The sequence below is a fragment of the Hemicordylus capensis genome, chromosome 1, assembly GCF_027244095.1.
Source record: "Hemicordylus capensis ecotype Gifberg chromosome 1, rHemCap1.1.pri, whole genome shotgun sequence".
Classification (NCBI taxonomy): Eukaryota; Metazoa; Chordata; class Lepidosauria; order Squamata; family Cordylidae; genus Hemicordylus; species Hemicordylus capensis.
In genome coordinates, this window is record NC_069657.1 from 138,724,223 (window position 1) to 138,850,291 (window position 126,069).

The window sequence follows — 126,069 nt, forward strand, 5'->3', positions numbered from 1 at the left end:
TCCCTTCTTCCAGGCTCATTGTGATTGTAAGAACCCACCTTGTCTGACAAAGTGCTATGATACAGAATAAAATTTATTATTATTATTATTGATTCAGTTTCTATACAACCCTTCAAAAAAATGGCTCAGGGCAGTTTACACAGAGAAATAATAAATAAATAAGAGTCAATGAGTCTGATTAAATTGATCTTCCATTAATAATAATAATAATAATAATAATAATAATAATAATAATAATAATAAATATTTGTACACTGCTTTTCAACAAATAGTTCACAAATAGTTCACAATTTACATAATTAATCCAAATTAATGGATTTGGCATGCTCATTTTTTCTAAAGGTACTGTGCAATAGTTTTCCAATCATTTATTCAAGAGGTTTAACCCTATTCAAAAATAATACAGAGAACAATACTGATAAAAGAGCTTTAGGCAACTGTAATTGACTCTGGTTCTTTATCTGTCTGGGTATAATGTTCTTTTTTGTGTTTACCATGAATTAGTAATTGACATACACAGGCAGTACACAGTACACAGAAGTAGAGATATGCTAGGTCCTCTGCTAGATGGGTGGGATGTGTAATATTCTCCAAACTCCAATGCTTTTCCACATTCCAAAATTTCTGGAGAAATTCTCTATACACAGAAGCCACCTAACTCCAGTAAAGAAACACCATTAAGGAACATAAACTTATTATTATTTAAATCTCATACTAATCAGGCATACCTTTAAGGTTGTTCTACTTGATGAGGAATTCCAGGTACCTTGAATATTCTGCGCAAATAAAGACTAGCCCAATAAAAGATATAGAGGCTGTGCACACAAGCAGCCCAACTCAGGCTAGGGAAGCCCAACCTGGGTTGGGCTGCGTGTGGAATCCTGGATTGAGGCCGATCCCAGCGCTGTCCCTGCTGCAAGCCCGGCTTTTCACCCTAACCCTTAATTGGGGTTAGAGGGCATGAGCATGCCCTCACCCTCAGGGCTGGGGTCATGTCTGTGCTTGGGCTGCACCCAGACACAGAGTTGAGTGCCTGGAGTGCCTGACTCATGGGGGATTCCCCCAGTGCACCACACTCGTTGTATGATGCATTGTGGGATATCTGGAGGCCAGGACATATTTTCCTGGCCTCCAGACCACCAGGATTATCTAGACCCATTTCAGACTGGCTTTTGAGCTGATAGATGATCTCCAACTGGCTATCAACAGAGGGAATGTGACTCTGCTGATTCTTTTTCATCTTTTGGTGGCTTTCGATACCATCACCATGTTATCCTTCTGGGCTGCCTGAGGGAGGTGGGATTGGATGGCACTATTTTACAGTGGTTCCATTCCTACCTCTCTGCTAGATTCCAGATTGTGTAGCTTGGAGACTGCTGCTCCGCAAAGCAAGAATTCAAGTATGGAGTTCTCTAAGGCTCCATACCGTTTCCAATGCTCCTTAACATGAAACTGCTGGGAGAGATCATTAAGACGTCCGGTGCAGGTTGATATCAATATTCTTATGACACTTAGATCTATTTCTCCATAACATCAGGACATGGCATAACTTCCCTAAATGCCTGTCTAGAGGTGATAATAGGCAGGATAAGGCATAACAAACTGAAGCTGAATTCAAATAAGCTGGAGGTGCTGACTATGGCAGGGGTCAGGACTTGAGAGATGGTTTAGATCTGCCTGTTCTGGGTGGGATTACATCCCCCTGAAAGATCAGGTATGTAGCTTGGGAGTGCTCCTAGATCCAAAACTCTCTGGTTTATCAGGTTAAGGCAATGGCCAGGAGTGCTTTTTATCAGCTTTGGCCGATGCTCCAGCTACAAACATTTCTGGAGGTAAATGACCTTAAAACAAGAGGTGCACATTCTGGTATTGACCAAGCTTGACTACTGTGCACGGGGCTGCCTTAGTATATAGTTTGAAAGCTATAATTGGTACAGAATGCAGCAGCTCGACTGATCTCCGTGACAACCTGAAGGGACCATATAATAACTCTAACTGGTGCTATCCACCCCCAGCACAGTACCTCCAGTGACGCTGTTGTCTGTCTTATGTTTCTTTTTAGATTGTGAGCCCTTTGGGGACAGGGGTCCATCTTATTTATTTATTATTTCTCTGTGTAAACTGCCCTGAGCCATTTTTGGAAGGGCGGTATAGAAATCGAATGATTTCTACCAGGGGCGTAGCTAGAAGCGAGGGGTCCTGTGTTCACCCCTATCCCCAGTGGCCCCTTGGAGATACTGAAGACAAATGGAGGGGTGGAACTGGAGGCCCCTCAGGAGCTTCAGGGGGCGGGGCTGCGTTCTTTGAACCCATCCGTTCAATTATAGCTACACACCTACCTGTTTTCTCAGGCTTTTAACTGAAATTAATTTTAAACTGTTTAATTGTTTTTATCCTATGAAATTGTTTTAACTTTTTATTCTGTGAAATTGTTTAATTTTTTTTACTCTGTTTTATATTTGGTGTGTTTTAAATTGCATACACCACACAGAGATGCACATACATATGATAGATAGATAGATACTGTAGATGCTTCAATAGAACTGGGCCTGTTTCCTGGACCCACATGGTCAATCAGAGGATGCCCAATGAGATGAGATTTTTCATTCTACTGGCATGCTGGGATGCCAGAGTTGATCCTCAGAGGACCCAGCTCTCAGAATGGTCATGATGATGAGTTTTGAAAAGTAGCCCAGAAATGGCCATTAGGTTGCACCAAACGTGTGCAATGGCCTTCAGTGCACAACTCAAGTTGACAGTGAGGCTTAGCAACATCTGGGAATATACCTGCCATGGCAGGCTTTGCTGATTGTATAAAGCTGAAGGCCTAGAATTCACATACCAGGATAGGATGGCTGATTACAGACAACTCTGCAACCCAACACAACTCTTCTGTATGAGTAGGTCTTTCAGTTGTAGCAGTCTGAGTTCTGCCATGGTGGCATCATTTGGCAAGAATTGCTTGTTTCACAGTTAATTTCATTAGAAAATGTTGGAAAATGGGCATTTTTCTAACAGTATTTTACAGAAGAATTTTCAGTGCTTTTATGCAATCCAGCCTCTAGCATGTTTTGGAAGTATTTGTACCTTTTCCCTTGTCAAGGTCTTGGACTTGGCGCTTGTCCCGAGTTTCCCTTCACTCAGTCATAGAATCCACTGTATTTTCTTTGAGGATGATTTCAGTAGCCAACTAGGCAAAAGGCTACACCCATTGTTGCAGTAGCTTGGGAAATGAGTATGGAGTAGATTTAATTATACAAAAGACTCTGTGTATGAGAGAGTAGGAGAAGGATACAAAGTTGGACGGGCTACGTGTGAGAGAAATAAGCTGAGAATTACAAATAGAGAGAGAGAGAAAAAAAGACAATGAATGATGCAGGGAGGATAGAAAATGATAAAGAAATGAAGATACCAACAGCTGAGAGGGTTATTGTCTATAAAACAGAGAGAAATTCCACATAATTTGGGCTGTAATCCTATTCACACTCTCATAGGAGTAAATCCCATTGAACACAGTTGGATTTACTTTACACACAGGGATTTACTTTAGGATTTACTTTACACACAGGGTTATGCTGCACATCTCTGTATGTAGGAATGCAGAGTTTCCTACATAATTCAATTTGCTGTCCAGAACATACTTTATAACAGAAAAGGAATGATTCTGACTTTGTTAAAACCTGTAGACTGGTTTTTTTCTTCTTCAAAATGCACTTAAAGCTTTCTAAAAACACATTCATTCAATTCCCACAAAAAGAAAGAGGTAGCAAACAGAAGAAACAAGATGTGAAGATAAGAAGATGTGATTCACACTTGTTCTAGATCTAGGTCACACCAGATGTCAGTTTCTCTGAAAAGGATTAGGAACACTTAATATAGATTTGTGTTATGCCTGGTTTACCATTTAACCATTGTGGCAAAGAGTAACACACAACACCTTACTTGCCATTATTCACCAATTCTCCAGCATTTTTACAATGCTGCTTTAAAATAATCTGATCCATACTAACAACAATCCTCTGTGTTAGGTCAGTATTAATCTGATTTGGAAAGGAGGCTAAATGTTGCCCAGTGCTTAAAAAAAGAAAAGAAAAAAAGCTTTGATTCTGTGTTAGAGCTGAAAGAAATTTATTCCAAAAATTTCTCCTAAAAATTATCTTTGAATGTTGGTGTCAAATATGTTCTAGTTGTTCACTGAATGCTCAAATATTTGAAGTCTGTATTTGATGTCCAGATTATATTTGATTTCAGTATTTGATTTCTGACAGTTCATATTTGACAGTGCTTGTTAGTTACTATTATATTAAGGATTTGACAGCACTGATAACTACCACAAATATTGTATTGATAACTACTATTAATATGATAACTGAGCTGTAATGGTACAAGGTTTTCAAACTATGTATCTTCAGGGAACGTTCCCACATTGATGTGTTTGCCAGGATATCTCTGTGTTTCTGCCATAGAATCCCTTCCACATTGCAGTGGATTTTGGGATGTATTCTAGGGGATAAACTCAGTTCACATGGAGCACTCTTGGCAGAGGCGTAATGATAGGGGGGCAGGCAGGGCACGTGCCCTGGGCGCCACTCTCATGGGTCACGTTGGGGGTGCCAAAAAGTGGCATGAACTGGCATGAAAGTGGCATGAAAGTGGCATAGAATGAACTGCGCAGGCGTGCCTCACAGTTGGGAAGCGACGCTGGGCCAGACGGCAGGCCTTGGCATCGCTCTGCTGCACTCGGCGATCCGCCGCCGCCCGCCACCGCCGCACTCGGCGATCTGCTGCTGCCCGCCACCGCCGCGCGATCTGCCGCTGCCCGCCTTATCCTCATTTTTTTAATTGTATGTCTGCCGTGGCTGCTTGCAGCCATGGTGGGCACATGGGGGGGGGCAGGGGGGCTCCCAGTATGCACTTGTGTGAATTATTGGGGCTCCAGGGGGTGGGGCACTGCGCAACAGTGCCCAACCACTGGAGCACCCGAGTGAGGCATGACAGCACCACAGGGAAGCTGCTGCTTGTCTGGGTGTGTGATCCACCCGCCCAGAGACCAATGGAGGATCATCTGCAAGGAAGGAAAGGTTAACCCTCCTTCCTCACAGTTATCCCCAAAGCTCTTCTCACTGATCATGAGAAGAGCTTCAAAGTCTCCTTCATTTTGTTCCCTGAACCACAAGTATTGTGCACAATGGAGCAACAATTGTGTAATGCTAAATTCTGAGGATTCTTGATTTGGTTTTGTCAGTGTTCTGAGAATTATCTGGCAGAGAGTGCTAGCCTCCAGACAGAAGTACAATGCTCCAGTTCTCTGGAGCGAAACAGTAATAATTAAACTGGTTTAAAATTAGAGTGGGGTGGAATGCAGAAGCATGACTTTTCATATGCTGCAACTTAATCAGCTTGAGTGTAAAATCTACGCTGGCTTTTACATTTGATTTAAAATAACTCTGTTCTGCTTTCTGTTTCACATTAATGACATCCACATATATCCACAAAGAGCACAAGAGAGGCTCAGTGAAGTGTCATTCTTAGTGTCATATGTGAAAATACATCTAATATGTTGATGTGGTACCATTTTGTGAAACAAATTAGCTCTTGAGTAGATACATAAAGAAGCTGATAGCTTGGCAACTATCTCACCAAACAAGGGACAGTAGACTTGAATGGACTTGTTTACAAGTATGGAAAATAGAGAAACAGAAACCCTCATTGTGCTTCCTTTGTTGATGGCAGGCAACTGTGAAGTGGGTGCTCAACACTAGGAAAGAATTTCTGCAAGATCCAGAGCCTTTGGAGTCCTGGGAGTGTTGAGTCCTGGGAGGCATGACAGGATTGGACCCCTGGGAGCAGTTGCAGGGGCAAGGACCAAGCAGAAGTAGGTGGGTAAAATGAGTAATTCTGTAGCACTGCCTCATTGAGATGACCAGAAGCCAAATTTAGAAGCAGGGCATGAAAGACATTCACAGTCTAATTGTTATTCAAGCCTCAGAGCATCAACCGAAGAAACAAGATATACTGTATAAGGCAGAATGGGATCTAGTAACCAGGACCAAGCTGGAGTGGGGCGGGAGTGAGAGGGAGGGAAGACTGGTCTAAGCAAGCAGCGTGATGGGGATAGGCCAGACTGGATTGAGCAAGGAGTGCCAGTGGTGTAGAATACTCAAGGTTTCATAGAACATGCTTTTTCATTTGTGGCCATAATTTGATCTTCAGGAAAAATCACTACCTGTGGGAAGTATCTTTCCTAGCTGTGCTGCTATACCAGCAATCATTTTGTTGGGAACATAGGATGGAGTTGTATGGACATCCTACTCTTTAGGCTACTTTACAGTACAGGCACCGTGCTGTTTCTCATGTTGGCAGGCTACCCAGTCATTTAAATACTTCCTTTTCCGGGATCATGGCCACTGCTGCCTTGTCATTGCTTTTTTACCCCATTTAACCTTACCCATGCAGTTCTAAATGTTTAGGTCCCATACTGAGCCCATGTGCACCTGTGTCAGCTCCACTCACAAAGGCACCTCTGCCTGATTTTGGCAGATCCTCCCCTGCATCCAAAGGGTCTCCCAACCTCCAGGAGGATCTTTTCCAGCAGTTCAGGGGGCTGCTACAGAGAAGAGGGGGCAAGGAAGTTCCACTGAGAAAGCTTTGGAAGCAACTCAGTAACACTGGTTAACTCTCCCCCTCACTGAAGACCCCTTCATACAGGATTACCAGCGCTGTCCTGGTATTCCCCTCCTCTCCCAAAAGCTCTCCCTCAAGATGGCCACCAGAAAAACCTGGGAGCAGGTGACAGTTGCAGGTGGGACAAGGGTTCTCCTCCACTGGGCCCAACAGTAACCACCAGCTGCTATCTCTTCTTCACACAGTGGCTCCAAATGGCAGAAAGGGCCATAGGGATGAGATGACCACATTACTATCTAGTGATAATCAAACAAAGGGTGGGAGACAAATGTCCCTGGGCCCTGAAGGAGAGCGGCCTGCCTGGAGGAGGGTTTGGCAAGAGCTTGCTCTTCGAGTTCCCCCTCCTGCCTGTCCCAAGAAGTGGGTGCAGGGGCCTGTCTTTGTTTTCTTACCCAGGGCCCACTCCAGCCTTGCAATAGCGCTAGCAACGCTCTTCATCCCAGCTCAACGGATCTGACTGGTGCCACTCATGTAGGGTTGCCAACCCTCCAAGAGTCACCAGGAGTCAGGATCAGTCTCCAGGCAGTGACTGAAACCAGTCTTAGACTGGTTAATGGCTTGATATGGGGAAACATATTGAAAAACATATTAGTGAATAATCTCTCCAGGAACAGCTTCTTCCAGAACTGGCAACCTTACACCCATGTGATAGCAGGTCATTAAACATTACAGAAGGGCTGTAAAATGATACTATGGAGAAGAGGTTCTCACACTGCTGCTGTAAGGTATAAAAGACACACTCACTTGACCGGCTTTCGTTGTTCCTGCATCTGACCCTAGTTCTCACTGATCACATGCTTTACTGATTCCTATCTTATGGATATCGCCTATCTGGAGTTCTTGCTGTAAGGACTTCTGAAGGGATGTGTCTAACACATGCGCATAGGTATTTGAGCAGTTTAGCAGGGAGCAACCCCAGGGCAGGCTGAAATTCAAAGATTTCACCATCCAGCCAGGTTGTGGGCTGCCTGCAGGCAATTCTGCACTTGCCCAGCTGAGGGTGCTTATTATTTATCAGGATGCTTCTTGTGCATCCATACATGGCAATTTGAATCAAACTGGTAGTTGTTTCAGTTGGCTTTGCCTCTTTCACCAGTCATTTCTAATAAGCATACCATTATAATTATATTAAATTATAAGCATGCATAGTTTAAGCAATTTTAGATCATTCCGAATATGCATAGTGTTGGGCTTGAGGAAGTACAGTATATTTCCAGTGCTTAGAATACTCTGATCTGGGATTGTTTTTCTTTAATTATGAGATTATGGAATCTGGTTTCTTTTAGCAATTTATGCTGCCCTTTCTGGCAACTGCTTAAATTAAAGGCCTGCACTTAGGTAAATACAGTACAGTGTTTAATGAATGAGATTCCTCCCTACAGCTTGCATATAGCTTTCAGCTTGCATTACAGCTTTCAACAGCTGTAAGAGATTCTGTCTTTTTCTTGTTAAAGTTAGTTTTGGGAGGTGAAAAGCTCTGTGGGGAAAATTGTTTCTGGCTGTTTGAATGGATAAGCTGCTAATACTGAACTTGACCTTAATCTGTGATCTCAAAATCCAGCAAAAGAAAGGATGTTTTGTGAGTGTTGTGATCAATATTAGCTTTTCAAAACTATCTCTAAACCTACAATCTGGTTATCTCTTGCTGCCCAAGTTGTTGTTTAATTTCCTTCTAGTTCCAGGGTTCTCAACATGGGAGGTGTAAACTGTTACTAGGAAAGAGAAAAGTGACACTTTGCCTCCTCCCAGTTATTGCACGTATGTCTTGACTTAGCAAGGAAGCACCATATATGTCATAACAGTGTGTGTCAGGAGTCCTGCAGGCCTTCCCACTTGTGATGATTGATAAGCAAGGAATCAATGGAACAAGCTTCCCTGGTGCCCCACTTTAGAGGCTGTATCCATGCCAGTAGTTTTCTTTCATTTAATTCTATCATTTTACATCATCATCATCATCATCATCATCATCATCAATAAATAAAAAATGAATAAATAAATAATATAATATTAACCCAGCCAAGTGAGCAAAGAGGCACCTTTTAAAAGTGATGATTCACTTTATATAGAAGGGAAGTGCAACTGGCCCTATTCATCCCCAGCACAGCACCCCTCCAGTGCCTGTTGCTGGTGTCTATCTTCTTTAGAATGTGAGCCCTTTGGGGACAGGGAGCCTCTCTCTCTCTCTCTCTCTCTTTCTTTCTTTCTTTCTTTCTTTCTTTCTTTCTTTCTTTCTAAACTGCTTTGAGAACATTTGTTGAAAATTTGTTGAACATTTGTTGGTATATAAACATTTGTCATATTCATATTTGTAATTTATTTTAAGTATTCAGTGTGTATCATTTCCATATGTAACTGCATATATGCAAGAGAACAACAACAACAAAAAATGGGTGAAGAGCAGAAAAGAAAACTTGGACATGAATGGCATCAGTCCTATATTCATATTTTCAAAAATCCACTTTTCAGCAGACATTTGGATGGTGGTTCCCTGCACATATACAATGGCAGTAATTTTACTTGAGAATGTCATATATATCTCTTTGCAGCCACTTCTCTATTGCCTGGGAGCTCTGTCAGATCAGATAAGGCTACCAGCTGGGTAATCTTTTTAAAGTGCCTGGGGCTGATCATTTGTAATGGTCTTCCTTAGATAGGACATTTAATAAGGTGATAACCTGACTGCCAGCCAGTTTGTCCTTTATGTGTGTTTTTTTTAAAGTAAACTATGTTGTACAGATAAAATGGTTCACACAGAAAAAAATATCCAGTGCACTCAAAGGTCACAGACTCAGTAGTGCTCTATTTGCACAGTACATGGCAGCATTCAGATGTAACACAAACCCAGAGTTAAACAGGGCAGAGGTTGGAACTCCATTATGTCCAAAAGCGTGCAACCGTAGTTTCGAGCCAAAAGCAACCTGTGGTTTGCCTTGCCAAACTCCAATTTGAATCTTTGGTTTGCAGTCAGGTTCGCCGCTGAAACCTGGGGTTTGTCCACCTTGGCGTTATGTCAGAACACAGAGGGCACCATAACCATGGTTCTGTGCAGTTTCTGGAACTGCAATAATGGAGATGGCAGCACAAAACCACCTGGGATTCTGCCTGCTCCATGCCTGCAGTGCTTCTTGCTGGCTGCCTCTCTGAGCACTCGTCCCGCCCCTCCTGTCTCCAATCCAAGAAAGCAGTTGCTTGGCGACAGGGATGCCATTGCATCCCAGCCCAAGCTTGCCAGTCTGTAAAACAGCAAAATCACACAGGGGCATTTCCTCTTCCCACCTTGTCCCTTACTCCCCCATCCTGGCAAACAGGATGGAAAGGGGATGGGATGACAGGTCGGGCACTAAGTGCTTTGCTCCCTGAAAATGAAGTGTCAAAGATGTATGTTCACAAGCACAAAAACTCCAGGTGGCAACATAATCAAGGTACCCCATTAAAGCACTGGCACAGAAATATATGGCTGGACAGGGATACCCAGTGTCAGGTTTAACATGTTGGGAATTCTCTCTGGTAGAGAAACCCTTATTCAATTATAGCAGAGTGCACAGAGGCACAACACAGTGGAATTTACTTAGGCATGCGTGTATGCTGAGAGTAAAGTAACTTGGAGCCAATTCATAGTTTGAAATCAATATATAAGGCATTTATTAAAGAACTCCATTCTAGATAAGAAAGTGAGGAGCTAGGATCTCTAATCTATCTAGCTGGATGCAGATGGATTCTGCATCTTCTCTGCACACATGGTGCAGGGAGAGGAGCTTGCCATGTTCCAAGGTAGAAGGACAGGTAGGGAAGAGAGAGAGGAAGTGAGTTGCTAGAAGGAAGGAAGTCCCTGAGATTAGCAATCTACATTCCAAAGGGATAGTGTCAGAGCAGTAGAGAAGGGATGACCAATGTCTTGACCCTCTAGCCCTCTGACTCACTAGTCTGTCCCTCACTGTCTGAGACAAGAGACAGCGCAAAGTCCTTAACTTCCAACAGAATGGGCAGCCCCAACCACGGATTCTTGAATGGCTATGGTCAATTTCCCTCCCAATGATGTTGGGGGAGTGGGGACCAGCCCCTTCCCATTAGGTGTAACTGTGTGGCCCCTAGGCTTACTAGGGCAGCGGGATCAGCATTTCCCCAATGAAAGGAGTGATTTGACAAATGTGATAATGATGGATGCTGATCCTGAGCAGTATTCTTTCTCTCTCTCTTTCCCCCGTTTTTTCTTTTCTCTAACTGTCTTCTTGGACACTAGGCAATGTGACTGTGAAACTGTGAAACCAGCTGGAAGATTTGGTTAAAAGTGTTAAACTTCTATATTAATGGAATTTTAGGGGAGGAGGAAGAAGGGAAGAGTATGCTGGGGTGATAAGCTGGGCTGGGGGATATTGACAAATACTTTAAAATTAGGTAGATGCAGTGGACTGGGACTGAGAGAGGATGAACTGATGTTCCTCTCCCACCAACCGTTAGAGGCTTTCATCTGCAACAGTGTTTGCTTTCAGTTTGAATGGGCCAGGGAGGGTAGGGAAGGGGTCGGGGGGTTCAGGGAGGGGGGAAGTAGGGAGGGATAATAAAAAAAGAAACACTTAAAAATACTTCACTTCATTTAGATAGACACTTTAAGACAGAAACTATAGTATATTTAGATAGATATATTGTGATAGCTGTGATAGCAGTAGGCGACCTGAGAAGATCATCATCTGGATAATTTGGTTTATGGAAAATAAACTACTAGCAAGGACTAAGAATTACAAATGAGTGATCAATAAAACTGTTGTTTCCTTAAATGTCAGAGGTTTGGGGGATCCAATTAAAAGAGCCAGGATATCTAAACATATTAAATCCTATAACCTAGTGGTGGTGTTTTTGCAAGAGACTTATAAGACAGATGCTATTGTTGATAGATATTTTGGAAAACAAATTTTTGTGCAAGGGACAAATAAAGCCAGGGGGGTTGGTATTTTATTTAAAGCTAACACCGATCTTGTTACTGAAATTTTTTTTAAAGATAAGGAGCAAAGATTTATTTTTGTTAAGGGGAAGTTACACAATAAATATATCATGTGGGCTTCTATCTGTGCTCTAAATCAGCGACAGATTGACTTCTTCCAGAAAACAATGAGGAAAATGAAAAGGTTTGCTGGCACCAATATAGTTTTTTTGGGTGTGTGTGTGTGTTTAATATTGATGTTACTAAGTCATTTAATGAGAATAAGTCAAGATCTGCACAGCTTAAGAAACAAGCTTCACTGTCTTTGAACCTTCAAAGATTGATGAATAAATATGGGTTTTTAGATACTTGGAGTTTGCTTAACCCCTCTGCAAAACGTTTTACTTTTTTTCTCAGGAAGACATCAGTTTTACTCTAGTTTGGATTATATATGGGCAACTAATACTTTGTTTACTCAATTTCATAAGAGAGAAATTGGACCCATTTTGGTTTCAGATCATGCTCCAGTGATTTTTAAATTCAGATTAGAGGAGAAAACTTTATTTATTTAGGTGTGGCGTTTTAAACCTAGACTACTTGTGGACTGGGTGGCAAAGCAACAATTGGCCCAAACACTAAGAAATGTTTTTAATGAAAATGATAAGGAACATACAACACTAGCAATGAGGTTGGATGCGATGAAAGCTGTTATTAGAGGGGAGTGTATTAACTAGATGAGTAGGATTAAAAAACAATTAATACAAGTGAGTGAAAAACTTGAGTTGGAGATTAAACACCTAACATTAATTCCCCAAATAGGTTGAAATTTACAGGAAGCTAGTTCCTATAGACCAATCTCTCTACTCTTATACACCAAATTATTGGTTAATCGACTTAAGTTAATTATCCATAAAATTGTTAATATAGATCAATCAGGATTTATTCCTAGAAGAAATATATTTAATTCCATAAGAAACTTATTAAATATTATTCATGCCTCCAAAATCAAGTCAACCTCCTTAGCGATATGCTCATTGGACATACTTAAAGCTTTTGACTGTCTAGAACCAATCTATTTAAAACACGTCTTAAAGAAATTCAAAATTGGCCTGGTTTTCTACAAGATGATTGATCAGGTTTATGGTTTAACTAAAGCTCAAATTAGAATCAAAAACTTTGATTCTGAATGGTTCTCAATAGACATTGGGGTAATAAACAAAAATGCCCCTTGTCATCTCTATTATTTAACTTAGCATTAGAAACCTTAATAATTGTGTTGTGAATGAATAACCAAATTAAAGGAGCTAAACTAGGAAATTATATCTGTTGAATTTATTCGCTGATGATATGGTATTAACCCTTGCAGAACCTAGTCACTCTATTTAATATCTAAAAAAAGAATTATATGAATTTGTGGAGGAATGAACATAGGTTGAAGTGTTTCAATTAAAAATATATATAATAAAAAAGCCTGGGTGAACAAATGTGTCTTTAAATATTTTTTTAAAATTGTCAGAGATGGGGAGGCTCTTATTTCAGCAGGGAGCACGTTCCAAAGCATTGGGGCAGCAACAGAAAAGGCCCGTCCTCCAGTAGCCACCAGACGAGCCGGTGGCAACTGCAGACGGACCTCTCCTGATGATCTCAATAGGCAGTGGGGTTCATGATGAAGAAGATGTCCTCTTAAATACCCTGGGCCCAAGCCGTTTCTTTATAGGTTATAACCAGCACCTTGTATTTTTCTCGGAAACTTATCGGCAGCCAGTGTAGCTCTTTCAGTACAGGAGTAATATGGTCTCTCCGAGATGACCCAGAGACCAACCTGGCTGCTGCATTCTGAACCAGCTGTATTTTCTGGACTACATACAAAGGCAGCCCCACATAGAGTGCATTACAGTAATATAGTCTGGAGGTAACCAGCATATGTACCACAGTCCTGAGGTCATTTATCTCAAGAAATGGATGCAGCTGGTGTAAAAGGCACCTCTGGCCACTGCCTCAACCTGGGACACCAGGGAGAGGCTTGGATCTAGAAGCACCCCCAGACTGTGCACCTGTTCCTTCTGGGGAAGTGTGACCCATCCAGAACTGGCAGATCAATCCCAGAGCCAACCCTAAAGATAGTTTGAAATGGGTCTAGATAATCCATTTGCTCTAAGACCACTTGAAGCTGGTTAGCTACCACCCACTCGATCTTACCCAACCACAGGAGGTTGGAGACTGGCCTATAAATTATCCATCAGCTGATCTAGGGCAGGCTTCTTAAGGCCTCACTATTGTCTTCTTCAAACAAGATGGCATCCTGCCCTCCCTCAGTGAGGCTTGATTGATGTCAACTAGGCCAGCTCTAATAACCTCTGTGCAAGATGAGATCAGCCATGTTTGGCAGGGATCCAAAGAAGAGGTGGTAGGCTGTCCTGCTCCAAGCACTATGTCCACATCCCCAGGAATCACAGATTGAAACAGATCCAGTCTAACCCTACAAGAGGGATTGCTGGACACCCTCATAAGCAACCCTGCAGGAATACTGGAGTTTAGGTCAGCTCAGATATGAGAGATTTTATCCACAAAAAAACAACAACTGAAAGCATCACAGTGAGACATTGTTACCTGGAACAGATTTGAAACAGAGGGGTCTTGAGTTAGATCCATGACAACCCGAAACAGCTCTACTGGATGTGAACTTGCAGACGCAATATGTTCAGAATAAAATTGCTTCTTTGTGCATGCATTGCCACAGCATAGGCCTTCAAATGGGCTCTGAGTTACAAAACGTTTTTGATAGGATGTTGCAGTCTGAAAGGTTACACTTTTTCAGGAGGATTGGCAAGATGCCCAAGCAGCCCATGCGAGCTTATGCTTCATTATTAAGGCTATTTCTTCATTTTTAAGGTGCCACAAGACTGTCATTTGTGACAACCAAGAGACTGGAAATGGCTGGAATGTACTGTACTGCATTTTCCTGAATCCAAAGTTAGTTTTCCCCCACCCCTAAGATCTTTGATGTAATCTTCAATTCAGAGTCATATTGCTTTTGGATAAATTTAACCTCTATTTTTTTTTAATGAGATTGTCTTAAATTCAGAGTTGTCCTCTATTTGAGTAAATACAATACTTCAAATACATAGTTTTCTTGTCAGTTATCCTGGGTCTCTTACCACAGAAGGCAATGTTTAAAGAAAGATGCTATTATCTATTTAGACTTCTATTTTCAATGCTGCACTTATCAGAAGACAGTACTTTATTTCACTCTCAATAAATCCTTCCTGCTGGGGCCTATCAGTTTCCTTTATGCTGTTCTTGCTATGTTTGCCAGATAGTTCCTGCTTAGCAAGTTGTAATGCATGATCTCTGCCTCAGAATTCAAGCGTCTTGCGCGCGCGCGCACACACACACACCCTGTTGCTATGGTCATTTTTTAATGTCTTGAGGATGTGGACTGTCATAACAGAATGCATTCTTATCAGTGAGGTTTCTACATACAGATATTATCAGTCCATACTTTTTTGATTAGGATATCTGGAAAATGATTCCAGTTATTCTGGTTTGCCGCTACATATTGCAAAGATATTCATATACCACCACCAGCCAATGAGACCTTATAGAAATTGATTTTTAAAATGATGTATAAAATAAAGCTTACAGGGTGCTATTTTAAAAGGTCAGCAATTTCAAAGGCTGTTTTTACATGCAAGGAGAAGGAATTGTTTATCATTTTCTCAGATTTCTGCTTTGACTGAGAGCCTGAGAAAACAGTGGCTGCGGAATAATTTTGAATATTATTTTTCAAAACACTGTGAAATTCTCCTTCCTTTATCCATAATTTTGTGAAGAGAGCACAACTGGATCATGAGTAATCTTAGCAGTTTTCAGCCAAAGTGGAAACCTTTTAATTTAAATGGGAAATATCTAAGTATGTACACAATCTTCCCTCCAATCAGTTCCTCCCATTGACACAATCAATGGGACTTAAAGTACTTAATTTTGGTGAGAAAGTGCATAGTGATGGACTGACAGACAGACTGACTATGGGGCGATTCTGACAATTGCCATGGGCAGGCAGGGAGGGCGTGGGGAGAAGGCTGCTTTCTATTTACCTTCCCCCCAGGTGACCAAGCAGGTTGGCTTTGGTGTGCCTCATGCATGGCCACACAGACAGCCCTGCTCTGTGCAGCTCCGTGAAGCATGGAGCTGGGTGGAGGGATCTGGGGTCGGCTTCCAGGCATACCTCAACGCGCATTGCATTGGGGATTCCCCCCCACCCAGGGGTGCTCTATGCACCTGTCTCTGTGATTCTTCGGGCTGCCTGCAGCCCAAGGAATCAAACAATTTCCAGGAGCCGGGTTAAGGGTGCAAGAGCCTTGGCTAAAAGCTAGGTTTATTAAGGGAGGTTAGGCGGGACGGGAGCAGAGAGGGATCCCCAAGGATCCCACCGCTTCTCACGACCAGCCTTACCCTGCTTGGGGCAGCCCAGGCAGGGTTAGGCTGCTCAGGAGAAAAGCTTCAATAGCTACTAGTCTGGTGGCTTAGGACCCCTCCTCCAGCCTCAGAGGCAAGATGCCTCTCAATCCCAATTGCAGGGGAGCAACAGAAGGAGAGAGGGCATGCCCTCAGCTCTTGCCTGCAGGCTTCTCAGAGGCCTCTGGTGGGCCACTGTGTGAAACAGGATGCTGGACCAGATAGGCCTTGGGCCTGATCCAGCATCCTGTTCCTATGACAGAATAAATACAGCTGCATTTTCAAGGTGAGAGTCATACTTCCTAAAACAGACATAGGTAGTTGCTAATAGAGACATGAATATAGGGTTCCTTGTTTTAATCTGAGACTTTGCCCATAAATAGTAGTGACTGACATCCAGATTAATTCTGTGCTGGGTTTATGGGGGAAGGACAATTTTCATTTACCTCCCCTTCCCTCCGAACCCCACTGTGTCTCCTTTGTCATGTCACACCCGCCCAAACATATTTTAAGGAGCCACAGTGGACTTCAAAGGGAAGGGGATACTGGCAAAAATGCCCCCCTCAGCAACAGCACCACATTAGTCTCCAGTGAGCTCTTGCCTCCTCAATAAATCATCACCAGGTAGCCTGGAACTTCTCACCTATTGGGAATGAAGAGAGCATGTAGAAACAGCAACACTGTTATGCCCAATGGCCAAAACATACAAATATACATATCTACCACAATCAATGTGGGAGTTCAAAGTGGCCCTTCTGAAGGTTCTTCACACACCTTGCCACATATCTAGTTGGTGGTGCTTGTTTTAATTAGACTATGTCATGGTGTAAAATGTACATGCTCTGCACATCCATTCACCCCAATCCAGCTCTGAAAATCTTCTTTGGCACTATGTGTGCTGTCGCAAGCATCAGTTTATACATTTTGTCACATCAATGAATTTACTGACATGGAAACTGAGAGAATAGGAGCAAGAGGATGGAACAGGCCAATCAGGCCAACAGGGTTGCAGAAAGAAATTTTGCTGGAATAGCAGAGTGCATTGAGTGGCCTGTTCTGGTATGCTGCTATTAACTACCTTTCACCGGAGATGAACTCATTGTAAATGCAGATGGCCGCAGCTGGATGTGGGATGCTAGTGAGTATATAATAGCAGCTGTTTTCTCTTATGTAGCTTTCATAACAATGTCCTTATTCTTGCCTGTGTGAGGCCCTTTGAGACTGAAGAAAGTGTGAGAAAACACATATAAAGTCTAAAGCTGGCTGATAAAGCCATTTTGCTGGATGAACTACACAGCCTGCTGTAAGCGTTCAACATTTCAAAAGTGAATTTGGTTTCCAAATTGTAATCCTTCATAGAATTCCAGAGCAACTGGTTTGAGGCCTCTATTTTTCCTTCATCCAATCCTTTTGGACCCTTATTAGTTACTAAGCTGCCCCAGGTTGCCTAGTGATGATAAAGCCAGACCTGCAGTTTCCCATTCCAGCCACCAGCTCAAGAATACAGTCCCCAATCTTTCCTTTCCTTTATTGACTGCTGCTTGACTGCTGGTACAAGCTATCTGAGCGGTTGCTGTTCCTTGTCCATGTCCCCCTGTCCCCCTGTTGGAAAGGGAAAGTTCTCAATCTGGTTCCTTTTTCTGTATCTGATTCATGTTGACTAAGGTAAAGTGTGCTGTCAAGTCAATTTTGACTCCTGCAAAATGTTTTTCTCTGGAGTTTTTTTGTAACTTAGTAACGAAAGATGTCTCCTCAGTGGGCGAGAAGATGGTTGTTTAAATTAGCTGGCTAAAAGATGGCTAGAATTAGATGGCTAAAAGATGGTTGTCTAAATTAGCATTGATGCCTTGTGATGACTAGGGGCTGTTAGACCCACCTGTTTGATTGCTGGAGAGAAAAGATGGGCTGTTGGAATATTATCAGCAAAAGACAAAGTAGTATGTGGGGGTTTTTTTGGAAGCTGACAGGCAAGATTCAGTCTTTGAGACTCTTAAGTATACATTGCGGGTTTTGAAGAACTGTGTTCCTTTAAAAACTAATGTATTCTGGTAAAGTAAAGTTGTGCTGTTGAGATGGTGTCGACTCTGGCAAAATGCACTGTAATAGTCTGGGAAACATACTATTACAAATTATAATTATAATTTGTGTATTTACTGGTGTATTTATAATAACTATACACTAATGGCGCAACAGGGAAGTAACTTGCCTAGGGAGCAAGAAGTTTGAATCCCTGTTGGTATGTTTCCCGGACTATTACAGTGCATTTTTTTTACAGACTATGGGAAACACCTATATCAGGCAGCAGCGATATTGGAAGATGCTGAAAGGCATCATCTCACACTGCGCGGGAGAAGGCAATAGTACCCCTCCTGGATTCTACCAAAGAAACCCACATGGCTCTGTGGTTGCCAGAGTCGACACCATCTCAACAGCACAACTTTACTTTACCAGAATACATTAGTTTTAAAAGGAACACAGTTCTTCAAAACCCACAATGTAAAGTCTTCCTCCCCATAAGAAAGGTGACTCTGTAACAGGCTGCCCCTAGACATTTCTACCTTGTGAGAGAAATGGGGACCCATAACACAGTACTGTCTATGATGGAATGGTTCATTCTAAAGGAACGTTCTTGACTGGAGCCTGGTCAATTATGAGGAGACCAACAGATAAGTTAGAGCTATAGGAGGGGAAACACATTACATGCTCTGTAATGAACATCAGAACAACATTCTTCCACAAAGATGGATCCCTTTGTTCTATGAGCACCTGGATGTCCATCAGCTCTGTGTGCCCGGGTTATAGCAGCTAGAACAGAAGGTAAGGTCATTTATGATACATCGTTACTACACCGAAAGCACCTCTATGTAGGAATTAATATGAAACCCATAGCAGCGCACAAGGCTTCTACATGTGGGAATTTTCATGTAAACATGCTAATGGCAGTGGCTTCTTGTACGTGTTCAGGATCTATCAAAGTTCACAGGGTTTTACACTGATTTCATCTTGGAAATGCTGCCTTTATTGCAAGGAATGTATAATGTGTATACCTTGAAAAAGCAGGTGCCTTTTTTGCTGGCCACACAATTTACAGAATGTAGTCCATACTGGCCCTGTCATTCCTTTTGCCTGTGGAGTGGTCAGCCAGGGAATGGGAAGGGGAAACCCACTCTGGGATAAAGTTTTGCCCAGGGTAGAGTTTGGATGCAAACTGGGTGCAGTGGTGGCACTAGAAATTTTTTTGAGGGGATCACAGAAGAGGCTAACTGCATTTATAAGTGGGCGAGCAAGCTGTGCCTCATATATTAGGTTTCTGAGCAAGAAATAGGGGGCAGGTAGGTGGGGGCAAACTACTTGTCTAAAGGGGTGCTTGCCCCCCCCCCCACGTCCCCCCTCTGGTACTACCCTTGAGAGTGCATGCTGGACTGGTCTTTGATCAAATCTGCTGTGCAGATGTGTTTATATTTCACACATTTGTTTGCTCTGTATGTCTATACAGAAAAAAGAATCTTATCACATTTAAACCCCTGCAAAAATTTAGACAATGTATATATCCAGAAAAACAGATCATTCATGTTTGCCTCTTTAGTGCTTGTCGACAACATTGGGCAACAATTTATTGATTCTGATGATAAACATACAGTAAGTATAACAAAACAAAGAAGAGGAAAGACTGGGGACTTGTCCACGAGGGCATGCTAAATGGCAGTATTCTCGCAGTAGTATAGATTCACACACACACTGGTTCAACAACACGCGCACACGCAGACGTTTTTATGGAGAATGGCTTGTACTTGCAAGGGATAGTCATAGAACAGCAATCGGTACAACACATGGCTGGCTGCAAGAAACGCAGTAGCCAAGGCAATAACGCTCTGTGAAACCGGCTGAGGTGATGGAAGAACACCGTATCCAATGCGCGGAGATTTCATTTAATCGAAAACCTGGCGATCCTTTTCCATTCGAAGGGTCAGGAAACGGATCGTCCAATCGGGTCTCCGGGGGGCTGTGCTCGCCACACGAATTCGCCAATGAGACGCCGAGGAGGGGGCGTGGTCCAGGCCGATTGTTCTCTCGGTGGGGCGTTCAGTCCGGGTAGATGGTGGTGCTGATGCGCTGCAGAACCACCTCCTTGGCTGGTCTGAGGTCACACTGTGGCTCGGGGATAGCCGATGGCGGAGATGGCGCTGTCAGCGGCGGGCCCCTCGGTCTCTCGGCGCCTCTTCACCTGGGATGAGATCAAACTCTGCTCGGGCAAGTCGCCGGAGCGGTGGCTGGTGATTGACCGGAAGGTGTACGACATCAGCCAGTTCCACAAGAGGCACCCGGGGGGCTCCCGCGTGATCAGCCACTATGCAGGGCAGGACGCCACGGTGAGAGTGGGGGAGCGGGGGGAGAGATCCCTCTGCGGCGCTAGCGGGAGCAGGCGGCGACCACGGGGGGCGGGGGTTGCACGTTGCTTCCAAGTTTAGGAGTTCCGTCTTTTGTGAGCATTCTGGGCGGGGATGGTGAGAGATTCTCTTGAAGGGACTTGCTTGGAAGGATCGCTGGAATAAAAGAATGAGATTTCGGGATGGGGCAGAGGTATCCCTTGTGTTGGGTGTGTGGGCGGGGGGGATGGATCAGAGTTTCCAGGGTTGGATGGCTCATTTGTACTTGCACCCGATCCTGAACACGTTCACACGGTAGTAAGTTCAATCAGCGTTACGAAACTTCCCAGTGGGCTGCTGAGGCTTGCCAGCTTAGTAAACTACGTTATAGGGTTCCACCCAGCCATATTCTCTGATGTGCCTTCCTTATCAAGCCTTCTTTATGGAGGCCCTCTTGCATTATGCTCACTGTACAGGTGTTAGGTCAGCCTTTGCAGATTGTTTTACTGTTGCCTTATGAAAAGATAGAAGAGTAGTCAGTAGCGAACTTCTAAAGACAAGAAGTGCTGGTGAATAAGTCTAACTAAAGTTCTCACCAGGAAGCTTAGACCCTTGGACTTTAGATATGCAGGTGCCATCTGTCCTTGCTGAGTGATGAAAGAAAAAACACTCTGCATGTATCCAGAAACACTGTAACATTATTTTACTTGTTGTTGGGCAGAATTGTGATAAGTGCTGCTTCAGATTAGGGTCATGTAGGTGTCACTTTTCCCAGAAGCAAAAATGTTTAAATTACCCAGAGTATTCTCTTTAATGTAGGATATGTAAGGCTCTTGGGACAAGATGATATGAAGAAGGCTGTGTATATCCAGATCTATTTCCATAGGAGTAGATCTGACACTGTCAGAAAGGAGAAAACATTTTCTAAATTTAAGGTAGGTGTGTAGAGCCCCATGTATTGTCATTGGCCAAACATCACCCTAAATTGTAACAGAATGGACCTGGGATTTGCCAGAAGTTATTGTGGCTCTGAAGGCTTCTTCAGTGCCACAGACCTCCGCACATCCACAGTGAGGCATCTTGCATTGCAGATGCCTTCAGAGTTGCTGGAATGTGTCACATTCCAGTTGTGGATTGGGGCTTCCGGAATATGACAGATTCTGAAAAGGCTGTGTGAGAAAGTTCTGGGTGACCTGTATGACCAAATCTAGGTCTATTGAACTTTTTCGAGTAGCTGGTTGTTCTGCCAGATCCTGACACCAGATGGGTCTGCTCACCTCTTTCCTAAATAAGCCTTTTTCATGAGGAAAACCAGTGATCCAATAGGAAGTTTATGGTGCAATGAATGATATGGGGAAGCAAAAGGAAAATAAAAGGACTAGGTTGCAGGGAAAGAGAACAGTAATAAGGAGTTTGTTATATTAGTTAGCCTTACATGTTTTGCTATGGCATGAAGGTGCTGTTAATTCCAGGGTTGGATCATTCAATCCATTGTCCTAATTTTGGAAAGTGGCAATGAGTCTGATGGATGCAGCCTATCACTAGCTCTTTATAGCCCTGTTATGATGATTCCTCCACAGCTTTGCAGGGAGCAACTGGTGTCCTGACCCGTAGTGACAATGATGAAGTTCTACATCCTGGAAGCAGCTGGCAGGCTGCGGTTAGAAATGGGAATTCTGCATGAGATGGGCCCTTTGTTTAATCCATTAGGGGGCTCTTCTTATGTACATGATGAGCTATGCTCCATCTTTGAGCCTTAGATGAGAAGCTGAGTGAAGTTCTGTGTGCTCTTAGTGTCTATAGCTTTTCTCAAACTTCTTCACCCATAGGCTTTACCCCATTAACTTTTTTATCCTCCCTTTTCTGGCCCTCTTTTCTGCCCAGCATCAAAAGAGCATGTGGAGATCTTTGTACTGAATCATGTGCATGAAGCCTTCTGCTGTATGTGGAGATCTGTGGATTGGGATACTAAGCCAACACTGGCATAAGAAAAGGGGAAATAGAACATGACACATTTCTGACCCCTCCTGAACTGATACACAGAAACACTATTGATACAAAGTATTAAAGTGTGCTGTCAAGTTGATTTTGACTCCTGATCCCCACAGAGCCCTGTGGTTTTCTTTGGTAGAATACAGGAGGGGTTTACCATTGCCTCCTCCCATGCGGTATGAGATGATGCCTTTCAGCATCTTCCTATATCGCTGCTGCCCAATATAGTACTGGCGGGGATTTGAACCAGCAATCTCCTGCTTGTCACGTATTTCCCCGCTGCACCACTTAAGGATTAGCTCTTCCCAAATAATTTTGGGATAGTAGGGGAGTAGTTATCCCCACAATCACATGTTAATCACTGAGGATCCTCAACAAGAAGACGTTTAACCCATCCACATGTCTTGGCTAGTGAGGGGAGGAAGATCCCACCTACTTCAGGATCCCTTCCTGGTATTCTGCACCCCCGCCCAGGTGTACCATGTCCACCCACCCCAAGGGAGGCCTGCCCCATACTTTTGTGAACCACTGTTCTATAGCAAGGAAGAGAGGGCAGATGAAGTGTGAGGGAACCTCTGCCCCACAAAGTTATATGGATCTTATACCATTTAACACTGTCCTAGTTACCCCCACACAGCTTGGTAATTTAAAGAGTCTGCTAGTGTAGAAGTTTCCTCATTCTTAATGATGAACACCACAGAACTAGAACTAGAATCTGGGATCTACTATCGCTCTAAGTTTTTAATTATGTGGACAGTAAATCAAGACAATAGGAGACATCGCACTGAGAGCAAGGCAAATCTATTTCTTATAAATCCTGTATCCAGTGAAATTGATTCAGATCTTGAGGACCTGATATGTACAGGCACATACAAAATCCTGATGGTCATTTTTAAAAGAGAACTGCTCCAGGGGAGGTTTATTTGGAGTAGAGAAATGGTGGGCAGGGAGTAGGGGGAAGGATGTTTAACCCTCTCTCTGCATGATGCTTCTCTGCCATTGGGATTTTGTTACATGTGTTCCTGTGTAATGTTTAGCTAGACCCTCATTCTCAAGCCAGGTAACAGCATTTTCTGCATGTATATATTCACATCTATCTTGTGAAGCTGATTGCTGTTTGTCCCACATTACCTTTGGAGAACTAGAATTGTATGATAGAGATTTTCTCCAAACTAGATGATTTGATCTGGGTTTAAAACCCAATGATGCCAGCAACTTATCATTGTACACAGGAAGCTGGCTTAAACAGAGTCAGACCAATGGCTACACAGACTGGCAGCAGCTTCCCCAAGGTTGCAGGCAGAAGTCTCTCTCAGCCCTATCTTGGAAATACCATGGAGGGAACCTGGACCTTTCTGCATGCAAGCAGGCAGATGCTTTTCCCAAAGCGGCCCCATCCCCTAAGGGGAATATCTTGCAGTGCTCACACATGTCTCCCATTCAAATGCAAACCAGGGTGGACCCTGCTTAACAATTGTACCCATAGCTGAGTTCATATTTGAACTCATGTCATGAGTTTCCTTCATTCATGGGACTGGATTTTGGGTCTTAAACCCAAACTTCCCTCTATCGGGTGCCATAAAATGGTTACATGCCCAGTTGTTGTAATATGTGGTTACTTTCTGTTTATATGAAAGGCCTTTTTATGGAGTCCAAATATTTCTGTGCTTATGTTGTACTATCTTGGCAACATGTTACAATACCTTGACATGCAACCACTCTGGACTTTTTAGAAGGGTTAGTGATGCCATGCTTTATGGAAGTTTGTACTTGTGGTGATTGGATCAGTTGACTGGTTCCAGGGGTGTAGCTATAATTGAGCAGATGGGTTCAAAGTACCCGGCCCCTCAGCTCCTGAGGGGCCCCCAGCTTGACCGCTCCCTATTTTCTTCATTATTTCCCTCACTCCGAGGAGCCGCCGGGGAGAGGGACGAACACAGGCCCCCTCTCCTTTAGCTTTGCCCCTGACTGGTTCATCATGAACAAAGCACTATCCAGACACACACAAACGTGTCTGGCAGCCCATGCAGTGCTTGTGTGAACTGACTCTTAATAAATTGCTTGCAGAGTTTATTCCACTGCTTCTGCTGCTGAAATTCTGCTCTGCTAAGAAAAGAATGGGAGTAATCCCCCTCCCTTTAAAAAAAAAAGAGTATTTTCCTCAACAATTCTAGAAAGCAATCTGTTAAATACAAGAAAAACAGCAGCTCTCCCCCTCAAGTCCTTCTGCCTTTCTGAATATTGTGATTCTGAGAAGGTGCTTTGCAATCCCCAACTCATTCGCCTCCCTCCTTCCTGTTTCAGACACTACTGCCAGATTTTATGGCTGTCATTGTAACGATTGGTTGAAACTTGTGGTACCACCATCTACAGCTCTGCCTATGAACCACCCCCTTTCCCCCTTCCAATAAGAAAACGGACAGGAAAATGCCACCCCACCCCCAACAGCAGCTTCTCTATTCAGATAAGTTTGAGTATAGAGGATGCAGTCCCTCTCTCTCTCTCTCTCTCTCTCTCTCTCTCTCTCTCTCTGAGGTAAATTTGTGTCGAACTGGAAACAGCAATATCAGATGCATTTCTAAACAATTTTCTGGCTGGTGACTAGCACTGTCCAAAAGTACATAATGTAGCTCAGGCTGAAGACCAGTGTAGAAATGATGTTAGGCTAACTGGGCAAAGAGGTAACTTTTAACATGTTGGCTCTTTTATATTGGGCAGGGGGCTAGGAACTATCCTATTTAGTCCAGCATAGCATCCCTATAGTGGTTGTTGCTGGTGTCTCCCATAAGTTTTATTTCAGATTATGAGCCCCTTGGGATAGGAAATCATTTTCTCATTATATTTGTTATGTAAGCTGCTCTGTGAACTTTTGTTGTTGAAAAGCAATAAATCTTCTTCTTCTTCTTCTTCTTCTTCTTCTTCTTCTTCTTCTTCTTCTTCTTCTTCTTCTTGGAAAAATTTATTTTCAGGGTTCTTCAGACCATGGGAGCAGGAATGAAAGAGGGGAGAGATTGAGATCAGTGAGGACTAGAGAGAGACATTATGAAGAGACTAGAGTTAGCCTGGAAACTTAAGGGAAGAGAGGAGTCCTGAAAAAGTCTGGATATATAAATAGTATTTCACAAGTGCCACTTACAGTGCTTTGAACGTTTCTTCTGTTGTTGATGTGCATGTGAGAAAGGCAGAAATGTAGTTCTTTTTAAACAGAGTTTTTTTAGTTTTAATAATACAAGTGAGAAGAAAAACATATATTGCCATAAAATATCACTACAAAGCAAAAGAAAATAAGAAAAGGAAATCTCACTGATTGTTACTTGCAGAAATCTTACAGATAGACATATTTGTGGATATGTATAGACGTATCTATAGATAGAGAACAAGTGTGGCATAGTGGTTAGAGTGTTGTGCTAGGACTGGGGAGACCCAAATTCAAATCCCCATTCAGCCATGAAACTCGCCATCACTGGGCCAGTCACATATCTCTCAACCTAACCTGCTTTACAGGGTGGTTGTGATAATAAAATAACCATGTACAGTACACTGCTCTGGGCTCCTTGGAGGAAGAGCAGGATATAAGTGTAAAAATAAACAACAAAACATATATGAACAGCATTATATATACAAATTGGAGTGAAGGAAGAACTACTAGCAGATTTTTTTTAAAAAAGTGTGCAGATGTCCAGCTTGGAAATCAAAGCTACAGCATTAAAGCATAATCTGAGGAACATATATGTTTGTATTCAATTAGAATATTTTTTGGATCTTCAGGAGTTTGTGTATAATAAAATAAAGCCATGGGACACTACATCTTTTTATTTTATTATTATTATTTTTAAGTTGGGATTTTTTGCCTGCTGCATGTGGATTTCCCACATATTTTCAGGCTACTGCTCTTTGTAAGGCTGATTAAGAGACTTCTAGTCACATGCTATACCAGATTATTTTTATGTAAGTAACCATGATCATTTTATTCAAAAAAGATGAAGCGGCATAGGCTTGAGGGTCACTCATGGTCTTACATGAAGAGCTTATTTGCAGTAGTCAGCAGCCATGTTCTGTGCCTAGTGGGGTACTCTCAACAAAGATGGTAAAAATAACCCATCTTCCCACTCTCTTTCCAATAGGACTGACTATATTAGGTTAAAAATAAAAGATTGAGGGTGGACTTACAATTGCATCTCAACCTCCCTGTGTTTCTGTGTTAGGTATGAACAGATGCATCAAGTCTGAAATACATTTTAAGCTCTTCATCCAGCATTTCCCCTTGTTTCTTAGGACTATTCCCCCCCGCCCCCAAATTTTAATGTCTTCTACCTGTATGCTAGGATATTATTGTTTGCTGTAGTTATTGTGTGGACGATTACCCAGTTTCTCCTCGTCTTGCATGTTCATGGGCATCTTCCAGATACAGTTTCTTTTTGTCATCCCACTCTGGTCTTCAGAAAAAGCCTTGTCGACTTGCCTGTACCTTTCTTTAGAAGAGCATTTATGCACACAAATACCTTTCTTTTCTTTTTTTAAAAAAGTAATTCTAATTAGAACTACTACTACGAATATTTATATACCACTTTTCAACAAAAGTTCCCAAAGCAGTTTACATAGATATAAATAAATAAAATGGCTCCCTGCCCCCGAAGAGCTCACAGTCTAAAAAAGAAACATAAGATAGCTACCAGCAACAGGCACTGGAGCGATGCTGTGCTGGGGATGGATAAAGCCAGTTGCTCTCCCCCTGCTAAAGAGAATCACCACTTTAAAAAGGTGCCTCTTTGCTCAGTTAGCAGGGGGCTAACTAGTGGAACCTACTAGCTGTAGCATCAGTTAAGATTAAAAAATAATGACCAGTAACCGGAGTCTTTCACTGAGTAATAAGGACAAAAAGGCCCAGGCAAAAAGCATTACAGGCTTCTAAATTGGAGTACAGCAATATAAATATTAATGTAACAGAGGAATTCTCAACAGGAAGAAGGGCCCGCTGAAGCAAGCAAAATGAGAACTAGCTTGAAATATATATGCATATGTTGTGTGGTTTGAAGTGTGTGTGTGTGCGTGTGCGTGGCATGTTTAACTTTGGAAATCTTATAAGATAGCAATAAGCAATGGTATGATGACTCTTACTTAACTCCCTCTCCCCCTGTGAACTTGGTTTGCCTCATACCATCAGCAAATGGGTTACAAAGGGGTATTGCTTATACTTAGAGTGGTTGCCATCTTGAACCAACATGGTGGATCAGCAAAAGGTATCCCTAGCGAGGTCCCCTAAGGCCACCTTGCTCCAGAGGAACACACACACACACACACACACACACACACACACACACTGATCTTGTTAGCTTTTTTCCCTTCAGAAAGTGGGCTAAAATGAGGAGGCGTCAATGAAACTGGCAAAGCTTTCTCTGAAATTTCTTTGTTTCATTGGTGACCAGAGAGGAGGGACACTGAAGGAAAAGACAATGAAGGAAAAGACTTAAATGATGGTGACTATCATGCTTACAGAATTCTTTTCCTAGGGTACATGTAGTCAGGCAGTCTCAACTAGAATTTGGGTGTCTATCTGTGGGCAAGCCTCCTTCTGAAGGTTGGGGGGGGGGTTTGTTGGTTTTTTTTGGCAGCCCAATCTTATTCATGTTTATTTGAAAGCAAGTGCCATTGATCCTAGACAATTTGGCATAGGATGCGGGTTTTGTCTTAGTTACTGGTTCAGAATGACCCCATAATGAAATTGTACCATAGTCTCTTCTAGGGGTGTGTATGGTCCGGATACCCCGTGGTTTGGCATGGGGGGGAGTTTCTCTTTAAGGGGTGGTGGTAGTATTTACACCCCCCCGCCGCTCTTCCCCCTCCGGCGCTGGCGATTTCCAAAACGTTCTTGGGGCGGCTTGTTTTTGCCGCTGGCGCGCGCGCCACATCACATATGTGGTGCGCGCGCCAGTGGCGGGGACGAGCGTGCGTGCCACAAAGGGCGCATGCGCGCCACCAGCTCTGTCTACTTTTACACTAGCAAGGACAATGACGGGGGCAGGGGCGGCAGGGAGGAACTCTGCCGCCCCAAGAACGTTTTGGAAACTGCCAGCGCCGGAGGGGGAAGAGTGGCGGGGGGGGGGGAGAAGTACTACCCCCCCTTAAAGATAACCCCCCCGCCCTTCCGAACCGAACCGCGGGGTATCCGGACCGGTCTGGAGGCCTTGTCAATGGCCTCCGGACCTAACCATGCACACTTCTAGTCTCTTCTCCTCTTACCTATGCTCCACCTCTGTCAGAATATGCTTGAAACAGCTGATGCAATATAATCTTGTGTGATTTCTAGATTTTGTCTCTGGGCAAGTGAGTGCCCAGTCAAAGAGGTACAAGGCTTCCCCCCCCCTTTTTTTTTTTACAATTGAGTGTTTGATGAACCTTTTCCCCCACTTGAAGCTCACTACTTGAAACCTGTTTATAAATCTAGGGTGGGCACTGCAGTCTGCTCTTTGAAGTGACATGCTGGAATGTGGACTTACACGTAGATATGCTTGTGAATAGATGCCCCAGCCTGCTCTTCCAAGCAACACAATGTTCCTCATTGTGTCTTTTGTTCCCATGCTAGTCTTTTCACATATGTATTGCAAATGCACAAAGAGGGACCCTGAGAGGCAGCAAGGGACACACTGAAACAAAACAGGGTGTTCAGTTTAATAGAGGAGTTTCTTGTCTTTGGTCCAGACAATACTGTCATATCATGTTTGGGGTTGGCAAAGTCATTCATTCATTGGGAGTCATCCATCACTTATGGGGCATTGCTGAATTATTAGGATACTCTCACATGTCCTAGAAAGCTGAAATTTGTACTCATACAGCTCGATAAACTCTGATTGCTAAGAACTGGGCCCATTTCTACATCTTCAAAAGAGAGGGGAACATATACTTCAAAATAGTTCTGGTGCTCCAGCATGTTAATTGAAATTTGGTACACAAGTAAGTGGCCATAGACAGTGTTCCCTCTAACAGGGATTCCCAGATGTGGTTGACTACAATGCCTAGAATCCCCAGCTGCAATGGCTTTTGCTTGGGGATTATGGGAGTTGTAGTCCACAACATCTGGGAATCCCTGTTAGAGGGAGCACTGGCCCTAGACACACCTTTTGCTAGAAAAGTCTGAAAACAGGACTTTTAAATGACTGGTGTTTAAAATACAAGACATGAAATGTCTTGTATTTTAATAGAGACCAGCACTTTTAGAGACCAGCACTTCAGGATAGACAAGCTCAACTAGATGAGGTATGCCATATGTGAAAGTTTCCTCTTCACGTACTTCAAGCAAGCTTGGGTTGAGGGAGGGATGCTTTCCAACAATAGCAAAGAACATGTAGATATGTTTGCAGTGTGTGAGGTTCATTTACCTGTATTTCTATAGAGCCCTGTATTCTTCGCGGTATTGCTGTTTTCTCAGTCCATGATCAACTATCATGGACCGAATGGCCTGCAAATCTTAGTACAGTACCTAGACCCACAGTGGCTCCTAGTGGTCAGAAGGAATTATTTAAGTTCAGGTTTTAATTGTTTGGCCCTCCCGGAGCCCTGCAGAAAGTTTTGGAAGCAGAAGGGTTTCAGATCAAAAAGTAAAGGTAGAGTGTGCAGTCAAGTCGATTTCGACTCCTGGAGTCCACAGAGCCCTGTAGTTTTCTTTGGTAGAATACAGGAGGGTTATTCTCCTCCCACGCAGTATGAGATGATGCGTTTCAGCATCGTCCTATATCGCTGCTACCCAATGATCAAAGCAACAGGGAAAAGCCAAGGATGCCAAAGTCCTAGTTGTGGACCAGTAAAACCAACATAATATCTTATGTATATTATATAAACACTGAAGGCTTATACAGATTTTCAATCACTGAAGGTTTGGAACAGGAGACAAAATAAAAGTTAAGTTGGGTAGTGAAGAAATGATTGATAATTTTCCATCTGTAGCAAATAATGACGGATTCCTACACTGAAATACCGTAAAGTCCAAGGGAAATGTTTCTGGAGCAATATGTTCCAATCCCTTCTTTTTTTGGAAGACCTTCTAGTTTGGTTTTGATATTGCTTGCTTTTTTTCTGTTTTGCTTTGCTGAATTAGTTTTGCTACTGATTGTTCATATGGCTCTTTTATTTTTGGTTCTTGTGTTTATTGTTTGAAATTGTATATTGGTATGAACATTTTCAAATAGTTCTATATAGCTGTTAAAAGTCCTTTTTGAATGGGAAAAGATGTATATTTTGGTGAGCTGCATTATTTGCATTTTATTTATTTGGCCTAGGGATGGTCACAGGGCATCATGCCTGCCTGCCACCTGATTCAGCTGACTCACCTTATTCCTCTGTGGGTTTTTTTAGGATCCCTTCACAGCATTCCATCTGGACAAGACTCGAGTAAGAAAGTACATGAAGTCGTTGCTAATTGGAGAGCTTGCAGATGACCAGCCCAGCTTTGAGCCTAGCAAAAATGTGAGTTTGAAGCTGGACTTGAGAGAGAATCTATTCTGTGCTAATGGTATGGCAAGTCATGGATGTCAAGTCAGATCAGAACCATGCAAAGGTATCTGAGTAGCCCATTCAAAACAGGGGGGCTTGACAGGCATAAAATACTGAGTTGGGTTGGGGGGATTATGAGTGGAGGAATGATTATGGTTTTCAACATGAGAGTGACTGGTAATATTGTATTCTTCCCTCAAAAAATGCTAGACCCCAAATTCCAGCTGATGAAATGGTTCAGCATAAATACCCCACCATGTTTCCATTAAAAAAAAAAAAATGTACGAGCATTAAGACTGTACATCAAATTGGAACAAAAATGGTTTTGTAAGCAATACATATAATGATTTTTACGTATAATAATTTGCATTGTATTGTATCTGATGAAAATTTCTTATTAGTGAGTCCAATCTGGTACAATACTGGCCAATATTTTGCACTGGAGGAGAGGGTGTCTCCCCCCCCCACTTGTTTTGTTCCAAAGCTTGTATCTTTTTGAATCTGTTGTTGTTCCATATATGGCAAATGCTGAGGGGGCAAGGAGAGGAGCCGCTGGTGTCTGGTTGATATCTGTAGCTGGGCAGTGCTTGAATGTCTTCTGAGGCTTGCAGCTGCTGACAGTGTGCTGCAGGTGGTTCATCTGTGGCTCTGTTCTTTTTTTAATCATGGCTGATACCCAGAGCAGCCTATGCAGAGAGACTGCTCTGAACTCAGTCAGAGTGTTGCCAAGCAGCAGAGTGCATGATTGTCCCCCTTCCACCCTATGCAACTTTTGCTGGTCATTCCTACCTACATAAGTGTTCTTTGCCTTCCAAAAATATGTCCCTGAGGGCCATGTGGCCCTCAGGGACATATTTTTGGAAGTCAAAGAACACTTACCAGGCATTTCCAGCAAAAGTCACCCCCTCCCCCTGTACATGCATTCTGTTGCTTGGCAGAGAGGTTTAACTTCAAAGCAGCGTCTCTGCATGAAGGAACAGCTTGGCTGCAATCCCAGCTGACTGCTCTGAATGCCAGCCTATATATTAGACTCTGTCTCAGGCTAAGATTTGCTCTTCTGATAATGACTCTTGAGGAGCAAAGTCCTCTTGGAAGCAAAGTATCCGAAGCAGTAATGTGAAAATTGGGGGAGGGGGTGTACCTCCTTCTTGGAAACCCTTCTACACATCAGCCTATGCTTTAGGAGATAAAACCCTCTTAGAAGAGACTATCAGTACCTCCAGGTAAACCATCTAAACAAAACTGAAATGTGAAAGGGAGAGTTGCACTTGCTTCTCAGAAACCTGTTGTAATCTATCTAGTCATATTTTATGTTTTGTTGCTTTGTCCAAGTGGGGATCTTGTAGAGAGTGTGGGGGTTGGGAGTCAGAAAGGAAAAGGGAGAGAAAGGAGGAGAAAATGGAGTTGTTTCTGAATAAGCTCTTAATTAAATCTACATAAGATTACTTTGTGTTTATGATGGAAGCAGTTATAAAACAAATCCATTGCACCTCTACATGAAATTGAAGTGGTATGAAGCTCCAGCAAGTGTGCGCTATCATCTGTAACAAGGGTCTACCATCCCTGAATGTTTCGTCCCAATCTGCCTTAAAATAATATATAAATATAGATAGGCATTTGAGTTATTTTATATTATTTCCTATGGGATGATGCATAGGACTTATTTGATCTGGGCTGCCCTTGGCATTGGAGGAGTAACACCATAATCTGTTGAATCAGATTGGGATCGGATGTATTTTCATCTGTGCACAGCCCTAATGAATATACATGCACACACTGAAAATGTATATGGCAATGATATTTAAAAACATTTTTGTGCAAATTAAAGGATAGTGAATTGCGGAATGTTAGGAAAGCTGTAATGTGGTATCTCCCTCCCAGAAACTGCTCGTGGAGGATTTCCGTAAGCTCCGTGTTACTGTTGAGGAAATGGGCCTTCTGAATCCCAACCATCTCTTCTTCTTCCTGTACCTCATTCACATCTTGGTGCTGGATGTTGCAGCTTGGCTGAATATGTGGTACTTCGGGTCATCCTTGGTACCCTTCCTCTTCTCTGGATTACTGCTTGGCACTGTCCAGGTAATCGCCTGACATCATGGGATGAACCATGATGTCATTACTTCTAGCTGGGATGCTCTCAGGTACATACAGTAAGCTGCTCAAGAAGACATGAGTATCTCTAGACTTTTGTGAAAAGAGCAGCCTCCCATCATTCTATTGCCTTGTGCCCACTTTCTTTCTGCTTCCCCCCCAGATAGATCCTTGCCTGTAACTGTTGCTACCCTAGTATTAATACCTGCAGCTGGCCACAGGTCTCCTCCTGTCTTAAGCACATCTGCCCATTCTTCATCACCCTCCTTATGCTGGAAACACCTTCCCATTGTGATGATGCCTTTCTCTCCTCGTTCAATCCCTTCCTCAGACCCCACTACACTGTGAAACCTTTGGCTTTACTGTGCAGTTTCTCTCTCCAAATACTGTGTATTTCTCTCTCCAAATACAGGAAAGTTTCTATATATGTAGCTGCACTTGCTAACATTCATCCCTTATTACCCTGGACTCTGCTCTCCCTCCGCTCCTTCCTTTTGTTGTTTCCCCTCATTTTCAATCTTTAGACAATGTAAACTTCTTCAGACTGTAAATGTACATCAGTATGATGTAGTGTTAGTGTTGGAATAGGACCAGGGAGACCTAAGTTCAAATCTTCCTTCACCCATGAAATTCACTGGGTGACTCTTGGCCAACTGCTTATTTTTCAGCCTAACTCACCTCACAAGGTTGGTGTGAGGATAAACAGAATCATGTACTGGGTTTAGTTGAAGGAAGAGTGGATATACGTGTGAAAACAAGAATTTATTGGGGCACGGACCTCCACCCCCCCAAACCCCCTGCTTTGCTTATGTTGTAAAGTTGTACTCTGATGCCATTGCATTCATTCTCTATAATGTTTTCCAGGCCCAGGCTGGCTGGCTGCAGCATGATTTGGGACACCTTTCTGTTTTTAGCAAATCCAGATGGAACCATTGGGTTCACAAATTTGTGATAGGACATCTGAAGGTGAGTAGCAATGCTGTAATTGCTTCTTGGCTTTTCATCAGGTCTAATAACAAGCAGAGCCTTTTGGGCTGAAACATCACTGGATGGGTTCAGATGTCACACAGAACTTCTCTTAAAGCTGATCTCGGCGTGATGTCCCTCAGCCTTGGAAGTGCACACTGCCTCTTCTCATCCCCACATGATTGTCTGCTTCCTGCCTGGGTTACGATAAGCTGAGATTGGCTGTGGCATCCGAACTGAGCAACTGGCTTCTATTAATCTATTTGCTGCAGAGGACCTGAGATCTGAAACTTACTTTAACACTCTGGCTCAGATTTCAGATTTTCTGATGCAAGTAGGTTAGCAGAAGCTTGGACATTGTGACTGATCTTGGGTTCTCGTAGTCTAGAAAGGAAGTTGACGCTTGTGTAAGGATGGGAAGAGGGATTGTGCGCTCCTGAGACTGAGGGGTGTTGTGTGGAGCTCGGCTTTAGCAGGGCTTCCATGCAATGTCTGCATGCACCCACTCTCTCCTTGATATATAATATATGGATGCAAGATTAGACACTCTGGTCTGCTCCTTCTTGCAGGGGGCACCAGCCAGCTGGTGGAATCATTGGCATTTTCAGCACCATGCCAAACCAAACTGCTTCCGCAAGGACCCGGATCTCAATATGCATCCTTTGCTTTTTGCACTGGGAAAGAAGCTCTCTGTGGAGGTGAGTTGTGTAGAACTTTGGAAGCAATAATGGAAAGAATGTGATGCTCAAAGGCTTTAAGCAATGTTGGAGTTTCTGTGCCTTTTGACGCTGTGCAAAAAAGATTGGGGGATGCTGCTCTCTTGCTTTAATTGAATGAACTGAGGGGAAAGGAGGGAGGGAGAAGTTCATAGGTGTTTTACAGCTGAGCTAAGTTTTCTTTATACAAGATTATATGCTTGCCTTGGCATTATATTGTTTAGGCAGGCTGGTAGTTGTGGCCTGATCCTAAGTACATTTACTCAGAAGGGGGTATTTGGGGGCTTTTTGTACTGGGGGAAAAACCTCGCAATTTGAGGCAGAAGAGATTTCTGCAAAGCCATGGGTACATGTCTTGATTCTAATTAGGGTTCATTGTGGTTTGAAAGGTTGGCTGACATTTGCTGGATTACATTTGGTCATGATCCATTTGGTTATGATCCAGACATTTCCACACAATTAAAAAACTTTGCTGGTTGGATTTACTTGAATGGTGGGTGGCTTTTTTGTCTATGTTTGAAATAAAACCATAAGGATGGTATGCTTATAATGATTTGTATTCCCTTAAATGATGAACTTCAAGATACTGTCTGCTGTTTACAACTGAACCCAAGCCAAATGCAATTTTCACTTGTTTCCCTACCTGTTCTATAGGAAACCTACGATGAGATAAAATAGTTGCTTGCTTTGGTTATTAAGGCTTAAATTATTATTATTATTTTGCTAATGTCTACCTTTTATGGAAGCCAAGACAATTAACAACCAGTTCATATGTCCAGTAGTTTGTATGTACCATGTGGTACAGTCCTCCACAAGACTGTACCACCTCTAGAACGCATGTAGGGGATCACTTGATTGAAAGAGCTCCTTTAGATGAAAAATTAACACATCTGGAAATGCTGGGCTGGCAGCAGTCTTCCCTGATAAGTTAGTTTTCTACATGCAGGGAGGCTTCTGCATATGGTGTTTTCAGTTGAGATCCCTGACATGCATTCTGTAGGTGAGAGTTGCATAAAGGATTGTAATGTGTGCCTGTCTATAGACTCACATAAATTCTCGAGTGCTAGCTTAAACTAGGCAGAATCCTACCTTGAGTACATAAAGTTCTCAGGGACTAACAAGGAAGCCTTTGGCAAGTTGCTTCTCTCTCCGATTTTGTTCCCTGCCTGTAAAATGGGAATAACTTTTTTTTGTGTGTGGCAAAACATTCTGGTGTAAGAATAAATAAGATAAAGATTTGTTTTTTAAAAAATGTAACCTTAAAGGTGCTGCATAAATAAATAATAGGAACATAGGAAACTGTTTTATACCAAACCAGACCATTGGTCCATTTAGCTAAGTATTAGGGCTATGCACATGATCCCTGCTGGAGTAGGGAGGGTGGCGGGGGGAAAGCAGAGTTCCACCTACCTTCACCCCAGACGATCCTTTGTGTTCTTGTCGGCGCACCATCTTGCACCCACACAATCCGTGCTGCTCCATAGGGATGTGCGGACCGGCTCGAGGTTGAGCCAGTTTGCTATTGAACCTTGCCGGCTCAAGGGCTGAACCAGGCCGGCTCGTGCAGAGGCCCATTGGGCATGTGCAGCAGTCTCCAAATGGCCGCCACTAGAGGAAGGGCTGGAACAGCCCCAAAACAGGCCGGACTGACCCTTTTTAGAATGAGAGAAGGCCGGTGGGGGAAGGGGAAGATGGCAGAGACCCCCTCTCCCTGCGGTTGCAACCACCAACCCAGACCAGGTGAGTGTTAACAGTGTTTTTTTTTTTTTTTTTTTAAAGTAGAACCTCCGAACTAGCTCAAATTTGAGCCGAGCTGGGGTATGTTCAGGGGGCACAAAACCAATCATGCCTGGTTCAGTTTGGGTCTGGTCTGGACTCAAACCGAACCTGGAAACCAGTTTTGTGCACACCCCTACTGCTCCACACCCACACAAGTATGGTGCATTGGGGGATTCCCACAGGAGTCAGGAGCTCTAGGCGCCCGACTCTGTGTATGCTCAGGCTGCACGCAGCCTGGACATACACACAAACCCATACCTGAGGAAAAGGGTGCGCTCGCGCCCTTTAACCCAGGGAAAAACCCAGGGAAAAAATCCAGGCTTGCATGGGAGGCAGTGCCGGGATAATGCTCGATCTTGGCATTGCAGATGAGCAGCCCTACTCGGGTATGGCTTCCCTATCATGGGTAGGGCTGCTTGTGTGCATAGCCTTATAGCAATAGCAATAGCAATAGCACTTACATTTATATACCGCTCTATAGCTGAAGCTCTCTAAGCGGTTTACAATGATTTAGCATATTGCCCCCAACATTCTGGGTACTCATTTTACCGACCTCGGAAGGATGGAAGGCTGAGTCAACCTTGAGCCCCTGGTCAGGATCGAACTTGTAACCTTCTGGTTACAGGGCAGCAGTTTTTTACCACTACGCTCACTGACAGCCGCTCTCCAAAGTTTCAGGCAGAAGTCTTTCCCAGCCCTACCAGGAGGTGCCAGATAGGGAACGTGGGACCTTCTGCATGCAAAGCAGATGCTCTATCACTGAGCTACAGCCCCATCCCCAAAGGTGGCATACATGGGTCTGCCATCCAGGCACCAACCATACCTAGACCTGCTTATCTTTGGCAAGGTGGCTGTATCATGTGCCCTTAAACCATGCACTGTGACCAGAGGTGCATCTAGGTAATTTTGGAGCTTGGACCTAAAGGCCTTTGGAGCTCTCTCCCCCACCGCTGCAAGTTAAGCATTATCGCCCTACCTACACACACACACGCACACACACACACACACACACACACACACACACACACACACACACCGTGAAATATGCAGTATAATGCATGGGTTCTTGAGGGCACAAACAGCAACTGAACTCACAAGAATGTAAGAGTATAAAACAGATATATTTATCCAAATATGCATTAGCAGAAACATTTAAACACACAACTTAACATATTCCCATCCCACATATTTCTTTCCCCACTCCCCTCTCTGTCTCTAAAGCACCTGGCACAGGTCACAATCACACTCGGCTGCCTGGCACAGTGCAGGCCAGCAGCAACCACGCCATCCAGGACAGACTAAAGAGGATTTGGGGGCCCTCAGGGTGTGTGGAGGCCCTGGACTTCGGCCCCGAAGTCCAGGGGTAAGAGCGCCACTGTCTGCGACTATGGGTTATTAAATTATATTAATAAATAATTGTGATTATGAAGACAGGACTATAGGAGCCTGGTGCATTATCTGATTAACAATCCAGGTATCTGTCTTGTATTGTATTTGGGCACCAGTGGGGCAAATAGTTTTAAGGAGCCAATTTTGAAAAGAGAACACCCTTCCCACCCACCATTGCTGTTCTAATTAAAATCAAATTTGCTTTAAAGTGAATTAAAATAATGTTGGACCATCTGATTGTAGATCTCCTGCATCAGGTCTGTTTGGGGCCAGGGGCCAGTTACTCCCAGTTAATATGAATAAGATTGCAGCCTTAGTCTTTACTGCCTTGTCTAAAATGGCCTATTCATCCTTTCCTTTTACTTGCACCTGGCAACACCCGCCCCCCCCCCCGAATATCTTCTAAAAAATGTCCAGTTCTCTTAGTGGCTAGGTTATACACGAAAGAACTTGCATCAGTCTCTGTGCAGTATCTCATTTCATCCCATATTGCTTTGATTACTTAGATCCATGGAAAGCTTTCAAAAGGCTTCCTTTGTCCGAGGCATTCCTTGCATCCTTTAAACCAGCTTGCTTGCCAAATTTATTTGAGAAATGCTGTTGGCTGCTGGTGATCATTTGATTTCTTAGTGGGTGACTTACTCTAGTGCAGGGCTGCTCAACTTTGGCCCTCTGGCAGATGTTGGCCTACAACTCCCACAATCCCTGGCTATTGGCCACTCTGGCTAGGGATTATGGGAACTGTAGTCCAAAAACAGTCTAGGGGGCCAAAGTTGAGCAGGCCTGCTCTAGTGAGTAACAAAATAATGACTGCTGTTGTTACATGATGCCTCTTCCCTGAGTGCTGAAAAGTTCCAGTGCAGCATGACGGGTGTGAATTGTGAACATAAGAACAGCCCTGCTGGATCAGGCCCAAGGCCCATCTAGTCCAGCATCCTGTTTCGCACAGTGGCCCACCAGATGCCACTGGAAGCCACAGACAGGAGTTGAGGGCATGCCCTCTCTCCTGCTATTACTCCCCTGCAACTGATACTCATAGGCACCCTGCCCTTGATGCTGGAGGTGGCCCACAGCCCTCCGACTAGTAGCCATTGATAGACCTCTCCTCCATGAAGTCATCCAAACCCCTCTTAAAGCCATCCAGGTTATTGGCTGTCACCACGTCCTGTGGCAGAGAGTTCCACAAGTGGATCACGTGTTGTGTGAAAAAGTACTTCCGTTTGTTGGTCCTAGACCTCCTGGCAATCAATTTCATGGAGTGACCCCTGGTTCTAGTGTTGTGTGAGAGGGAAAAGAATCTCTCTCTCTCCACTTTCTCCACACCATGCATGATTTTATAGACCTCTATCATGTCTCCCCACAGTCGTCTTTTTTCTAAACTAAAAAGCCCCAGGTGTTGTAGTCTTGCCTCATAAGAAAGGTGCTCTAGGCCCCTGATCATCTTGGTTGCCCTCTTCTGTACCTTCTCCAGTACAACAATGTCCTTTTTAAGATGTGGTGACCAGAACTGTACACAGTACTCCAAGTGTGGTCGCACCATAGTTTTGTATAAGGGCATTGTAATGTTAGCCGTTTTATTTTCAATCCCCTTTCTAATTATCCCTAGCATGGAATTTGCCTTTTTCACAGCTGCCGCACATTGAGTCGACACTTTCAACGAGCTGTCCACCACAACCCCAAGATCCCTCTCCTGGTCCGTCACCGACAGCTCGGATCCCATCAGCGTATACTTGAAGTTGGGGTTTTTCGTCCCAATGTGCATCACTTTACACTTGCTAACATTGAACCGCATTTGCCATTTTGTTACCCACTCCCCCAGCTTGGAGAGATCCTTTTGGAGCTGCTCACAATCCGTTTGGGATTTCACTACCCGGAAGAGTTTGGTATCATCTGCAAATTTGGCCACATCGCTGCTTACCCCTGCTTCTAGATCATTTATGAACAAATTAAAAAGCACCGGTCCCAGTACAGATCCCTGGGGGACCCCACTTCTTACTTCCCTCCATTGTGAAAACTCTCCATTTATACCTACCCTCTGTTTCCTGTCTTTCAACCAGTTAGCAATCCACACATGTACTTGTCCCTTTATCCCATGACAGCTAAGTTTCCTCAGGAGTCTTTGATGAGGAACTTTGTCAAAAGGTTTTTGGAAGTCCAGGTAGACTATGTCAGCTGGATCACCTTGATGCACACACTCGTTGACACTCTCAAAGAAGTCCAAAAGGTTGGTGAGGCAAGATTTACCTTTGCAGAAGCCATGCTGGCTCACTCCCAGCAGGGCCTGTTCTTCTAGGTGCTTTACAATTTTATCCTTGAGGATGCTTTCCATCAATTTGCCTGGAACGGACGTTAGGCTAACTGGCCTGTAATTTCCCGGATCGCCCCTGGATCCCTTTTTGAAAATCGGTGTTACATTTGCTACTCTCCAGTCCTCTGGTACAGAGCCCGATTTCAGGGATAAGTTAAATATTTTGGCAAGGAGGTCGGCAATTTCACATTTGAGTTCTTTGAGGACTCTTGGATGGATGCCATCTGGCCCTGGTGATTTGTTAGGTTTCAGTTTTTCCAGACAGTTTAGAACAGGCCTGCTCAACTTCGGCCCCCCAGCTGTTTTTGGACTACAACTCCCATAATTCTCAGCCACAGCAGCCAATAGCCAGGGATTATGGGAATTGTAGGCCAACATCTGCAGGAGGGCCAAAGTTGAGCAGGCCTGGTTTAGAACATCATCCCTTTTCACTTCTATCTGACTCAGCTCTCTAGCCTCCATGCCTAAAAAGCCTGGTTCAGGAACAGGTATATGCTCAGTATCCTCTGCCGTGAAGACAGATGCAAAGAACTCATTCAGCTTCTCTGCAACCTCCATATCCTCCTTAATAATCCCTTTCACTCCCTCATTGTCTAATGGTCCAACTGCCTCCCTGGCAGGTTTCCTGCTTCTGATGTACTTAAAGAAGTTTTTGTTTATTCCCCTTGATACTTTTGGCTAAATGTTCCTCAAACTCTCTTTTTGCCTCCCTTATTGTCACCTTGCATTTCTTTTGCCAGAGTTTGTGTTCCTTTCTGTTCTCTTCATTTGGACAGGCCTTCCAATTTCGGAAGGAAGTCTTCTTCCCTTTTATGGCTTCCTTGACGGTACCCGTTAGCCATGCTGGCATCCTCCTGGACTTAGTGGTACCTTTCCTCCTTTTGCGTATACAATCTAACTGGGCTTCTAGTATTGTGGTTTTGAGTAAACTCCATGCACTCCGGAGCGAAGTGACTCTCCTGATTTCCCCCCTCAGCTTTCTTTTCACCATACGCCTCATTTTGGAGAAGTTTCCTCTTCTGAAATTCAAAATATCTATGTTAGACATCCTTGGTGATTCTCTCCCCGCATGTATGCTGAAATTGATGGCACTGTGGTCACTGTTCCCTAAAGGGTCAATGACACTGACATCATGCACCAGGTCCTGGGTGTCACTCAGAATTAGATCCAAGGTCGCCTTCTCTCTGGTCGGTTCCATGACCAACTGTTCTAGGGCACAGTCATTTAGCGTATCTAGAAATTTGACCTCTTTGCCCTGACTTGAATGTGAATTTACCCAGTCTATGTGTGGGTAGTTGAAATCACCCATAATTACAGCCCTGCCTCTCCTTGACGCCTCCCTGATTTCCTCCTGCAACTCCCAGTCACTGTCGGCATTTTGATCCGGAGGGCGATAGCACGTCCCCAGTAGCACGTTTCCTTTCCGGCCTTGTATAGTCACCCACAGGGTTTCTGTGGAGGACTCCAGTCCACTTAGGTTTTCTAGCTTGTTAGATTCTATCCCTTCTTTAACATACAGTGCTACCCCTCCTCCAAGGCGCCCCTCCCTGTCCTTCCTATAGAGTTTATACCCAGGGATAACAGTGTCCCACCGGTTCTCACTGTTCCACCATGTTTCTGTTTTGCCCACTATGTCTATTTCTGTGATCCTATTCACAGTTATTGGATGTGAAATCAATGGGACTTTCTTCCAAGTAAACCAAGTCTGGAAGCAGGCTTCACCTTTCCTGTGGATGAGAGGACACGGACAGCTTGTGTTCTCTTTGTAATCTTTTCTATTTTTTAATTCATGTATAAATATACAAGCCAAGCATGAAGCAGAAGATATCCCAAAGAGCAACTTGGCCAGCCCCCCAACTTGACTGCACCCCAGCTTCAGGTAACATTGGTTTGAAAGTCTCAGATCCCTCTTGCATTCTTCTCACAGGACTTGTTCTCATGAGTCACAGAGTCCTAGTTAAAGGATTAACTAAGATCACCATGTTGGGTTGGTGCACTCCCACAGAGTGTGGTGTGAGAACCTGCACTGCACCAGCAATCACAGTCCTGCTGCTGCAGTTAACTAGTATTAAACTACGATTGACAGCTGCCAGTTGTTTAATTTTAGTTAACTGCAGCAGGACTACACATCTCTAGTACAGTGCAGGTTCTCACATCACACTCTGTGAGAGCGCACTTATCTCAAAGATCATCGTTGAAGGGTTAACTATGATCATGCGGGTCATAAGAACAGGCCTGTACATTTGGAGGAGCTGAAAGTGCCTTCTAAGCCAAATAGTCCTGCTCAATTGCAGGAAATCCAGAGCTTGTGCATCTTCTACAAATGGCTGTCCAGCCTCTGCTTGAAGACTTCTAGTAAGGGGAAGCTCACATCTCCTAGGTAACTGGTTCCATTGTCACGTTGCTCTATTTACCATTAAGAGTTTTCTTCTAATATTGAAGCAGAGCCTACCCTTCTGTAGCTTCAGCCCATTAGATTTAATTCTGCCCACTGGGTCAGCAGAGAACAAACTTTTGCTCTTTTCTGTGGGCAGCCTTTCAGATGCAATCATGCCAGCTAGAATGCGACTCCCCACTGCCGTCTTCCGGCTTCTCTCTCCATACCCCGCCACCACTGCTTCCACACTTACAACGGAGGTATCTCATTTGAAAACACATGAAACATAGGCTGACCATTCTAGGTAATAATTTAGCAATTCACATGTCAAAGGAATTTATTTTGATTTATTTTTTATTTTATTTAGTATATTTTTATACTGCCACAAACTCTAGTCTCTGGGTGGTTTACGACAAGGTAAAGGAAAGTGTGCCATCGAGTCAGTGTTGACTCCTAGTGACCACAGAGCCCTGTGGTTGTCTTTGGTAGAATACAGGAGGGATTTGCCATTGCCATCTCCCGCTCAGTATGAGATGATCTTCCTATATTGCTGCTGCCCGATATAGGTGTTTCCCATAGCCTGGGAAACATAGCAGTGGGGATTCGAACCAGCAACCTCTGGCTTGCTAGTCAAGTCATTTCCCCATTAGGTGGCTATGGTTTACAACAAACATAAGACAAATGAAAACCTTAAACACCACAATTCTAGTTAAAAATCTTGGGTCCTGAGAGTATTTTTAAAACCTGTCTGAGATGGGCAGGCTCTTATTTCAGCAGGGAGCACATTCCAAAGTCCTGGGACGGCAATAGACAAGGCCTATCCCTGTGTAGCCACCAGACTAGGGGTGTGCGGAACTGGTTCTGTTTGAACCTGGTTCTAATAGAACTGGCCCGCTTCAGACTTGAATCAGACCCCCCCAAAAGGTGTGCTGGTCCGAGTTTGAACTGAACTGACCCTAGTTCTAACAAACTTGTTTGGGGGCAATGCTTGTAAAGGGGAATCCAGTGAGGATTTCATTTTACCAGCAAGGTGGGGATTTCTACCTACCTAAAAACACACACACCAAAAAATGAATGGGGCAGGTAAGAGGGCACCTGTAATTGCAGCTCCTCCCCCCCACCCCCCGATCGGCAAGGGGGCACCTGTAATCTGAGGGTGGCATGGCTCCTTCTTACTGGACTTGGACTGGCACTCCAGCGCAGCCTGGTCCATGAAGGGAGAGCTGCTGCTGCACCCTCAGATCACAGGTTCCCTCTTGCCCGCCCATTAAGATTGGTTTTAGGTTGGAGGGGTTCCCCCCTTGCTTGTAAAAGGGGATCCTCACCAGATTCCCCTTTACAGGCATGCCCCCTTGAACCTTGGAACTCAACTCAAACCGGCTCATGGTCTGGTGGTCCAGTTTGAGTTTGGCTCAAACTTGAACCACTGGGATCAGTTTGTGCACACCCCTTCACCAGATAAACCAGTGGCAACTGCAGGCAGACCTCTCTGGATTACCTCAGTGAGTGGCAGGGTGTAAGGAATGACTTGACCTTTTTCTTCTCCTTCTTCTTCTTTTTTAAATGCAGCCCTGGCCTTTGTAATGCATAAGGCCTCTCTCCTGTAGTATAAAATGTTGCTCTGTTGACCCTTCTTTTGTACTTATTACATTTTTATCCCATCCTTCCTCCAAGGTGCTCAGGGTGGTAGTGAAGCCTATCTACTTCCCATGTTATTCTTATAACAACTCTATGGGATAGGTTAGGCAGAGAGACAGAGATTGGCCCAAGTTTACCTAGGGAGCTTCATGGCTCAAGGGCTATTTGAGCCAGAGTCTCACAAGTCCATGCCTTTAATCTTTCTCCAAATTCTCAAGCTTTATAGTCACAACCCAGGGCTCGATTTAATCAAGCCGTGCTGACCTGAATTAACTGCTTTTGACCTACTTTTAATTCACTTCACTTTGCCCTCATCAATTTTTATTGTATTTTTAGTGTGCAATGCAGTGATGTAATCTTTACTTCATTGTTCCTTACAATACCCTCTGAGGCTGGTCATTCATATTCCCACTAATGATGAGAAGGTGCCATAAGGGAACAGACACTCGCATGGATTGAAGGAGGGAAAAGGGAGAAGGAGTGGGTGTGCTGTGGAGGGCAACAGGAACGGCTGGTGCGGGGGATCTGTGGGCCAAAGCAGGGGGAACAGACTGGCTGTTGAAAGAATAACCTGTCTGAATGCTTTTAAACTTCTGAAAGAAAGTGGACACAATTGCAGTCTGGGTTACTGGGGAAGGTGGCACTGTCTGAACACCAGGTGGCACTGTTGAGAGCTTGTATGACATGCACAGGGATGTTGATAAGACTTCTAGACCAGGGTTTCTTAACCTTGGGCCCCCAGATGTTGTTGGACTACAACTCCCAGGATCCCCAGACATGGCCTTTGTGGCTGGGGATTCTGGGAGTTGTAGTCCAACAACATCTGGGGGCCCAAGGTTAAGAAACCCTGTTCTAGAAGATGCAAAGTAGCTACGCTGGCAGGATGGAATGAGTTAGGATGGAAATGCCAGGGCCAGTGAGTAGGGGTGTGCAATTCGGGTTTTCAGGTGATTCGGCTCGGACCCGAACCGAATCACCCCTGTTCTGTTTTGTGCCCGAATCTGGGTCACCCGAATCACCCTTGATTCGGGGGGGGAAAGGGGCCCAGGGGCAAACTTTTGGGGTGGGATGGTAGTGCCCAATGGGTAGAGTCTACCACCCCAATTTCAGGGGGATTGGGAAAAATCCTGATTTTTGGTGAATTTTTAAAGTTTTAGTGGCTTTGGGGCAGTTTGGGGGCATAGCATGGGATCTGGGCAAAAGGAGTGGGGTGGGGTGGTAGTGCCTAATGGGTGCAGGCTACCACCCCAATTTCAGGGGGATTGGGCAAAGGGCTGATTTTTGGTAAATTTCTGAAATTTTCATGTCTTTGGGGCAGATTGGGGCATATTGGGGCAGAAAGTGGGGCCTGGGGCAGAATAGTGGGGTGGGGTAGTAGTGCCTAATGGGTGGAGGCTACCACCCCAATTTCAGGGGGTTTGGAGAAAGGGGTGATTTTTTGAGAATTTTTGAAGTTTTAGTGACTTTGGGGCAGTTTGGGGGCAGAAAGTGGATCTGCCCCAAAAGAGTGGGGTGGGGTGGTAGTGCCTAATGGGTGGAGGCTACCACCCCAATTTCAGGGGGATTGGGCAGAGGGCTGATTTTTTCAGAATTTTTGAAGTTTGGGTGTCTTTGGGGCAGATTGGGGGCAGAAAGTGGATCTTCTGAGGTGTGAATTCTCATTCTATCATAGCAAATGAGATTTTTTTCAATTAAACAACTCTCATGACCCCACTTTCACTTTTTCACACTTTCCTTTGCTATGAATAATATGAGGAAGTAATCAATTTTGCACACTTCACCTTATGAAGACAAACCTCATAAAAATATATTCACCAAAATTCACCCCTCTGCCCAATCACTCTTAAATTGGGGATGGGTGGTAGCCTCCACCCATTAGACACTATCTACCAGCCCACCCCACTCCTTTGGGGCAGATCCACTTTCTGCCCCCAATCTGCCCCAAAGACACCCAAACTTCAAAAATTCTGAAAAAATCAGCCCTCTGCCCAATCCCCCTGAAATTGGGGTGGTAGCCTCCACCCATTAGGCACTACCACCCCACTCTTTTGGGGCAGATCCACTTTCTGCCCCCAAACTGCCCCAAAGTCACTAAAACTTCAAAAATTCTCAAAAAATCACCCCTTTCTCCAAACCCCCTGAAATTGGGGTGGTAGCCTCCACCCATTAGGCACTACTACCCCACCCCACTATTCTGCCCCAGGCCCCACTTTCTGCCCCAATATGCCCCAATCTGCCCCAAAGACATGAAAATTTCAGAAATTTACCAAAAATCAGCCCTTTGCCCAATCCCCCTGAAATTGGGGTGGTAGCCTGCACCCATTAGGCACTACCACCCCACCCCACTCCTTTTGCCCAGATCCCATGCTATGCCCCCGAACTGCCCCAAAGTCACTAAAACTTTAAAAATTCACCAAAAATCAACCATGAACCGAATCACCCGAATTTTTCAGGTCCGAAATTCGGGTGATTCGGCTCATGCCCGAAAAAATTCGGGGGACATCGGGGGTGATTCGGTTCGGCCCCAAATCACCCGAAATTGTTCGTTTCGGGCACAGATCGTTCTGTGCCCGAAATTTTTTGCACATCCCTACCAGTGAGGAGCAGGCAGGCAGTCCACGGCTTAGTCAGTCTGACCCTAAGTTGCAGACTACAGGGCTGAGAGGAGCAACACAACCACATACCCCATACTTGAAATCTGCAAGTGGGAGACTGAATGCTTCCCATGTAAAAAGGAAACTTGACTCTCATGTAAAATGGACCTCCTGGAGAGCAGGGGGTTCTCATATGTATCCCATGTCTCTGCTGATTGTGTGGTTCAGCTCAGAAGTGTGATACTTCTCTCAACCTCACTGTCTGTGCTCAGATGCAGACCTGCTTGGCCAGTTGCCCTATCAGAGGAAGGAGATGACAGCTGAGTAGTTTATCTGCCTCTCAGTTCTGGCAGACTGTTAAGATGGCTGCCTAATTGGAAATTACTCTCTCTCCTTTTGAACATCTGAAACTGCCTTATCCTGAGTCAGACCGCTGGTCCAGCTAGGTTAGAATTGTCCACACTGACTGGCAGCAGCTCTTGAGGGTTTTATGCAGAGGTCTTTCCCAACCACACCCTGATATATCAGGGATTGAACCTGAAACTTTCTGAATGCAAAGCATGTGGAGAACCAGTTCTACAACAGGAAGCATGAATTGCCCCCTTTGCTAAGCAGGGTTTGCCTTGGTTTCTGTTTAGATGGATAACTACATGTGAGCACTCTTTGCTGAAAGAGAATAGCTCAGTGGCGGAGCGTCTGCTTTGTATATAGAAGGTCCCAGGTCCAATCTTTGGCATCTCCTGGGAAAGACTCCTGCCTGGAACCTTGGACAATCACTGCAAGCTGGATAGACCAATGGTCTGACTTGGCATAAGGCAGCTTCCTATGTTCTTGTGATGTGCTTTACCACTGAGTTACAGTCCTTCCTCTAAAATGCACGGTTTTGTCTTGAGCCCATGGCCTTTGACTCCTTTCCTCTTATTGGTATGCTCTCCGCTGCACCTCAGATCCATGAGATTTTTCTGGCCACAAGTGCTTTCTGCAAAGTCACCCTAAAGCTCACCTCATACTGGATCTCATTTTGCAATTAGGGGTTTCTTTTCTAAGCATAGGGGCAAATCACTCTTCTTGTTCAGTAGCCAGGGAAGTCATTTTCTTTCCCCAGGGCACTTGTGAAACCTCTTTGCGTTGCTTATATCACTTTATAGCCACAATAGACTGGTTGGTGGTCAAAATCAATGCATAGGGCAGCAAAGATGGATGAGATATCTGGGTACAATACAAGATACTCAGTCTTGTATTCACCGAATGTACCTATTAATATTCTCATTGCATTTGGAGAACTGCTTAGGTTTCTTTCCTGATGCAGGCATATTATTAATTCATAAGTGCCAAAGTATTGCGTGTTGGCATTCTTGGCATTCTTCTGCTTCTTAATCTGCTGTATGGTTCTCCCCAAGAAACTTGTACTTTGCTTCCCTCTGCTGGAATAGCACCTTTAATGCATTCTGAAATCCACGTTCTAATAGTCAGGTAGCCATTCATCAAAAGCAGAATGAATGTCTTCCTGTGGGATAGATGTAGTAGCAACAAAAATGAACAAGCAGCAAGAGGAAGTGCTGTGGTCACATCTGGGGTATGTCCAAATGGAGGGTGCTTTTGTACTACCTTCCGTGCGTAAACACAATGAACTGTATGTGAAGTAAAAGCTGCATTTCTACACCTAGCAGTTCTGGTGCTAGCTTATCCCGCTATTTCCTGTATGCACCAGGGGTGGAACATTGGGAAACATTGTGGATTGGGGGTCACTCCCCTATCTCTCCCACTATCAATCCCCCCTCCTTAACATGCACATGTGCAGAAAGCAAGAAGGTTCAATGCGAAGTTGGTGTTCTTATTTAAATTTTTGTTGTGCTGTTGCACACTTCTGGTTTACCGCCACTGCGAAGCTATTCTCACGACCAGCAAAAACAGGGCTTGAGGTCTGAAGGCGGGGTTAACACTACCATGTGGAACCTCGGCATGCTCCCAAACAGGGCTCTGTCAAAAGAGGGTCACCCAGTTCCCAGCCTCTCCTCTAAAACCAGGTTCAGCAAGCAGGGGAGGTTGCCTACCCCCTCTCAGTGCCTGTGTGGAGCCATGGGACGCTGTGGGACTCTGCTTGAGGCTCCCTCCCCGGGGATACCATAGAGAATGGATAACAGAGTGGGCTGCAAAGCAAGCAGAAGTTTGCTTGGGGAAAGCCTGTCCAGCACTGAGCTTCCTTAAAGTGGCAGGCACCTTGCAAATGAGCCCAAGGGAAAATATGAACATAGGAAGCTGCCTTCCACTGAGTCAGACCATTGGTCCATCCAGCTTAGTACTGTCTTAGTACTGTCGACACAGACTGGCAGTGGCTTCCCGAGGCTCTCAGGCGGGAATGCTGCTCAGCCCGACCTGGAGATGCCAGGCAGGGAGCTCAAATCCTTCTTCCTATAGCAGCCCTATGCCCTAAGGGGAATAGTTGCACAGACACATGTCATACTATTCATTCATTTTACATTTTACTAGCTGGCCCTGCACAGAGCATCTGTGTGGTCTTGCACTGAGCCTGTGGCATTGCACCCCCACAACGCTCTCGCTCGCTCTCGTCACCCCCGCTCTCCCCTCACAAGTCTCTCGCCACTCCCGCAATGCTCTCGCTCGCTCTTGCCACCTCTCCTTGCCCCTCGCAAGTCTCCCCCCACCACAAGTCTCGTGCTCGTGCTCTCTGTCCTCCGTCTTTCTATCTCTGTCTCGCAGTCCTTGTTTCCCCCTGCCACTGCCAGGGACTGTCGCCTGCTCGCCTGACAGCCTCCGAGCTCCCTGCTCCCTGCCGCCCGCAGCCCTCAGAGCCAACTGTCCAGCTCCTGAAGCTGCCCCCAGCCTCCGAGCTCCCTGCTGTTTCACAGCGCCCCCGATCCAACTGTCAAACTGCTTTCCAGCCGCCCCGCAGCAGGGCGCATGGCCCGTCTAGAAGAATTAATAATATAGAATACCACACTCTTCCATCAAGGAGCCCAGAGCGCTGTACTACATACTCAAGTTCCTCCTCACAACAACCCTCTGAAGTAGGTCAGGCTGAGAGAGAAGTGACTGGCCCAGAGTCACCCAGCAAGTATCATGGCTGAATGGGGATTTTTGTGCTCCTTCCTGTCCCCTGCAAGTCACTGGGCAAGAGCAGGAGTGTCCCTGCCCTTGCCTGCAGCTGCCCTTGCCTGTAGCGTGGTGTAGTGGTTAGAGTGCTGGACTAGGACTGGGGAGACCCGAGTTCAGATCTCCAGCACCCTTGCTCTATCCAGGCGGAAACTGCACAAGTGATGGGGCTGCTGCTCTCCCCTTCCTGGTGCCTGTGGGGGAGGGGGGAGGGAGTGTTGCTGCTGTAGCTGCTGGGAGCCAGTTCAAAGGGAATCGGGCTAGGGATGTGCTCAGCAGAGGTGCTGAGGGAGCAGCCCAAGAATCAAGTCCCTGCCCCACTCAGAATCCAGGGAAAGGCAGGGTAGGGAGCAGCAGCAGTCTTGCCAACGCTCTCCTCCTTCCCAAGCAGATGGCGGCTGCTGCTCTGGGTGGGTCCGACAAGGTCTCAAACAGGCAGAGAGCAGGTGGGATGGCCGACCGACCTTCCTGCAGGCAGGGGAGCCCCTTCTCAAAGCACAACGGGCCCCGTCGCACATCCCACCTCCAGAGACTCCCAGAGGTTTGGCCTGCTATCGCGCTTGCTTCCAGGCTGGGCCATGGTGGTGGCAACAGAACTGGCCACTGCTAACCAGGGCCGTTCTGCGGCACCCTGCTGGAGGATGGGGCTCTCCTTCCTGGGCGTGCTCTTGCCCTCACACCTCACAGCTGCGCAAGAGCGAGCCCTTCGCACCCTGCGAGGGGATGCAGAAATGCGCTCCATGTGGGGAGTGTGTGGGGCCCTCAAACATGCGGGGCCATAGCATATGGCCAGTGGATAGGGTGGGTGGACGGATGTTCAGCATCAGCATCACCCACCCACCGCTGAGCCAAACTGCTGATCTTTGCAAGTATTCTAGCCACTGTGCGTTGGGGGGGGGGGGGGGCTGGAGCCGGCTCCCGTGGTGGTGGTGGTGGGGTGGTGGAACAGGAGTGACTGCTGGACTGACAGACTGTCCACGCAAGGGTCACGGAGGCAGAAGGTCAGCCCAGCAGGCGCTCTTGGTCTGCCCGCCACTGCCCTGGTGGTGGTGGGGGGGCGGTGCGCACATAGTGGCTGCGATACTTGCAAAATGTTTCGGCTTCATGGTGGCAATGGCAGCGGCGGTGGGGGGCTTGCGGTGGCCGCAGGGGGCTCAGCGGCGGGCAGAGCAGCTCCTACACCCACTCGCCTGGTAACGTGAGTGGTCTCTGTGCACGCGCAGAGGACCAAAATGGGTTGCAGATTGACTTCCCTGTTATTTGGGAGGCTGCCAGGGAGTGGCAGTGGCAGATTGATGGGGGAGCAGAGTCGCCACTTGGCTACGGCAGTAGTGGGGGGGGGCAAGTGTATAGTGTACTGTCTACACACACTATACAGTGGGATGGGGGGGTGGCATGGAGGCCACAGCTGTGGGGAGGGTGAGGGGGCAGGGCAGGTTCCCCCTTCTGCCTTCCCAAGCCATGCTGTTGTACGGTGGGATGGGGCGATGGGGGCTGCCACAGCAAGAGTGAAGGGGGTGGTGGCATATGTGGCAAGGAGGGCAGGTGCACACTCCCCATTGCCTGCTTGTCTACCTGTCCACTGTGATCAGGGGGGCAACTGGACAGGGGTGGTAGGAGACACATCTCATCACCCTTGCCACCAGCTTCGTGCCTGGGCTAGTTGTGGGGCATCTGGCAGCTGCTCTCACCGGCATCTGGCAACTGCTGCAGGGGGCATCTGCTGTGTCCCTCCTGGATCTGGGGTGTGTGTTGGGGTTTGTGTGTGTTCATGTTGGCTTTTGCTCTGCTGGCTGCGGCAGCGGCAGCTGCAGTGGCTCTCTTCTCTCTCCTGCCTTGTTGTGAGCAGGTTGTTTTGGGCATGGGGACAGAGTTGAATGCCTTTGACAGTGCTGCAGTTGCCAGGAAAGGGTTAACTGAGGCTACCAATCAGGGAGCAGCAGAGCGGGACTGCAGCTTGGAGCCCTCTGAGTGGTCTCCTTGGGTCATGTGCTTGCCCCGTCCACTCAGGGAACTGCTCGTCATGGGCGTGGCTGGAGGACCAACAATGCTACCTGGGGCTGGAGGGAACCTCAAAATGTTAATTGTCTGTCACTCACGATCCCTGCCAGGTTTGCAGCATGTGCCCGTCTGTTTGCTATGAGGTAAAAATAGAGTTCTATCTGCTTTCAGGAGGTAACCCTGTTTTCTGCTCGTCTGAATAGCTTCTGCTTCTGCCAAGACTCTCATGAAGCTTGGAATGGAAGAAACTGTGTTTGATGTAGTTTTCAGTGTCTCCTGGTTCTCTGGTCATTTTTGATCATTTTTTAATCATTTAATAAACCGCTTCCTGAAATCCCACTGGTTTGTTCACCTTCCTTCCTTCCTGCTTGATAGTCCCCCATTATGACTTGACTGCAATCCAATGCATGTTTTGCTGGGAGTAAGTCATTGTACTCATTATACTTAGTAGGACTTTCTTCTGAGTAAACATGCCTATGTTGTGGTGGTGAGACCACAGTTTGTAAGTGGGGGAAACTCCACAATAGTGCAGTGGAGGAGGAGGATCATTACGTGTTGCAGCCTGAGGAGAAGAGTCTGAAGGCTGCTTTTTTTTTTTTTTTGGCTATGCTTGGCTATCCAAGTGTGCCTCTGAGTACCAGTTGCAGGGGAGTAACCGCAGGAGAGAGAGCATGCCCACAACTCCTGCCTGTAGGCTTCCAGTGGCATCTGGTGGGCCACTGTGCAAAACAGGATGCTGGACTAGATGGGCCTTGGGCCTGATCCAGCAGGGCTGTTCTTATGTTCTTATCCCCTCCTCTTTCCCCAATGCTTTGGCTGTAGACTATAATGGGAAATCCCTAAAATACTTGTAACCTTTTTGTTGAGGCCATATACCTTCCAGATGTGATGGAAATAGCTTACATGGCAGGGGGTTGTGAGGCCATATACCTTCTGAATGTGCTACATGGGAGATTCTGTGCATGCACCCTTTGAAATTTGAGACTTAGCTTTTTGTCACTTTAAATTCCCACGATCAGAGCACTCATGTTTGGAACAGTGGCTAATAACACACTGGCAGAAGGACATTGTGCTTATGCAAAGCTGTTGTGATTAGTCTGGACCTTGCGTCCCAGACTCGTGTTGTACTGTTGCAAGTCATGCTTGTGCAGTACTGTGAAAGTGCTGTATGCCTTGCTTGAGTTAAATGGTACTTTTGCATAATTGTACAACTCCCCTTTATTGCAACTATGTAATGTTTTTGTGCCAGCACAACTTTGCACATTATGTAAGCGCTTTTTTGGTCAGGATGTCAGACAGTGTTTCTAGGGCTACTCTTCATGTGGATTAGAGTGGCTCCTGGTTCTCCACAACATTAACTAAAGAGCAGCAACAATCATTTGGAGTGACAGAGAGAGAGAGAGAAGGCTGAGGAATGGGGAGATGGAGGGGGAGAGGGAGAGGGAGAAGGCTTCTTTCCTTAAAAACAAAGGGGGAAAAACTAGCACAACAGGAAGAGGGAAATTGCACAAACCTGTCAGTAAACATGAAAAAGGAGGGCAAAGGATTGTACTGCCAATCAAACTGGCCTCTTTTTAAAGGCCAGAAGGAGAGAACCGGAACAAACAACCCAGCAGCAAAGGTGTGGCAGTGATGTGGGATTATAGTTTGGGAAGCTACTCTTCCAGATGTTATCTCCTGTGCAGATAATCACTCCTTTCCTAGTTGCACTGTGGCCTGTCTATACCTTTTCTACTTGCACAGAGTTTTCTCGTTCTGCAATCAACAGCAAATAAATGTGGTATGAAAAGACATGGGTGTTTTGTGTATTGTCATGCAGACTGTGTAACACTGTTACAATATGTGGAGAGCGTCATCCTAACTCCCCCAACTGTAAGAATAACCTTGGCTCATCTTGGAATGAGCTACCATTTTGCAAGTACTCTTGTTCTCATTTGTGATGGACCTATAAACAAAGTTATAGCAGTTATGTAAACCAGTGCAGAATATCAAAATAATGACATAGAAAAGATATCAGCATGAAGAGGCTGGGATAACAGTTCTCATGAGGCAGATAGCAGGAGGTCTGTGAGTTAAAGTGGAAAGGGTGTGTGTGTGTGTATAGACAGAGGTGATTGGTTGATGACAGCCCTGTTTATTTGTTGTGGTCTCTTTCAGCTTGGTGTAAAGAAAAAGAAGTTCATGCCTTACAATCACCAACACAAATACTTCTTCATCCGTGAGTATCATTTCTGTTCTGCAATACCACAGGGTAAGCCCACAAAAATTACTAACTGAAACACATTTTGGCCTGGTTCAGCTGTCATGGCCCAACTGACCTCCCAGTTGTATGAGGAAGAGTGTGCGTGCACATTTTCCACCCCTGCATGGCTATTTGTGGGACTGGAATGTCCAAGCTGCCCCTAACTGTGCAGTTAAAATAGTTGTATTTTAACTGTGCCGTTAAGGAATGTTTGGACATTTCTGCCCTCTACTTGACTATGCTGGGACAGAATGGTACGTCTGTAGAGGGATTATGTATGCACTTCCACTCCTCCTCATCTGTTTGGACAGTGTCATCCGAACCAGCCCTTTTACTATTTTGCTTGCCCATATGGATCCGTTTCTGTGCTTGCCCAGTGTCTGGAGGCTATCTGGGTCTGGATGGGCCAAAACAAGCTCAGACTTAATTCCTCCAAGACTGAGTTGCTCTTGCTTACTCCTCGATCTGGCCGATTGCTGAGTCTCCCTGGATGGGGTTGCGCTGCCCCTGAAGGAGGTGGTCCATGACTTGGGGGTCCTGCTGAAGCAGCAGGTGGAGGTCGTGGCCAGAGCTATAGCAGAGCTTTGCCCAGCTTTGGCTGGTCTGCCAGTTGCGGCCCTATGTCGACCAGCAGGCCCTGGCAATGGTAACTCATGCCCTCGTCATCTCTCATTTGGATTACTATAGTGCGTTCTACCTGGGGTTGCCTTTGAAGAAAATCCAGAAGCTTCAGTTGGTCCAGAATGCGGCGGCCCGCCTGCTTATGGGCGCTAGGAGATAGGATAGTATAAGACCTCTCTTGTGATCACTGCACTGGTTTACCTATTTGCTTCTGGGTCCAATTCAAAGTGCTGGTTCTCACCTTTAAAACTCTTCAGGGCTTAGCACCTGCTTACCTGCAGGACCGCCTCTCCCGGCCAGTCCCATCCTGTGAGATCTTCTCAGGTTGCCCTTCTTTTGGACCCTGGTTTCAGAGAGGTCCATAGTACTAGGGCCTGTGGAAGGGCTTTCTCTGTTGTTGCCCTTTCACTTTGCAATTATCTTCCCCCTGCCCCCAGATTTGGTCTGCCTCCTCCCTTTCATCCTTCAAAACCTTATTGAAGACATTTCTTTTCTGCCAGGTGTTTGCCCTTTAATTTTAATTTTTTTGTTTATTTATCCCCTCCCCCCATGTAAATCTTGGATGCTATTCTTGTTTGTACAGTCTGTGAGTCTGTGGATTGGGCAGTATATTAAATCTCGAAATAAATAAATAAAATAAAATCTAGTCAGTCATTTATGGAATGTGACCTGAAATTTATCAGAACCAATCCTTTTGCAGTATTACGAGAACTGGCTTGAAAGTTTGCTTACAGAAAGGTTTACTATGAAACTGGGGGTTTGTGGGATGCAAAATGTTCCCCGAACCTCAGGTATATGTCTTCCTTTGAGATAGGAACATAGGGAGCTGCCATATATTAGACTTGTTCACATGACATGAGAGGATTCACATGAAAGGGTCTGAGGAGCTGCTAGTCAGGGTAGGAGAGCTGAGAGCTGTGTACGCTCCTGATCTGCGGTCATGTGAACTCAAAAGAGAGGAGCTTGATTGTGTGGGAGCTGGATAGGGTGGCCTTTCATCCACCCTCAGTAAAATATTTGGGATAGAATGTGGGCAGAAGGCACCCATCCTACCCAGCTCCCAGATGATCACTCTCCCCTCCTCCTACCTTGTTTGTTGAGTTTACATGATTGAGGATTAGAAGTGTGTAGAGCTCTCCTATCCTGGCTGGTGGTTCCTCCAACGCTGTTTCGGTTCATGAGTATGAGCCTACTAAGCCAAGTCTATTGGTCCATCTCGCTCAGTATTGACTACACTTATGGGCAGTGACTCTCCAAGGTTTCAGGCCTGTCTGAAAGACTGAAAACAGTCTTTCCCAGGCCTATCTGGAGATGCCAGGGATTGAACCTCGGGCCTTCTGCATCCTAAGCAGATGCTCTACCACCGAGTTACAGCCATGTCAGATATTAGCCATGACAGATCTTTTGGTGACTGTTCAGAGCCTCCATTGTTGGGACACCTGTCTAGTTACCAGCAAGAGTGAGCTTTGCTCAGTTGAGCAGCTTCAAGTGGAGCCTCCACGATGGAAGGCAGTGTATTTCTGACTGGTGATACGAATATGTCTCTGTCTTCTGTTTTCAATTTGCCCTAGTTGGACCACCAGCTCTGGTGCCTTTCTATCTGCAGTGGTACATCTTCTACTTTGTCATCCAGCGCAAACAGTGGGTGGTGAGTAGGTCCAAATTCTGCTTCTCCAAATCAGTGACTTTGCATCAAGAGAATGAATCTGGTCCACATTAGCGCCAGGAACTCATTTCATCAAGCGCACACTCTCAATTTCTGCCCCACCAGAAGATAATTATATGTGGGCCGGTTCAGATGAACACAGCCCTGGGGCCGTGGTGAGAGCGCACCCATCCCAACCTCTCTAAAGGACTTTCTTTGTGGTTTTGGCATGTTCTTCAATTGCGTCTGAGGGGCGTTCATCAGAATTGCTGTCTACATGCTATGCAAAACCTGTCTTAAAAAACAGGGCTTTGCAGTGCCTGTAGAGGGGCAATTCTGAGCAACACCTCTCTCGTGATTAAAGGACACGCTGAGGATATATTGGTATGTTCTTTAGTAACATCAGGACAGGTGTGTTCTCACAGTGATTATTCCATGCAAGGCCATGTTCATTAGGGGCGTGCACAAAACTGGATTTGCTGGTTTGGCTCGAATCCAGACTGGATTCGAGCCAGCCCAGACTGGCTGAGTTTTGACCTAGTTGAGCTGGACCCGGTTTGAGTTTGAACTGAGCTGGCTTGACTGGCTCGAAGCTATACTGGTAAAGGAGAATCCGGTGAGGATTCCTGGTAATTCTATACTGGTAAAGGAGAATCCGGTGCAGGGAGCTTTCCTACATGTAGGCAGGGGCGGAAGAGGAGTAAAAATGTACTTACAAGTATGAGCAATGGCTGTGGCCACAGCTGCCATGAGAGGGGGGATTGGCAGCTCCCCCCACCGCCGCCGGCCTCCCCCTGAGCAGCCAAGTGTGGAGGTCACTAAATACATGGCTTCCATGCATGCGCATGGCTTGCACACATACACAAAGGCGTTTTTAGTGACCTCCATGCCTGCACAGAGGCCCGAACCAGGCCTAAACCTGCCTGGGCTACTCGGGGGGGGGGCAGGGGGGGGGAAGCTGCCGCTGCAAGCCGTAACTCATACTTGTAAGTAGGAGTGTGCACGGAACCGGCTGGTCCGTTTCAGTTCGAGTCCAAAGTGGACCCGAACCAGGCTGGGCCAGTTTGGTCTGGCACCCCCTCAAACCCTGCCCCCCAGGTTTGGTCTGTTCTGTTTTTTTTGTTTTTTTTAGCAATTAAAAAAAATTAAAAGAAAATTTACCCCCCTCTGGGGGAGTTATCCAAGGTGGCGGGGTGTGTGTGTGTCCCACGGAGGTTCCACCTCCCCTCGCCGACCTCCCTTATTCCAGCTCTGGCCATTTTTCAGCCTTCCCCCTTTGGCACAGCAGCCATTTTGGAGGCCACCGTGCCTTTGCAGTGGGCCTTTGCATGGCCAGGCTTACTACAGCCACTGGGCGTTCTTTTCAAGCTCAGCTGCCTGCAGCAGAGGTGGCTGGCGGGCAGGCAGGCAGCTGTGCCTTGTTCAGCTGTGTTTGTTTTTGGCAGTGGGGAACACACAGAGAGGGGCTTAGATGAAAAACATTTTAATTTTTAAATTGAATGTAAAGCTTAAACTGAACTTGGGAGTGGAAGCTAAGCCTACACTTTCATTTTTAAACTAAGCCAAGTCTGCAAAGTTGCCATTTCCAGTTTAGAACAGTATATTAGCTTATTCCCTTTCCAGCATAGCTTACAGTCTAGGTTTGTAGTGAAGGTTTAATTGCAGCCAGTTACGGCTTCACTTCTGCAGCAAAGCTGAAACACTGTAAATTGCCAAAGAATTACCTCTTCAGGATTTAGCTTTGGATACATGATGCTATATGCTTGTTACAGCTTTAGTTAATAGATGGATATTACTTAACTCCCCACCACCCATCCACCCCAGAGAGGTGCTTCACATCCCTGGCTGCTTTTCAGTTTCCCTGGCACTTTTTCACAAGATCCGTTCATTCTCAAGGAAATCCCACTGAATTAAAAGGACCAGTTAGGACAAGGAAACATGCCTAACTCTTCCTTTTAATCTTAACAGAACTTCCTTAAGTAAATTTAGTCAGTATGTCAGCCCTTGAATTTCAAGCTTGAATGGGAGGCTAGGCCTACACTTCAGTTTCAGAGTTCTCAAGATAGATTTATGCATGTGGATAGTATAACAAAGACCTTGGGAGGTATCCTGGGGTCTGCATTGCCACTAATGCACAGTGAGGGAGGCTGCAGAATGAGACCAACATTGGTAGATTCTGTGACTGGTGCGCTGCAAGAGCAAATGGTTGGGGGGGTTGCTCTGGCCCTATAATCCTCCCTTTTGCCGCCTCCTCCTTTGTGACAGGATTTGGCTTGGATGGTGACTTTCTACGTCCGGTTCTTTTTGACATATTCATTTCTACTGGAACTGAAGAGTCTCCTTGGCCTCTTTCTCCTGGTCAGGTAAGTTTATTTGGATGTATACCCCCTTTTTTGTTGTTGCTTTGAATGCCATCTAATGTTATGAGGATCCGGGGTTCTGTGTTGCCACCCTGCCACATCCTGTTGTAGTTTGACCAAGAAACAGGACCTTTCCATGATGGTGGGCATCCTGGCCTTCACTGAAGGGCATCCCGTCCCCTGGGATATGTGTCATGCACCTTTGTAAGTGTACACATGCAATGCACCTTCCCCAGGGTCCCAGCAATATAAAGTTCCTCTCTTCACAGCTCCCCATCTGCCATAACTCATTTTGCTTGCTCTTCTTCATCATCATCACTGTTGTTGTTGTTGCTGCTGCTGCTTATACCCAAATATATGTACAGTAAGGATAAAATTAACAAATTGATTGGCTGGTAACTAGATTCTAAGACAAATCTTCTGTTATATTGAAATCTAAATTCCTCCTAAGAGCATTCCATCTTAGTGATAATTTATAAAATTGGTAAAGGACATCCAAGATAAAATCAAACTTAACCAATAGCAGAAGGCTCCACCTCTACCTTAAAGAAATTTATATGGGCTAGTTTCATTAGGAAAATGACTACTTGTTTCAGTAACTTCTGACATACTGTTAAATTAGTGCATTTTTTTAGTAAATTGGCAAGATGTTTTTCTTTTATATCTTGTGTCAGTGGACACTTAAGCAGGTAATGAGGAAGGTCCTCCATCTCATCCAAGCCACAACGACTGAGATGTTGATTATAAGGTTGAATATATGTTGATTATAAGGTTATAATCTGAAATAGCTGCTACTCCCGAAGTTATTGCAATCAATAATCTTAAAAAGAGATTTCACCATCTCATTCACAAGCTTGCAAGGTCCTCCTTTTTTTAGCACACAAATGTAAATATGCCACTGATGTAAAAGATGTTTAGGATGATGTCATCCACCCCAATTCAAGATGGCTGACATGTGAATGCTTGAGGTGCAAGTGGGCTAACTTGTGAATTGTCTAACCAATCTGAACCAAAATTGGTGCAATTGTAGTGAGTGCCACACAGGGACACCTCAATGGCATGGTTTGTGATGTTATCTACCCCAATTCAAGATGGTGGACATGTGATCATTTGAGGCACAATTGGGATAACTTGTGAACTGTTTATTTGAACCAAATTTGCTACAAGTGTAGAGACACATAGGTATGGCTCAAAGGCATAGTTTGTAATGTTGTCATCCACCCTGAGTCAAGTTGGTGGACACATGAAGATTTGAGGTCCAAGTGGAACTGATAAGAGAACGCCTTCTTCTTCATCAACCCCGCCGCCTATTAAGATCATCTGAGGAGGTCCAGTTGCAGTTTTCATTGGCTTGGTTGGTGGTGACTTGAAACTGGGCCTTTTCTAGAGTTGCCCCGAGTCTCTGGAATGTGCTTCCTAATGAAATTAGAGATTCCCCTTCTCTGAATATTTTTAAGAAGGACCTGAAAACATACCTGTTTAGTCAGGCTTTTAGTTTAGAGTTTTAAAGCTTTGGGTTTCAGTGTTTTTATTTGTATTTTTAAATTGTTTAATTGTGTCAATTTTTTAATGGTTTTTTAGATTGTGTACCGCCCAGGGACTTTTTTGTATGGGGCAATATAGAAATGTAAGAAATAATATTTGAACCAAATTTGGTACAGTTGTACGGACACATAAGGACATCTCAAACACATTGTTTGTGATGATGTCATACACCCTGATTCAAGATGGTGGAATCATGAACATTTGAGGTGCACATGGGCTAACTTGTGAACTTGATAACTGATTTGAATCAAATTTAGTCCAGTTGTAGGGATAGTGAAAGGAAAGTAGGCAGATTAGTTCTTAGTAGAAATACACACACACACACACACACACACACACACACACACACTTATATACATTTTCTCTCTCTCTCTATATATATATATAATGTGATTTTGAAATTCTTCTGATTATGACTTTTTGCTGGACTTCCATAAGCTGGGTTACTTGAAAACTGATTTGATTTGTGCTCTTCAGTGGGTTACCATTGGCTTGGATGGGTGGCAGTGCAATCTCTGACTTCTTTGTTTGACACAGAATCATAGAGTCTCACTGGTTCGTCTGGGTAACGCAAATGAACCACATCCCAATGAACATTGATTATGACAAGAATGTGGATTGGTTCTCAGCTCAGGTGAGATGATCAAAGTTATGTATGTTCCTTTCAGGTACATTTTTTATACCTGCTTATTTAATGGACAAAAAAATTGTACGTGCAGTTGACTTTTTTTTAAAAGGAAAGAAAACTAAGAACTAGTAATAGGATCAAAGTAAAAATTTTAGAGCACCTGTATTCAGTTATGGAACACTGTGGTAAAGCTAACCATATCATGTATTTCAGGAAGGATGCAATAAAGTAAGGTCTTTTGAAGAAAGTTAGAACTCTTTCATTTATTATTGGAACATCAGATATAATCAGCAAATACCAATGTAATATTCCCTTGGGAAGGTTGTGTAGCATACATCTATGTGGATGGTGTCAAACAGCACCAACAATACTTACTACTTGTCATCTGCTCTGTGAAGCACAGAGAGCAACATTGGCAATAAAGGTCATTCACACAACCTTTTGCTAGGCCAGGGAAGGTGGGTGGGGGAAAGGCAGGATAGCACTTGCCTTCCCCCCAGATGATCCAACATCGATCCCAGCCTCACCAGCACTTGGTTATGTTTGTTTTGTACTATTAGTATTTGCATAACCAGTATTTGCATAAGCAGTATTGCACCTTTTGTTTAATTAGCTGATAGCCCATGGCCACTTACTTGCTATTGAGCTCTGTATAAACATTCATAGGGTTGGGCAGTTAGATCATGCCTCAGTTTGGCTCCTCCCACCTCGGTTCAGTTCTGATCCCAAGGCAAAAGTTCTGCTGTTGGCCGCTAGGTCCTGGAATAGACTGCATTTTCCCTCTCCTTTATCAATCGGCCTTGACTACATCAGTTGACTCATTTGCCTGATCATCTTGGGCAGGGGGTGGTGCTCAGTCCCTCCAGGGCTCTAGTGCCCTCTGACATCCCCCTTACAAGGTCCATGTGACATCTTGAAGTAGAGGCTGAAAGGTAATACAGAGTGGCTGGAAGGGGCAGATGTTGCAATGTATAAAGTAAGGAAAGGATTTAAATAATTTCAATCAGATGGATCAGGAGGAAGACAGCAGGATATGGGGAGTGAAAGAAGAGTATTAGAGGAGGCAGCAACACAGAGATGCTTGACAGAAATGACCTGATCTCCTGGTTTTATATTGAGTATGTCAAGTGCATGAACTCTCATCATGATGCAAATGCCCAGCAAGGTTTGCAGCTGCCTGAGGCCCAGGGGTGTTTGAAGGACCCATAAGTCTCAGATTGAGAAGTATCCCAAATGCACCCTTCCTGCTGCTCTGATACACAGAAGAGTGGATTAAGGATAATGGAAATGATACTCATTTTGAAGGCATGCCCATCTGGAGGTTTATAAGAAATGTGGCTGCTCAGATTCAGTGCATCCAGTTGCCATAAGTCACACAGTTAAGTGGCCATGTTCTTACAATCGGTAAAGTTAATCCCGGGAGCTGACAGCTATGATCCAGAAGCATGCACGCTTTCAAAAACCATGCATCTGGTGGTGAAAATCCCAGTCAGTAGACTGGGAAGTGATCATGTGTGAGATGTTATCGCAGTTGGGTGCTGCATCGAGCCACCACACTTCAGATCTGAGATTGTCAGTGTTGGCCTGGCATGGCACCCAACTATGATCATACCTCACACATGATCACTTCCCAGTCCGCTGCCCGGTATTTCCACCACCATGTGGCTTTTGGGAGCATGCATGGCTCTGAATCTTAGCTGGCCATTCCTGGGACTGATTGCAAGAATATGAGTCTGTTCACATGAGCAGCCGTACCCAAGCTTTGGCAGCCCCACCTGCTTAGGCCTGCTTGTGTTAAGCTCCAGGACCGAGGCTGATCCCGACTGTGCCTCCCTGGGTAGATTGGGAATTTAACTTGACCTTTTACTCAGGTTGTGTGAATTCTTCATCAGCATACAATTCTTCAGGTTGTGTGAATTCTTCATCAGCATGCAGTCTGATCAGACACAGAGCATGGCGCCTAGAGTGCCCAACTGACAGGGGAATCCTTCAGTGCACCACACTCATCGCACAGTGCATTGTGGGACATCTGGAGGCTGGGATGCATTTTCTTGTGGCGGCGCTGGTCATGGGGGCACAATCCCACACACATCTGTTGGATTGTCTGGGGCGGGGGGAGGTAGGTGCTTTCCTGCCTTTCCCCCCGTCCACCCTCCCTGACTTAGCAAAAGGTGGTGTGAATGATCTTTCTTGCTACTGTGTTGCTCTCTGTGGTTCACAGAATAGATGAAGAGGAGAAAGTCTTGTTGTTGCTGTTTGACACCATCCACATGGTGGATGTACATTGCACAACCTTCCCAAGGGAATTGTTTTCCCAGAGGGATCAGGCTGGTTTCCTCTTTGGACATCTTCAAAACAGCAAAAAACTGAATACTGTTCTGGGGTGGTTTTTTAATAATTTGATTTTTATCAATTTTCTGCTTATTGTTTTGTTTTTAATTGGATTTTGATTCTGGAAGCAGCATTGTTATTGGCTTAAAGTGAGGTAAACATAATTAAAATAAACCTCACCACTACCACCCCATGCCAAAAACTGTGTACTTTGTTGCAGACTTTGTGTACTCCTGGCTAAAGCACTAAAATGGCATTAAGGAAAACTCCTGCATAGATGTGCTCCTATTCTTTTTTTTTTTAAAAAAAGTGCCCCTTCTTCTAAGTGTAATAAGTGAGGACATGCCCTTGGAATCCAGTAAAGGCCTAGCCTAATGTTGTGATCAAGTTTGCCACTCATGTTTTGTGAGTGAATCCGTGGTGAGCTCCTACTCTTGGTCCAAATCCTCATTGTGGTCCTTGCTGTTCTGAGGAGCCTAGGCCATAAATTCCTGCATAAGTCGGATGGAGGGTAAAAGTGTGCGGCCATTCCATGGCATCCTCAAACAAAACATCTTCTTGTGGTGATTTGTCTCTGTTTTTCCTTCTCTAGCTTCAGGCAACGTGCAACGTAGACCAGTCCCTGTTCAACGACTGGTTCAGTGGGCACCTCAACTTCCAGATTGAGCACCAGTGAGTACATTCTATCTCTCTTTGAGGGTCAGGAAGCTCTCTTGGGGCAAAGCAGAGATTACAGATATTCCCAGACCATGCTGGTGCCAATTAGAATGGGTTCAACTTCCTCAGGACAAGATGAATAGGATACCAATTTGTCGCAATTTGTGGCATGGTCAATGTGTATTTGGAGGCCTCTTCACCAGGCAATTCAAGTGGCTGGGGTTCTTCATGACATGGATATGGCACAGTCATGTTGGTAGTTTGCCTTCTTTACATGACACTATTGATTGACTTGCAGGAGCATCATGCAGGTAAGGTGTGGTTGAGTCAGAGCTTAAGCTTCTAGTGAGGCCAGGAGACAGATGCCATTCTGAGATCCTTTGCCACATAGCTGTTGAGGAAGAGCGAGATTCTGGGGGCAAGCTTCACAATGGATTATTGCATGCATGCATGCATGTATGCAAGGCTCAAAGAAGGAGAGAGAATTCAGAGGCTCTAAGGAAGATGTAAGACCCCACATTTTGGTTTCTTTGTACAGCCTTTTCCCCACCATGCCTCGACACAACTACTGGAAGGTGACCTCCTTGGTGAAGTCCATGTGTGCACAACATGGCATCGAGTACCAATCTAAACCTCTGCTCAAAGCCTTTGCAGACATTGTATAGTAAGTATCAATCCATGAGAGAGAGAGAGAGCCGTTGGAAAATAAGGGTATGCTGTGTGGGAAGACATGTCAGAGTGGCATTATGTGAAAGGACCACTGGTGGAATAGGAAAGACGGGATAATACAGGACCCCTTATTTCTAGCCACTGCATCTAATAATGCCAACCAATAGATGGGAAGAGTGCTCTTTGTTAACGTTCACGTCTGTGAGCAGTCTTTTTGTGTCCAAAGAGGGTTTTTTAAAAAGTGTCATGACTTAATAGAAACTATGATCAGGGCCACGTATAAGGCCGATCACATGATGATTAACTGGGTCACCTACCCAGTTTTGGGAGCTGTGTGTGTTCCCGATTGCCTGTGAGGAAAAACAGGGTAGGAGGTGTTGACAATGATTGTCAGCTGGCCTCCTGCTGGGTATGAGGGCTTTCCCCTCCTACTTCTTTCAGCTGCTGGATACAGCTCCTGGATAGGATGGAGCCCTCCTGTCCAGTGGGAGATTCACAACTGTTGGTGCCTCCTACCTTGTTTTTCTTCTTCTCAGACAATCAGAAATTTGGAGCAAATATTAATGAGCCTAGGAGCCTTTTCTCATGATTGGGAAGGGGAGGAACCCTCGAAATGCTTACCTCCTCCACAGACTGTCTTCCTGCCATTGCTGGGTGGCAGATTGCCTGCCCAGATGACTGCGGCTTCTCCCAGAAGCATGGAGGTTTGGGGGTTGGGAGGCCCCCAGAACTGCCATAATACACTGCATGCATGCACAGTGCATTATGGGGAGCGTCACAGGCCAGGAGGCTACACATGAGTTGGTGCTGTGCAGAGCTGTGTGGCACTGACACACGATCAGGTAGCCAGGGGTAAGAATGTGCTCGCACTCTTAATCTTGGCTAACAGCTGGGGCTCCCTACGGGATGTGCCACGGTGCCACCGCTGGGAGCCACACAGCTCCCATCGATTTACACATTCAGCAAAGATCGGGCTTAGGCAGCCAAGCCCTGTCTTTGCTGTGTGTGTGAACAGCCTCTATATTGTGCTTGTCTTTCTCCCTTAAAAAGTGAAAAATTAAAATCTGGATTAAGAAACAAGAACCCTGTGATCAGTTGATCCTATGTAAAGTAGATACATGGAATTAATTTAATTGCATGTGTTAGAATTATCTGGAGTACAATACGAGAGAATTTCTCCCCACAGAAAGTAAAATAATGTGGTAAGAGATGGAGTGCAAAAAGGAGGAGCTTAGGCAGAGCAGGTGGTACGGTAAAGAAGGACTAGCTACAGGAAAGGACTAGCTACAGGATGAAGAACAGAAGGGTTGCAGACAAGAACCTCAACCTCTGACCTTTGAGCTATGAGCAGGCATGTTTTTCACTCCCTCACCTTTAAATATTTTCCTTAAACTATAAGAGCTAAAAAGATTGTTTTACAAGTGAAGGAAATTTTAAGACATAAAGATAAACATAAAACATAAGAACAGACCTGGATCACGCTCAATCTCTTACCTAGTGTGTGCTATCTTTCTTATGGCCTTTGATGGTCATCTCTTATGGCAGTGGTTCCCAAACTGGGAGCCTCCAGATGTTGCTGAACATCTGAATAAATTGTAGCTGGGGCTGATACGAGTTGTAGTTCAGCAACATCTGGAGGCTCCCAGTTTGGGAACAACTGTCTTATTGCCACTATGGTAATCTCTTTGACCAACTAGAACATTCTTCTGTCTGATCTTTACCTGGTTATACTCTGTCACCTTTTGGTTTATTTGTTAATTTTTAATTTTCCCAGACTGTTTAGAATGTCAACTCTCATCACCACTATCTGACTCAGTTCTGTAGAACTGTCCCTGAGAAGCTTGGTTCAGGCACAGGTGTACATTCAGTATCCTTTGCCGTGAAAACAGATGCAAAGAACTCATTTATCCTCTTTAAAAATCCATTTCATGTCCTCATCATCTCAGGGTCCAACTGTCTCCCTGGCAGGTTTCCTGCTTCTGATATATTTAGTAAAGTTTTTGTTATTCCTCTTGATGCTTTTAGCTAAATGCTTCTCAAACTCTCTTTTCACCTCTCTTCTTGTCTCCTTGCATTTCTTTTGCCAGAGTGTGTGTTCCTTTCTGTTCTGTTCGTTTAGACAGACCTTCCAATTTCAGAATTTCTGAAGGAATTCTTCTCCCCTTTTATAGCTTATTTGAATTTACTTGTTAGCTATGCTGGCATCCTTCTGGACTTGGTGGTACCTTTCCTCCTTTTTGGTATACATTCTAACTGGGCTTCTGGTTTTAAATGCATTCCATGCATTCTGGAGCAAAGTTACTCTCTTGATTTTCCTTTTCAGTTTTCTTTTCAACAAATACCTCATTTTAGATAAGTTTCTTCTTCTGAAATGCAAAGTGTGTGTGTTAAACTTCCATGGCTATTCTCTCCTTGCATGTATGCTGAATTTGATCACAATATGGTCACTCGTCCTTAAGGGTTCCACGACGCTGTCATCTCGCAGCAGATCCTGTGTACCACTTAGTTTTAAGTCTAGGTTGCCTTCTCTCTGGTTGGTTCTGTGTTCTAGGGCACAGTCGTTAAGAAATATCTAGAAATTTGACCTCTTTGTTGTTACTTGAATGAGAATTTATCCATTCTATGTGTGGGTAATTGAAGTCACCCATTATTACAACTCTTGTCTCTCTTTGATGCCTCCTTGATTTCCTTCTGCAACTCCCAGTGAATGTCAGCATTTTGATCAGGAGGGTGATAGCACTTTCCTAGTGGCACGTTCCCTTTCAGCCTTTGTATTGTCACCCACAGAGTTTTTGTGGTGACAGAGTTCTGTGGACTTCTGTGAACTCTGGTGAAAGAGTTCTGTGGACTGTGGAAATTAGAAAACTTCCTATGTTTTCTAGCTTGTTAGATTCTATCCCTTCTTTAACATACAGTGTTACTCCACTCCCAGTCTGCCCCTCCCTGTCCTTTCTATAGTGTTTTTATTAGCCTACTTTCCAGTAGGCTTATGAGATCACCTGACATTCTGTGTGTGTCCGCTATCAACTTCACAGTGTCTGGACCAATATGAACCAAATCATGTACAGTTGTAGGGTTACATAAGGACACTTCAATGGCATAGTTTGTGATGATGTCATCCACCCCAATCCAAGATGGCGGACATGTAAACTTTTGAAGTGCAAGTGGACTACCTTGTGAACCGCTTAACCAATTTGAACCAAATTTGCTACAGCTGCAGGGACACATAGGGATGCCCATCTTGATTCGAGTGGCTCCTGCCTCTTTTGTACAGGCTCATCTTATCCTAAAATGTATCCCAGTCTCTAACAAATCTAAACCCCTCCTCCCAGCATCACCGTCTAACTCATGCATTGAGCTCTGCCTGTCTTGCTGAACCTGTGTGTGGAACAGGTAGTATTTCTGAGAATGCTACCTTGGTGGTCCTGGACTTCAATATGCTACCTAGCAGCCTAAATTCTGCTTCCAGGACCTCCTGACTACATTTCCCAACATTATTGGTGCCAACTTGCACCACGACAGTGGACTCCTCAAGCATCCTCAAGACAGACAGACAGACAGACAGACAGACAGACAGACAGACAGACACACACACACACACACACACACACACACCCACCCCATGGTTTCACGCAGCTTCCCATTGGTGTAGGCAGGCATGAACAGGAAGGCAGGCAGAGACTTCTGCAGCAGTGCACTGAGTGCTCTGCCTCAGTCAGCTTCTCCAACCTGCCGAACAGTTGAAGGATCCACACACCTTTTGATCATTCATCACAAATCCACAGGTCTGGGCTAGAGTGCATTTGTAAAAAAAGACAACACAACCCCCAATGGATTCTTGCCCATTCACAAACCAACTGGGACGCAGTTGGATGTGTGAACCTTTGGGGTGCAAGTGTACTCACTTGAGGACTATCTAACCGATTTGAAGCAAATTTGATGCATGTCTCTTGCTCCTCAGTTCAAACATACACCTGGCTCACAAACCAGATTGGACATATATTACATTTGTAAGGGGGCAAGTTAAAACTACAACACATGCCCTTGCTTCACAGTTCTCATTCCGACCTTCCAGATTGCAAACCAACTTGGGCATAGTGCATTTATTTAAAATAGATATATTGCAGCTCTTCTCACGATTGGTGAGAAAAGCTCTGGGGCAGTCTGTGGGGAGAGTGGGTTACACTCACCCTCCCTGCAGATGAGCAGCTGTCACTCCTTGGGTGGGCGGATTGACTGCCCAGACAAGCACCGGCTCTTGCCAGTAGCTCCAGGGGTTGGGGTGCAGAGAAGTGCCACCACATGTCACCCCACCCTGGAGCTCCAATAATGCACCACGCTAGTGTGTGGTGCATTATTGGGATTCCCCCCCCCCGCCCCCCGCAAGTGTGCCATATGAACACAAAAATGGTGTTAAGGGAGTGCTCACTCCTTTAACCTCATTTAGAAGGGAGACTACTTAGGCAGGTTTGCTGCTGTGTAGCTGTTGGGTTTGGGCTCCCTTAGCCTGGTTTTGCTTGCATGTGTGAATAACCTCATAGTTTGTTTATTCAGATTTTTACAATTAGCTCCACTTCACTAGGTGTGAAGTATGAATAGAGAAACTCTTTTCTGGCAACTTTCCCTTTCCCTACTACACTAGGAAAATGTCATTGAAAATCAATTGATTGATCGATCTGCTTCAAATTATATTCACAGAGCTCTCCTAACATATGTATTCAATTTCAAAGCACTATGCCAAGCCATTCCAGGAGAACTAAAGGGTGGGGTAAAAAGGTGGTTGCTTTATGAAGGCAAAGAGCAGATTCCTCCACATGGGGCGGAATGATGGGCTTGGGGGCTTGGGGGCAGGGTTCAGTTCCAGCAATATTTATAACTTTCTGCCATGAAACAAGCCACTTATAGGACATTTTTGCTAGCTTTAAAACAACAAAAATTTATTAAAAATCAATTTATTGACCAATCTGCTTCAAATCAAATATACAGGGTCCCCCACCCTACATCTGTGCTCAATATCAAACCCTATGCCAAGTCATTCCAGGTAATCTAAAGGGTGGGGCAAAAAGGGGGGTGCTTTACCTTTTTTATGAAGGCAATGGGCAGATTCCACCACATGGTGGTTAGAATGTTTTTAGAAAAAAACTAAATAGATTGACTAATCCACTTCAAATTAAATATACAGAGTTCTCCCACCCTGCCCTAAATCCCTGCCCAGTATCAAAGCCCTAAAGCAGGCTATTCCATAAATATTCCAGAAGGGTGGAAAACCACAAAAGGGAAATCCCAAGCCTTCCATTGCTGGCTCTGAGGAGGAGGCAGGCACAGGATCAGCATACCAGTTGGTGGTGGCTGCAGGGCAGGGCAGAGAGTGTGCACAGTGCTGTGGTGGGCAGCAGGTGCTGGCGACTCTGCCTCCTTTCTTCACTGCTGCCTGCAGGCAGCCTGCCAGCCCACACTGGAGAGCTTCAGGGAGGCCAGCAGAGAGGCCTCTGGACATCCCACCCACCCACTGAACAGCTGATAGTTGGGTGGGGGGAGCTGTAGCTGGCAGCCTGTCCCAGCATGTAAGGAGTCTTCCAATGGCAGGCAAGCCTCTTGATCATAGCCAGCCCTATGCTGCTGGTGTGCGGAGTGCACAGGAGGCATCACAGAGCTTGTGCTGGCTGCATGCAGGGAGGCAGGTGTGCTGGGGCCCTCTAGGAAAGAGAGGCTGCCAGGCCATGAACCCCAAGGTCCAGGCCTAATGGAGCCTCTGCTTGCAGATGAGTGTGTGAACTGACTTCACTGAAAAGGATTGCTGTGAGATGACCTGAAGGTTATGTGGGCTCTTATCTTGCATGGCTTATTCATTCATGCAATTTATCAATGCTGTAATCAATTTGTTGGTTGATTACAATTTGTTATGGGGCAGATAAATAAAGTTTATGATGTGGTGGTGGTGATGATGATGTCTTAATTAAGCAGGGCTATCCTCATGAGATGGTGCTGGCCTGTTCCTTGTGCTTTTAATGCTCCCTTCCCCCATTTGTTAGGCATTTCACTTCCTATCTCTACTTGCTAACTGAATTACTGCAGTGCCTGGTAAATCTCAGGAGAGACAAAATATTTCATCATGCTTCCTTTTCTTTCCAGCTCTCTGAAGAATTCAGGGGAGCTCTGGCTTGATGCATACATGCATGCATAAGAAGTCAGCAACATTTCCTTGGGGAAGAACTGCCTACCCTTGTGGCCTCTAACAACTGGCACCTTGAAGAGAGCAAGAGCCTGGCTCAATTTGGGGTGGGCAGCTGAGTGAGCTGAAGTCTGGTGCTGGGTGTGATCTCTCAAGACATCTTATTTCTTACTCCTTCATATCCCATTCTCCTCTCTGCTCAGTATCTTGAAGATACCGAGAGAAGATTTGTTTTTGTTTTTAATGCACATTCATGTGAGGCAGAAGTCTATAGGACCAGGAAACAATTCGCATCTCTTTGCTGCCATTTAACTTCATATATAGAAGAGTAATCTAATGTAGGAATCTGTAAGACTTCTGTTGCCTTGGTATCTGGCTTGCCTTGGTCCCTCCTAGAGTAAAATAACTGAGGATGTGGAATCGGTGTGATGAAAGAGGCAGAGAGGAAGAAAGGAGAAGGCAGTGCTTGGATCACTGAGGAAGGGGAGCCCTTGCTGAAATCCACATGTTGTCCCACCCTCTGACTCCCCCAGCTCTTAGCCAAATCATGCCACCTCTGGGAGCCTTCTAAAAACAGTTGTGATAAGGGTGCTGTCACTAAAGGTAAGCACTGGGAAAGGAGAAGAAATGCTGAATCTGAGAATAGGAGCTGCTGATAGGAAGATCAAATTGGAGTAGGACAGGTTGAGGTTGGGAAACAAGGGGTAGGTGGGACCAGACAAGAAAGCAACCAGATTCTGGCACAGGCAGGAGTTCAAGAGCAATGCTGGTGAGAGGCCGGACTCTTAGCTGTGGAAAGAAATTTGGGGCAGGTTTGCTGTGACATGACATCTCTGGCTGTGCTTTCTTTCCTCAAAGACAAAGAAAAGTCTTAATTAGATAATTATTTGCACACACCCTCCACAGGGCCATATTTGGATAGGGGGAAAGTGGATGTTGATGGACTGATATTGTTCCTATACTGAGAGAGAAAGCAATGCTAGAAGATGCTTTTCCTTTATCACACACTGAATTAAACTAATTATATTCTACAACTAGAATTAAACTTCTGGGGTGTCTGCTGCTAAAGCACAGGATGCCTCCATGTGAACTCAAGCCTCATTTTGCAACACACTTGGGAGTCTCAAACTTGGCCATAGTCACTCTCTCAGATACTGCAATCCTATCCACATTTACCTGGGAGTGAGGTAAACTTGTCCCATTGAACACAGTGGGACTTGCTTCTGAGTAAACAATCCATAGGATTGTACTGTCAGTCAAGAACAACCATTTTAGTGTTCTCATGTTTATTTTCCTCAGTCATTTTTAATAGTCATCCCCCTGCCCCCCACTCCTGAGGAAAAGCTGCTGTAAGGTATCCTTTCCCCCTTCTAATTCTTTCATTGCTGCTTATCTTCACAAATGCCTTGGTGAAACTGAGATGGAGTTTTGAGGCCTCTCAGTAACTGGAGACCTCATGTCCATCAAGCAACATGATTGCATAAACTCTTCCTAAAACAGAGCTGAGGGACAGATTCGTGGAATCCTCCTCTTTTCTTAAAAGCAGATGAAGCATAATGGCTCAGGGACTGGACAATGAAATTTAGAGTATTCATTGTCCACTATGAACTTAATAAGTGACCTTAGGCAAGCTTCTCCCCCGACCCCATGCAATAGGGGCGATATTTACTTTCCTTACAAGATAATACATGTGAAGTACTTTGAATACTTCAAAGCACTATATGAATACTCATTATTATTCCTGAACCATAGAGAGACGGGATTCAGAGCCAAGAGTGTGTTACATTCCTCAGATTACTTGGAAGCAAAAACCTTATTTAAAACATCAGGTTACCTTTCTACATATGCGTGGTTCCAACAGTCATTCAAATATAAGTTTAATGTGGGTTAAACCCACATTAGCATGGCCATGTGAACCCAGACCAATGTGATTTGTGGCCCGAGATGAATCTGAGATTGTCACCTTGGTGTGGGTTGAAACAGTCATGCTGATGTCGTTAATGCTGGAGATTGAATCTGGGCTCTTCTTTGTACCCAGCAGATGCTTTGCCTCTCAGCTATGGCCTTATCCCTGAGCTTCTAGCCCTCAGCTGTGCCATTCAGTTCCACAAATGTATCCATTAGGTTTGTCACTTGTCACTGGTTGGGAAGGAGCCAAGCTGAAGGGCAGAGTGGAAACCCAAACATAACAAAAATTCTGTTGCAATGCGGATCACCATACCCTTAGCAGCTGCTCTGTAAGAAGGCCTGCTTAGTGCTTTGAGACCCATTGGCGAAAGGGCTGAGGGCACCCTCTGGCACCCTCTGGCAAGCTCTACAGATCACTATAATTTACTCAGAAGTAAAGCCCATAGAATTCAGTGGAACTTACTCCAGTAGCTCTTCCAGATGGTGATATATTCCAATTTCAGTGCAAAAGATGGCAATAAATAAAACAAGAAATTAACATGATGTACAGAGATGTTGCATAATATTCTTGGCACAATCTGCTGGCGAGCTGCAACAATCCATGAATAAATGGTGCCTTTTCACACTCCTTTAATTCTAACTTGAAAAAAACAGTTTATCCATGGATTGCTGAAGCTGCTGGATAGTAGTATGTGGCATCCTTGTATGTTTTGCAGGTTTTTCATTTATTGTCATAGTTTGCAGTGAAGTTGAAATAGATCACCACCCAGAAGAGCCACAGGTAAGTGTGCATAAGACTGTAGCCTTCAGGCACTAACATTCCAGTCCACAGAGAACAGTGGTGCAGTACAAGTATGATGACTATTTTATTGTTGTGAGCTGCCCCGAGCAGTAATGTACTGGAGGGTGGGGTATAAACATTTTAAATAAATAGATGATGGATATTTATATACCGCTTTTCAACAAAAGTTCCCAAAGTGATTTACATAGATTTAAATAAATAAAATGGCTCCCAGTCCCTAAAGGGCTCACAATCTAAAAAAAGAAACATAAGATAGACACCAGCAACAGCCACTGGAGGGATGCTGTGCTGGGGTTGGACAGGGCCAGTTGCTCTCCCGCTGCTAGATAAAGAGAGTCGCCAGTTTTAAAAGGTGCCTCTTTGCTCAGTTAGCAGGGTTCAGCCACCCAAACAAGCCACTATGTTTCACCTCTGGATTCTCTCTTGTGCAATGTGCCTCAAAGACATGCTTAGAGGACAGAAAAGCATGCTGCTCAGTGAATTACCATTAGAGCCTTATGCCATTTGATACTGCGGTATAAGACCATATTATAGCCCAAACTGCCAAATATAGCACACACACGGGATGGATGCAGGGCAGCAACAAGGTATGATGTATTTTTAAAAATGAAGCCCTATCCATCCAAAGCACCCCCTGCCCCATTATTTCTGTGTTAGAAGTCCAACCTCTCTTCCTTAAATACCTGTCTACCCTACAAAAATAAGTGGGTGTGAGCTGGCTCTTTTCATTCAGAGAAACATTTCCTCATTGCACCAGCTGCAGTCACCCAATAAGTCTACTAGTGCAGCAGGGATTCCCAAGTTTGGGTCCCTGATGTTGTTGGACTACAACTCCCATAATCTCCAGTCACAATGGCCTGCTAGAGTTTCTAAACAAGAGCAGAGGTGATTTGGCCTTTGCAGGGATCTCTCCTAGGCTAAAAACTAGAAGCCCTTGTGTTCATCATAAAGAAGGGCTGAGACGTTTGGAGAGAGAGAGATGAGTGGTTGTTTCCCCAATGGATAATAAATTATGGACGTACTGTCTTGTCGTGTGCACATTGTTTGATGAGGATAACAAACTGTGATTAAATAATAACCTGAATTCAAGTAAATTTTTTGTGGCTTCTTTCCTTTTCACTTTTCTGTTTTCTTTCCCCCATTTCTTCAACATGAGGGATAATCCCTTGTTCCTTTACCAGTCTAGTCTTGTAGTGGCAGGAAGGATTTGAGGGAGGACTGGATCTCAGAGCAACTGCTGGGAGGGTGGGGCTTTCCTAATAAGGGAAAGCCCCAATGAAAATCAAAACAAGGACCAAGCCAGAGGACTGGATGGAACTGCATTCACTACCACCACCAGCAGAAGAGAAAGCTTTTTTCTGTGTTTTTGTTCTGTCTCAAGAGTGCCCTGAGGAAGCAGCTGAGAAGCTGCTGGGGAAATGGGAAGGCCACAGCCTGGAGGCTGGAGACAGCAGGAAGATTTCTGCCTGGCAGTAATAAGATAGGGACCAGTTCAGTTAGACACATGAGGGAAATTATTTCCCTTTATTTTATTGCTTGAATCTGAGTTGCTTGGTTAATGAAAACTCTCTCTTACAATTTGCTTTATGAAGAGACAACTGTTCTTATTGCATACGCTTGTTTTTATTTTAATCTAATAATAAACCCTTGTTAGTGAAGTGTGCTACTCTTCATTTTGGGTCTGCTTTAGTCACACACCTCTGGAGGCCTAGGAATGCTCAGCCCCTTTTAGGGAGGGTTTTACCACTTTATCTCCTAGGAATCTTATATGGAGAGAGTAGTTTGTCTCACATTAAAATAAAGTGGATGGTGGCGGCCTACTGTGAATCCCAGTCAAGGATCCTTACAGTCAAGGATTCACCCCATTGAACTCCTCTCCTCTGGCTCTAGTAGGAGCTATGACAAGTCTGCTTTAAGGTCTCTTGGGGAGCATCCTTCTGAAAACAGCAGCATTGGGATTTATTGCTGGCTTGTTCAAGTACCATCCACCCTTTTCCTGAGTGAGTTATCTGAAAAGTTTTGAAGAAGAGATTTACTGATGTTCAAATGTGATGATGCTACAATACCACTCTTGTGAATTGCATGTGCTGGTCTAGTATTCATTGGGAAAGTTGGGGTTAAAGGTTACACTGCCACTACCATAGCTATGACTGGGGAAAGGACTGGAAATGGGATAGTCTCAGATATCTGCCCCTTCCCCTGGACTGACCAGTCCAACCTCTCCCCCCCCACCGCCCCTGCAATTACCATATCTCTGCTACAGTGCATTATTCTTTCAGTTTATTTTATTTTTATTTATTTAATAACTCATATCTCAACTCACATTGAGATGCACCCCCACTCTCAGATCAACACTAAATGCTTCCTTAGTTGTTTTCCAGTCTTCTGGCTAGCAAAACGCCCACTTAAATTTGTCCATACAAAATGCTCAAATTTCTACAAATAAAATAAAATCATTCTATTTTACGAGAGGGGCCTCATTTATCCCAGTGGTGATTAAGTTAGTTGTTGCTAAAGTTTATCCCTTATTTTTTTTTGTATGGTGCCTAATTGGGGCCTCCTAGTAATTTTGGCCTGCTGGAAGCTGTACAGTCTAAATTTATTAGAGCTATTCTTCAAGTCCCCCCCCCCCCCCGTGTTCCCAATTCTCTTACCAGACGAGAAGTAGGTCTCGCTAGGGTTGAATCGAGTTACTGGACCTGAATTATAAAGTTTTGGTTAAAACTGTTTTTTTGCCAATGTAGGCCTGGCTTCCTAGGTAATGATTGATGACTTTAACCATAAGTAGAAGACCTTAGTTAAAAAGAAACTTCTTCAATTTGGGTTCTCCCAAGAAGAAATTCTTAGATGAGGACATGATCAGTCCTGGCAGGTTATTAAGCAGCGTATTGCCAATACAGAGTTACAAGTGGATACAGCCTGTCTAAGGAGTGGTATCTATCTGGGGAAACAACTTTTTAATTCCAAACCAGCAGCATATTTAGATAACATTTTTATCCCTAAATTTAGGCGCCCATTTACTCTTGCCTGCCTAAACACCCTTCCGACGGCTGTGAGGGATGCTAGATATAAAGGGATTCCGTTTAATTTAAGGATTTGCCCCTGTGGAATGGATGCCATAGAAACTACCCCTCATGTTATTTTATATTGTAAATTTTCTAGCAATGCTCATTTAAAACTAATTTCTCCTTGGGGAAGTTTCCAGGTCACTCTGATGAATTTTATTTAGAGTTTTTGTTATCTAACTTTTGTAAAGAGATCACTTTCAATGTGGCTATGCTATGCTACATTGTTTGTATTATACACTGTAGTCTTATGTAATGTTTTGTTGTTGTACTGTCTGATTTATGATCATAATAAAGTTTATCTATCTATCTAAATGCTTCCTTAAGACACATTGAGTTGGATTAAGACACATTGAGTTCCTTGAGTTGGAAGCCTACTCTGTGAAGAGCAGACACAGCTTGAGGAGGTGAGCAAGCTTTTCTAAACAGAATATAATCTAGTCTTTCCCCCCTTCAAACTAACTAACAGGAGGGGAGATTTTGAGTGGCTGGTTTATCTTTAAGGGATAAGTCCTAGTCTCTCTCTGTCTGTATGTTATCTGCCAGGGCGAACATTTTCCAGGGCTAGCAAACTCCAGTGTTTTTGTTTGCCCCTGCCTAGAGGAGGTGGAGTCAGCTAAGGCTGTGGAAGGCCACACATTGCTTTGATGTTCTTTTGACCCACATCCTGTGCCTCAGTTGGAAGCCTACTCTCTACATAAGAGGTGAAGGCCCAAGAGCATAGCCAACAGAGCATAGCCAGCAGGGATAGCAAACAGGGTGCTGAAGTTTTGCAGGAGTTTAGCAGAAAATATGCAAGGGAGCCTGGGACAAGCCCTGGTGATTACAAGGAGCCTGGTGGAGAAGAGAACGTAAGTACTAATCCCTGCCTCATTTTCTTGAGAAAGGCTGTTTGGACAGTTAAATAGCTGACCATTACAGCTGAGACCAATCCTTCTAATAAACTATCTCTAATTACTGTAAACAGCCAACATAACCAGTATGAAGACAAAGTCAGCAGGGGAGGGGACACTTCCCAGTGTATTGCACAGAGTGCCACATGTATGACTGCCCCATGGGCAGAAGTCATGGATGTGTGCTTGGTGCAAGGAGCTCCTAGCTCTCAGGGAACAAATTTGTTCCCTTGAGACCAAGGTGGCAGATCTGGTGGCTAATAGGTAGCGTATTGAAGTCCAGGACCCCCAAGGTAGCATTCTCAGAAATGCTACCTGTTCCATGGGCAGGTACAGTGAGATAGGCAGAGCTGAGGGGTTTCAATGCATGGATGAGGCATTGGTGCTGGGAGGAGGGGTTTAGATTTGTTAGGCACTGGGATACATTTTGGAATAAGATGAGCCTGTACAAAAAGGGATGGGCTGTACTTGAACCACGATGGAATCAGACTGCTGGCGCTTAAAAGCAAAAAGGTTGCAGAGCAGCTTTCCCCCCTGCTAACTTGGCAAAGAGGCACCTTTTAATGTGGTGATTCTCTTTATTTAGCAGGGGGAGAGTAACTGGCCCTATCCACCCCCAGCACATTACCTCCAGTGACTGTTGCTGGTATCTGCTGGTATGTTTCTTTTTAGATTGTGAGCCCTTGCTGGTATGTTTCTTTTTAGACCGTGAGCCCCTTGGGGACAGGGAGCCATCTTATTTATTTATTATTTCTCTGTGTAAACTGCCCTGAGCCATTTTTGGAAGGGTGGTATAGAAATCGAGTAAATAAATAAATAAATAAAGCCTAGGGAATAGCCGACGGGAGATGAGCAGTATCCAGTTCGGCAAATGCCATCCTTTAAAGTGCAAGGGTGCAAAGGATTCAGATAAAACAAGGGGACAGAGCAGAACCACATAAAGAGCAGACAGAAGGCTGTGTCTGGTCACAGCTGGTCAAAGAGCCAAAAGGAAGATAGCATACACCAGGTGAGAGATTCAGTGTGTAGGTGCTTATATGCCAATGCCAATGCCAGTGATGCATATTGGGAAGAAGAACCCCAACTGCAAGTATATGCTGATGGTATCTGAGCTGTTGTTGACTGACCAGGAGAGGGATCTTGGGGTCATTGTGGACAGCTCGTTGAAAATGTCAACTCAATGTGCAGCAGCTGTAAAAAAAAAAAAAAAAGGCCAATACCATGCTAGGGATCATTAGGAAGGGCATTGAAAATAGAACTGCTAATATTCTTCTAGATGCATTTCAGTCAGGCTTCAAGCCCGGCTTTGGAATGGAAACTGCTTTGGTTGCCCTGTGAGATGACCTAAAGAGAGAGAGAGAGAGAGAGAGAGAGAGAGAGAACAACCCTGTTAATTCTCTTAATGACAAAATTCAATGTTTGTTATTAAATCCACTCTCATTTCCTATTAGACAATCTAGTCTCAGAAGAACACCTCAGAAACAACAAAACCTAGTGCCCCATGGGCTTGTCGTTTTGGGGGTGGTTGGCACCCTATGTACACTACACAACACCCCACTCTGGGCCACCCTGGTGCCCCCCAAGTGGATTTATGGGGCTGCTGAAATCCCTATTATTCCCGGGGGGGGGGAAGCTTGAAGAAGAAGAAGAAGAAGAAGAAGAAGAAGAAGAAGAAGAAGAAGAAGAAGAAGAAGAAGAAGAAGAAGAAGAAGAAGAAGAAGAAGAAGAAGAAGAAGAAGAAGAAGAAGAAGAAGAAGAAGAAGAAGAAGAAGAAGAAGAAGAAGAAGAAGAAGAAGAAGAAGAAGAAGAAGAAGAAGAAGAAGAAGAAGAAGAAGAAGAAGAAGAAGAAGAAGAAGAAGAAGAAGAAGAAGAAGAAGAAGAAGAAATTCTTTTAAAATCACCCCTTTCACCAATTTCTTTGAAATCTGGGTGGTAGCAGGCACCCATTAGGGCACTACCACCTGGCCCACTTTTCTGCCCCTGAAACCCCTTTTCTGCCCTGAATCTGCCCCTAAGACATGCCAACTTCAAAAATTATTTTAAAATCACTCCTTTCCCAATTCCTTTGAAATCTGGGTGATAGCTTCCTTGCACCCATTGGACACTACCACCCACCACAACCTGCTCTGGGCCACCCTGGTGCCACCACATGAAGCTATAAGGCTGCTGAAATCCCCATTATTCCCTATGGGGGGAAAAAGCTAAAAGATGCGCCTTCAAAAATTCTTTAAAAATCACCCCTTTGCCCAATTTCTTTGAAATTTGGGTGGCAGCTTCCACCCATTGGGAACTACTACCCAACCCATTTTGGCCACAAAATGGAGGTCTAAATCTTTGAATTTTGGGGGTCTGAATCTGGGTTGATTTGTTTTGTACCCAAATCTGGGCAATTGAGGACAGGGGTGATTTGTTTGGTTTACAAATCACCCGTATTGGCCAGATTTGGGTACGAATCATTTTGTACCTGAATCGTTTTGCACATGCCTATTGTATGGAATGAGTGCACTATGTCACATACTGTAAGAAAGCTCTTTAAGCTTTTAATTGGACTCTGCAAGATGTAAGGGAAGACACCCGTCTTATGGGAGGGGCATTGGTAGTGCTGACAGGTGATTTTCGGCAAACACTACCAGTTACTCCATGTTCAACACCGACCAGCGGGTGAACTAAACACTAGCCTCAAAGCACCATTCCTTGGGAGACGCTTTCAGAAAATGGGACTGACCACCAATATGCAAGTTCATTTACTTGAAGATCCTACTGCACAGAACTTCGCTCATCAACTGTTATGCTTCAGTGATGGCAAATATCCTGTGGATCCTACAACTAATCTGATTTCATTTCCATCAGATTTTTGCACAGTGGTCCAATCAGTTCAAGAACTGCAAAACAACTCCCCCCCCCCCGAATATTCACAACAACTTCAGAAACCATGAATGGCTTTTCGAACAAATGATTCTGGCACCTAAAAATGAGACCGTTAGTAATATCAATCTCCAAAGACAGAATCAGCTGCCCGGAGATGCCACAACATGTGAGTCCATTGACACTGACATCAGAAGCCGGTAGGCTGGTTCCTCAACTCTTTGGAACCGCCAGGTATGCCACCACACAATTTAATTTTAAAACTTGGAGCCCTGATAGTGTTACTGCATAATCTTGACCCACCTAAATTGTATAATGGAACCAAATGATGTGTGAAGAACCTCATGCCAAACATTATAGAAGCGACAATATTAATAGGCTGTGCCAGCAGGTATACAGTAGGTATAGCCACAAAAGCCTGAGCAACATTGGGTACTGTGCTAGTTGTTGTTGTTGTTATTATTATTATTAAGGTGCAGGGTTTTCTCTCTGGGGATCCATTTTAACCTGTTGCTGACCTGTGGAAGTTCTCTGCTGTTTCAACTCCATCTGATGCTCAACATATATTTGCAAATAAACCCAACACAACAAATGCATTCTAAGTGGTGCACCAGCTGTGCACCAGCTGGTAACCTCCAGGCTCAACTACTGCAATGCGCTCTACGTTGCCTGCCTTTGTACTTAGTTCAGAAACTTCAGTTAGTTCAAAATGCGGCAGCCAGATTGGTCTCCAGGGCAACTCAGAGAGACTATATTATGCCTGTTTTGAAGCACTTGCACTGGCTGCCGATATGTTTCCAGGCAAAATACAAAGTGCTGGTTATTACCTTTAAAGCCCTAAATGGCTTAGGTCCAGGTTACCTCAAAGAGCGCCTCTTTCTGTGTGATCCCAACCGCACATTCAGGTCATCTGAGGAGGTCCGTCTCCAGTTACCACCGGTTCATCTGGTGGCAACTCAGAGGCGGGCCTTCTCTGTAGCCACTCCTGGGCGATGGGATGCACTCCCAGCAGAAATCCATATTTTGAACTCTTTATTGACCTTCAAGAGAGCCCTTAAGACTTATCTGTTTGGTCTGGCCTTCCAGGGTTTTTAAATTGTTGTAATGTACTAGGTTTTTAAGGGTTTTTAATTGTTTTTTAACTGATTGTTTTATGGTATTTTAAAAATTTTGTTTTTATTGATTGATTTTATTGATTTTAACTGTTTTTGTTTTGCTTGTAAACCACCCTGAGCAAAATTAGGAAGGGCGGTATTAAAAAAACTCAATATAAATAAACAAACAAAAAAAATAAGCATCCAGGGACTTTTCCTGCAAAGGAAGCCAGAATACAGGTAGTGTTGCACCCCTGAGCTTCTCAGTGCTCTGGAGATCACGTAGAGCACGCAACTATGTTATACAGCATCTTGTGTCACCTTTGGTCTCAAATAATTAATTGTATGGTTCTGTGGCGAGAGTATTGTGCTTTAAAGCTGGATGATTTACGTGTGAATTATAAAAACAAACTTTCCCAGCTGATTATATCTGGCTTCCTTTTATCCAGAGAAACTGCAAGCACCAACAGAATTCTGAGTCAACTCATTCCAATGTCAGACACTCATGATGCATACATTATCTGAGTCTTCAGAGGTTTTTTTGAATGAGATCTACAAACTCAGTGACATTAGTATGCTCAATTAGTTACAATACACCTGTACTATAGGAGAAAGGCCAGTAAAGGTATCTAGAATCAGAGTGTAAGAAGTGCACATTTTATGAGATTTGAAACAAGGGGATGATGAAACAATATGGTATATTTTGAAGGGAAAGTGAATTGATTTTATATACTGATGTTGTGAAGCACCACTGCATAGTTGTGAAGCACCACTGATGTTGTGAAGCACAGTTGGAACAGTAGTTGCATTCAGACTTTTAACACAAAGCTCCACTCACGGTTAGAGGGCCAAAATGGCAAGGAATTTCCACCCCGGCACTGTCAATCACCCCCTCCAGCTGGCCCGTTCGTGGTTAACGTGCCCTTAGTGTGAAGAGGCAAGTGCTGTAAGTGGGATGGCCAGTGCTTCCATGAGCGGCAGTCTCAGGTGATCTGGGCCATCACAGTTATGGCGCTTCCCTCTTCACACAAATGGCACATTAACTGTGAGCAGGCCAACTGGAGGGGGTGAATGTCAGTGCCAGGCAGGGGGGAGGGACTTCCAACACACTTTCAGCACTCTGTGTCATGTTAAATATCTGAATGGGGCTAGTGAGGAAATCGGACAGTGATACTATAGCCCTATTCAGACATTATGTTGTACATGAGTACAGATGTCTGTACACTTGTACATTTTTTTGCATGAGTGAATGTACATGTGTTCACTTTAAAAGTAAACCTGGATGCAGGCCCCCTCAAATACATGATATAGATAGGAAGTGTGCTGCTGTATGTGCATCAAAGGTAATGTGTGAATAACTCCTTGCAGAGATCTGTACATGTCTCTACATTTTATTAAATAAGTTTCAGATTTCTAAATTAATAAACATTAACCCCCCCCCCCCCCATATTCATGGTAACTAGTCACACAAACACAACTGGTGGCATAGATATGGATGGGTATCCCCATCCACATTAAAAGCCCATTCAGACAATTTCATTTGGCTTGGATTTGTATCACAATGCAGATGGAGGTGTGCATCCAGATGTGCATCCGCCTTCTCATACACATGCATCTTTCATGATGGATCAGGGCGACAGTCTTCCAAAGCACTTTGTCATTTGAGCCCATATTTGAATGAATGAGTTCAAGTCAACAGACCTCAGTTAGCAGAATTATGCTAAGCATCTTCACACGAGCATCTAAACCTGGGTTATCTACCTCTAAGCCAGACTCACATGCTCATGTGAACCATGGTGAAACCCCCAAGCCCTGGTAGTCTGAATCTGGATAACTCTGCTTCTAACCCTGGGTCTTAATCCCGGTTACCACACAGCAGGGGCCCTGGTACCTGGGTTTGTTGATCGTGTGTCTGCTTTCCACTCCATTGGAAGGTCTTGGCAGCTGGCCACCATGTTTTTTAAAGAGCGCTGGAGGGGTGGTGATCTATTAATGTGTCACTCTGTGCAGCCCACTCTATGATCATTTCCTCAAAATGGCTTGAATGGGGCTTTCCCCACCTCCTTCCCCCTCGTGGCCAGTCAAAGGGCAGCTGTGATGTAATGAGGTTTTCTCTTCTTCTCTCAGCACAATGCATTGTGAAAAGGTTCTCCTGATTCCTGAGTAGACTTCCTTGTTCCAAGCTTGCTGTTTTAGTGCTTGTCTAGGAGCAGCAGTTGCAGATCCCAATGGAGGCTCTGCTCATCCTTCCAGGATAGGTTAAGAAATCTTCCCTGCCCCAAACCACCCACTTCTGATTGTGTCCAAGTGCCCACTATGTTGCAAAAGACTACAAAACATAATTCAAGCTCAAACAGCGTAAAGGTTCCATACATCACTGAGCCTACATAAAACAAGCAAATTGCTTATATACCAAAAGGATATACGTCAATTATGTCTGATTATTTATAATTCTGGCTTGTAGCTCTTAACAATAAGAAATTAAGCACATATTTACTGGGGGTGGGGAGAGGTTCCACCAAAGCATTGTTTTCTAGTGCAATTACTATGCAAATAATATTTAAATGAGAAAAACTTGGCATCATTGGCATGCTACATTGACACAAGTACAGGCATATTTTGAAAAGACAGGAACTGATTCTTCAGATTCTTCCAGAACTGGAACTGATTGAAATGCAACTAGATGCCTCTTTCATTTTCTTGAAGCATGATAGTACATGATCTCAAAAACGATGTCATAAACTCCTAGGAATGTTGCCAACTCTGCCAACACTCAGTGAAACAACAGAATGTTGTATCACAACTAAACTATGCATGCATTCTATATTGTATGCAAAGATGAATGAAATCATCTGATGCTATTACTATAATTAAGCAATTGATTTGGATACTTAAATGTTGCCACCTAGTATTCAGGTTTGTACTGGTGTGTTTTATTAAAATGTTTTTCTGCAATCCTAACAGTGTGTCTGTCCCTGTATGTTACAATAACATAAGAACATCCACCATCCATCTTATGGTCCACCATAAGAACATCCCTGCTGGATCAAGCCCAAGGCCCATCTAGTCCAGCATCCTGTTTCGCACAGTGGCCCACCAGATGCCGCTGGAAGCCACAGGCAGGAGTTGAGGGCATGGCCTCTCTCCTGCTGCTACTCCCCTGCAACTCATACTCAGAGGCAGAAGAAGAATGCTTGGGAAATTCTTGCCAGTTGGATGGAAAAAACAGGCAGCAGAAGTTCAGCTGGATCCCCCATTAAGATAAACAGGAACTGAAAACCGGTCCCAGAAAAAAACACTGGAATAACAAAATGATTCTTTCCCCTTGCATACCTAGGGCAATATACCATAGCCATATTAAAAGAAGGAAAAATAGTTAAAGGCAGCATGCACGGATGTCCCTGTATTTGAGACATGCACTGTATTTGTCACTGCATGCATGGATGTCACTGTATTTGAGACATGCACTGGCCTGGAAAGAAGCAGCATGGGGCAGTGGAGAGCTAGTAAGGCCCTGCTCTCCTCTTTCTTAAAGCTCCCGATCCCTGAGCCCCACTCTCTGATCCCCTCCCTGTGGCGCTGAACTGGTCCACATCACATCCTTAGCTGCCAGCATGGGCACCAGTAGCTGAGCATTTGGTGCCAGGTCTTCGATGCAGGACTGAGGTCTGAGGGGAAGTTACAGAGGCGTATCTAGGGAAAACAGCACCTAGGGCAAGCACTGAAATTGCGCCCCCTGTCCAAATATCTGACACCCATCTTTCAGATAACTTTACCGTAATATCAGCTGAAAAATACAAGTCAGGCTCGTTAATCTTTTAATATTTCAAAAACTGTTTAGCATTGGACATAGCCAGACCAAAAAATGCTGGAAAACTACAAATGTCAGGATGCTGGGGCTCATGAAATACCCAAATACTATGTGGAGGTGTACTTGGAAAACTAAACAGAAGTGCCTGTCTAATTCTCTACTATACATCACTATTACATAAGTTTTAAAATTGACTTTTCCCAGATACTCTGAAAATAATTAAAGGATATGCAGAGTAAACTGTGTCACTGCTTGGAATATATTCTAGTATTTCAGAAAGACAGTTAAAATGAGTGAAAGAGAGCAAGAAACTCCCAGTGGGCCTTAATACTAAGGATTTCACACTGATTCAAAGACAAACTCACCATTAATAGCTATATTATTAAGACATCACATTTAACTCACTTATCACAAGAAGCAAAATAAGAGCAAATGAATACAATCCTAGCTCATAAGCTTCAGCTCAGTATTCACAAGCCCTGATTCTCTGTACATAGGGCCAAACTGAATATGTGTACAGTGACTTATATTATATTAAATTTATCTGTAGCCCCTTTGGGGGGCTTCCTAAAGGCTGTGGGGTTGTCTGCAAAGGTTCCCCCTCCCCCTGCTGGCCTCTAGGGCAGGGGTGGGGAACCTTGGCCCTCCAGCTGTTTTTGAGCTCTCACCAGCCCCAGCCAAATGGCTGGGGGTGATGGGAGTTGTAGTTCAAAAACAGCTGGAGGGCCAAGGTTCCCAACCCCTGCTCTAGGGTCTCGCAGAGACCATTTGAGCATGTGCGGTGGCCATTTTTAAAAATAGTTTTTTTTTAAAAAATATGGCCGCTGAAAACAAATTTGCCACCATGCATGCTCAAATGGCATCTGCAAGGCCTGGCATGGCCTAGGGCCTCACAGAGGCCATTTGAGCATGTGCGGTGGCCATTTTGTTTTTGGCGGCCATTTTACTCACAGGGATGTGCCTGGGCTCTCTTGTTAAGGATGGAGCAGGGGGTACGTTCAATGAGATTGGGGCAGCTATTTCAGTAGTGGTGAGGAATAGAGGATCGAGCATTGTCAGCCAGCATGCTATTACAGGATAAGGGAGTCCAGTAATTTAATTACTGTTTCCCCTTCTGGCTGCCCTGTCAGCTCTCAGGACTCAGGGAGAAGTTGCAGCTCCCCACTGAACCTAACCCTGCTCCTTTGTCATGCCAGGTCAGTTCATAATAAGTTCGAAATGGCCATTTTGGTGGCCATTTTGTTTTTGGTGGCCATTTTTAAATTTTTTTAAAATGGCGCCCCCTTCAAGTTGCACCCGGGGCATGTGACCTCCCTGCCCTACCCTAGATACGCCCCTGGGAAGTTATGCTCAAAGTCCTCCAGTTTTAGTTTTTTTGGTTGTATTTTCTGTTTTAGTGGTTTGTGCCAGGCTACTCACAGGGATGTGTCTGGGCTCTCTTGTTAAGGATGGAGCAGGGAGTACGTTCAATGAGATTAGGGCAGCTATTTCAGTAGTGGTGGGGAATAGAGGATCAAGCATTGTCAGCCAGCATGCGATTACAGGATAAGGGAGTCCAGTAATTTAATTACTGTTTCCCCTTCTGGTTGCCCTGTCAGCTTTCAGGACTCAGGGAGAAGTTGCAGCTCCCCATTGAACCTAACCCTGCTCCTTTGTCATGCCGGGTCAGTTCATAATAAGTTTGAAATCATCCACAATTTGATCATGGATGAAGGAGCCAACTTGGCTTGTATAACTGAGAACTGGTTGGGGGAGGCTAGTGGTCCTGTGTGGGCCAAACATCTTCCCCCAGTGTACTCTGTTGCTGAGCAGTTTAGGGGAAGTGGGCATGGAGTGGAGTGACTGAAGTCCAAAAGAATAACATCTCCCTTACCAGGATCCCTGTGAGAGAATTGTCTTATAATGTGTAGGTGTGTATGTGTGTGTGTGTATATTAGGCTGGGATAGATTGGAGATTCTGTTGGTGCACCATCTACCTTGCTGCCTAGAAGACTCCCTAACTGAGCTGACGAAGCTGGTTGCTGAGTTCGTGTTGGAGTTGTCCAGGCTTTTGTTGCTGGGTGATTTCAATGTCCACTTGGGACTGGTTTGTCTGGTGCTACTCAGGAGTTCATAGTAGCCAGGACAACTATGGGCTTATCCCAATTAGTCCTAGGACATATGCATATTGCAGGTCACATGCTGGATTTTGTTTTTTGCTCATATCAAGGGGGGTGTTCTGTGAGTGTGGTCTGCTGTAGTTTCCCCATTGTCATGGGTGGACCACTTCCTGGTTAAGGTTGGTTTCACAGTCATGTCTGACCCCTGCAGGGGTGGTGAGCCTATTAGAATGGTCTGCCTGAGAAGGCTGTTAGATCCAGTAGGATTCCAAAGGGCCTTGGAGAGTTTTGGAGTTGGTTCTGCCTGTTGGATACCTGAAGGGTTTTGGAATTCGTTCTGTCTGTTGGATACCAGGCTATAGACACAATCAGTCCTAAGTGTCCTCTCTGACCCACTTCAAAATTAGCTCCATGGTATGCAGGGATTTGGTGCTGGGTGTTATCAATATGCTGATGACAAACAAATCTACTTCTCCTTGTCATCAATATCAAGAAATGGCATTAGCCCCTTAAATGCCTGCCTACAGGCAATAATGGGGTAGAGGAGGGATAATAAACTGAAGCTGAATCCAAGCAAGATGGAGGTGCTCATTGTTGAGGGTCATAATCTGCAAGATGGGATGGAAGTTCTGGTTCTGGACGAGGTTACACTCCCCCAGAAAGTACAGGTTAGTAGCTTGGCCTGTGAGTCATTTTGACCAGAGTCAGGCTAAGGAGTCATGACCACTTCAGCTTGAGAGCCTCTGGTGTCCAGTTCAGGAGTCATGGCCCTTCATCCTGGTACTCCTCCATGTAAGATTTGGGGTTCATGACAGGCTTTGGGCAACTTTGCTATAGTTTACTTTTAAAATCCTTGAAGAAAACCAGGGGTGTAGCAAGGTTGGAGTGGGCCCAGAGACAAGATTTTAAAATGGGCCCCCCTTCACTGAAGCTCAGCTCATGAAGTAAAGAAATCTTAAATGAGGCTGAATAGTGGTAACAAAACACACACACACACACACACACACACACACACACACACACACACACACATATGTAAATAACCTATGTGCCACAATAGAACATCATCCTAAATTATTTTTTTAAAGGTTTTGTAAATTGTACTAGAGAAAGCCATGCTGTTCTGGTAGCTCCAGGTCTTCACACTCACATCAATTTCGGAGGATGAGTACAACTGAAGGAAACCCGGGTGGGTGCGCAGCTGGGGGAGTCAGTCATGTGACTTGCCTCTGGGGGGGGCCCCCAAGGCAGTGGGCCCCCAGACAACTGTCTACCCTTGCCCTATTATAGTTACGCCCCTGAAGAAAACTCTGTGTGTGTGTGTGTGTGTGTGTGTGTGTGTGTGTGTGTGTGTGTGAGAGAGAGAGAGAGAGAGAGAGAGAGAGAGAGAGAGAGAGAGAGAGAGAGAGAGAGAGAGAGAGAGAGAGAGAGAGAGAGATTCCAGGGAGCAGCAGGGAGGAAGGACAGGATTTTAATTCCAGAAGACATGGAGTCTCAAGCTTGGGTCCCCAGCTGTGACGGATGATAGCAAGATGGGCATTTGAGTCCAGCCACAACTGGGGACCCAGAGGTAAATAATATAATTTTAGATGCCACCTTAAGTGGCGCAGTGGGGAAATGCTTGACTAACAAGCAGAAGGTTGCTGGTTCGAATCCCTGCTGGTACTATATCAGGCAGCAGCGATATAGGAAGATGCTGAAAGGCATCATCTCATACTGTGCAGAAGGAGGCAATGGTAAACCCCTCCTGTATTCTACCAAAGAAAACCACAGAGCTTTGTGGGCTCCAGGAGCCATAATTGACTCAATGGCACACTTTACCTTTAGAGTCATAAAATACCAATCTCTTTGTATAATTCTGAGCATTGCCACAACACCATCTTGAGAGCAGTGGGGAAAGAATCCATGTCCAATTCTCCTTCTCTACCAATCCCATGCACATTAATCAAAAATCAAATTGATTAACAAAAAAAGTATTTTCCCCCATACCTTAAAACAAACTGTCTTTTCCAGAGAAGGCATGATTCTGCCTCCCCTGCTGAGAGACAATAATTGCTGGTGCTAACCTGGTAATTGCTGTTAATAACCACCTTCCATGCTGTTAATAACCACCTTCCATAAACAAACATTTCAGCTTTCACCGAAGCATCTTTGTGCCCTGAAGCAATAGGATTTTACAGATTTGAATGTTGGCTATCTTTGAGAATATCCATGGATGAGAATTTACTGATGTAGTTTTATCCTTTAAGCATTTTTTTCCTGCTGCAGGTGCAGAATATTGGAAAAAATCAAATTGTAGAATATTATTTCCCAAGTCTACTAGGATCTTACCTTTTTGGAGTTCTTTCCTGTCATTGTGGCTGTACACCTTTGAACTGGCCTCTTTGAGAATGCCAGCATATGTTTCTGGTGTGATAACCAGGCTATGGTACATATTCTACCCTATCAGACTTCTAGAACCACTAGGGTGATGGTGGTTGTGCATATTTTTGTCCTAGTGTGCCTTCGCCACAATATTCTATTTGTGGCATGGCACGTGCCCAGTTTGCAAAATGGCATAGCAGATTTTCTTGTTTTCAGGTAGAGCATTTCTGACAGCTTACGCCGGGCTCTCAGGAGGATCCTGACATGATTCCACAGTGGCTCTGGACCTGTGGTGGCTAGAGGCGCAGAATGCTATGTTGGCATCCCTTGCCCCGAGTACCAGAGCTGTGTATGATAGGAAGTCCAGGGTCTTTCAGACTTATAGGGATCAGGTAGGACTGGGAGATGTGTGGCCAGTCCCTTATGCAGTATTTGGTTTATCTCCGGTCCCAGGGTTTGTCATCCAGGACTTTGTCAGGCCATATGGCAGCCTTGGCCATTTGTGCCAAGGCACAGGGAATGCAGATAACACCAGTGACTTTAGGGTACCCCGTACGCTGTAGGGAGTGGGATAGGCAACTGTCACCGCAGGGGATGCTCATAAGCCCTTGATGCCAGAAGTGTCTGAAGCTTTGATTGGTCTTTTTCTGAATATTTATTTATTATTTATTAGTCAAATTTGTACACTACCCTAAACTTTCATCTCTGGGCTGTTAACAATAGCATAAAACAAGTTAAGACATGTACAAAAACTTAAAACAATTTAACAATTTAATAATCATTATAATAAACAGATTAAAACCTAAACATTTTAAAGAACAGAAGAAACTTGGGTGAAGAGGTGGGTTTTCAAATGCTTTTAAAAAATTGTAAGAGATGGGGAGGATTGTATCTCAGTAGGGAGCGCATTCCACAGTTTCTGGGCAGCAGCCGAGAAAGCCTGTCTCTGTGTGGCCACCAGTCGAGCTGGCGGCAACTGGAGATGGATCTCTCCAGATGACCTCAATGGGCGGTGGGGCTCATAATGAAGAAGACGTTCTCTTAGATATCCAGGGCCTAAAACTTTTAGGGCAGGGGTGGGGAAACTTGGCCCTCCAGCTGCTTTTGAACTACAACTCCCACCATCTCCAGTAATTGTGGCTGGGTATGATGGGAGTTGTAGTTCAACATCTGCAGGAGGGCCAAGCTTCCCCACCCCTGATTTAGGGCTTTATAAGTTATAACTAGCACTTTGTATTTTGCCCAGAAGCCTATTGGCAGCCAGTGTAACTATTAGCAAAGGAGTGATGTGGTCTCTCCAAGATGACCCAGAGACCAACCTGGCCACCGCATTCTGTACCAACTGACGCTTCCAGATGAGGTACAAAGGCAGCCTCACATAGAGCGCATTGCAGAAGTCAAGTCTGGAGGTTACCAACGTATGTACCACTGTTTTGAGATCGTTCATCTCAAGAAACGGACGCAGCTGGCATATCAGCTGAAGCTGATAGAAAGCCCCTCTGGCCACCCCCTCAACCTGAGATACCAGGGAGAGGTGTGGATCCAGAAGTACTCCCAGACTGCGATCCTGTTCCTTTTGGGGAAGTGTGACCCCATCTAGAACAGGGGGATCGAAATCATCTCTGGAATTCTGACCCCGCACTACTTCCGTCTTATCTGGATTCAGCCTCAGTTTATTCTCCCTCATCCAGCCCATTACTGCTTCCAGGCAGGCATTTAGGGAGGATATGCCAGCTCCTGAAGAAGTTGACAATGGAGAAGTAGATCTGGGTGTCATCAGCATACTGATAACACTCTGTTCCAAATCCCCTGATGATCTCTCCCAGCAGTTTCATGTAGATGTTAAAGAGCATTGGAGAAAGTGTGGAGCCTTGAGGGACACCCTCAAGCCTTGTGCTCCCCGAGGTCACAGAGCTGTCAGGAAAGCCGGAAGGGGAGACAGCTATTAAATTTCTGACTACCCTTCCCCTGGAATGGCCTGCTGACCTGCCAATGTTACTTCTTCTATTCCCCACCACCACCGGAATAGTTGCCCCACATTCAACGAAGGCGCCCCCTGTCTCCCCATCTCAAGACGAACCCAGACACATTAAAACTACTTCAACCCAATCTCACCAACAGTGAAGTGAGCACGAATCTTCCCTCTAGTTGTTGAAGTTAATAAGTAGTCCCCAGCTCTCAGTCCCAACTCCGAAGGCCGGCCACCTCTGACGGCCAGTTTCGGCAGCTGCCTGCAGGCGGCCTGCACCAGTGGCTGCACCTCTGGCTGCAGCCCACTCTAATAAAAGCCAAGATCTCAGAAGCCCAATGGGTGTGTCTCATACCCACACCAATCAGGCAGTCTGGGCCAGGTGCAGAATAGATATAAACACAATTAGAGGGAGCTCAGCCCCTGATGGCAAACAGGCTGCAGAAAGAGAACAAGAGCAAATAAAAAGCCTTGGCCAGACCCTTCCCCACCCTAAGAAGAGTGGAGTGTAGGAGCCAGATAGAACTCCTTACCCCACAGCCATCTTCCAGTCACCTTCCTTGGCTCTTTTTGAGGCTGGTCTTTTCCATGTGGCTACAGTGGCTGCATTTCTGGCACCTTCCTTGCCTCTGAGCTGTTCTCGAGAAGAAAGCATACGCTGGTGTACAGTGTGGTGCAGAGAGGTGAACAGGCCATTCAGTGGTCTGCAGCAACCATTTTACTTACATTTTCAAAGACTGATCAAAAGGGGAAGGGTCAGCTGGTAAGTTCTGCACAGGGCTGGAGAGTTGTTTCTATGCCCAGTTTTGGCCCTAGAATCCTATATTTCTTTGGGCAGTCCTTTGGGGTATGTCTGTTTGCCCATGTGGGCGGTATCTTGCTTATTCAATAGCAGTTTGGAGTGTTACTAAAGAGGGGGCTTGCCTCTCTGGGCATTTCCACAAATAACTTGTCCCTGCACTCCTTCCAAATAAGAGCGGCGTCTGCAGCCACACAGCTTAGATATCCAGTTGAAGATGTTCATTGTATTGGGCACTGGTGTTTTGCATTTACAAGCGATACGTTCATTAGCTTATTTCATGAGCAGTTCTCAATTTGCTTTCTTTTACAGGTCCTAGGGTGCCTGTGAGGCTTGCCAGCGTGCGGATAATTGGATGTACCGCCCTGAGCCATTTTGGAAGGGTGGTATATAAACTGAATAAAATAAATAAGCTGCTCTTTTTCAAACATTCATTAATCCCAGTGTTACTCTTCCGGATGCGTCACTTCTTAAGTGGTTTGGATATTTTTCCCTAGGAGAGTGTTTGCTAAAGTCTAAGGACCAGGTTGATAATTATTTCTCAACCGTAAGGAATCTTAAAAGTTCATGGAGCAGCAAGACACCTCCTAAATTGGATGAGAAGTAGATACTCCCTAGTCTGGCTAAGAAGCAGGCGCAAATAGCACTTGCTATACAGATAAGCGAAGCACCTGCTGATTCTGGTCTGCAGCCAAGTGACTTGGACTACTCCCAATTAATAACTATATCGCAGATTGAGCAAACTTTAGCCTCTGCATCTGCCCTAACATCTTCTTTACTTGATAGCAGAAAAGAACCAATGGACTATGAAAGGAAAACTACTTCTAAGGAAGATAAAATGACGGATATAAATGATTCTCCTAAAAGGAATGCTGTGTCTCATCTTCCTGTCTATTCACCAAATAAAAATGGCAACGTTAAAGTTACTGGTGACTGGGATGAAGGATTTATACACTCAGATTGAAAATGAAACCAGGCTTTTGGATTTATTTATAGCCACACCAAAGCTGTTGTTACTGTCTGGCCTGCACTTTGATAAGGTTGCTCCTCTGCTGGTACCAAGTTACTCCTCATCCTACCATCGGGAGCCTGCTGTGTTACCAACAGAGGCGTAACTAGGGAAAACGGCGCCCGGGGCAAGCACTGAAATGGCGCCCCCCCGCCCCCCAACATACTACATTATACTTAGGTTTTTCCTCACAAGCAACAACCCTGTGGAGTTGGCCTGTATCTCAAACAACAGAATTATGATGCAATGATGATACACACTACATTATACTTAGGTTTTTCCTCACCATTAGTAATTCCCATTAGTAAAGCCCATTAGTAATTCTGCATTTGCGTATCTCTTTTTAAAAAAGAAATGTCTAATTGAACTCCAAATTGACAATTTTTTACCCATTCTGGTCCACCTCATGCCATCCTTTTTAATCCATGTACTAATTGTAATTCCATTAAAGCAGATATAATTTTATTAGTATTCACAGTTCATCAAGCTAGCAATAATGGCTGTTAATGTTGAGTTTAGAGAAAAATAAAAACTGCAAAACAATTTGTTTACTCCAATGTTTAACACAGCTTGTAAATAAAACTTCCATGGCTAAATGTGGGTTTGTAAATCTAAGATTAAATACATGCTTCCATCAATATGTATACACACCATACACAACATGAAGGTGCACACCACACATTCAGAGACTACCACAGGATTTAAAAACCAACCATATAACATAATCCTTGAAGACAGAAATACATATATCCATTTGGGGGTTAAATATAGAGGCTATTTAGAATTCACCAAAAACAAATAGCAATAGCAATAGCAATAGCACTTACATTTATATACCGCTCTATAGCTGCAAGCTCTCTAAGTGGTTTACAATGATTTAGCATATTGCCCCCAACATTCTGGGTACTCATTTTACCGACCTCGGAAGGATGGAAGGCTGAGTCAACCTTGAGCCCCTGGTCAGGATCGAACTTGTAACCTTCTGGTTACAGGGCGGCAGTTTTACCACTGCGCCACCAGGAGCTCATTCAAGCATTCACAGAGGAAATAAAATATTTCTAACTCAGAGAACCATATATTCCTTAGGACCTTAAAAAAAAAAATTCCCCATAAACATATACTGATCTGCTCACCTCTGTCCACTTAGCAAAATGTTGGTCTGTAATGAAAAGCCAGTGCCCAGGTTAGAGTTGCCAGCACTGACCGAAGGGATTCTTGGGGATCTGATTTTTTCACTCACACTATCCCCCACCCCAACATTATTTCCCACAATATTAAGCCGCTAAAATCGCCAGGATTCCTTTCAATAGTCACCTCTGAGGTTGATGCCGATTCTTGGGGAGACCACTGCCAACTGAATTCCTCTCCCTTCTTCTTCCACCTCCGACCTCCCTGATTGTGCCCACAAGACACAAATGGCGCAGAGAGGCAGAGGATTCCGGTCCTCCTGCTAACGCCGGCGAAGTCGCGCCTAAGGTCCATCTTGTTTGGGAACTGTTGGGCGCCTAGGTAAATGTAGCTGGCAGATTCCAAGGGAATTGGGCCGCACCACACCAGCGGCGGAGAAACCTCTCTGGAGCGCCCACCAGCTCGGGAAAATGCATGGCCCTTTATTTGGGGCGGGGAGGTGCCACAGGGCTGCGGGGCTGGGGCTTTGGCAGCGCGTTGCAGCTGCAGTGAATGTGCCTTCGGTGGAGGGCAGTTAGCCATTAGCCAAGCTCCATAGCGGTGAATTGTGGGATGCCTGAGAAGCAAGCAGCCACCATGTGCGTGCAGCAGCACTAGTGAGCAACAATGCATGAAAGGTGCCCGCCGCGGCGCCCGCCGCCCACCAAGCCAGCCAGCAGCCAGGCCAGCCCAGCAAAGCAATGGGGGGGGGAGCGCGGGTGTGGAAGGGACCGCTGGCGCTCGTGAGGGAGGGGGCACCGACGCTGCTGAGCCGGAGAACTTTGTATTGAAATTAAAAAAAAAAAATTTAAATTGGATCGGCGGGGGTCATGGCAGTGCCCCCCACGTGACCCAAAAAGATGGCGCCCGGGGCACGTGCCCCCCCTGCCCCCCTATCATTACGCCTCTGGTTACCAACTCCATACTCGTCCAGGCAATCGCGTAGTATTCCAGAGAATGCTTCTTCAGAGCTTCTACAGTCTCTACTAGACCAATCCTTCCAGGGCAGCTCAGTCCTGTTCCAGTCTACTGCAGACTTGAATTGGCGAGAGCGCCACGTTATAAGCAATGCTCTTGCTGCTTCACCTGGACCAGCTGGACAGGCTAATAATGTGGATTGACAATAATCTCATTACCATCATCATAAACAAGTTACTTTGATTTCGTGGAATTCACGCTTGAAAAGTATGGACTGTGACTTTTTAAATTTTATTTCTTCATTTGATTTTTTTTTTTTTTTACAGGAGACCAGGATGACTGTTGAATTTGATCTTTACAACTATAGTTTGTTTATGGAACATAGGAACATAGGAAGCTGCCATATACTGAGTCAGACCATTGGTCTATCTAGCTCAGTATTGTCTTCACAGACTGGCAGCGGCTTCTCCAAGTTTGCAATGGAACATATAACAAAAAGGCCACATGTGTAAAGAACAAACCAAAACCAGAAAACAAACCGTGTGCAAACAGCAAATATATATAAACATGCAAATTCAAAAATGAAATAATTATACTTTTAAATATATGTGTCTTGAATTCCTTAAATAATTCTTTAAACTCTTTAAATAAACACTAGAAAATGTCCAAAACTGCCCAGAGCACAGAATAATGAAGATGGTAAAAAATACCAGTCTTACAAAATCAATATGAAGGACTGTGATATAACAACAGAACACCAAAACAATTTCACTATTTCCCAAAGTAGTTGGCAAAGAGAAATGCGCTGTAATGATTGGAGCTTGTAATAATAATTCTTTCACTGGTAAGTCATTAAAAACTGTATTTCTATACAAAACGCTATCTTTAGAAAGCACACAGAGCTGATAAGTCCTTCGTGAGGAAGCCTCGGCGAAAAACACTGAATATCCGGACAGTTTTTAAGGACTTACCAGTGAAAGAATTACTATTACAAGCTCCAGATAACAGAATGGACTATTATTACCACGCATCTCTTTATGTCAAGGACTTACAAACGAAAGAATTATTATCCTCACAAGCCTCAGATAGCAGAACGGACAATCATTACAGCGCATTTCTCTTTGCCAACTACTTTGGGAAATAGTGAAATTGTTTTGGTGTTCTGTTGTTACATCACAGTCCTTCATATTGATTTTGCAAGACTGGTATTTTTTACCATCTTCATTATTCTGTGCTCTGGGCAGTTTTGGACATTTTCTAGTGTTTATTTAAAGAGTTTAAAGAATTATTTAATGAATTCAAGACACATATATTTAAAAGTATAATTATTTAATTTTTGAATTTGCATGTTTATATATATTTGCTGTCTCCAACGCTGCAAGCAGGAATCTCTCTCAGCGCTATCTTGGAGATGCCAGGGAGGGAACTTGAAACCTTCTGCTCTTCCCAGAGCGGCTTCATCCCCTGAGGGGAATATCTTGCAGTGCTCACACATCAAGGCTCCCATTCAGATGCAACCAGGGCAGACCTTGCTTAGTTATGGGGACAAGTCATGCTTGCTACCACAAGACCAGCTCTCCTCTCCCTGGTCATTGGCAACTCCAAGCTGTAAGGGTGGCAGACCTTCAGGAGGCCTCAGATTATTTATTTCCACTCATTTAGAGATGAAAGCTGAAAAACTACCATTTTTTGATAACTGGGTTGAGGCAGCACTGTTATTGTATGATACGTTCAAGTTACTTTGTGTTAATCTATATTTGCCATCTCACAGCCTTCATTCTCAGGTCAAATCGCAATGGGAGGATGTGGAGGCGTATCTTTCACAATTAGTCTCCACATATCCAACTGCCTCCTTAATAATTGGTGGTGATTGTAATGCTAGGATGAGCCAAAATGATTTTTTATTGTTTGGTAGGTTCTCCTCATGGCCCCCAGCAACAGACACAATCTTCTGTTTTTCTACACGTACTTCCTTAGACTGGGCTGGTAACTTTGCAGGGTTCTGTCTGGCTCAGACTGTCAATAATTTAGATTTATTTATACTGAATAGAGCTGCTCCAGGTGACTGCCCAGGACAATATACTTTTTGTCCGGAGCCAAGTTTTCGACAATTGATTATTTAGCGGTTTCCCAAGATCTTTCTGTGAAGGTGAAGGAGTTTAAAGTGGTGACAAGACCAGAAAGTTATCATTATCCCCTTACCTTAACCTGTAATCTTGCAGAGCTCCTTTGCAAAATATTTACGCACACTCCTCTAAATTTGACTGCTGGTTTAGGCTTGTGCAAAGTTAAATGGAACCAGCATACTGCTCAAGTAGTCACTGAATGGTTTAATTCAGTGATTGGGGTAGAGATTCGTGCCAAACTTATAGGTGACTTAGGGGATAAAGTGAGTAACTTTTTTGCTCTCAGTGCCTACGAAGCAATTATATAATATTTAAAGCCCCTTTTGTCTAGACCGTGCCTTGCTGAGCCTAGTGCTGAGACTAGACCTAGTGCTGAGACTTCAGAACTGGCAGATCAAAATTGTCTCCCGAGTTCCAGCCCCACGCAATAAGTACCACCATCTTATTTTATTATTTAGATTGTTATTCTTCAGTTTGTAATCCCACATCCAACCTATCACCACTTCCAGGCATGCATTTAGGGAGGTTATGCCTTCTTCTGGAGAAATAGATTTGGGTGTCATCAGCATACTGATAACATCCAAAAATGTTCTCATTTTGAAGACCAACAGTCTCCAAATGACACCATTTGGAACCTGTCCAAGAGGTAGGAGTGGAACCACTGCAAAGCAGTGTCTCCCACTCCCAACCCTCTCAGATGGTCTGAAAGGATACTATGGTCGATAGTATTGAAAGCCACCGAGTGATCCAAAAGGACAAACAGAGTCACACTCCCTCTTTCAATTCCCAGTTGGAGATCATCCATCAGGATGACCAAGGCAGTCTCCACCCCATAGCCTGCCTGAAAACCAGTTTGAAACGAATCTAGATAATCAGTTTTCTCCAAGACTGTCTGGAGCTGGGAGGCCACCACCTCTCAATTCCATTGCCTAGCCATATAAGGTTGGACACAGGTCTATAATTGCTTAACTCTGAGGGATCCAATGTAGGCTTCTTCAAAAGCATTTATAATCTCTACCCAGCCCTCTACAACAACCCCCTGCCACATAGTATAAGCCATTTTGAAGACGGGTCAAAAGAATGGGTGGTAGGCCGCACCACACCAAGCAGCTTATCCACATAATCAGGAGTCACAAACTGAAACGGATCTAGCATAACCACTTAAGAGGAGTTCATGGACTCCACTTAAGACACCTCTGTATTGGATTATGCAATAATGGTGGGGTCTGGGTCTAAGTTGGCACAAATAAGAGAGATTTTATCCACAAAAAACTTATTTAAAACATCATACAGGGTAATTGATGGTTCCAAATTCTGATTTAAGGGAGGAGGGGCACATATTAGCCCTCTCAGAACTGTAAACTTCTCTGCTGAGCGTGAGCTTGTGGATGCAATATGGGCAGAAAAGAATCACTTCTTTGCCACGTGTATTGCCTGAGCAGAGGTGCTCTATGTTGCAATCTGTCAGATTTGAGTTGAGTCTTTCTCCACTTGTGCTTCAATTGTGTACCTTTTTGTTGGTAAACAACTATGTCAACAAGTGTGTGGATCAAAGTGATCCAGTTGACATAGTATACCTGGACTTCCAAAAAGCTTTTGACAAAGTTCCTCATCAAAGACTCCTGAGGAAACTTAGCAGTCATAGGATAAGGGGACAAGTACATGTGTGGATTGCTAACTGGTTGAAAGACAGAAAACAGAGGGTAGGTATAAATGGAGAGTTTTCACAATGGAGGGAAGTAAGAAGTGGGGTCCCCCAGGGATCTGTACTGGGACCGGTGCTTTTTAATTTATTCATAAATTATCTAGAAGTAGGGGTAAGCAGCGAGGCGGCCAAATTTGCAGATGATACCAAACTCTTTCGGGTAGTGAAATCCAAAACGGATTATGAGGAGCTCCAAAACGATTTCTCCAAACTGGGGGAGTGGGCGACAAAGTGGCAAATGCGGTTCAGTGTTGGCAAGTGTAAAGTGATGCACACTGGGATGAAAAACCCGAACTTCAAGTATATGCTGATGGGATTTGAGCTGTTGGTGACTGACCAGGAAGGGGTCTTGGGGTCGTGGTGGACAGCTCGTTGAAAGTGTTGATTCAATGTGCGGCAGCTGTGAAAAAGGCCAATTCCATGCTAGGGATCATTAGGAAGGGCATTGAAAATAGAACTGCTAAAATTCTAATACCCTTATACAAAACTACGGTGCGGCCACACCTGGAGTACAGTGTACAATTCTGGTCACCACATCTAAAAAGGGACAATGTAGAACTGGAAAAGGTGCAGAAGAGGGCAACCAAGATGATCAGGGGCCTAGAGCACCTTCCTTATGAGGCAAAGCTACAACACCTGGGGCTATTTAGTTTAGAAAAAAGACAACTGCGGGGAGACATGATAGAGGTCTATGAAATCATACATGGTGTGGAGAAAGTGGATAGAGAGAAATCCTTCTCCCTCTCAAATAAGAGTAGAACCAGGGGTCATCCCATGAAATTGATTGCCAGGAAATCTAGGACCAACAAATGGAAATACTTTTTCACACAACACATAATCCACTTGTGGAATTCTCTGCCACAAGATGTGGTGACCTCCAACAACCTGGGTGGCTTTAAGAGGGGTTTAGATAAATTCATAGAGGAGAGGTCTATCATCGGCTACTAGTTGTAGGGCTAAAGGCCACCTCCAGCTTCAAAGGCAAGATGCCTCTGAGTACCCGTTGCGGGGGAATAACAGCAGGAGAGAGGGCACGCCCTCAACTCCTGCCTGTGGCTTCCAGCGGCATCTGGTGGGCCACTATGTGAAACAGGATTCTGGACTAGATGGGCCTTGGGCCTGATCCAGCAGGGCTGTTCTTATGTTCTTATGTACCTTGTCGTTTCAGCAGAATAGTTCTTCCATATAGCAAGGGGTCAATTTTGAATCGGGTTGGGGAGGACACCTAGGAATGACCCTGTCTACTGCCCGGACTGAGTTTGCTGTTCCAGTTCTCCACCAGGGCATCAACAGTATCACTGACAGAGCCAACACTAAACCCTTCCAAGGCTTTTTGGAATCCTATTTGATCCAATAACCTTTTTGGGTGGACCATCAGAATAGGACCCTCACTCCTGCAGAGGTGGGCCATGATTGTGAGTTCAACCTTAACCAGATGGTGGTCTGTCCATGACAATGGAAAACTGAGGGGGAGGAGCCAAGATGGCCCCCAGCTAGCAGAACCTTGCCAAGTCTCTCCACAGGTACTGGACACAACCCTTTCCTGGGCACCTTGCCCCCTAATTTATCATGGCATTGAAGAGAAAAAAATGGAGCAGGGACAACAAAGAAAGCCCTGATAATGAAAATGGTGCCCAGCCAAGGAGGTGAAAGGAGAAACAGCTTAAGCTTGATTCATTCTTACCAACAGCAAGACGAAGGGAAACAGTGAATAACTCCCCTGATGAGATTCCCGTTCTTAAGAACAGATTTAGAGCCTTGTGCACCGATGAATCAGAAAGCCCACCCCCCACTAATAAGGACTGTGATGTAGGGAAGCCACAGCTAAAGATAACTTCTCCCAAAACATCCAAGCAGCCCGGCCGGAGCCATCTCCCGGGACTGAGTAACGAAGCCCATAAATCTCCCAGGCACCACCCCCCCCCCATGGGCTCCTCACGCAGTATTTGGGAGACGCCTGCCTTTTATCTGCAGTCTATGATAACCATAATTTCTGAATGAAATTTCAACTAAAATAGATAAACTCCTGCTTGACCTTGAACAACTCACAGAAGGAATTGCTCTCATGCAGACTGTAACTTCCACCCAGACCCACTCTCTGGATCAAAGATTGCCACGTTGGCCGAATGCAGCCAGTCAAAACTTATGTAGAATACTGCAGCCACATCAGATTCTCATTGAGCTACCTGGAAGGGACTCCCGAAATTGGTCAAACTGGAAAACCATACTGGCCTCATTATTGGAGATTCTAAAGTGTCAACTTGATATCACTGAACTGAAAGACTTTCACTTTCTCCCAAGCAGAGCTGGCTGTAAACGTCTCTTTCTAACCTTCAGAACAGCAGCCACCCCCTCGCAACTTCTATGCCTGGCACATTGCCTAAGGGCTTACTCTCTAAAAGCCCTTCGCTGTGTTTTGGACCCAGGGGTCAGAACACTCATCACTGGGAGGCCAATTAACTATAATAAATCCTCCCCCACTGGCATAGCTTCTAACCACCTCAACTCTCCACAAGTTAACCCATTCATGGAGAGCCCTAAATTAAAAGCAATTCATGAGGACCTAGAGGAATGGCAAAGGAAGTTGGCTGAGGTTAAAAACAAACAAACAAAACCTCTTACTGATTTATTGGCCCACACGGAAGACTCTGCTCCTGGCTCTGAGAGCTCTGACTCTGAGAGTGAGATGGAAATTCAGCCAGTGCTGAGGGCTGCAAACCCACTGCAAACCCACCCAAAAGGCCTCAAAGGAAATGGTCAGTGCACTATGAAGACTTTCGGTGTACAGATTCAGAGACTGTGCTCCCTGGCTCCATTACCCCCCTTGTGTGTCCACACTATCCTGCACCTGGGTCGGGTCTTTCTCTGTCATCCCCCAACCCTCTAGATGCGGATGTTCCTACTCCCAGGGAGGGCACGTATGTACTGATTCCTTCACACTCCAACAAGATACAGTGAAAACTGGCTGCCCAGATGAGCTCTCGCTGTTCCAGCCTTTCCCTACGTGCCCTGCCCTGAAGGAGACCGGGCTTTCCTTCACTCTTGAAGAGCAACACCCTGCCAGTGGTCTGCCCAGGGCTGCCATTTGTCAGTGACCCACACTTTGACAACATCATTGCACTGATCACCCCAGATAGCCTCTCTATGAAGAGGGACCTGCCAACCCAACACACCATTCAGCAGTCCCTCGGAGCATAGTGAGGACGGCCCCAACCAGGATAAAGGACTAGGGGAAGCCCCCACCTCCTTGCAGGCTTGCTGCACTGGTACACCCCTGAATTGTGTTACCCAATCTGAGCCTGACAGTGTGCTGAGTGCACTAGGAAACCACCCTGAGACAAAGAGCACCCATGACTTCCCTGCTGAACTTTCAGGACTGGAGAAACAGGTGGTGCCTTTGAAGGATACCTTGGTTACTCGTACAGAGCCAGTGGGAACACAAGACACACACACACCCCTGACGAGGCAGCAGGAGTGTACCCTGGACAGGCAGCACCTCTGGAGTAAGCGCCAGTTTCTCTGAGCTCCACCCCAGAGCCCTCTGGGCAGTTAGAACAGGAGCAAATGGAGCCCCGCCCTTTCCTTGGCAGACCAGCGAGAGCTGCAGTCCTCCAATAAGCCTGTGGATGAACATGGAAACCCCCAACTCACCATGTCCTTATGACATCCTCATGACTAGCATAGGATCAACCTCGCATGTTGAAACCTAGCCAGAGAGATGCCATGCCATTGCCTATGCCTGCCTTGTTGCCATCCTGAGCCCAGAACATAGATTCTTTGGTAGCATATGAGATTTTTTGACAACAAACCATGAATCCACTCTCATATGCTACCAGAGAATCTACACTCAAAACATCTCAGAAACAACAGAACTCAGTACCCCATGGGTTAGCAACTCATGGGGGTGGTTAGCACCCTATGTGCTATTGCAAAACGTGGCAGCTAGGGTTTTATCCGGAGCTGCCTGATGAGAGCACATCACACCCATTCTGAAAGAGTTCATTTCTGGGTCCAATTCAAGGTGCTGGTTTTGACCTTTAAAGCCCTTAATGGTTTGGGCCCGGGGTACCTGAGGGGCTGCCTGCTCCCAAGGGTTGCTGCCTGCTTGATGAGGTCAACTGAGGGGGCTCTGCTCTGGGTGCCGACAATGAGGGAGGTCTGGGTATTGTGCACTCAGGACAGGGCCTTCTCTGTTGCTGCCCCCAGACTTTGGAATGCTCTCCCAGTGGCCATTCACTCCTTGGACTCCATCACAGTTTTTAGAAAGCTTGTTAAATCTTGGCTTTTTATCCAGGCTTTTACATGATTGTTTTTATTGCTGCTTCTATGTGTTTTTACCTGTGTATAGTTTTTATGCTTGTACAGTGGTCCCTCGACTTACGAACTACTCGACATAAGTATTTTTCGAGTTACAAACGGCAGTTTTAGATCCGGTTTTAGATGCGGTTTTTTCGACTTACAAATTTTTAGATGGGGTTTCCTCGACTTACGAATTTTACATGCGGTTTCCTTGACTTGCCTGCCTGTTTACTGCCTGTTTATTCTTGAAAAGAAATGTTCCTGTGCAGTTTGCAAGCCTTACTGGGGGTCTGGGTCTTTTTTCTAGGCTCCGGAACGCATTAATCTGTTCCAATGCATTCCTATGGGAAACCGCTTTTCGACTTACGAACTTTTCGACTTACAAATGTGCATTCGGAACGGATTAATTTCGTAAGTAGAGGGACCACTGTATTTTATAGATTTTAAATTAGGTTTGTTTTTATATATTTAGCTTAATATTTTTATTGTCATTTTATTGTATGTTTTTTAACTTTTGTAAACCGCCTTGAGATTGTTTTTAATGAAAGGCAGTATATAAATTCATCAGTCAATCAATCAGTCAATCAACCAATCAATCAATACACCACCACTCACTCTGGGCCACCCCAGTGCCTCCCAAATGAAGTTATGGGGCTGCTGAAACTTCCATTATTCCCTACAGGGAAGAACCTTAAAGACATGTAAATTCCATTAAATCTTTAAAAATCAGCCCTCTGCCCAATTCCTTTGAAATAATGCTGGAAGCTTCTTTGCCCCCACTGGGCACTACCAGCCACCCTACTCTGCTTGGGGCCACCCCCTTACCCCCCCCCCCCAACATGAAGCTATACTTTTGCTGAAACCTCCATGATTCCTTATGGGAAAAATCTTAAACTTCAACAAAATCTTAAACTTCAACCAAAAATCAGCCCTTTGCCCAATTCCTCTGAAATTTGGTTGGTAGCTTCCACCCATTGGGCACTACCACCCCACGCACTAGTTTTGTCCTGGGGCCATTTTTCAAAATCCAAAACGTTTTGGATTTTGATTTTGCAGTTTTGAACAAAGAACAAAATTGGGGTGTTTCGGATTGGCTGAACAAAGAACACAATGAGGGTGTTTCGGATTAAGGCCAAAAACAAAAAACACCACACCACCCTGCTCTTGAGTTTTCCATTTTATAAAGATAGCTGGGAGAAGCTCATACTTCCTCTACTTCGCAACTACCCTGGCCGCTCCAGGCAAGTCTACAGTAAGATGCTGCTCTCGTATGAAAAGCAAACCTTCATGTACAATGTTGCTAGGTTCTGCATGGCAGCCAGGGGCATAACTATAATAGGGCAAGGGGAGACAGTTGTCTGGGGGCCCACTGCTTGGGGGGGGGAGGGCCCAGAGGCAAGTCACATGACTGAATCCCCCAGCTGCACACCCGCCCAATTCCTCTGAAATTTGGGTGATAGCTTCCACCCATTGGGCACTACCATCCCACCCACTAGTTTTGCCCTGGGGCCATTTTTCAAAATCCAAAATGTTTTGGATTTGGATTTTGCAGTTTTGAACAAAGAACAAAATTGGGATGTTTCAGATTGGCTGAACAAAGAACAAAATGGGGGTGTTTCGGATTAAGGCTCTCGTATGAAAAGGGGGGGGGCAGAGGCAAGTCACATGACTGACTCCCCCAGCTGCGCACCCACCCGGGCTTCCTTCAGTTGTATTCATCCTCCAAAACTGATGTGAGTGTTAAGACCTGGAGCTACCAGAACTAGACTCTTTCTCTAGTACCATGAAATGACTTGCATCATCCACAATTTACAAAACCTTTTGAAAAATAATTTAAAATGATGTTGTATTGTGGCACATAGGCAATATATCTCTATCTCTATCTCTATCTCTATCTCTATCTCTATCTCTGTCTCTATCTCTATCTCTCTATGTGTGTGTATCACTATGCTTTTTGTTACCACTATTCAGCCTCATTTAAGATTTCTTTACTTCATTAGCTGAGTTTCAGTGGGGGGGGGGAGCATTTTAAAATCTTGTCTCTGGGCCCACTCCAACCTTGCTATGCCCCTGGCGGCAGCATGCAAGATCTGTTGGACCCTGACTGCCAGTCCATAACCCGTGACTTTAACTACTGACCAATTTATTCTAACATGTCTTTTTTCTAACATGTCTTTTAAAATATCTTAGTTGCTTGTAACTTACAGTTGTATATGTACTTATATATTTAACTATGTTTTACCTTCATTTTACTAGACATTCTGTTAGAGTTGTATTCCCCTACAGACCAATTTTTATATATTAGTTGTTTTATTAGTTTTATTAATCTTATTTACTGCTTTCCCTTATTTATTTACCTTTTAGTATATTTTATCCTCTATAATAAAATGGTTAGGTGTGCGCCCGTGTCTCTGAGCCTGTGTCTTTCTTGGGCGTTCTGGGCATGTGCGGAGCGCATGCTCAGAGCGCCCGAGAAAGATACAGCCGCAGGGACACGGGCGGCCATGTTGTCTTCGAGGGAGAGCAAGCAACCAGGGAGAACTCTTGGCGGCGCCGGCAGTGGAACTCTCCGCCCGGCCTCCCACTGCAATGGCGGCGGCGGAACTCTCCGCCCGGCCGCCCACAGCGACGAGCAAGCGGCAAAGCGGAGGAGGAGGAGGGAGGACTAGCCAAACTTCCCCCCCAAAGGGAGAGCAGCTGTTACTGGCACAGTCCGAAGCCGCCGCTGCCAAGCCCGGGCTGGGGGTGGGCGGATGGGGAGGAGGGAGGAAAGCCGGGTGGGCAGCCAGCCAGTGAAAAGCCCAGCCGGCCGGACGTGCCGTTCTGCCAAGTGTGTGCAGAACGCCGAAGCCAGCACCAGAGCGACGGCTCTGCAGTCCTCCTCCTCCTGCATCCGTGTCTCTTTCCTCAGCGAGTTTTTGAAGTGGCAGCGGCGGCAAATGGCATCACCGTGTCCAGTCTGGGGGTCGCCACATCCCACCACCTGACCCCCCACCGTTTCAGCCTCTACTACTCCCAGTCAGCGTTGCAAGGAGCTGACCCGAGAGAAGGACGGAGAAGCAGCCACCAGCGCCAAGAAGCGAATCCGTGCAAACCTTTTGCCCCCCTCCCCTCCTTCCCTTTCCCCTCGGCCCCCTCCTTCGAGGCGTGACAAAACAATCATTCACCTTCTCAAGGAGTATTATTAGAAAGGGAATTTAAGAAGACCGCAAAAACTGCTTATATGACAAGATGCGCACAAGATAAAAGTAAAATTCCGTAAATACAAGTCAGAGCCACATATTTTAATTTTGGACCACTGTGTAAGATGAGGGAACATTTGTTTCCTTTCATATTGATTTCTAGATGTAGGAAGGGGGTGGGTGAGAACGCTACAGAACCAACAGGAACCTTCTTTAGCATTTTAAAAGAACTGTTTGCCAATTTTCCCTGCAGAAGGATTTGCAGACTGACACAGTTCTTCACCAATACCTAGCAATGGGAAGAAATAACTGATGGAAAATAAAACATGATTATAAAAGTTAAATTTTATTAAAATTACTCTTATTTTAAAAAAGCCAAAAAAAATGGGGGGAGACAACAAGCAGAAGGAGGTCAGAAGGAGAGGGAGATAAAAGAAAGGAAGGAAAGGAAAGAGAGGAAGAGGGAGAGAAAAGGAAGGAATGAAAGAGAGAGGGGGGGAAGGAAGGAAAGGAGGGCGAGAGAGAGGGAGAAGGAAAAAAGAAGGAAAAAAAAGGTTCTAGCGCCCGTTATTTTAATGGGCTTAAAAATACTAGTGGTTTATATAGCACAATTTTATTGTAGGGCAGTATCTGGCTATAGTGATGTATTTTTAGTATTTGATGTTTTTTCCATGCCCTTGTATACTTTTTATTCTTGTGCTGGTCTGGGACCATAATAAAGATTGATTGATTGATTGATTGATTGATTGTCAATGGGGAAACTATAGGTGTCCCCACACAGTGAGTAAAAGACCAGATCAAGTGTATGATGACCAGCAACATGAGTCGGGTTCAAGACCACTTGGGATGGGCCCATATTTGTCATGGCCACTATGACCTCCTGAGCTACCCTGGACAAATTGGTCGCAAAATGAAGTCCCCCACCACCATAAGCCTGGGAGACCACCATAAGCCCACCACCACCACCATAAGCCCACCAATGCCAAGTCTGAGGCCAAGACTGTTGGCTCAGGTAGGAACTCTGTTGGGCAGAAGGGTGCCAGTCAATCCCTAGTCCCCAAACGTAATACATACTTTGATATGGTCAGACACTTTGACAGGGATCCTGGAAAGGAAGATACTATTCTTATAGACGACAACCACTCCACCTCCCTGCCCATGTCCTCTCACTTGCTCCTCAACAAAGTAACCTGGATAGAGAAACTGGGACCAGACTGGGCCACCAGCCTCCTCCAACCCAGTCTCTGTGATACATACCAGGTCAGCCCCTTCATCCATAATCAGATCATGGATTATTTCTGATTTATTCTGGACTAACCTGGCATTACAAAGGAGCAAGGTGAGGCTCTGTGTGTAGTTGGCACTGCTCCCCAAGGTCAAAGAGCTGGCAGGACACAGCTATTAGATTTCTGATTTCCCTTCTCCTGTCATGGCCTGCTGACTTGCCAACATTACTACTTCTACTTCTCACCAGCACAGGAATAGCCACCCCACAGTCAATGGACACCCCCCCATCTCTCCATCTCCAGACAAGCCTAGACACATGGTAGACTGGCCTTATTCATCCCCAGCAGAGCATCCCTTGAATGACTGATGGTGGTGTCTATCTTATGTTTCTTTTTAAGCCTTTTGGGGACAGGGGACACACACACACACACACATTTTGGGGGGAACTTTTGTTGAAAGGTGATATATAAATATTTGTTGTATTCTTATTTGTAGACTAACTTCACCTACGACTCAGCACTTGAAGCTTTCTCAACAACAGCTTCAGCATTTTATACAACTATGAGATAACATACTCTGCCCCAGCCCTCAGTCCCAATTAATAAAGTTGTGGCCTGTTATTACCAGGCCACTATCTATCTCTATGCAATACTATCACTGGATCCATCTTTATATGTTGCAATATTGTATTGCATGTATAGAGGAATTAATTATAGTGAACTGTGGTTGTAACTTAAACAACTGGTCTTACTTCTATTTAGGCTTTTGTCGGCTTACATTGAACTGTTCCTTTGCAACATTTTACTAACACTACCACTGGTCTATCTTTGCATGCTGCAATGTGGCATAGCATGTGGCATGAAAGTCATAGCTATCTGTGAGGCCATGGAAGGCCCTGAGCTGACACAGGGGACTCTGGGAGCCTCCCTTCACCAACAGGGCTGGGAAGTGGAGCCACCACTGAGAGACTCCTACCATTTATTCCATAACAGAATGCTCATTATAACTATATTATGTATATTATATTTATATTATATGACCCCTGCTAACTTGGCAAAGAGGCAACTTTTAATGTGGTGATTCTCTTTATTTAGTGGAGGGAGAGTAACTGGCCCTATCCACCCCCAGCAGAGTACCTCCAGTGCCTGTTACTGGTGTCTAGCTTGTGTTTCTTTTTCAATAGTGAGCCCTTTGGGGACAGGGAGCCATCTTATTTATTTATTTTTTCTCTGTGTAAGCCACCCTGAGCCATTTTTGGAAGGGCGGTATAGAAATCGAATAAATAAATAAATACATACATACATACATACATACACACATACATACATACATACATCTGGTGGCAAGTGGGCTACAGGACTCAGGATCTTCAGTTGAGCAACCAGGACTGGAGACGGTAGGTTTAGTAGAAGAAACAGTGCTTAAGTGGAAAAAATATACATGAAACATCAATAAGGAAATAATGATTTGTTATTACAAGTCCAGCCCAACCAGAAGAGGTTATTTAAAAAGAATGTACCAAATTTGGAAAGAGAAACATCCAGATACAGAAATGACAAAACAAAGGCTAGCAGATCAGAAAAGATTCATAATAATAAAAAAAGCATTCACAGAAGTTGAGCTAGAAGAATTGCAAAGAGCAATAAAGGCTCAAGATATGGAAGTAGAATTACCACCAATTGAAGGGGTTGCTTAGGCTCAGGAGAAGGAGATTTTGGCAGTGGAGGGTGCCACTGTGATTGAACTGCTACGGGTTCAAAACCAGGCGACCTCTCCTTTGTCTTCATCTCAAAGGCCTGAATGCCATTTAACAGAAAAGCAACAAGAATTAAAGCAAAAAATAACTGAGCACATGAACCAAATAAACATCAGGGTTCGGCTTCCAGCTCTAAAAACAGTTGCCAAAAAACAACTTGATAAGGTATTAAAGAATGTAAATGCTGTACTTGCAGAAATGACAGCTAACAACTTGCAAGAAACAAACCAAATAATGTTTAGTGCAGCAACAATAATATAATACCACAGAAGCTCGGTTATAAGATCAGGGGACCTGTTAAAAAAGAAAGTAGTACACTATCTAAATGGAAGTTTAGATTAGAAAATAAAATTGCCAGACTCAGATCAGATGTCAGTAAATTGAAAGATATGAAAGATAAGAAGTTGAAGAATGAAAACACCAAACAGTATCTGATCCCAAAATACCATCTAGATATAAGGAAAATTATAGAAGCCCTGGAAATAGTAAAGCAGCAAATAGCAGTGTCAAAGAAGTTTAGCAGATATGAAGCCAGAATTGCACAACACAGGCAGAATCTCCAGTTCCAGATGAATCAGAAAGGTTTCTATCAAAGCATAGAAGGAGAAACTGCAAGAAACTTAGAAGCAACAAATAAAGAAGAAACAGTGCAATTCTGGGGAAAATTATGGGACAGTCCAATACATTATAATTTTAAAAGCAGGTTGGGTAAAAGAGGTCAAAATATGTAACCAACAAATGCAAGATCTAATAATAACACCAGAATTGATAAGTGAAAGAGCAAAGAAAATTAAAAATTGGACTGCAACAGGTGATGATGAACTGCATGGTTTCTGGCTTAAACAACTAACAGGCCTCCAGAAACAACTATAAAAATAGTTCAATGACATTTTGCAAGGAGGTGATATTGAACAATGGTTAACAACTGGTAAAACACACCTCATAATGAAAGATACAGCAAAAGGCGCAGTTCCAAGTAATTATAGACCGATAACCTGCCGGCCAACCATGTTCAAATTATTAACTGGTATAATAGCAGATGAAGTAATGCAACACATATTAACCATAAGCAGCTTGCAGTTGAACAGAAAGGAAATTGCCCGAACCCTAGAGGCACAAAAGATCAGCTGCTGATTGATAAAATGATTTTAGAACATCGTAAAAGAAGAAGAACAAATGTAAGTGTTGCATGGATTGATTACAGGAAGGCCTCCGACTCATTGCCTCATACACGGATACTAAAATGTTTAGAGACAACTGGCGTCAGCAAAATCATTCAGATATTTATATTAAAAAAGCAATGAGCATGTGGAGTACACAGTTCATCAATGGCGAGACACTTGGACAGGTTAGCATTAGAAGAGGTATTTTCCAAGGAGACTCACTATTCTCTCTGTTGTTTGTAATCACCATGACTCCACTTTCACAAATACTAAACAAAACAGGCCTTGGATACCAAACATCTAAAACATCAAGTAAAATAAACCATCTGCTCTTCATGGATGATTTGAAGTTGTATGGAAGGTCCCCATTAGAAATTAAATCACTGCTAAATACTGTTTGCATATTTAGTAGTGATATAGCAATGGAGTTTGAACTAGACAAGTGTGCTGCATTAATAATGAACAGAAGAAAAATAACAAAAATGGAAGAAATAGAACTGCCCAATGGAAACAACATCAATAATTTGGAAGTGAAAGAACACGACAAATACTTGGGAATTCTTCAGGCTGATAATATCAAACATACTGAAGTTAAAGGAAAAATTGGAAGTGAGTACATCAGGAGAGTCAGAAAAATCCTCAAGTCCAAACTCAATGGTGGGAACACTATACAAGCCATAAACACCTGAGCTATACCCATCATTAGATACACTGCAGGAATAATAGACTGGACCCAGGCAGAGCTAGAGATGCTAGATCGTAAGACCAGGAAAATCATGACCATCAATCATGCACTGCATCTCCGCAGTGATGTAGACAGGTTATACCTTCCTCACAGCTCAGGTGGAAGAGGAATGCTGCAGATCCATCAAACAGTAGAAGAGGAGAAAAGAGGCCTTGAAGAATACATAAAGGACAGTGGAGAAGATATACTTAAAATGGTTAACAATGAGAAATTATTAAACACCAATGAAACAAAGCAGGCCTATAAGAAAGAACAAGTCAAGAACTGATCAGAAAAATGGAAAAATAAGCCACTGCATGGTCAATATTTGTGTGATATAACTGGAAAATCAGACATCACCAAGACCTGGCAGTAGCTTAAGAATGGCAACTTGAAGAAAGAAACAGAGGGTTTAATACTGGCTGCACAAGAACAGGCACTAAGAACAAATGCAAGAAGAGCAAAAGTATACATATACATATACATATACATATACATATACATATACATATACATATACATATACATACACATACACATACACATACACATATACAAAACACCTATGTGCCACAATAGAACATCATTCTAAATTTTTTTTAAAGTTTTTGTAAATTGTGGATGATGCAAGTCATTTAATGGTTCTAAAGAAAGACATGCTGTTCTGGTAGCTCCAGGTCTTAACACTCACATCAGTTTCGGAATACAACTGAAGGAAGCCTGGGCGGGTGTGCGGCTGAGGGAGTCAGTCATGTGACTTGCCTCTGGGGACCCCCCAAGGCAGTGGGCCCCCAGACAGCTGTCTCCCCTTGCCCTATTATAGTTATGCCCCTGCTCCGGCCTGTCTCTTTGCACATGAAACACAGGCTTAGAATCAGAAACTGAAAGTCCAGAAATTTCTAGACGCAAGGGCAGATAGTTGCTGGGCACTGCCAGGCATGTTAGAGATGAAAATGAAATGAATGTCCATGTTTGATTGGTAACCAACTCAGTGTGTGTGATGCAGAGTTATTAATTCATTTTTAGGAAATTACAAGTGGTGATGTAGCATGTTTGTGATGAAATTCAGGCTACTTCCAGACTGATTTGTTCCAATCTCATTGCTTTCTTTCATGGACAATATTGCTATCGGGCCACAAGATGCACAGCCCCTCCCAGATCTGTTCATCACAATTCACATTCTAATCTGTGGAAAAAAACCAGGTCCTCCAAAGCACTCCTTTTGTGCTGACTTCAACACTGAGAGGAGAGAGGAGAGGGCAGTACTCCTACCAGATGGCCCATTGCAAGTTTTGAAGGACTACTGGCATTTCCTCCTGATGACGCGCAGGAGCGTGGAACATCCTGAGGCACACCCACTGAACACCTGAACCTGAAGTAAAGCCCTTAGGGGTGGGTGAATTGGGGCATCTCCCCAAGCCCCACATCCCCACAGTCCAGCAGCAGTGGGGAGATTAGATGCCAGGCTGGACTCTCCCTGTCCCCGGTGTGAGAGCACGGCAGAGTTGGAGGGCAGCTGCAGCAGCAGCGGCATGAAGATTTCCCAGCACTGCAGCTCTCCCCTGTCAGCCCTGTCCCAGCAGCTGCCTTCCAACTTGGCCAGGTCCCACAACACTTGGGTCAGCCAATCAGAATGCACCATGGGGCTGGCTGAGTGGAAGGGCAGCTGCTACAGTGAACAGGAGCTGTGCTCCGCCAATGGCAGCAGCATGGAGATATTGCACCACTGCCAGCCCCGAGCTTGGATCTCACCCCTTTCATCCCAGCTGCCCTCCAACTTGACCGGGCTCTGCTGGGCAAACCAGAGCACCATGTGGGGCTGGCTGAGTCTGAGGCAGGCTGGCTGCTGCAGTGGGTGGGACCTGTGCTCCGTCAGCAGCAGCAGCAGTGAGATTAGCACTGCCACTGGTCCAAAGCACGGCTCCCACCTGTTGCCATGGCTGCCCTCCAACATGGCCGGGCCCTACAACACACTCTTCTTGGCCAACCAGAATGTGGTCTGGTGTGGCTGAGTTGGAGGGCAGGAGCTGTGCTGCGTCAGTAACAGCGGTGCAGAGACTTACCACGACCTGCTGCAGCCACGCGTGTGGCTCCCACCTCTTCTCAGCAGAACATGGCACACCGCTGGCCTGGTTGAACTGGAGGGTGGCTTCTGCAGCAGTGGATGGGAGTCGCCCTCCGCCAGTAGTGGCTGCACAGAGATTCCCCACCGCCTCCACCAGCCCGCAGCACGGCTCCTGATGTTTGCAGCAGCTGCCCTCCACCTCCGCTGGTTCCTGTGGTGTGCTCTGCTTGGCAAACCAGGGTGTTCCGATGGGGCTGGCTGAGTTGGAGGGTGGCTGCTGCATCAGGCAGGAGCTGTGCTGGCCAGCCCCAGCTGGAGCATGGCTCCCCACACCACAGCGGCCACATTCCAGCCCTCGGATGGGTCCCACGGCAGGCTCTTCTTGGCAAACCAGAGTGCACTACAAGGGCAGGCTGAGTCCCAGAGCAGCTGCCGAGGCAGCAGGTGGCAGTTGTGCCCTGACACCAGCGAGGATATTCCCCACCAGCAACCAGAAGTGGGGGGTCCCGCAACTTGCGATCACAGCCCTGTGCAGACAGAACGTTGCACAATGGCCTGGTGAGAAAAAAAGCAGCATGTCTGAATGACCTGACCTGGTGTATGACTCATACAAGCAGTCCTCCTGAGATTCAGCTACACAGCCCATAAAATACCTCACGGTCTGGAAGCAGCTCTACATTCAGCCATGTTATTTTTACATAAGACTGAAAGGTTAGTGTACACACCTACCCACCCACCCCATATTTAAATCCAATTTAGAATTTAAGAATCCCCTTTAAAAAACAATTCCTTTTTATCCATCCTGGCATGATCTTGTGCAGCCTTGGGCACCCCTGTGCATGCACAGCGCATCTGGGAAAGCTGAGTTCACAGGAACTAGAGCTTTCACGATCCCCAGCTTCTCCAGCAGCACCACACACACAGGAGAGTGCCCAAGACCTCACAGATGCCCATGACTTGCATGCCACAAATGCAGCCCTTTGGATGCCGCCTCTCCCTCCTTCAGTGAGTAATGTGAAAGGAAGGGCAGGAAGGGGTGGGAGGAGGCCTCATTTACAGCATGAAGGCATAACAGCAAACGCTCGTAAATTATATCAGCTGCAATTTAATTTAATTTTGCAATGTAATGCTGAACACATCCAAGAGCTTTCTGGAAATCTATGCCCCCCCCCGCCCCAACCTCCCCTAAAACCATGCACGGGACTTCTGAGAACATCATTCCACCTGAGGCTGCTCCAGGTAGGCATCTGGCCAAGTTGGAGCTGGCTGGGGCTCCATGGCTGATCCCTGATACCCCAGAGCCCATAAACCATGTTGAGAACATATTATTAATGAGAGCAATATTGGAGGTGCCAAGAAGAGGCAGCGGTGATGCAGGTCCTTTGCACCACTGCTGCCTTCTCCCACTTGCCTCCCCAGTCGCAAATGGGAACATCCCAGAGAGGCTCTGGTCCATAGGGGGCTGTGGGGGGGGAGTGAGAGATAGTGGCATCTGAATCTCCCATGCTGCTGTTCTTCCACTTGCTCCCCATCCACAAATGGGAATATGAGAATGGGAAATGGGTGGATAAGTAGCAGTGGTAGCAGTGGTACCATGTAGCAGTGGTAGCAGTAGCAGTGGTACGATGAGAAACTCATGGGGCGATTCTCACGATCAACAAAAATCGGGCTAGCAGAGGCTAGCCTGATTTTTGTTGACCGTAAGAACCACCAGGCTAGCAGCTGAGCCTGGTGGTTCTTGAGCGGGTAACCCGCTCGAGAACCCCTGCTAAAAAGCAGGTTTGCGGAGCGAGCGCTCCAGCAAACCTGCTTTTTAGGATCGTGAGTAGCTGCGGCGTGCCTTCGCACTGCGCCTACTCATGAGTAGACCCCTGACCGGGGGTCTCCCCAGTATGCCCTGCGTGCTCGGGCAGGGCTTACTGGGGCTTGCGGGGGCTGTGCGGCCCCCGCTCCCCCCATCCCCCGCTGGCTCCGTCACAGAGCCGGCCGCCCAGGGCTCCCTGCAGGCTCGTGAGTGGGGAGAGCGGGTTTAGCCCACTCTTCCCGCTCACTGCCCCAAATCGGGTCTCACTGATCGTGAGATCTGGTCCATAGTACCACTAGCGTTCCCAACAGTCCCATATTATATGGGAAGTCGTGTATCTGGGGCAAAAATCTCTTGTCCTGAATGGGATGCTGTTTTCCCCATATTATTGGCAGAGCCTGGGGCTCTCCCTCATCCCTCAATGCATTTGCACTAAGCCCTTTGAAGTCCATATTATCATGTAAAAGAAACAACAAAGTTCACAAAAGAAACCCCAGTTGCTCTGCAAACTTGCTGGAGCAATTGCCTAGTTCTATTTATTTTATTTTAATTTATTTAACATATTTATATACCGCCCAAAATGCAGGTCTCTGGGCCATTTACAAAAATACAATAAAAACAAAGGTTAAAACATTACAACATTTGAAAATTTAAAACAATGTTAAAAATCACCAAATTACTAAAACAGTCTCTAATTAAAAGCTTGGGTGAACAAATGTGTCTTGACTGCCTTTTTAAAAGTTGTAAGAGATGGGGAGGCTCATTTCAGCAGGGAGCATGTTCCAGAACCTCGGGGCACCAATGGAGAAGGCCCGTCCCTGAGTAGCCACCAGACGAGCTGGTGGCAACTGCAAACGAACCTCTCCTGATGATCTCAATAGGCAGTGTGGTTCAGAACAAAGAAGGCATTCTCTTAAATACTCAGGGTCCAAGCTGTTTGGGGCTTTATAGGTTATTACCAAGACCTTGCATTTTGCCCAGAAACTTATTGACAACTAGTGTAGATAGATAGATATAAGTTTATTCGGTCATTGACCAGCAAACATTTACAATAAACCAGTACGTATTTTACAAGTAATATAACAAAACCTGGCCATAACAGAGATAATATCAGTGTCCACATTAGTTAAAAGATAATTTAAATAAAATTCATCAGACCGGCCAGGCAAATTATCTAACATAGGAGATATAAGTCTTAAACGGGGTTCACTATAACAATCACAATAAAGAATAACATATTCTATAACCCCTTTGCCACATGGGCAAAGTTGTAAAAATAGCGTAGCTCCCTTAAACCTGCCATCCAATACTGCTTTAGGAAAAACATTTAAACACGCTAAAGTGAGGGCTCATCTAAATTTAGAGACAAGCACCAAATCAAAGTACTTAGCTGGTTTAAGATTAATAGCTTGACTCCCTAAGTATAAACCCTGCTTAATCCATGCACCTTCTTGTTGAACTTCTATATCCAGGACACATTGCTTAACTAACTTCCTGGCTTGCTCAATTCCTACAGTATGCAAATCCTCTACAGAGAGTCCAAAAAAAGAAAATTTACTCAACACAGCTCGTTTCCAGCTCGAACTAAAACCGTCATTCATAGCCAAAGAGGCTAAACCCGCCTGTCCAAAACTCAATTTTAACCAAAACCGAAAAATACAGCACCAGTATAAGGATTCCAGCCTAATAAGCCCAACTTCTCTTCTGATGACAGCATTCGGAGCACAACATGGTACCTGCAAAATGCATCTAATAAACTTAGTCTGGATAGCCTCCAGTAGGGCAAAATTACTTGCAGGTCCCAGTTGGGCTCCATATAAGCACAAAGGCAGTACTTTGGCTGTATAAAGTCTCACTGTCGCAGGTATAAAAGCAGCACCATGTGTAAAATGATAAGATGTGATCTTATTTACAACCAATTGAGCAGACTGCCTGATGGAATTAAAATAGGCATTTCTAGAGCCAACAGAGTGAAACATAATTCCTAGATATTTAAAGGAATTAACCTGCTCAATCTTGTGTCCTTGTATGGACCAATTATAACGCCTAGCTCGCTTGGCGAACACTAAGACTTTAGTTTTACTATAGTTTATTTCAATAGACTCTTGGTTACAAAATGATGAGAACAGCCTTAGGGCACACTTAAGGCCTACAGGTGTCTGCGACATAATAGCCATGTCATCCGCATATAATACTATGGAGACATGCCTATCAGCTAACTTTGGTGGATGAATAGAAAGGGTGGACAAACAAGTAACCACCGAATTAACATAGATGTTGAACAAAGTAGGAGCAAGTATACAGCCCTGACGTACTCCTCTAAAAGTTGGAATTTCTGATGTTAACTGTCCAGTTGGGCCATAATGAACTTTCAGATAAGTATGCTTATGCAGACTAACCATAAGTTTGAGTAACCTTTTTCTTTTATCTATTCCAAGAGCTTCCAGTTTAGACCACAGTCTCTCTCTCGAGACTGAATCAAATGCAGCTTTAAGATCAATGAATGCTGCATAAAGTGCTGAACCTGGGAACCTAGAATACTTCTCTGTCAGAAATTGAAGGGTAAAAGCATGTTCTGTGGTGGAACGACCCTCCCGAAAGCCTGCCTGCTCAATAACTAAAATGTTATTTGCCTCGATCCAGCCTAGAAGTTTAATCAAAAGATGCCTCACATAAATTTTACTAATAACATTAAGTCAGCTAATGGGACGATAGTTGGCTGGGTCCTCACGCTTACCTTTTTTATAAAGAGGAATTATTATAGCAAGGCCTCAGTTGCTGGGTATGTTAGCAGTTATATCTATATAGGTAAATAGCGAGGCTAAAACGGGGACCCACCAATCAAGATTCGCTCTGATAACCTCAATAGAAATGTTATCACTACCAGGGACTTTGCCATTACTAAATTTCTGAATAAGTTTTTCAATCTCTGAACAGGAGACTGGGTTCCACCTAAGAGTATCTCCACTTAGTTGCTCAGCATTATAAACCATATGATCAGCCTTACTATAAAGCTTTAGGAAATGTTGTTCCCAAACCTGAGCTGGAATCACAGAAGCTGGAAGTGTAGGTGTTTTCGACAGAGCAGGTGAAACAAGCCTTCCAAACTGAGACTGATTGTTAGACCTAGCAGCCTCAATTAAATTAAGCTGTGTTTTTTTTAATGGCTTGTGCCTTCTTCTCCTTAAGCAACCTCTTATAGGTGGTATAGGTGTAGATATTTTAAGATAGGAGTGATATGGTATCTCCGAGATGACCCAGAAAACAACCTGGCTGCCATATTCTGGACCAACTGCAGTTTCCGGACTATGTACAAAGGGAGCCCCACATAGAGTCCATTGCAGTAGTCAAGTCTGGAGGTGACCAGCAGATGTACTACTGTTCTGAGGTCATTTATCTCAAGAAATGGAGACAGCTGGTGTATCAGCCAAAGCTAATAAAAGGCACTTCTGACAACTGCCTCATCCTGGGACACCAGAGAGAAGTTTGTGTCCAGAAACGTCCCCAGACTATGCACCTGTTCCTTCTGGGGAAGTGTGACCCTATCCAGAACTGGCAGATCAAAATAATCTCCTGAGTTCTGACCCAGCACAATAAGTACCTCCATCATATTTGAATTAAGTCTCAGCTTATCAGGGATGGGCATGGAACTAGTTGGCCAGACCAGGCTCGAACCTGACCAGGCCAGTTTGGTTTGGCACCCCCTTGAACCCCCCCTTGCTCGGTTCAGTCCAGGGGGGTTTACGGACCTTTTAATTTTTTTTAATTACCTTACCCCCCAGGGGGAGTTCCTGGAGGTGGTGGGTGTGTCTGTCCGTGGAGGTTCCCCCTCCCCCACCAGCTCTCATTATTGCCCCCTCCGGCCGGTTTGGCTAGCTCTTTGGCTATTCAGCCACTCTTCAACCGGTTTCCGGCCTTCTCTCGGTGGTGTGGTGGCCATTTTGGATGCCGCGTGCCTGCGCGATTGGCCTCTGCATGGCATGGGCGTGTGGCCTCCAAAATGGCCACTACACCACTGGGAGAAGGCTGGAAACTGGCCAAAGTGGCCGGAGGGGGCAATAAGGAGAGCAGGTGGGGGAGGGGGAACATCTGTGGACTCCCTTGCTGCTTCCAGGAACTCCCCTGAGGTTTTTTTTTTTTAACATAAAAAGGTCTATGAACCCCCAGACATTCAGGGGTGTGTGTTCAGTCCAGGGTCAGACCGAACAGGGGGGTGGTTCTGTTCGACCCCAAACCACTGAAACAAAGCGGTTCGACGTCGAACTGGCTTGATGTTCAGCCGTTTTGCACACCCCTACTTGTTATCTCTCAACAAGCCCATCTTGCAAGATTTACATCTTGCAAGTTGCTAATTGTTTACTTATCACATGTAAATAGACCTACAGACTCCTGCTAACTGACTCACCACTTCTGGCAGATAAAAAAGTCTTTCGGTGAGACTTTCAGTGGGGAAGTGCGGAGATGTAGTTGTGTGTAAACTTGGGGGATTCTCTTAATTTTTCACCTGACACTTGCTCTATGTCTAAGTAGGATGGTCTGTGTGAACAAGAAGCTTTGTGAAATCACAGGGCTTGTTTTGTTGTTGTTTTTACAAATGCATTGCTACTTAGGATTCTAGGATGACCCCCCACCCACAGATGACCCCGAGCCAAGACAGCCCCCCCCCACTTGTGTCCTGTATTCAGGCAATGGAACGTTGGCGACCCTGCCTCTTCCATCTCCCTCGATGAAGGGACCTCCTCCAAGAGCCCCCTGAGATAACACAGGGACTCTGGTAAGAAATCCCTTTGCCAAGAAGGAGGGGAGGAAAAGCCACCACTGATAGACTTGGCAGCAGGTTCTCCCCCTGCCACTTTCCCCATCAAGGAAATAAGGGGAAAACTGCAGCCCCTCCTCCTTTTTGTTCTGCCCCTGATAGTGTGAGGGAGACACAGCTTCTGTCACCATCCTCTCACCCCACTGCTTCCATTTATGAGAAGGAGAGGTGGGAGGAATTTCTCACCCACGAACTTGTCCCCCCCCCACATCTCCCCGAATTATTCAAAGAAGTTGGGGAGGACAGGCAGGCAGAATGCATAGGGAGGTATGCTGCAGCAAGTGCAGGGAGGCGGGGGGGGGGGGCAGACGCTCTAGGAGATCCAAGGCAGGTGTTGTCACAGGGCTCCTGGCAATGTGTCTCTGAGTGCTATCCTCCTCTAGGGGAGCCAGGAGGGCAAGGTTTTCCTGACCATCTAACAGCCAGCCATTCCACCCGAGACTGCTATAGACCAGTCCTGTTAATGTAATGCAAGTGGATTTGGTATTATTTTTGTAAGTCATATATGCATATGCATATATGGAACATATGCAGCTGAAAGGCATTAATCAATGAATAAAAGAAACAAACAAATCAAGGGAGATGCCTGATGATTTCCCTCTTTGGGTGTTATATTAGAAGTGTGAAAAGCTGACACGTGAGTCATTCACACATGTACATTCTCTGCATCGGTGTAGTGGCCTGACAGACACCCTGATATCCTACAGCAAATGTCTGAAATTTGGTGAATGTGAATATTCACATGTGAATTCTGATAATCACAGATGAGTTTCGTGTCTGAAAACAGATCTCTTTCCCTACTTTTTGGACATATGCATGCTGACATATAGGTAAATTGTTTGAAAACTGGGAGATATACAACAAAACTGAATCCATTGTTGGAAGTAAAGGACTCTGCACTTTTGTCATGCCTCAGTGACAGAGGGGGACAGACTAGTGAGTCAGAGGGCTAGAGGGGTCAAGACATTGGTCATCCCTTCTTTACTGCTCTGACACTATCCCTTTGATATGTAGATTGCTACTCTCAGGGACTGACTGACTTCCTTCCTGCCCTGCCACTTCCTCTTTCCCTTCTTCTCTCTTGCAGCATGCAAGCTCCTCTCTCCCTGCACCATGTGTGCAGAGATGCATCCACCTGCATCCAGCTAGCTAGCTAGATTAGAGGTCCTATCTCTCCACTTTACTATCTAGAATGGAGTTTACTAATAAAGACTCCTTATATTGACTTGAAACTATGAACTGGCTTCAAGTTATTTTACTCTCAGCATACACACATGCCTAGGCAGACTCTGCTGTGTTGTGGCTCTGTGCACTCTGCTATATTAGAAGGCTATCTCTTACCAGAGAGAATTCCCAACAAACATCAACATACAATTGTGGGCATTCACTATAGCATATTGATAGTACGCAACAGAGCCAAGAGTTGTGTAGGGTCACCTTTGTGTTTCTTGTAGTTGCTTTGAGAGATATCTATCTATCTATCTATCTATCTAGCCAGAAACTATCAAGATTCTGAGGGCAATCCTTATTCTTCAGGCTACAAGTCTCTTTGGGAAGGTTTGCTACCCCTGCTAACTGAGCAAAGAGACACCTTTTAAAGTGGCAATTATTTTATATTTAGTAGCACAGCATCCCTCCAGGGGCTGTTGCTGATATCTTCCTTATGTTTCTTTTAAGATTGTGAGCTCTTTGGGGATATGGGACCATCTTATTTTTGTATTATTTATTTTTCTATGTAAACTGCTTTGAGAACTTTGGTTGAAGAGCAGTACAGTGAGGGAAATAAGTATTTGATCCCCTGCTGATTTTGTCCGTTTGCCCTCTGACACAGAAATGACCAGGCTATAATTGGAATGGTAGGTTTATTGTAGCTGTGAGAGACAGAATAATAACAAACAAACCCTCAAAAGCCCAGTGCCCAAAAGTCAGCGATGGATTTGCATTGCAGTGAGGGAAATAAGTATTTGATCCCCTATCAACCAGAAAGATTTCAGGTTCCCAGGTGTCCTTTCACTATATGCAGGTAACGAGCTGAGATGAGGAACACCCTCTGTAAGGGAGTGCTCCTAATCCCAGCTTGTTACAGTACCTGTATAAAAGACACCTGTCCATAGAAGCAAGCAATCACTCAGCTTCCAAACTCACCACCATGCCCAAGACCAAAGAGCTGTCGAAGGATGTCAGGGACAAGGTTGTAGACCTGCACAAGACTGGACTGGGCTACAAGACTATCACCAAGCAGCTTGGTGAGAAGGGGACAGGACACCTTCATCGCATCAAAGGGATGATGGACGGGACCATGTACTGTCAGATCTTGGGTGAGCACCTCCTTCCCTCAGCCAGGGCACTGAGAATGGGTCGTGGATGGGTATTCCAGCATGACAATGACCCAAAACACACAGCCAAGTTAAGAAAGGAGTGGCTCAAGAAGAAGCACATGAAGGTCCTGGAGTGGCCCAGCCAGTCTCCAGACCTTAATCCCATAGAAAATCTGTGGAGGGAGCTGAAGGTTTGGGTTGCCAAACATCAGCCTCGAAACCTTTCTGACTTGGAGAGGATCTGCAAAGAGGAGTGGGACAACATCCCTCCTGGGTTGTGTGCAAACCTGGTGGCCAACTACAAGAAATGTCTGGCCTCTGTGATTGCCAACAAGGGTTTTGCCACCAAGTACTAAGACATCTTTTGTGAAGGGATCGAATACTTATTTCCCTCACTACAATGCAAATCCATCGCTGACTTTTGGGCACTGAGCTTTTGAGGGTTTGTTTGTTGTTGTTCTGTCTCTCACAGCTACAGTAAACCTACCATTCCAATTATAGCCTGGTCATTTCTGTGTCAGAGGGCAAACGGACAAAATCAGCAGGGGATCAAATACTTATTTCCCTCACTGTATATACATTTCAGTAGTAGTAGTAGTAGTAGTAGTAGTAAGAGGCATGTGATTACATGGCTATATATACCGTGTATTATAGTATATTATATTATTCCTCATCTCCTCAGTCTGTTTTGTACAATATGCTACACACCTCATTCCCACCCCATGCAGCACCATCAAAGGCATCCTCTGCAGAAAGCACTCTCTTCTTTGTCATGTTTTTTCCAACTGTGTCATCTTAAATAAGAAAGGATATACTCCAGCCATATTAATGGGATATAAACATGCTTAACTTGGGCAAGTTTGTTCCCATCGTCTTGCAGTTTCTTACCCTATTATATTTCTCTTATCTCTCTTATCTAGCCTGTTCACTTGAAAATGTGTCCACTCCCATATAGTTCCCAGGAAGGTTATGTAAAATGGCATGTTGCAATCAAGAGGTGTTTGAGCACTTTTCTCAGCGAATATATGTATGTGTGGGCTACTTACCTGTAGCTTCAGGCATATCAAGCTACTTGAAAATATTGTTTTCCTATCAGGAGCATATCTAGGGAAAAGGGGGCCTGTGCTCGCCCCTCTCTCTGGGGGCCCCTCGAAGTGAGGGAGACAATGAAGAAAATAGGGAGGGGTGGAGCTGGGCCCCCCAGGTTCTTTGAACCCTTTCGCTCAATTATAGCTACACCCCTGTTTCTTATGTTTCTTCTGCAGTCTTGAAGTACATAAGCATGTATGTAATATGTTGCAAGTCTTCTGCTGGGAAAAGCCATCTGAAATATATGTTCACCTTGTAAAATGTGGTCAATAAGCAAGACCAGGACAAAATCGTATTACCAAATGCATAATATCAATATATTAATACACATGCAGTTTTGATATTGAAAATAAACTGTATGTTTTGATTGTTTTGACTACTTTGGCTGCACATTTTTGTCCTTATTTTGTTTACTGAGCTGTTGTTACTACTTAGGGCCACTTCCTGTTTGGTGCTGGTTCATTACCAGCTCAAAACTTTAAGGACAAAGTCTGCAATTATGCAGGTCTTTGTCTTGTTTATCTCTCAGATAGACTGGACTTTTGTCTTCTGAATGGAGTGGTGCAAGGTGACCTTTGCAGGGAACTTTCATTTTCGGGGGGGGGGCAGAGGAGCGAGTATGATAGATTAGTTTATGGTCTCATAGAACCTATTAGATCTTGTCTCCCATCTAAACATTAGATACATTGTGAGAGTGATCAACTCCCCCTGAAACTAGCTTTGAGACCCCCTGATCAGGGAATATTTATGATAGAAGAACCCCTTTTTGTTAATTTGGATGATGAAGTACCCACACAGATTAGATGGTCTGATTATCTTGAAAAATCTTTGCTAAACTTGTTTGACAAAGAGGAATTTCTCCAGCTTCGATTTGCAATCATAGCATTGGGACTATCTAATGCTGAAATGGCTCAGTATTATGATCTTATACAACATTTACAGGGGTTTATAACTTTTCAGAGACCTAAGAAAATGCAAACAAATAACTAGGTCAAAATCCTGGTTTGACCAGGAATGTATGACAGCTAAAATCTTCTTGGTGGATAAGTATAGGTGCTATAGATCAGGGGACCCCCAGCTTCCAGGTTGAGAGATTTGTCTAGATTCTGGCTTATGGTAAGAGGTGGGCTTAACTTTTGAATGAATGGAATTACTTCCCATATATCCCCCAATCTGTGGGAAACATATTTTTGTATAAACTTTAAGGCTGACATAGATATTACCCAACCCACTGCAATTAACAACAATACTTCTTTGCCAGATTGGCCCCCAGTTTTGGGGGCCTTCCGACAGTAGGTCAACAAAAATATCAACTGGTGGGCACCGGTTTTGGCAGTACTGTTTACATTCATTGATCAGTTGGTTTACATGCTTAAGGTCTGGGACTTGGCGATAATTATACCAATATTTAAGAAGGGTAATAATAGGGGTATACCTGAGCTGGCTTGCAAGTCAGCTTGGCCAGCTAGATATCTAAACCAGATTGGACCCAGTTTGGCCGAGCCTGGACCAGGCCAGGTTGGTTCGTATCTGGCTCTAGACCTGAGCTGAACTGCCCCAATGGCTTCTTTCTTATACAGTTGTATAACTTTGTTTCCATCTTATAAATTACTTTCTTAGATTAGATATGGATCTAATTTCTTAGATCCATATTTGCTGTCCCCTGATGCATTCCAAATGCCAACTTACGCCTTCAGGCGTAAGTTGATTCCTGTTTACATCTTCAATTTATGGCTGAAACTGATTCTGGCCAAAAGTAATAATCACCTTCTTTGATCCTAGGTGATGATTACCACTCTGATTGACAAAAAATTGCTCATTGAGAAACTTAGGGCGTATGGCTTTTCCATGCACTATCTGGTTAATTTAGGTTATGATGGTGCCAAATCCTAACTAAGACAGTGTATTTATGATGTAGCTCCCCAGAAGATTTAAGACTGGTCCCTAGGTTCACAGGACTGGAGGGCATTAGAATAGCTCCCAAACCAGCTATCATTACAATTCCAAAATTGGGGAGAGCCTTCACAAAGGCACGTTCTGATGTCTTTTCTTCTGCAGTTTTTGATGGTATCAGAACATCCCATATGTGAATCGAAACATGCCCACATGAAAGTCTGGAGGTTGAAACTGTGAGTCATGTTCTCTTATACTGCCCTTTCTATCAGGATATATGATATAAATCAACATCACCTTCTTTCATTAAGTATCCAGGAACAATTGATGATTTTTACATTATGCTCCTCCTTTGTGATCAGTAGTCTGATATCACAGTGTTGCTAAATT

At 44.8% G+C, this 126,069-nt stretch overlaps 1 protein-coding gene across 2 annotated transcripts; it reads left to right on the top strand.

Moving 5' to 3' along the window:
• Nucleotides 1–5,752: 5,752 nt before the first annotated feature.
• On the top strand, nt 5,753–76,839 carry LOC128339344 (acyl-CoA (8-3)-desaturase-like). Of its 2 annotated transcripts, none has more exons than XM_053283077.1 (12): nt 5,753–5,879; nt 30,769–30,879; nt 32,788–32,985; nt 33,862–33,963; nt 34,533–34,661; nt 54,037–54,097; nt 56,314–56,390; nt 58,653–58,750; nt 60,830–60,926; nt 63,844–63,923; nt 64,447–64,572; nt 70,710–76,839. In XM_053283077.1, the coding sequence occupies exons 2-12, from the start codon at nt 30,817–30,819 to the stop codon at nt 70,759–70,761; spliced, it is 1,083 nt and encodes a 360-aa protein (XP_053139052.1). In that variant the 5' UTR covers nt 5,753–5,879; nt 30,769–30,816; the 3' UTR covers nt 70,762–76,839. The 2 variants fall into 2 exon arrangements, with proteins under 2 accessions (XP_053139052.1, XP_053139051.1); XM_053283076.1 differs by lacking the exon at nt 5,753–5,879 and adding an exon at nt 20,114–20,430.
• Nucleotides 76,840–126,069: the final 49,230 nt, after the last annotated feature.

Excerpts from the sequence above, each read along its gene's own strand:
- LOC128339344 (XM_053283076.1), top strand. The coding sequence starts at position 20,230 with ATGGCGGAGATGGCGCTGTCAGCGGCGGGCCCCTCGGTCTCTCGGCGC. Across the intron at positions 56,391-58,652 it reads TCCAGCGCAAACAGTGGGTG|GATTTGGCTTGGATGGTGAC; the intron begins GTGAGTAGGTCC and ends CCTTTGTGACAG. Across the intron at positions 60,927-63,843 it reads TGGATTGGTTCTCAGCTCAG|CTTCAGGCAACGTGCAACGT; the intron begins GTGAGATGATCA and ends TTCCTTCTCTAG.